Raw genomic sequence first — 107,775 nt, forward strand, 5'->3', positions numbered from 1 at the left:
CGGGTCTTAGCATTCCAACAAACAGAAATCTATCAAATGAGGAGATAGATTTTTTTGTTAACTCCATTGCCAGTTCTTTTCAAGACTGTATGGATTTGCACTCCAAAAAGGTAAAAGTAAAAAGCACCTATAAGAACCTTAGTGTGGAAACTTTAAATCTTCTTAAAGTTAGAAAATGTTGGAAAACACAACTCAAAAGAATTTTTCACAAAGAAGGTAACCGAATAAACCAGGCCTATAACGTTTTATCTTCAAAAATAACCTGCTTAAGCAAAATTATTAATGATCAGATAAGAATCCATATGAATGCTCAATTCAGATACAAATTAAATAAACTTAGACCCTCTCCGGCTGTCTTCAAGCAAATCGACCGGATTTCTGGTCGTAAACGGGTACAAAACATTTCTTCTTCTCCCATTATCTATAATAATGTATCGCACCACTCCCCCTCCGATAAACTTTGCGCTTTTGAGTCCTTCTTTGCTCAATTATACTCCCATAAAACTCCACATTACTTTCCTGAACATTCACTTGAGGTATCAACTCGAGTCTGTTCATTTTCGGCCTGGAATAGCAATACAGTTTTAACTCAATTTTCCCAAGACAATAATTCTCTTTATATCTCTTCGGATGAGTTTGCCTCAGAAGATCTAATTAAAGACATCATCTACAATCTAAACAACAAAAGATCATCTGGGTTAGATAATATCTCGAATTTTATTATAAAGAAATCTTTTCCCTCTTTTCCTAGGTTCCTGACCCCCATTATAAACAACTGTATTAACAACGGTTACTTTCCTAGTGCTTGGAAAGTAGCCAAACTTATTACTATTAAAAAGAAAGGCAACTCCAGTAATATCGAAAATTTCAGGCCCATTTCCATGTTATCTAATCTGGGGAAAATCTTTGAAAGAGTACTCTATAACAAAATAGAAGATTTTATTTCTGTTCATAAAATAATTCCAATTAACCAGTTCGGCTTTAAGAAAAGGCATTCCACGGAACATGCCCTCATGCACCTCCAAAACGAAATAATATATAACCTTAGAAACAAACTATGCACCGTCGCGTGTGCTCTTGACCTTACTAAAGCCTTCGACTTGGTCTGGCATGAGGGTCTACTGTTTAAATTAATTTCTCTTAACTTTCCCTCGTTCTTCACAAGAAGTATTTTCAGCTTTCTTTCCAACCGCTCCATTATTATAACCTTAGATTCAATATATTCCTCACCAATCCGAGTCGCCTCGGGGGTGCCCCAAGGGTCAATCCTTGGCCCCCTTCTATTTAACATTTTCCTCAATGACTTCCCCCAACAAGTTCAAGCCTCAAAATCAATTTTATATGCAGATGATACCATTATTTATGATTCAAACGAAAGGCCTCACGACGCACTCCATGGTGTTAAAAAGCATCTTGAAGCCATTTTACCATACTATGATAAATGGGGGATTAATTTGAATACCTCAAAATGCGAAATGATATGCTTTAGAAATGCATCTACAAAAGGCCACCATCTAGCCGTAAGGGAGAGTAAACAGCTTAAGCTCAATGTTAGAGGTAATATTATCCCTTTGAAAAAAACAATAAAATACCTTGGAATTTCACTACACGAAAGATGGAAACTAAATCCACATGTAAGACAGGCTTTAACCAAATCGAAAGCGGCTGGTGCTAAGCTAAAGTCGCTCCTTAACTCTCGTGAAGTCGAAATGAAAACTAAATTACTTATCTATAAAGCTTTGATTAGACCCGTAATTTCTTATGGATTTGCTATTTGGTTCCAAATCTCTCCAACTGTCGCTCACGAAATGCAAAGATTTGAAAGAACCATTCTGAGGAAATGCACTCAAAAATTTAGAAGACCATCTGGGAAATGGTACACAAACAAGGCACTGTATGAAATCGCTAAAATTCAACCAATTCTATATTATCTTACAAATCTCGCCAAACGTAGATTTTCCAGCTTAAGACTACACCCTAACCCCACAATACGTAAGATTCTCTCTGATAATACCAGAAATTCAATCTCAGACAATTATTACATGTCACCAATCAACATCCTTAATGAAGGGTCCACCCCCCACTTCGTGATGGATGAAGACCATCACTTTCTTTCAAATTTTTACAAATCAAACAATACCAACTCATACAGAGGGTAACTACTTACCCCACTTGAGGCTCAACTAATTCCAGAATAACGTTTTCTTTTCATTCTTAATCCATTCTGTTCTTATTTTCTTCTCAATACCCAATTTTCAAACTATAATTAATTAAATAATTCATTGAAATACAAAACTGAAAAAAAAAAATAAAATAAAAATTAATAAAACAAAAAAAAAAAAAAATAAATAAAAACAAAAAAAAAAAACAATTAACATAAACATAAATTATATAAATGTACATATGTAAAAATTAAAACATAATTCATTAAAATAAACCTCATCTACCATGTTTACAAAATCAAAAACAAAAATGTATAAATGTATCATAATTAATTATTAACCAAATTTTAATTTTAAGAAAACAAAATACTCAAATTGCCAATTTTGTAATTCTCTTTCCTTTTCCTAGTTATAGTTTATCTTAAAAATAAAATTAAAAACAATAATCTTCCATATAAACCTAAAAATCAATTTATCTTTAAGTTTTGGTTTTCTTAAATTCTTTAAATTTTGTTTTGTACTAGTAATAATAAAAGAGTAAAACTCTAAGATTCATTAAACATGAATTTTGTATAATCCTCATATTAGCTATTAAGTCTTTTAATATACATTACTTTAATAATGTTAATACATTAAATTAGTCATGCTTTGTAAAGTTAAATGAAAAAAAAAAAAAACTTTTTGTTATCATTATCAAGTTAATAAAAATTAACTTTAAAACTGCCCAATTTGTTACCACTTTGGTATCACTGTTGAGCAGTTCTCTTCACTTTTGCCATTTTGTTCCCCTGTTAGTTTAGTTTTAAGTCACATATTAGCTGTCATGTTCATATTGAGCAAACATGTAATACTAGAAGTGTCAAAAAGTTTCACTATTTTCTGTTTTACTCTTAAGTAACTTAAATGTATATCGTTGTTGCCTGACCAATTCTAAGTCGGCTATAATTATCTTTATTTATGTAAAAAACAATATTAATGTAAATCTGAAGTCTCAATAAAAATACATACATACATACATACATACAAAAATTACTACGTGTAGAAGCGCGCGACTTACCGAAGGGAAAATCAAAAGGAAATTCGAAGATAATTTCTGCGCCTTGCGTCTTCATGTAAAAGCAGACATATGAAGAATAAGACGGAAGGCGCAGAAATCATCTTCCAATTTCCTTTTGATTTTCGTTTCGGTCATCACGCGCTTCTACACGTATTATTTTTTTGAAGACTCAAATTTGACAGTTATTTTCCTTGGTTTTATTTTGTTCTTGTTTTTGTATGACGACTTCAACAGGCGTAGATGCACGACATGCACATAAGAACAAGAGAGAGAGAAAGATCGATTTCTCCTTTGCTCTTATGTGCATCTTGTGCGTCTACCTCTTCGTGTATAAACAGATTTTGTATTTTAATTCCAAAAAAAAAACACCAAAATATACAAAAAAAAAAACACTTCCCGTGCGGGATCTATGTGCAACGAAAACTTTTGAATAAATTTAAAACGTTACTATACACGCAAATAATACACAACCGACGAAGCAGATTCCGCAACCGACGAAGTAAAATAAAGCAGAACAACAAAAAAAAAGAACAAGATCAAAGAGAAACGTCAAAAAGAGTGACAAATTTTACCGGAGACTCACGGTAGAAAATCTTCCTTCCCTTTTTTTCGAACTATATTTCTCCTTTGCTCTTCGCGTCTCGCGCTTTGCGTCTTCGTGTAGAAGCGGACTTAGTTTTACTTTTGGTATATTAGGTGTGTTTTTTATTACCACCGGTCTTAACTAGACAAAAAAAAACGCAGTCTGGGCTAAGCAATTTACATGTTAAATACAACAACACCTTAGCCCCTTGGGCTTAGTTGTTTAGCCCGGAGATTTCTCTGGGCTTAACTTTTTGAAGAGTTTTAAATCTGTGCTACCAAACAAATTTTTTTATAAATTGTTTAGAATTTGTTTAAAAACGTGAAAACTGACGTTTGGGAGGACAAAATGTATTAAAATAGTTTTGCTAGCATACATTATTGTATCTCTTTGTAAAACATACATGAAAATTACAAGAAAAGGACGAAAGCGAAAAATATGACAACTCTAAATTTTTGTTGTGTCAGCTGTTTTCGGAACATTCAATATACAGTGCTGCCAAGATTTCAGGTTAAGCCCCGAGGCGTTTTTTTTGTCCACTTAAGACCGGTGGTAATAAAAAACACACCTATTTTTCATTATGATTTTGATCGTTTTTTTCAGCCTAATTGACACACACCCTTATGTCGAATTCCTTTCAATTTTTAGAATCGCCTCAAAAAAATGGAATTTTTGGTGTTAAAAAGGAACATGAAAACAAACCGAATTCTTTTTGCGATTGTGTGTGTGTCATTTGACAACAAATTTTACACGAACGTCAAGCTGAAATCAAAACAATTTCTGTAAAATAAAACCAAAGGTTCCTTTGATCAATAATTTTGTTTATTTGCTTCGGTAATATTAATTTAATTTAATCCAAATCAATAGGAAATTGCAGATATTATTAAGATCTGAGTGAAGATGAAGTAAAAGGTTAATTATTTGGCCGTATGCTGTGGTTTTACAGAGCAAAAAATTTCCTGAAGATAATCACGAGAAGAAAAGTCACAGTAATTTGACTTTTTCACAAGAACTATGCCAAGAAAAATTATATTTTGATCGCACATTGTTTTTTTTTATTTATTTCATATTTTTCCGCAATAAAAACACGATATTCCATTATAATTTACTCTATATTTGAAGTTGGTATTCTCAAATAAACAAACAACACGAAGGAATCTTTCAGCTTGACGTTTGAGAAATGTCAAATGTTCCAAGTGTGTGTGTGAATCCGTGTAAATCTCTCAAAAAAGAGGGATTAAAAAAAATTCGAATTCTGCTTCGTTTGAGGCGAATTTTTTTTCTATGGAACATGATTTTCAGAAAAAATTCGCTTCGAGATCGCCGAAAATTCGATTTTTGCATTGAAAGGAATTCGACATTAGTTTGATTTTATAATTGTAAAATAAAATTATCCCATCAACGCAGAAAAAATGGGATTTTTTTGTTATATGGCACAGGATTTTTTTTTAATTGATGAAGAACACCGGCGGAAATTTTTTTTTATTCGGTTTTCAATTTTATTTTGGAAGAAGTGAAGAATTAACGCAAAAATGGAAGAAATATATCTGGCGGAATATAATACAGTAGAAAGTATATTCATAATGGTTGTTTTCTGTTAATAACAAAAGAGTTTGAAAGAAAAACTTTTCGCTTTTTTCAATTTTCAAACAAAATTTTAAAATTTCAAACTTCAAATTATAAGTGTGTGTGCAAGTGCGTGTGCAAATCGGTGTAAATCTGACTAAAAATGTGGAGTAAATACGGGGTACTCCGTAGTACTAAAATTACTCCGGAGTAATTTTTTTTTACACTTTTATGGCGTCAAAGAACACAAAACCTTCAAAAGTGCAAAAATAAGTACTAAAAGGGTACTCTCATTGGAGTGAAAGAAAACGACTATTTACTAAATAACAAAATCAATTATTTTCATTTACTTTTTTGAAATAATTTCATAAATAACACGGTGTTACAAAAATGAGGTTTTAAAATATACGCGGGCGGAGACCTATGAGGTTTTGTAGATTAGTCGCACTGAATACGAAACGGTATTTCAAAATCTCCAAACACCCCCAAAACCTGGAGTTACGGTCAAAAAACGGTTTTTTGGACCTTCACCCATTGAAAAAATTCTAGCTTCGACAATTTTTTACCCATTTTCAATTTTTTTACAGTTTCTGATAGAAAATAAATATACCTTTTCAACAATGTATAAAACATGTAACTCGGTTAAACCACGTAGAATTTATAAGCTGTCAAAGTTCAAAAATACCATTTTTTTCGTCGAAACTACATATATCTACATATTTCTCAATCATGCGAGGTATTTTTTATGAAAATCACTTCAAAATTGGCTTAGAAAAAAAAATTTTTCGATTTCAACTCAGATACAGAAATTTGTACTTTTAGGTACAGAACAATAATGTTGTTTCGGCACGTAGTAGGATAACTTGGGCGAAAGGATTTGATAACGGGTTTTTGTAGAGGAGCTCAATACAAACATTTTTTTCTTTGGGAGGGGGGTCTATCTCCCCCAGTTTTGGTGGGAGGGGAATTTTTGTAAAAAAAAATTATCAAAAAAAAAAAAAATTATTAAAAAACAACGGCAACACTTACAGTAATAAATGATACCATTTCCGGAAAAATTGTACATTTGATTCTAATTTTTAAATCAATATAATATAACCAATAGTTTTTGAAATAATCGATTTCAAAGTTAAAAATAGGTGAACAAATTTTTTTTAAAACTCATTTTATACTATTTTTGTCCAGACTGTGAAAAAATTACTCACACAGAAAACTGCCTCAATTGATCCCTTAAAGAACAGTGAAAACTATACCTATGTTTTTTTGTCTTCTAGTTTTTGAGAAAATTGGAAAATAAAAACAAAAAATATTTTGAAAAAAGAAAAATCTGATAAAATAATTTTGCAATTTTCTCAAAAACTAGAAGACATAGAAACATATAGTTTTCACTGTTCTTTTAGGCCAGTCATTATGTCGGAAAAAACGGCTTAGAAATGCAAAATGACCGAGAAAGCTAAATTTTGGATATGTTGTAGAGGATGCTTAAAAAAGCTTAACTTGAAGTTTTCGACCAAGATTTCCTATGAGCTTTTTCCGCCATTTTGAAAAAAGGATAAAATTGGTTTTTTGACAATAACTCGGCTATCTGACGAGATGCGAAAATTTTACAAGAAGCTTTTTTGTAGCTTTTAACGAGTTCTAAAATTCATGCATACACATTTTTTGTGTATCATGCACCGTTTTCGAGATATCGATTAAAAAAGTCAAAAATTTAGGACATTCCATTTGTTTTTTGACATAATCTATTTTTGGGTGATGAATATCGAAAAAATTATTAACATAAAATTTATAGACCATATTCAGTCCTACAATGTCGTATTTTTATATTTTTTTTTGGACAAAAATTACGACTTCCAGCCGGCCGCAAAGTCGTTTAGTCCGCTCCCACCGCCAAGCAAGCCGCCTGTTCGGTTGTAAAAAAAAACAATCATTCATGTTTTTTTTAATGTTTATATCATTAAATCAGTAACACATACATACAAATGTATGTATTTATTTAATAAATAATGAGAAGTAGATGGTAATGGTTTTTTTGTTACCCCAATTTTATTAACCCAAATTTTGTAAATACAGTATACCGGCTTTTAGTGTTGATTGTGCATTTTGTAATTTGCTTCAATCTCTATATTATTTAGTTCATCAAAATTGCAATTAGATCAGTGCCAATAATTTTTGAAAATAAAAAAATTATGGGTGGTTGGAAAATTTAGGATAAATGGTATACGAAAGCGGAAAAATTAATTGCCCACAAACTAATTGGTGGAAAGGAGGCGGGTGAATGCCTTGTTCGATTTCACTAGTCAAAAAGTTTTTTTTATAGAAACCAAAGTATATTTTTTGTAATGATTTTTTGTATGCTGAGGTCGAATCTTTAGTCAGAAAAATTCTATCACGTTGAGATATAACCATGCCAATACATCACAAAAATAGTGTTTTGAACGTTCAAAATTCAATATCTCAAAAACTTTGCACGTTAGAGCTATTCTAATGCTAGAATGAATTTAAGAAGGTCAAAGGCCATTAGAAAAGTATAATTTGGTTTCTATGGAAAATTATTTCTCGCCAATATTATGTCATTTACGGAAAAATCGATCTTAAAAATCGTTTTTTTTTTTTCAATTTTTCTCAATATTTTCTAAATCAAAAGTATAGTTTTTTTATACAATCTTAAATAAAAGGTTTTGATCTAAGTAACTGCATTCCAAGCTTTTCAAAAATCAAAATCTTTTTGGATTGACAAATAGCTATTTTATCAAATTAAATTCGTCAAAAATCCAAAAATTAACTTTTTGCTCAAAAAACATTTAAAATACATAGAAAACATAACAAAGTAATTTTTAACCAAGATTTGTTAAAATCAAACCATTTTGGTAAAAAATAAAAAAATCGTATTTTTTGCATTTTTTCAATATTTTTGAGATTATATAAATAAAATGGTTTTAATAAAAGTTATGACACTTTTATTACCCACAACTTTTGCATTTAACTTTTTTTGATAGGAGGTCTACTTTTGACAGAAATCGTAAAAAACCAAGATTTTCGACACCAACACTTTTTCGCCCACCCACCCTTTTCCACCAATTAGTTTGTGGGCAATTTATTTTTCCGCTTTCATATACCATTTATCCTAAATTTTCCAACCACCCATAATTTTTTTATTTTCAAAAATTATTGGCACTGATCTAATTGCAATTTTGATGAACTAAATAATATAGAGATTGAAGCAAATTACAAATGCACAATCAACACTAAAAGCCGGTATACTGTATTTACAAAATTTGGGTTAATAAAATTGGGGTAACAAAAAAACCATTACCATCTACTTCTCATTATTTATTAAATAAATACATACATTTGTATGTATGTGTTACTGATTTAATGATATAAACATTAAAAAAAACATGAATGATTGTTTTTTTTTACAACCGAACAGGCGGCTTGCTTGGCGGTGGGAGCGGACTAAACGACTTTGCGGCCGGCTGGAAGTCGTAATTTTTGTCCAAAAAAAAATATAAAAATACGACATTGTAGGACTGAATATGGTCTATAAATTTTATGTTAATAATTTTTTCGATATTCATCACCCAAAAATAGATTATGTCAAAAAACAAATGGAATGTCCTAAATTTTTGACTTTTTTAATCGATATCTCGAAAACGGTGCATGATACACAAAAAATGTGTATGCATGAATTTTAGAACTCGTTAAAAGCTACAAAAAAGCTTCTTGTAAAATTTTCGCATCTCGTCAGATAGCCGAGTTATTGTCAAAAAACCAATTTTATCCTTTTTTTCAAAATGGCGGAAAAAGCTCATAGGAAATCTTGGTCGAAAACTTCAAGTTAAGCTTTTTTAAGCATCCTCTACAACATATCCAAAATTTAGCTTTCTCGGTCATTTTGCATTTCCAAATGTATATAATGACTGGCCTATTTATGGAATCAATTGAGGCAGTTTTCTGTGTGAGTAATTTTTTTACTAAAATTCACAGTCTGGACAAAAATAGTATAAAATGAGTTTTAAAAAAATTTTTTTCACCTATTTTTAACTCTGAAATCGAATATTTCAAAAATTATTGGTTATATTATATTGATTTAAAAATTAGAATCAAAAGTACAATTTTTCCTTCCGGAAATGGTATCATTTATTACTGTAAGTGTTGCCGTTGCTTTTTAATAATTTTTTTTAGAAAACTGCCCCTCCCACCTAAACGGGGAGAGATAGACCCCCCTCCCAAAGAAAAAAATGTTTGTATTGAGCTCCTCTACAAAAATCCGTTATCAAATCCTGGCGTCCAAGTTATCCTACTACGTGCCGAAACAACATTTTTGTTCTATACCTAAAAGTTCGAATTTCTGTATCTGGGTTGAAATCGAAAATTTTTTTTTCTAAGCCAATTTTGAAATGATTTTCATAAAAAATACCTTGATTAATTGGGAAATAGATATAGTTTTAGAATATATTTTTTAAATAGCATGTTGTTTTAAAAACATATACTTTAAATTGATGCCGAAGTTGGGCAAATGACAAAAAAAAAATTGAATTTTCGAACTTTGACATCTTATAAATTCTAAGTGGTTTAACCGAGTTACATGTTTTATACATTGTTAAAAAGGTATATTTATCTTTTATCAGAAACTGTAAAAAAATCGAAAATGGGTAAAAAATTGTCGAAGCTAGAATTTATTCAATGGGTGAAGGTCCAAAAAACCGTTTTTTGCCCGTAAGTCCAGATTTTTGGGGTGTTAGAGGATTTTCAAATACCGTTTCGTATTCAGTGCGACTAGCTATACAAAACCTGATAGGTCTCCGCCCGCGTATATTTTGAGTGTTACACCGTGTAATTGCTATATTATTGCTATTGTATGGTGTCTCTTTTTGCTGATGGGTGTCTCAATGTCAATATACCTGATGAAAATTGCTGTTTTTTGTTTTTAATTTAGGTATATTAATTTCAATATTTTTTGTTCACAAGAAACCATAATTTACACCATGAAGTAAAATGTTCGAGTTTATTAAGAATATAATATAGTTAGCCGCTCAGGATTCCAATAAAAATAGAATAGTTTTATGATTTTCTATTTGTTTTGAACTATTGCGAGTAGGTATGATGTTTAGGTACCTACAATGAGAGATTCTTATTTGTACCTATTCCCATACTTACTTTAATTATTATAAATCAAATCTAAGTAGATATTATTATTATAAGATACACAATCGCAATCGTAGTCGTAAATAAAAATTACTGCCAATTTAAAAAGAAAACCTAAAAATGGAATATATTCTCATACATAATTTTTTTTCCTACTCACACTACAAATTAAAACATTTATTTCAAACAAAACGACAAAATAACTATTTGCACCAACATTTGTTCTTTCTCAGATTTGTTTATTTTCATAAACATAACATGGCCATCGAGCAAAAAAAGTAATTATAAAAAAAAACATACAAAAACAACTCCGACACAACAAAGCAAAACTACGACGTGTATATCCAATAAATAGAAATAAATTCTGAAAAGTGTTATGCCTATAAGAGAACGATGCTTCCACTGACTAAACACACGACAACTCGTTAGATAACAACCAGAATTCGCCCCCATGTTAATGCGCGATGCACAATTAGAAATCAGACAAACAAATCGTTAGCCAGCGAAAAAGAAAAAAAAAACACTGCTCGTCACCAGACCACTCACCAGACGCGCACTTTTAATTATTAAAATTGATTTAATTCTTATTGGAATCATTTATGTGGATGGCACTTTGTGATTTCTATTTTTTGATTTGTTTATTTTTCCCTTTTCACTTTTACGATTTATCACTGAGGGAATGTGTAGACCGGAACTGAAAATGAAAATGAAACTGGAGAAGGATTTAAAGTCAAATCAAGGAACTTAGTGGCCATAATTTTAACAGAAAATTGCAACATTTCATTTATATTAAACTTTTTTCTGTTCAATAAAAACCATAATGCCGACTTTTCACGAGTCGATTTTAGCTGCACGATTTGTCGCACGGCTTTCGCCGACTATGACTTTTCTATGGGGATTGTCACTTTAGTCACCTGCGGCTTACGTTCCAACGAGTCGAAAAGCTTCGTCGCACGGCAAAAATCGACTCGTGAAAAGTCGGCATAACAGAAATGGGAACATACCTAAATTACAGTCACTACTTTTAATTTCTCTATAGGGCAAGTATTGGTTTCGTGTCGAAAAAAAAATTGAGGTTTTAATCAAAACCAACATTACGATGATGGAGAACTCCGAAAAAGGTCTCGCAATTCCGTCCGTCCATCTGTACACATTTCCACAGCCTAAACGGATGGATGGATTTTCTTCAAATTTGGTACAGATGATTTTTTTTGGAATTCTGAAAATCTTAAAATCTAAAAGTAAACTAACATAAAATTGCTTTGAACTGCAAGAGCAAGTACGTGCGACCCCAGTCGTGCATTTTATTTTCTTACGTACTTTGACCTCAGGGACTCGGAAATCACTTAAAAAAAAAATACGATGGATGCGTTTTCGAGATATGAATTTTCAAAGTTTTTTGTCGTTGTTTTTTCCAGCCTCCTTAGTATTCGGGTTTTATCTTGAGTAATAAACGACTAATCTGAACGGAAAAATAAACAACTGAGCTGAGCTGAGTAAATAAGCAACTAACACTAGAACAATTTTTCTGGGTCACTACAGATGTTTAAGTGCAATGTATTAAAACAGTTTAAGAAAATGCAAAAAAAAACTTTATTACTGAAAGAAAAAATCAAAATCTTTTGAATCATAGTTTTAAATTTTTTATGTACATATAGTACACTTTCTGGCAAATATAAAAAGACAATTTTCTTCAAAATCTATGGATGGGGAGTTATCCATTAAATAAATATCAATTTTAATATTCAAACAGTCGAAAATTAACTGAACACCAAATATATTAAGTTTTTATAGTTCCAATAACATCAAGCAAAACAATAGAACTGGGCTTAAACAAATTAAAGAAAAAAAAAATATTTATTAAATTTTATTATTTCTAATGGTGCTACTTTTTACCACCTAAGATATTTTATTAACTTTGCATACATTTATTAATTAGTCTTAAAAATTTTATGTTTATACATATAAATCCTAATATCGACATGTTAGTACCACATAAAGTATGGCATATAAATTTTTATATTTGTGTTCATTAATTTTTGTATGTACTAATTATTAAATAAAGACACACCAAATAATTTTTCCCATGATTGCCCAATGGCATTGAGGCAACTTTCAGCATTTTCTTTAGTTTCAAATCTACACTTCCACAATTCTGTTATGTTTTTTGTTTCATCATGAAAATGTAAAGAAAAAATATTCTCTTCAGGACGTTCCACTTCAACCAAATTGCTCATGAATTGGGTAAGGCCAACTTCAATAGCAACATCGGTAGTCGGAGTGAGCCAAGAGGGATTTGTTGCAGAAAGGAAGAGTCGAGAGTTAGTGGTAAAAAGACCAGGCATGATAAACGTTTCAACTTTGTCATGTAAATTCACCTCACAGCTATTCAGCAGAGAAAACATGTTAAGTTTTTCATTTTCCACAGTGTTGGCTAGGCGATTTAGAACCTTTTCTGATATAGTATAGTCCAATTTGCATTGATCAGGGAGAGCGTTTGCTGTAAAATATCATTTAGATTTTTATTATCTTCATTACTTACAGAAATAGTTACTTGTAAAATAAAACAGTAGACTATCCGTTCTTAAAATGTCCTGCAGCAATAGCAAAAAATTGCCCCAATCACGCAATGCAAAAGAAATACCCACTTTCCATGGTAACAGTCGTATCGATTCCAGTCGATCTGCGGTTACACTCACGACTGGACGCAGCCATTTACTTACATTATCGTTTTCTGGTCCAAACTCCTCCATAACATAGCATTTAAGGGTTGACATAACAACAATACCATCTATTATTGTTCCAGTGTTTTCATTGTATAGTTTTCCTTTAACAATCCATTTAAAATGCTCTGATTGTTCTTCAAATTTCATTTGATAGAAATAAAATTTGAGTCGATGGTCAACATCACTGAAGTCTGTGTAGTTAAAGTTGTATTTCTCACATTGTAAGGATGAAAGTTCAGATTCGACAAAGCGTTGTGTGGTCCGAGACATGAGCATATTTGTTGATTGGAGAAGACCTTGGTGGAAGAATTTTTAAAAAATTAATAAAAACAAAACGGGAAAGTGTCTATGATACGCAAACAAGTGTTACGAACAACTATGTTATGAGATTATGATAAAAATGTGAAATGTTATTCAAAAAATGTTACGAACACACAAGTTACGAATTTAGTTGAAGCCATGATAAACAGAAAATACGAGAAATTTTTCTTTTTTAGTTCTGATAGAGCGCCGAATAGAGCCTGAGTTCACCGAGCTCGCTCAGAGCTAAAGACACAAACCTGAGCACGACACTGTCACAAAAAAAAATTGACAAAAGGAGAATGCCCAAAAATATATGGAGATACGAATGAGACCTACATATATGACTTGAAAGGGCATCAATAGTAGAGGAAAAATTTGAAATTTTTATTTCAAAAAAACATCCCCGAAATTTGCTATGACGATTCATATTTTCAAGCTATAAAGTGTTTTTTCAGCCAAAACTTTTTTCAGGGAAGTCCGATTGTCTTGGTTTTAGATGCAGCATTGAAAAATACCCTAAGACCATGTGCCATACACTGAGGTTGATTTTTAGTACAATACAGATGACGATCAGGAAGAACCTTTTAATAATAGAACAATGGAAAACTTGGTGCATGTCGATTCTTAAGACGGATTTTTCTTAAAATAGATTTTTGTAAAATTAAAAGAGGATGGATTTTGTTCTGACTAGCACCACCCCAACAAGCAATCCCATAATGAAGATTATTTTCAAGAGAAAAGAAGATCATATCGATCGCAAATAAAATAAAATGCACGACTAGATTGCAGAAACTTGCTCTTGTAGTTCAAACTTCAAAGTATCTACATATATCTAAGATAAATTGGGTAAGTTTTGTGAAAAAAAAAAATAGAGGTCAAGAAAATTATCTACAGTTTTGAAGTTTGTTACCATGAACGTATTATATAATACGTCCATGTTTGTTACATATAGGCAGGAGTAATTCTATATGGATGAGGATGACGATCTTCAAGTGGCGATTGTAGATGAGCTCTCTATTGACATGACAGCATGTCTGCGTGGAACTCCATCGAGGCCTGACTCCCTGAGATGGTCTTCCTCTAACTAACATTTGGAGTTGCAGTTGCTCCTGCCGAGTTCCAAGAGGTAATGGATAAAATTTTAAATAGAATTGGTATATATTTGGATGATTTGTTGGTTGGAGAGGTTGATGCCGAGGCTAATGTTACGAAAGTATTGGTAAGCTTAGAAAACCATAATATTCGTGTGAATTGGGATAAAAGTAAATGGTTTAAATCAGAGAGATGTTGAGTATTAGGGTTTGTCATTAGTGGAGATGTTAACGAACCGAATGAAGAGAAAATTGCGTTTAGAAGCTCCCGCTCCCAAAAGTGTCACGCAGCATAAAAGTTTTTATTTATTTCAAATTTTTACAATAGGTTTACATTATATCTGATTTGGTAACAAAATTAAAAACATTGTATTACTTGTTAAAAAAGAATGCTAAATTTGAATGGAGACCTGAACATTCAGTTAGTTAGTATGTAATAATAATAACAAAATTAAAATAAATTAGTACCTATGTAATAATGTTATAGGATATTTTGATCTTAACAAGAAAATAATTTTGACATGCGATGCCAGTCAGTCAGAATGGAATTACATAGTTGGGCTTATAGTTGTCTTGTTAAATGGGCAGTTCAAACCGTTAAACGAGTTTTAGATTTTGGACTTTTTTCTTCACGGTTATTACACATTTTTAATTTTTTAATTTTTCGAACTTACCGCGATTTAATTTGTTTATTAAACGAAATGAATCGATTAAAATTTCCCGACGTTTCGACAGGGTTACACTTGTCGTGGTCACGGGTTGACTGTTGGTTTGTGGGTGGTTGTTGTTTTTTCTTTTTTCTCTATTCTCCCGCTTCTTGTTGTCTTGTGCGGAGATTGTACCGGTGCGTTATTTGTGCATTGATTGGAGCTTGTTGTTGCAATTGTTGTGATTGATGTTGTTGTTGTGAATTCACGTAATCTTGTGAACAAGCAAAACTAATAACATCAGCCTGCAGATTGTTTTGATTTTTGTTTTCTGTTAAGCTTTATTGTGTTAAGCAGTGGATCCCAAGCAGAAGAGAGATTAGAACTTTGGTCGCGCGGCCCTATTTCGTATTACGAAACGAAAGGCAAAACAACGATACCCAGGACAACGATAGTCACGACATAGAGCGATTTAGTACAACGATAATGTATGGTTGAAAATATTGCCAGATAAAAATGAAAAAACAATTTTTTTTTTTTAAGCGTACCAACTTTACGCTAATGAAAAGCTGTCAAAAAATAAGTAGATAAACAAAATCTTCAGTGGCAAAAAAATTTTCGTTTACTTTTCTTGTGCTATTTAATAATGTTTTCAATTCAAAAACTTAATAAAATTGACTTTATGGACATATTTTGTGATTTACACTATTTATTTTATAAGTTTAAAGAAGAAAATCATCTTTCCGAGAACTTTATCTCTGCCATTGTTAATTGGACATGAAGTTTGAGATCAATTGTTTGTTTTATCGTTTTGTTGTGTTGTGGTGCTTTAATAATAATAAAAAAATTGCTTCTTCGTTTTAATATTTGAGTATGTTTATATATTTGTTATTTCATTGCAATCAGTGGAAATAAAATTGGCTTCGAAGTTTGGCAATTTTTTTTTTCCAAGCAAGACAAACGAGAACGAAAGTCAAACGATAGGGAAATGACAGTCGTAAGCATTACGAGTATCGTTGAAATCAAACGATTATCGTAGTAGCTAATCGCATTTGAACAAGAACGAAGTAGTTTCAACGATAATATTATCGTTTTGCAAAATAGGGCCCCTGGGTCGCGGTTGAAATTTGAATGCATTTTGATTTCAATTGCTTCTCTTACCAATCTGGGTACATAGTAACGTTCGGTGGAGATGGATTTAGCTTGATCAAATCTGATAAAGTGATCATCATTATAAGCCAAATGCTCACAAATAGCTGATTTTGTCACTTCGTTCTTTTGAATTGATCTTATATGTTCCTTCAACCTAGTAGAAATTGCTCGTTTTGTTTCACCAATGTATGAGGAGCCACAGCCATAGCCGTATTTAGAGGGCGGTTACAGGGTTTAACCCCCCCCCCCCCTGAAATTTTTTTAGAAAATCATATGATGAGAATTTGAACAAATACAACCCTAACCCTAATACATACTTGTGCATATATATGCCGAACTTGATGGATTGCTTTTATATTTTAGTGATCAATCGAAAATCTCCAATTTTGTCGCGGTTAAGTTTCAAAAAACTTTGAACAAAATAAAATATATTAAAAAAATATTTTTTTTAAGAAGTATCTACCTACTGATTTGTATGAAATTTTCAACCCTCTTATAAGTGAGAACCATAAGTCGTACACAAAAATGGATAATTATAAATTGATTGTCTCTTTTTAAGAAAGAATACAATTTGTTTTTGCTAAAAGAACTCACTTTTGACATAGACACAAAAACTATGCATTTTTTGTTTTTTCTTGGGAATGCAATACTTAAAGTTGTATGCTAAATAACTTTTTTGGTCAAATTCAGATTACTGACTTGTGAAAGCTTGTGGTAACACAGCAAACTAGGCTGAATATGAACAAGAAACGAGAATGCAAGAAAATTGTTCCTTCAGCCAAATATTGGAAACTTTAATTTTTAAACGATATATATTATGACGTTTGGGTCGCATTTTTTCTGTAGATACTTATGTTATCACAAATACTGATTATTTTTGTACTTTCTAAACCTATCTATTTGAATCTTAACTAGCGTAAAACTAAAAAGCATTTTTGAAATATTTTGCTGAACTTCGGAACTAGGGGTTAAAAACTCGATTTTTAAAATTCAGGCGTGATATAATAGTCCAAGATCCCAGGGCCGCCAGACATTACTTATTTTCTCAAGAAAAAAATTTATGGAATTACGTAGTGCTAGGACATACTATTAGTGTATGGATACTGGCTATCTTTTGCCGAAGGCCATTTTACCGGTAACAGGTGCTAAAGGTACGAAAAATACGTACTTACTTTTCTTATTTTCTCAAGGCTGATTTTTATATATGATACTCAGGGAACTTATTCAATAATTTTTGTAAGCTGCCAGACCCATCGGATGGGCCTAACACCTTGCCAGACACGCATAATAGGAATCAGGAAAGTTAGATTTTATTATATGGGGGTCTGGGAAAAAAATTATAAAATATTTTGACTTCAGGACTCGAAAGAGTATCAAGACACGCGTCGAAAACCACATTTTGCACAATCGCATCTAGAGTCATTTGGCCGCCATTTTGTTTTTTTAATAAAAATTGCAATTTTTCACATAACTCACGTATTTTTGAATCTACAGAAAAAAAAATGTATTGCAAACTTGAAGATAATTTAATTTACTACAATATATGTTAAATTACTTTTTTCGATTATACCTTCGGTTTAAGAGTAAGGGTGGTTTTTTTTTGAAACCTTATTTTCGTCATATCTCATTTATTTGAGCTTTTTTGAAAATTAATTTGAAGTAAAAGTTATAGATCTTTTTATTACCTTCATTTATTACATTTTATACATGATACTCAGGGAACTAAATCAATAAAATTATTTTGTTAGCTGCCAGACCATCGTATAGGCCTGACACCTTGCCAGACACGCACAAATGCTCGCTATGTGTATCAGCGCCAGCGTGAGCATGTTTGTAAAGGAGTTTTATAACAAAGCTTCGTTAGATTTATTATTAATAAAATCGAATGGGTCTTCCGTAGTATTGAAGTAAAATGTTTACGCTTAATAATACCAATACATTACTACATTATTAAAAATATATACCTACCTTTAAACTCATAATGAATTAGTTCCCTGGGTATCATGTATAAAAATGAAGCTTGAGAAAATAAGTAAAGTTAAACTATTTTTTTCAAAGCTTTAAGATGTCTGGCAAAAAAATGGCTGTCGGAGTTGGTCTGGCAGTGTTAGTTATACGATTTTTTTCTTGTCTGAGTGCAACCTACACGCCTAGGTTCTTGTTACATCTGATGCAAATTACCCTGTACTAAAACCTTTTTCCTATATTAAAAAATTGCAACCTTTTTGAAGTTTTTTTCCTTTTCATATAGCCTAGAACGCAGCCGAAGAGAAACGAAAAATGTTTAAGTCTCCATAGTCGACAACGAAAATGCTATCGAAAAAATATCATCGAGTATTCTGTCAAAGTCAAATAAAAAAATCAAGAAAAAACAACAGAAAATAATTTTTAACACAAGAAATAAATAAGTTAAAAGTGAAAAAACACTGCTCTTGAAGTCAAGAAAAATGCACAGGACAGTAAAAAGTAACAAATGAGTGAAAACTCTCCAATTTTTCGCTAGAGCTGCGTACTGAAAAACGAAAAGCAAAACGAAATTTTCGTTCAGGATTTCGTTAACGAAATTTGTATGGAAAATTTCTTTTCGCTTCAGCCGCGTACTAGACTATAAAGTTCAAAACTTTTAATAAACAAAGAAATTTGAAAAAAATAATACATAAATCTCATCAGAGAGAGAAAAGTCAATTTATGATTTGATAATTTATGCTGGCTGTTAAAACCATTGATAATATCTAGTGTTTTTTTATATGATATTTACGAAATTTTTTTTGTATAAGGTTTAGGAAGGCTTCTACAAAATTTTGTTGCTCGCTTACGCTCGCATGTAACAATATATAAAAAAATTTTGCCCGGTCTGAGCTAACCCCTCCCGAAATGAAATCCTAGCTACGGCTATAGCCACAGCAACAAGGAACAGAGTACACTCCAGGATTTTGAAACTGAATTTTATCTTTTGGGGATCTTAAAAGTTGGCGAATTTTTGCTGGAGGTTTGAAAACAGCTTTTATGCCATGTTTTGATAAAATTCTTCCTATTGCTTCGGAAACTCCTTTTCTGTACGGAAGAAAGGCCCGTTTTTCATTCAGTTGTGGTGAATTTTCTAAATCATTTCTTTCCTTCGGCTTCCAGGAGCGTTGTTTAGAATTGTAACCATTTTTCAAAAGAGCGGCGTCAACGTATTTTAATTCTTCTTTAACAGTCAACCCGTGACCACGACAAGTGTAACCCTGTCGAAACGTCGGGAAATTTTAATCGATTCATTTCGTTTAATAAAAAAGTCCGAAAAATTAAAAACTTAAAAACGTTAAACGAGTGTTTAAGAAATTTTTCATCGAAAATCAGTTTATTAAAAGCTTAAATTACTAAATTGACAATTTTTTGATAAAATATAGAAATACTCCCACAACACTTTCTTATATGATTTTCAAATTAAAACGGTAATTTTATAAGATGTTTTAACATCAAAGGTTTAAAATAAAAATATACCTTTTGAGAATGAAACTGCTTTACACGTAGATTAAATTATTTAATAAAATGTTACAGTTTAAAGAAAACATGTTGCAGAAATAATTTTAAATCGCATGTCAAATGTATTCCTGCACATGTTAGTAAAAAAATGTCAAAATCAATGTACAAAATTTTGAAATGAATTAAGGCATAGAATTTCTTCAGTTTTGCTTAGTCCACATGTAACTCCTTTATAATAATAAAATAGAAAATGAAAATGCAGCGAGAAGAGGAAAATGATGAGTTTAGTGCGGTAGAGGATAACTAGTGCGGTAGAGGATAACTATAGCGATATGAAAGAAAATAAATAACAAATTCAAAACAAGCAACATAAATATAACTTGAGAGTTAGAGGAAAATAAATTAATGGAAAAATGTTGTAAATTATGGAATGTAAAATTGGCAACGAAATCATTAATTTTTAGTTAAAAAAAGGAGAAGTTGGTATAAAGGTGTAAGCTTAAGACAATTTTTCTTACTCTCTCATTTCTTATGTATTAAAATAAGAACATGTTACCCCAGATAATATAGTTACATAGATATCGCATCCAGTGCAAATAAAAATGACCACTTTATTTATCCCTTATTTTCAAGAGATTTGTTATAATCAAACCTTGCAACCAAATTCAACAGAACAAAATCAAACAACAAGAACAAGATTTAGCCACAAACGCTAGAGCTTGCAAGTTGCATTCGAAAGAAACAAATATTTTCTTTTTGTCATTCCTTTTCGCGTGCCAACACAACTCTCATGTAACATATTTTTAAAAATTCGTAAAAAATATTCCATTAAATATTTTTTTAGGTTTCGATGCCTCAATTGAAAGATAATGATGCCTAGTTACTGGATTATTACAAAAATTTAGTCAAATATCATACCATTAATTTTTTTTTATCGAAAAAGGAACTGAATTTCACATTTTTTCTTTTTTTTAGCAAAACATTTTTCTTATTTATGGTCATAATTTTGAAAAAAAGATATAAAAAAGTAAATCCAGAAAGTGTTTTGCTTTTTGGCTTAGAAGAAGTAGCATATATTATTGTTCCATAAAAAATTATTTTCTCAGTTGTCCGACTTTTTTTGGTGGTCATAGGCAGGGCATGTTACTTACATGCAACATGAAAAATAACTTTTTGCTATTCATATTTCTTAGTTTTGATGTTTTTGATACGATAATACTGAAAAAACATTTTTTAATATTGATTTTCATAGTTTGGGTTCGAAAGGGTTAAAGCGGTTGAGCGAACGACTTATTTCATTGATGGGATGAGGATGTCTAATGTGCGTGTGGTGATGGCTTTGTTTTGTCTTGTGTATACAATACATAATGTATGTTTTTTTTTTGTATGGATGGGTTGTGTTGTGGGCAGAGATACCCAAAAGAGATGGGAAACTACTGACGTCAAGGCCCCAACCCATAGCATCCGTTGCGTCCGTTCCGTCAATCCATCCGTTGAAGTTGAAGGATGGGACAGAAAGGGGTGACCCATAGAATACGTCGTACGACGGATTGCTTTTTGACAGCTCACTTCAAATTCCAAATTCGATATTTTATCGCTGAATGTGCACTAAGGAAGTTCTGATGCAAGAAATTTTTAATTATTATTGTTGTTCTTTTTTTTTTAATAAAATAAAATGCACGACTAGATTTCCTCTAGGTACTTGCTCTTCAGTTAAAAATAATTTTTATAACAAATTATGAGTTGTAGGTATGACTTTGGCATAGTAAAATTGAATTCTATAACAGAATTTGAGTATTTAATTGATATAATTTATTAGATATATCATTAAATGTTACATTTTCTTCACAAATATACAATTAAAGTTCACAATTCATAAGATCGGAGAAGAAAAGAACTCAATTCTTAGTTCTGAAAATCCCCGGTGTGCATTCAGAAACAGAAAATCTAACTGATCTATTGTTGACAACCAATGTCAAAGGATACGACGGATGAAAAAGTAGAAAGTTGGCCTTTCAAGCAAACAGGTAAGACCGCGGTCCGAATCCGCTCCGCCTCAGGCGGAGCTGAGTCCGACTTCGAGGCAGAAACTGGTCCGAAGGCGGCTCAAATTAGTATGGAAATTAGAATCACCGCGGAGCAGATTTTGTATGTATTGGTTTTTTCACCACGATTTCTCCTTCGACTTTGTGTTCATATACAAAAAGTTGCAAATGTGTGAGTGCAACCCCGTCTTTCGCGGTCGGAGGGGGGCTACTTCTTCCGTCGAATCCGGGCCAACCCATAGAATCCGTTGCGTCGAAGTTTTTGACTGACCGCTCGATAAAATACACACGTTCTTATGGGAAGCGACCCATAAGCGACGGATCGGACGGACTCGACGGAAGAAGTAGCCCAACTTTCTACTTTTTCATCCGTCGTATCCTTTGACATTGGTTGTCAACAATAGACCAGTTCGATTTTCTGTTTCTGAGTGTACACCGGGGAATTTCAGATCTTATGAATTGTGAACTTTAATTGTATATTTGCGAAGAAAATGAAATAAAAGTAACATTTAATGATATATCTAATAAATTATATCAATTAAATACTCAAATTCTGTTGTAGGGTTCAATTTTACTGTGCCAAAGTCATACCTACAACTCATAATTTATTATAAAAAATTGTTTTTAACTGAAGAGCAAGTACCTACAGGAAATCTAGTCGTGCATTTTATTTTATTAAAAAAAAAAAGAAGAACAATAATAATTAAAAATTTCTTGCATCAGAACTTTCTTAGTGCACATTCATTATCGATAAATGTGCACTAAGGAAGTTCTGATGCAAGAAATTTTTAACTACTATTGTTGTTTTTTTTTTAATAAAAAAAAGACTTGTGGCACTCGAGGATTTAATGATATATCTAATAAATTATATCAATTAAATACTCAAATTCTGTTGTAGGGTTCAATTTTACTGTGCCAAAGTCATACCTACAACTCATAATTTATTATAAAAAATTGTTTTTAACTGAAGAGCAAGTACCTACAGGAAATCTAGTCGTGCATTTTATTTTATTAAAAAAAAAAGAAGAACAATAATAATTAAAAATTTCTTGCATCAGAACTTCCTTAGTGCACATTCATTATCGATAAATGTGCACTAAGGAAGTTCTGATGCAAGAAATTTTTAACTACTATTGTTGTTTTTTTTTAATAAAAAAAAGACTTGTGGCACTCGAGGACTGCCGCGGTTAAGCTATTGCATTGCATTTTTTGTCAACTTATGCAATTATAATTTGTTTACCTACCAATGATCAGGTTTTGTATCTACCTCTCAATTCATATACCTTCAACAACAAGGTCACATTTGAAAACATGCATACACACAATCTCATGTCATAAACTTCTCCAGACCAAAAAAATTAGAAAACACAAAACTATTTTTTCTCTACAATCGCAACGCAACACCTTTGCTTTACTCGTTCACAAATCACAACAAGTTGAACAAGAAACAGAAGAATGGGAAGAGAAAACAAAACAAAAGCAAAGAAAGAAAAGATAATTTTTTTTTGCTTTTGCTCATTTTTTGACAAAACCGTGTATCCGGGCCGGATAGCCGGCCTCGGTTATGTGTGAAATGGGCCTTACTCCTTTCTTTGTTGTTTAACACAATTTATATAACCCTCTCTGTCTGAACCAAAAACCATTCACACAAACAGCGCTTGCTTGCTCTCGTTCGTCTCGATACATGGAAGCTTCGTACAATTGTACATTCGTACCATGTACACACATACCATACACGTTTAGTGAACCATCCATGTGTGTGGCGTAATAATTTTTCGTTACTATATTTTTTGTTTAGTCCCCATCCCCATGCCAAGGTCGGCCATAAAATCTATGCAATAGCTTAATAAAATGCGCGACTAGGTTACATGTAGGTAGTTGCTCTTCAGTTAAAAAAAATATTTAATAACAGATTATCATTTGTAGATATGACTTTGGCATAGTAAAATTGAACTGTACAACAGAATTTTAGTATTTAATTGATATAATTTATTAGATATATCATTAAATGTTACTTTTATTACATTTTCTTCACAAATAAACTAATAAAGTTCACAATTCATAAAATCGGAGAAGAAAAGAACACAGTTCTTAGTTCTGAAATTCCCCGGCGTGCACTCAGAAACAGAAAATCGAACTGGTCTATTGTTGACAACCAATGTCAAAGGATACGACGGATGAAAAAGTAGAAAGATGGGCTACTTCTTCCGTCGATCCGTCGCTTATGGGTCGCTTAACATAAGAACGTGTGTACCCTTCAAGCAAGAAAACGGAGTCCAGAAAAGACAGTCCGACCTCCGACCGAGAAAAGCGGGGTTGCACTCACACACTTGCAACTTTTTGTGTATGAACACAAAGTCGAACGAGAATCGTGGTGGAAAGTGAGAAATGGAAAAAAAAGTGAAACAGACATAGCCAACAAGAGCAAAAGCGTCATTTTGTTATGTTTCGTTGAAGTGTATAGTCGTGTCGCGTCGTGTCTCGTGTCGTTGTTATTATAATATTAGTATAATTATAAACAATATCAAATTATAAACAATATGGAAACAAAAAAAGGTATGTTGTATATATCGCTCAAAGTGTTTGGGTTAAAATGTTGTTTATTCTTGTGTTGTAGATGTAATCTCTAATGATGAAGAAAAATCTAGAAGGTGAAACATGCGATTGGGTATCTAAAAAAACACCAACAACAGCAGCAGCATCAAATGAAATAAAATGAAAAAAAGTGAATTGTATTTTATATTGTATTTATTGTGAAAATTTCGTTTGCCAAAATAAAATAAAAAATAAAACAGTTTCAGTAAAAAAAAAAATTAATCTTGTTCTTTTTTTGGTCGCAAATGCGAAATGTCATCCCTTTCTTATTCCTCTTTCTGGTAGGTTTTCGCTGCTCCGGCTCAGGTCCGCCTTCGGCTCCGTTTTCTCGGAATGGAGATTTTCACCACACCAATACATATGCAATCGACTTCGCGGTGATTATAATTTCCATACTAATTCGAGCCGCCTTCGGACCAGTTTCTAATCCGAAGTCGGACTCAGCTCCTCCTCAGGCGGAGCGGATTCGGACCGAGGTCGGACCTGTTTGCTTGAAGGGTATTTTATCGAGCTGCCAGTTGAAAACTTCGACGGAACGGACGCAACGGATTCTATGGGTTGGGCCCTTCATACGAGTTTGCCTACAAGCTCCGTCGGACACTTTTGGCTAAGTATGCGTGAATAATCGGACGCTTTTGGCTAAGTATGCGTGAAAAAACGTACGCTTTTGGCTAATTTGCGTGAAAACACTGTGTGCGTTTTTCACATTTATTTACGAATACAAAAGAAATTACAACAACACGAAATAAACAAATGGGTTTTGCGGGGTAAAACGTACAAAAGTTTCCCATCTCCTTTAAGTATCTCTGGTTATGGGCATCATTGTATATATATTTCTATAGTACTATCATGAAGTCGAATTTAGTTTTTCTTCATGTCGCCACTTTTTTGAGGTGGCGCTCAGTGTGTTTTTTTCATACAAATTCTGCTTTTTTAAGTCACCACTAGAGTTCCTAAGATCGTTTTACTTCATGATAGTACTATGGAAATATATATACAATGATGGGCATAAACAAAAAATACCAAGACTGGAAACTGAGGGGTCTAATGACGTTTGCCTACAAGCTGCGAGGTGTGGTGAATGTCGTCAATCTATCGTTTGGTTCGTGTTAGATGTGTGGTGAATGTCGTGAATCTATAAATGTGTGCATGTTAACGTCATTTACCAACGTGGTGGCTTTCACATATATTCACAGACAACACTGTACAAGAAAGGGTTTTGGGGGGTAAAGGAATTTGCACATGAGAGCGACCAACGAATGAACGAATGGACGAACAAACGAGATTTAACACATTTCTACGACTCAATTTCAAACAAAAAATGATTCAAATTATAAGAAACCAATTGATACTAATGTTAGAATACTAAAATTTGCATTTTATTTGCTAAAATAAGAAAAATTTGTAAAAACAATTTGGTAGTTACGAATTGCAGTTTGGTTGCTACGAATTGTCAAACTCTATTCGCGTTCCACATACCATCCACACTACAACGAATAAATTGTTCGCGCGCGACTTAACCTCAAAATTACTCTTGTACCGACTTAACCTCAAAATTAATCTTGAACCCAATTGACAATTCGTCGCTGTCTGCGAATTGAAATATTAACTCATGTGAAAGATATGTCAAAATATGCGACCATCCACAGTTCGCAGTTCGTAGTTCGTAGCTCATGTGCAAAGTCCTTAAGACGTACGAAAGTTTCCAGTCTTGGTATAGTTTGTCGATGGTTGTGGGCTGCGTTGTGGTCGCCGCGTCCGTCGGCGGCGCACAGTGTGACGACTAGTGGAAAAAAAATAAAAAAAAAGAATTTGCCAAAAATGTGAAGCAAGTACCTATGCCAAACTCAAGGTTATAAGTCTGAATGAATAAATCGACAGTTAATTTATGATAAAGTTCAATTTTCTGTTGTCAGAGATCCTCAGAAGATCATTAAAAAAAAAAACAAACAATTAGAGTTACCGGTTAAAAGACCATTTACTGAAGAAAAAATATAATTATTCTAACTGCAAATCAAAGCTTCTTTGTTCGTGGAAAGTACTAACTTTGATAAGCCATATAAAAAGTGTTTTTATTTAAAAAAAAGAAAACAATTATATCTTTTAAAAAAAGTAAGTTTTTTCTGCAGAAGCTTGCGCTTTCTCTAGGGAGCTTTTTGATGTTTGTTTTTCCAACCCAACAGCCCGATTGCGTGGTGTTTTGCTGTTAATGAAGTCAAAACTAAATATGCAATCAAATTTAGAGCCTGAAAATCAAGAAATCTTAGCAAAACACTTGTTTTTTTATTTTTTTCCGGAATTCCCATACATACAAGTTCTTGGATTGAATCATAAAAGTAGGCGTGGCAGGGGGCGAATAGAATCGACACTATTTTGTATATTTGAACTCGCCTAGATAATCAAATTTCTTCAATTTTATTCAAATTGTGCAAAAATTTTCCATAGAAACCAAATAATACTTTTCTAATGGCCTTTGACCTTCTTAATTTGAATCTAGAATTAGAATAGCTCTAACGTGCAAAGTTTTTCAGATATTGAATTTTGAACGTCCAAACACTATTTTTGTAATTTTTTGGCATGGTAATATCTCAAAAAAGTGATGTGATAGAATTATTCTGACTTCGGATTCGAGCTCAGCGCACAAATAACCATTAAAAAAATATACTTTGATTTCTATAAAAAAAATTTTGACTAGTGAAATCGAACAGGGCAGACAAATCGAAGGCCTTGGTCGATTTCACTAGTCAAACATTTTTTTTTAACTAAATATATTTTTCTGATGGTTTTTTGTGCTTTTTGCTCAAAAAACATTTAAAGAAGACAGAAAACATAACAAAGTAATTTTTAACCAATTTTTGTTAAAAACCAATCATTTTTGTAAAAGATAAAAATAAAAACTCAAAAAATCGTATTTTTGCATTTTTTCAATGTTTTTGAGGTTATATAAAAAAATGGTTTAAGTAAAAGTTGTAGAAATTTTTACTATCTACAACTTTTGTATTCAACAAATTTTGTTTGTGGTCGAAATAATTCAGATATATTAAAATTTTATCAAGCACATATTGAATTTTAAAGACGTTGATTTGCTGATGTGGTTCGATGAGAAACATGGCCCGGATTTGGGTTTAGAACTAAAGTAAGTCATACAATCAATCTTTATATTGGCTTACCTCCGAACATTGTAGAAAATTTTGATTCTTCTTTTTTAATTGTTTCTTCCACTGGCAATTGAATTTTGGGCACGTTTTTTCGTTCATCTAATAGAACTTTAGCTGGTGTAAGATTCCTTTGATCGTACGTTGTGCATACACTATCTGTTACTGACCCCGATGAACTGCTTTCAGTTAAGAGAATTTGTTCCGAAGGTATTTTATTTTTTGTTTCTTCAACAATTTTATTTTTATCACTCTGTAAAAATTTTGCATCTTCTTGACATTCAGAATAGTTAAAACAATCGGTGATTATTTCCAAATTTGAAGACTGACTAATTCTTCGATCTTCGGAATTTTTTCGACTCGTATGTATATGATCGATCACTTCAATGCTACTTTGACTAGGATTACTAATAATGTCCACATCACTTTCGCAATTTGATTTAAAATCATTTTCACGGTCCGCAGCTGAGCTGCCAACAACACTCTGATTAGAGTCAAAAGATCCCTGGGAGTGAGAAATTTTTGAACATGATGATGATTCATTCAACGAATTTATGGAACCTGTAAGAAATTGATAAGTAACGATACTTAAGATTAATTTATCGTTAATACACTGCGCGTCACTTGAATAGAAACAACATTTTTTCTTTAGAAAATAGCGATTGGCGCTTTGGTGAGGTAACTAAGTAGATTTTTGGTTTTGCATTTTCAAAGAGGAACTTTTAACAAACAATGTTGTAAAAACAAAAAACCGAAAACAGAAACCGTGTGGCTACTAGTTGCGTTTTTTCGCATTACTTCGCAAAAAACAGTGTTTTTTTTTGCGTCACTTGAATAGAAACAAGCTCTTAAATTAGATAAAAATGATGAAAAATCATGGACAACACTAATATTAGTAAAGCAGTATTAAACTTAGACATTATTTGCACATTATAACCAATTACACGGTGTAACACTCAAAATATACGCGGGCGGAGACCTATCAGGTTTTGTAGAGCTAGTCGCACTGAATAGGAAACGGTATTTGAAAATCCCCTAACACCCCCAAAATCTGAAGTTACGGGCAAAAAACGGTTTTTTTGGACCTTCACCCATTGAAAAAATTCTAGCTTCGACAATTTTTTACCCATTTTCGATTATTTTACAGTTTCTGATAGAAGATAAATATACCTTTTCAACAATGTATAAAACATGTAACTCGGTTAAACCACTTAGAATTTATAAGCTGTCGAAGTTCAAAAATTCCATTTTTTTCGTCATTTGCCCAACTTCGGCATCAATTTAAAGTATATGTTTTCAAAACAACATGCTATTTAAAAAATATATTCATAAACAATATCTATTTCCCAATCAATCGAGGTATTTTTTATGAAAATCACTCCAAAATTGGCTGAGAAAAAAAATTTTTTCGATTTCAACTTAGATACAGGAATTCGAACTTTTAGGTATAGAACAAAAATGTTGTTTCGGCACGTAGAAGGAAAACCTGGGCGCCAGGATTTGATAGAGGGTTTTTGTAGAGGAGCTCAATACAAACATTTTTTTTCTTTGGAAGGGGGTCTTTCTCCCCCCGTTTAGGTGGGAGGGGCACTTTTCTAAAAAAAAATTACCAAAATAAAAAAAAAAATATTAAAAAACAACGGCAACATTTACAGTAATAAATGATACCATTTCCGAAAGGAAAAATTGTACATTTGATTCTAATTTTTAAATCAATATAATATAACCAATAGTTTTTGAAATAATCAATTTCAAAGTTAAAAATAGGCGAAAAAAAAAAATTTTAAAAACTCATTTAATACTATTTTTGTCCAGACTGTGAATTTTAATAAAAAAAATTTTAACACACAAAACTGCCTCAATTGATTCCTTATCGAACAGTGAAAACTATATGTTTCTATGTCTTCTAGTTTTCGAGAAAATTGAAAAATAAAAACAAATAAAAACAAAAAATATTTTGAAAAAAGAAAAATCTGATAAAATAATTTTTCAATTTTCTCAAAAACTAGAAGACATAGAAACATATAGTTTTCACTGTTCGATAAGGAATCAATTGAGGCAGTTTTCTGTGTAAGTAATTTGTTTACTAAAATTCACAGTCTGGACAAAAATAGTATTAAATGAGTTTTTAAAAAAAATTTTTCGCCTATTTTTAACTTTGAAATCGATTATTTCAAAAACTATTGGTTATATTATATTGATTTAAAAATAAAAATCAAATGTACAATTTTTCCTTTCAGAAATGGTATCATTTATTACTGTAAGTGTTGCCGTTGTTTTTTAATAATTTTTTTATTTTGATAATTTTTTTTTAGAAAACTGCCCCTCCCACCTAAACGGGGGGAGATAGACCCCCTTCCAAAAAAAAAAAATGTTTGTATTGAGCTCCTCTACAAAAATCCTCTATCAAATCCTGGCGCCCAGGTTATCCTACTACGTGCCGAAACAACATTTTTGTTCTATACCTAAAAGTTCGAATTTCTGTATCTGGGTTGAAATCGAAAAAATTTTTCTCAGCCAATTTTGGAGTGATTTTCATAAAAAATACCTCGATTGATTGGGAAATAGATATTGTTTATGAATATATTTTTTAAATAGCATGTTGTTTTGAAAACATATACTTTAAATTGATGCCGAAGTTGGGCAAATGACGAAAAAAATGGAATTTTTGAACTTCGACAGCTTATAAATTCTAAGTGGTTTAACCGAGTTACATGTTTTATACATTGTTGTAAAGGTATATTTATCTTCTATCAGAAACTGTAAAAAAATCGAAAATGGGTAAAAAATTGTCGAAGCTAGAATTTTTTCAATGGGTGAAGGTCCAAAAAACCGTTTTTTGCCCGTAACTTCAGATTTTGGGGGTGTTAGGGGATTTTCAAATACCGTTTCGTAATCAGTGCAATTAGCTCTACAAAACCTGATAGGTCTCCGCCCGCGTATATTTTGAAACCTCATTTTTGTAACACCGTGTTATGGGCTATGAGCTACCAATAGGCACCACAGAAAATGTATAAATAGCAGCTAACATTGGAAATGCACTTGCACTATGCAAAATCGCGGAAGATATTGGAAAATTTGCCAAATTTGGATGAGAATATTTTTAAAATATCGTAAACTAGTGATTGAATAAAAAAGTAAGACATGTGAGTCCCAAATCAAGAGCAGATAAAAAAATAACTTAAAAACTAGCTGCAATTTCCTTCACTTTGCCGCTGAAATTGGTCGAAAACGTGGTGTTAGTGCGATGGTAATGTGTTGGTTTGTTCCATCATGGAAGTTATAAAAGGTGCACAACATTAAAAAAAAAGCCTCAAAATGCAAAATAACAACATTTTAAGTTCTACTAAGATTACAAAAAAGTTAACTATTTTATAGTTGCATTCGAACTGAAAAGAAGTGAGGTAAAGAGTGGTTTTTTAAAGGAAAACATACTAACTCAGATGGACCACGTTAATAATAGGGGAACCCGTCAAAAGTGTGAAAACAAAAAGTATTCACGACTTTTAGTATTAGGTAGGAAAGTATGAACAGATAAAAGTATTCAAGGAAAAAAGTATGCGCGACAAAAGTTCGAAAAATGGAAAACTATTATTTTGACTGGGTTTTGATCTGGCAATAGTTACAAAGAGAAATGAGAATTTGCGAAATCAAATGTGGCGATGGACAATTCTGATTGGTCAAGAAAGAATAAATAGACGAATTTATTGTTAGATAGGGCTGGGGTCTCAGAAAAAAAGAGAGTATAGTATACAGAAATATTTATTCATAAGGATAGGAGGTCTAAATTTAATTTTCAGTCTCGCAGCTGCGATGAGCGAGGCAAGGTTAAGAGTGAGAATAAATAGACGAATTTATTGTTAGATAGGGCTGGGGTCTCAGAAAAAAAGAGAGTATAATATACAAAAATATTTATTCATAAGGATAGGAGGTCTAAATTTAATTTTCAGTCTGGCAGCTGCGATGAGCGAGGCAAGGTTAAGAGTGCGCTCGATTTTTTTTTATCCGTAACAAAAGTGTGAAAACAAAAAGTATTCTCGACTTTTAGTATTAGGTAGGAAAGTATGAACAGATAAAAGTATTCAAGGAAAAAAGTATGCGCGACAAAAGTTCGAAAAATGGAAAATTATTATTTTGACAGGGTTTTGTAAGAGTGAGAATAAATAGGCGAATTTATTGTTAGATAGGGCTGGGGTCTCAGAAAAAAAGATTGTATACAGAAATATTTATTCATAAGGATAGGAATAGGAGGTCTAAATTTAATTTTCAGTCTCGTAGCTGCGATGAGCGAGTGCGGAGTGTTGGAGTGCGCGAGATTATTAGTCCTTTGAAATGTTGCAAAATTTTGACCGAACCTTGCATTTTAGGTAGGACAAGATTTTTTTGTTTTGATGTGTAGAGTAGGTTAATGGGAGTATACAATCTAGTTTTCGGGGTTGAAAACCCCGTTTAAACTGTTTTTTAATAATATCTTGCGAACCGTTAGTCCCACAAAAAAATGTTTAAGATGGTTTTTGTAGATAATTTAGTTCTCTACAATTTTGATTAAGGTACTTTTTTCTTTAACATTGGAAATAAGAAAGTTGTACTTGAAAATAGATGTACATTTTCAAGAAAAAATACTTTAAAGGGCCACAACTTTTTTTCTACAACTTTTATTGAAAAAATTCTTATGACAATTTTTAAAGATCATTTAATTTCCAACAATTTGATGTGCTCATTTTGCAGATTTCGTTTACATAAAGGTGCTGCAATGGTTCTACAACAAAAGGTAACAATTTATTTTGGTACTTTTATAACATATATTTTATTTTTTTACTTCAATACGAATGATTTCGAAGGAATATGTAAGCTGGGTCAAAGCAGGAAGAAAATCGTATAGTATAGGGGATTTCAGGTCCTGGGGAACCAGGGCAATTTTCTAAAAAATATTTTACTTTTGAAAGAAAAAAATTATTTAAAACCAACGATTATTTTATTTTTAACGATTATTCTATTTTTAATTAAACCTGTTTTATAAAATAATTTTCAAAATCAAGACTTTGAAGAAAAATTACGAAAAAAATATTTCCAACTAATTTTGTTCAAAATGTTATGTATGTAATTAAGTGATAATTTAGTTTTCAAAGTTCAATGCTGTTATGTGTTTTCAAACAAAAACAAAAAACCGAATGCAAAAGAGTTTTGTCATTTTCGAGAAATTAAAAGAAAAAATCTATTAAGATTCTTTCTTTCATGGGGTAAGAAACCCCATTATTTTTTGTGACTGGATAAGGATATTCAAATGGAAGAAATAATTTTCTTGAAACTTAAGGATCAGAAAACATGGTTTAAAATTCTTTTCATTATTATCAAATGCTTGCTTACATATTTTGTGTTGTTTTCATTTAAAAAACTGAGATTTTATTGCTCCAAAGTATTTATCTCAACTCATTTTTAGTGGAGGAAAAATGGTTAAAGTTGATGGATTTAAATACTGTGTTTCATTCGTACAGAATATCCTTTATAAGATATTTTCGTGAAATTTCAACTCAGATAAAGATTGAATTTAATGTGTGCACAGGACATTTTTTATTTATGATGGTTTTGATTAATTCAAGGTTAATCGTTCGAACAAAATTAGTTGGAAATATTTTTTTCGTAATTTTTCTTCAAAGTCTTGATTTTGAAAATTATTTTTTCATTAACTATTTTATAAAACAGGTTTAATAAAAAATAGAATAATCGTTAAAAATAAAATAATCGTTGGTTTTAAATAATTTTTTTCTTTCAAAAGTAAAATATTTTTTAGAAAATTGCCCTGGTTCCCCAGGACCTGAAATCCCCTATACTATACGATTTTCTTCCTGCTTTGACCCAGCTTACATATTCCTTCGAAATCATTCGTATTGAAGTAAAAAAATAAAATATATGTTATAAAAGTACCAAAATAAATTGTTACCTTTTGTTGTAGAACCATTGCAGCACCTTTATGTAAACGAAATCTGCAAAATGAGCACATCAAATTGTTGGAAATTAAATGATCTTTAAAAATTGTCATAAGAATTTTTTCAATAAAAGTTGTAGAAAAAAAGTTGTGGCCCTTTAAAGTATTTTTTCTTGAAAATGTACATCTATTTTCAAGTACAACTTTCTTATTTCCAATGTTAAAGAAAAAAGTACCTTAATCAAAATTGTAGAGAACTAAATTATCTACAAAAACCATCTTAAACATTTTTTTGTGGGACTAACGGTTCGCAAGATATTATTAAAAAACAGTTTAAACGGGGTTTTCAACCCCGAAAACTAGATTGTATACTCCCATTAACCTACTCTACACATCAAAACAAAAAAATCTTGTCCTACCTAAAATGCAAGGTTCCGTTAAAATTTTGCAACATTTCAAAGGACTAATAATCTCGCGCACTCCAACACTCCGCACTCGCTCATCGCAGCTGCGAGACTGAAAATTAAATTTAGACCTCCTATCCTTATGAATAAATATTTCTGTATACTATACTCTCTTTTTTTCTGAGACCCCAGCCCTATCTAACAATAAATTCGTCTATTTGTTCTTTCTTGACCAATCAGAATTATCCATCGCCACATTTGATTTCGCAAATTCTCATTTCTCTTTGTAACTATTGCCAGATCAAAACCCAGTCAAAATAATAGTTTTCCATTTTTCGAACTTTTGTCGCGCATACTTTTTTCCTTGAATACTTTTATCTGTTCATACTTTCCTACCTAATACTAAAAGTCGTGAATACTTTTTGTTTTCACACTTTTGTTACGGATTCTAATAATAGTCCTATTTCATTGGTTTATGAAAGAATAACTTTTATCGCATCGCCACCAAAGGGCACTAAAATGTGTTATAGTAATACGCTTTGTTTTTATGATGTGCAATAGCAAAATTGAAGCTTCACGCTTCGAAAAAAGATGCAAACTTTTACAAAGAAATAATGGTAGAAGCTCTTGGGAAGTTTGGGAACGTGGAAAAACAACCGTCTTAGAGATTGGACAAGGATAGTTCCAGAAAAAACAATGCAATAGAAACAAAACAGATGCATTCCGGATTAAAACGAAAGTTTATTTCACGTATTCAATCTTTGAATTGTAGAAAATGTCATTTTATTAATTTGTAAGAAGTTACCAAACACGTTTATCAATTTCTCCAATTAGGTCCACGGTTGTGTACAGTACAAGTGCATTTTTAATGTTAAATTCTATTTATGCATTTTCTGTGGTGCCTATTGGTAGCTCGTAGCCCATAATTGGTTATTATGTGCAAATAATGTCTAAGTTTAATACTGCTTTACTAAAATTAGTGTTGTCCATGATTTTCATCATTTTTATCTAATTTAAGAGCTTGTTTCTATTCAAGTGACGCAAAAAAAAACACTGTTTTTTGCGAAGTAATGCGAAAAAACGCAACTAGTAGCCACACGGTTTCTGTTTTCGGTTTTTTGTTTTTACAACATTGTTTGTTAAAAGTTCCTCTTTGAAAATGCAAAACCAAAAATCTACTTAGTTACCTCACCAAAGCGCCAATCGCTATTTTCTAAAGAAAAAATGCTGTTTCTATTCAAGTGACGCGCAGTGTATAAGTGAAAATATTTTGAAGATATTAACTTTGTTGTAAGGATTGCATCAAACTCCTACTGAATTTGTTATTAGCAGTAAGCCTTGATGGTCCTCTAGCTGTGAGACATACGCATGCGGAGAAAACAAAAATAAAAAAAAGAATTAGTATGAAAAACAAACAGCAAAACATATATCCACTTCCACTATTAGTAGTGCACTTTAAAACGAAGTATATCCGCGGAGAAGAAACAAAAATATATAGTATTACCATCGCTTCCGTGCATACTGTTATCAGGTTCGCCCATTGAATCACGTTTCTCTTCATGTGTTGATGATATCGAGAACATTGGCGACTCTTTTTTTTTAATTTCCATATTGATAACTTCAACAGCTATTTCTTGGACAAATTTTGGAGTTGTAGTCGAAGTCTTATTTAGCGATGGAGGTAAGTTGTGAATTTCAGTAACAAATGTACTCTTGCAATCGGGACAGAACACACCTAGAATTTTTGTTTTCAAACAAGAAGATAGCAAAAGAAAAAGTTTGAGTTTACCTTGCTTCCGATGATTATTTAGTGAGTTTTCTTTCGAAAATTGACAATTACAGTTTATGCATCTGTAGACTTTCTGGTTCATCTCAAAGAGATTTCGCTTTGATAAGATTGCTCGCAGTTTTTTTTCAAGTTCCTATAAGTTAAGTTAAGTTGATTATTACATATAAAGATTAAAAATCATTAAGTTGAAAAACTCGTAACGCCTTTTTAAGGTCAAAAGAAGATAATGGCCTAAGCACCGACAGCAAATTTTTGGAGTAGAGGTAGTTATAGTTGGCACTCCCACATGCAATTTTTTTTTGCAAATATGAGGTCCCACCACGTAACTTGATACAATCGAGTATGGTCTTTACAATCGAGTATCGGGAGCAAGTAATTTGGTTCAATCGAAGGTTTTTAGTGGAAAATCCTCAAATGATCCAAAATAGGTGCTCCCACTGCTCGATTTTATCGAATTAACTCGAAGGAGCCAAGTTACGTGCTGGCACCCCTGGATGGTGCGTTTGCCCAAAATTAGCATAGGATTTCTCGGTGCAGGCAATAAAGTACAACGGAACTTAGTCCACTGAGAGTTAGTTCCCACTCAATGCGAACGAAATTAACTTTAATAAAGTGGAGTTAGTTCCCAGCTAGGTGCGAATCTAAAAACAATGTGAGGTCTATGTTCTTCCGGTTTGGGTCATATTTGGCTCATTGAGCAGAAAACGAACAAAAAAAAATTTAATTAAATTAATTATACGTAAAAACTAAGCGCTGGAACTGTATGAGTCTCAATAAAATGGATTAAAAGGCCTTTTCATCCATTTTAAATTAAATTTATAACATTCCGCACGTAAACGTAAAAAAGACTTGTGGCACTCGAGGACTGCCGCGGTAAGGCTATTGCATTGCACTTTTTATCAACTTATGCAATTATAATTTGTTTACCTACCCTACACAAAACCAATGATCATGTTTTGTATCTACCTACCAATTTATATACCTTCAACAACAAAGTCACATTTGAAAACATGCATACACACAATCTCATGTCATAAACTTCTCCAGACCAAAAATATAAGAAAACACAAAAATACTTTTTCTCTACAATCGCAACGCAACGCCTTTGCTTTACTCGTTCACAAATCACAACAATTTGAACAAGAAACAGAAGAATGGGAAGAGAAAACAAAACAAAAGTAAAGAAAATAATAAAATGCAGATAATTTTTTTTGCTTTTGATTTATTCTGCAGACACAGCATTTATGGTCTTCTTCCTTACTCCTTTCTTTGTTGTCTGACACAATTTAAATAACTCTCTCTGTCTGAACCCAAACCATTCAAACAAACAGCTGCTTGCTTGCTCTCGTCTCGATCAATGCAAGCTTCGTACAATCGTACCATATAAATATACGCACATACTATACACGTTTAGCAAATTACCTAAGTGTGGGGTGTAATAATTTTTCGTTACTAAATTTCAATTAAGCAATAGCTTAATAAGAAAAAAAGAGAATTTGTTCCCTTGTTGCATGATGGCTCATATATGGACCAACAGGAGAGGAACATTTCTGCACGGTGCACAGTGTGCAATTTTACATATTTCATTAAAATTCGAAGTTTTCCGAATATAAATATTTTGATGTATAATGAAATTAAATTCCATACAATGAAATGTTAACAAGGAAAAAAAAAATTAAAACTGCATGCGGCGTTCTGCAGCGTCATGAACATAGGTTTAAAATAAGCAAAAATATATTTAAAGTTAGTTGATTTTTTTGAGTGAAACTAATAGTTGTGTATTTTATTATTTATCAAAGCTAGCTGGACAAACATTTTGTTTTAATTATTTTTTGGTATTCTATTATGATGTTACCACAAAAAAAATGTGTTGTTAAGTCTTAAAATGGAAGAAAATTTAATTTTGTTTCAAGACCTTAGGCCCTTTATTTCAATTATTTGTTCTGACTTCGTCCAACGTTTTAAAAATGTATCCGCATGTATCTTTCGTGAAATGGTGCTTAGGACCTCGCTCAATATTCTATTTATCAGAATCCGTAAAGGGTTTTTGTGAATAGCTGCGGCCCCCATGCAATATTTTTTTTTTTGTTCCAAAAACGTATTTTCGATATTTTCAAAAATCGTAAATCAGATTTTTGTGAATTGTAAATTACTTTTTTAGACTCCTCATGATAATATAAGACAAAAAGATTAAATGTGTACTTGGAACCACGAATTTAGTTCCGCTAGATTGGCAATATTGCACACTGTGCGGTGGCTTATATATGATCCATTCACTTAATGCCACTTTCAAATGACTAAAACTTGATAGATGTAAAAAAAATATATTAGCAATAATAATCACATTATTTTTGGGCATATTTTTTTAAAAGTTCTTACTCATGTTTTATATTTTTTTGCAAAGTTGGAACATAGACCGGAGTATTTAAACAAACTAGCCGACCCAGCCCTTGAACACAATTATACCAAAATAGTTTCATTATTTTTATAGCATTTGTTGTTGTTTTCTTGCGATTAACTAAACTTTTGAAGAAATATTTATCATATAATTAAACGGCGAACGTGTATGGTATGTGTGTACATGGTACGAATGTACATTTGTACGAAGCTTCCATGTATCGAGACGAACGAGAGCAAGCAAGCGCTGTTTGAGTGAATTGTTTTTGGTTCAGACAGAGAGGGTTATATAAATTGTGTCAGACAACAAAGAAAGGAGTAAGGAAGAAGGCCATAAATGCTGTGTCTGCAGAATAAATCAAAAGCAAAAAAAAATTATCTGTATTTTATTATTTTCTTTACTTTTGTTTTGTTTTCTCTTCCCATTCTTCTGTTTCTTGTTCAACTTGTTGTGATTTGTGAACGAGTAAAGCAAAGGCGTTGCGTTGCGATTGTAGAGAAAAAGTATTTTTGTGTTTTCTTATTTTTTTGGTCTGGAGAAGTTTATGACATGAGATTGTGTGTATGTATGTTTTCAAATGTGACCTTGTTGTTGAAGGTATATAAATTGATAGGTAGATACAAAACATGATCATTGGATTTGTGAAGGATAGGTAAACAAATTATAATTGCATAAGTTGATAAAAAGTGCAATGCAATAGCCTTACCGCGAGAGTCCTCGAGTGCCACAAGTCTTTTTTATATTTCAATCGCAGTAAACAGGAAATTTGTTTTTATTTTAATTTATAAAATATAATTTAAAAAAAATTAGAAATTGAAAAATGACAAATTTTCTTCGTGTTTCGTTGCGGAAATTAGTAGTGTGCTTTTAGTGGTTTGGTTTTTCGGTTTTTTCGCGGTTTTCGTCGGCAATTCAAAGCTATTAAGAATTAAGGTAGCTGACATTGGTCGCCAAATTGTCATGTTTTGACAACTTGGCGACCAATGTCAGTTCGGAAGATATTACCTTTTTATGTGTACTATGGTTTTAGTTATCTAAGTTTTAGTTATCTAAGTTTTAGTTATCTAAGTTTAGAAGTAAGATGTTTGTTTTATTACCATGAATTTTTTTTTAAATCTAATTCTATTAAAATCGAGTCTATTACTAAGGCCCAATCTTTTGTAAACACTTTTGATTATAAAAAAGGTAACCTACACCAAAGGTTATACCATACATTTTTGCTTTGCAGTATTTTTATATAAAATCACTCAAAACCTGAATGAAGAAACGAATGAAATCTATCTTCGTCCTTTTCTCTCTTGAAAGAACATAAGAATTTGACAGTTCCTTAACCATTTTACCAACTTTTCACTTTCAGACGTTTACATATATTTGCATAAAAGGCCCTAATATTTTGTCGCACACCAAATGCCGCATGACAAAGCGTTTTTCTTATGAGGTTCAGGGAAAACTAACAAAGACTTCTTCTTTATTCTTTAAAGCCTTATCTACAATGACCTAAAAAGTGGGAAATTTACAAAATTAAATTTTTTTTTATTTCTTTCTAGCGCTATTTGTTTTTGGGAAAAATTTTGGAAAAAAATACAAAAATTGTTTATTAAAGCGAAAAATAAGCTTTCTGCATCATTATTTTTGATTTTAAGGTAAGAAAAACTGTCAAAAAATGAGTTTGAAAATTTTCTCACTAGCGTAATTTTTTGTAAAAAAGAGTTAACAAATTGTTTTTTATACAAAAAATAAATTTTCCGCATTTTTTGTTTTAATTTTCTAGCCCGAAAAACCATACAAAAACGCGTTTGAAAAGTTTCACTTTTGTACTTTTTCATTTTTTGAGCCAATGTAGTTAAGGCTTTAAAGGTAGGTATAACTCACAGTACACATAATAAGGTAATATATTCCGAATGTTGTCAAAATTTGTTTGTCAAAAATGGGCACCAATCTGTCAGGTCGGCCTTTAATTTTTATATTTCAATCGCAGTAAACAGGAAATTTGTTTTTGTTTTAATTTATAAAATATCATTTAAAAATATTATAAATTGAAAAATAACAAATTTTCTTCGTGTTTCATCGCGGAAAATGGTAAATAATTGTTTTAAAATTAGTAGTGTGCGTGGTTTATCGGTTTTTGTGCGTTTTTCGTCGGTATTTTAAACAATTAAGAATTCGGTAGCTGACATTGGTCGCCAAAGTGTCATGTTTTGACAATCTGGCGACCAATGTCAGTTCGGAATATATTACCTTTTTATGTGTACTGTGGGTATAACTAACTTTTAAAATCATTTTGTGACAATTTTCCCAACCTCAAAATTAAAAATCATGATGCAGAAAGCTTATATTTTGGTTTAAAAACAATTTTTGCAGTTTTTTCCAAAAACAAATAACGCTACAAAGAAATAAAAAATTTTTACTTTTGTAAATTTCCCACTTTTTCACTTTTAAGGTCATTGTAGTTAAGGCTTAAGCCTTTAAGGTATGTATAACTGCAATGGCCACTTTTTGCAAAAAGTCAAAAAGTGAAAATTTTCAAACTCATTTTGTGATAGTTTTTTCGTCCGCAAAATTTTGAAAAAAATATGCAGAAAGCTTAGTTTTTGGTTGCAAAAACAATTTTTGTAGTTTTTTTCCAAAAGCAAATAGCGCTAGAAAGAAATAAAAAAAATTACTTTTGTAAATTTCTTACTTTTTCAGTTAAGTTAAGTCTTCAAAGATATAACTACAACGGACACTTTTTGCAAAAAGTCAAAAAGTGAAAATTTTCCAACTCATTTTCTGACAGTTTTTCCGACCACAAAATTAAAAATAATGATGCAGAAAGCTTTTTTTTTTGGTTTCAAAAACTATTTTTGTAGTTTTTTCCAAAAATTTTTCCAAAAACAAATAGCGCTAGAAAGAAATAAAAAAAAATTAATTTTTGTAAATTTCCCACGTTTTCATTTTTAAGGTCATTGTAGTTATGGCTTCAACGGAAAAAAACGTTGTCGTGCGACGCAGTTGGTGTGGTAAAGCCTTAAGAATTGATTTGTTTTGATTAAAAAATGTCGGTTCTCACTTTCAAAGGAAGTAAATTTCACTGCCACACAGTACCACGGATTACCTTTTTACTACTGTATAGATATACATCGAAGATCAACACCTGAACGCACCTTTAATAAAATGTGAACCTATCTTTAATCTCTAATAAATATCTGAATGCATTTATTGAAATTTTCCTGGAAAACTGAATGGGGCTTTTCCAAGTGGAAAAGAACTAGAAGAACTTCTTTCTCATTGGTCAACCTCCACTGGTGAAGAGGTAAACAAAGATTTTTTCCAATGGTAATTACAACAAAAAAGCTATTTTTCAGTACAAAAAAGAAAAACGTTTCTTTACATCTTCACCAGCCCAGAAATGACATTTGCTGGAAGGTCCCCATACCACAAATATCATTCCAACTGGAAGTGCGATAAATAACGCCCTCTCCCTTCCGGAAATTTAAACTACTACAAGCTAAGACGAGAACCTAGAAATATATATACAATGGTGTGAATGACAACTTTGAGTTAAGTTGGTGAAGCATTGTATATATATTTCTATAGTACTATCAATCGAAGAAAATACTTTAGCGACATCTTTTGGTAGATCTGCATTTCTGCATAAGGTTCAAATATAAAATAAACTAACGATCCCAGCGGTGGCGACGCAAAACAGAAAATTCTGCTTCATGAGAGTACTATAGGAATATATATACAATGGGTGAATGATGGAATTTGAACGAATGGAACATGAAACAGGTTGAATTAAATAGCAAAATGCAAGGTGCAAACACAATGCTCTTAAGTCGATTACACTTTGCATTTTCTTTTTCGATACTTTTTTTACGTAGTTGAGCGTAGTTAAAACGTAGTTCAACAATATTTAAATCAGGTTTAAAATATATCAAAAAGTAGGTATATTATATACTTACTAGCCGACTAGAAATTCGAGTGCCAATTTTTTTTTTTTTTTTATTTGCAACAATTTTGAACACAATTATACCAAAATAGTTTCTTTATTTTGTATAGTATTTGTTGTTGTTTTCTTGCGATTAACTAAACTTTTTGAAGACAAAATACATAAGATATGATTAAGATATTGTTGAACTACTAGCTCACCTAGGCTAGGTTTCGGAAATATTGAATTAGGCATGATTTAAAACAGCTTTAAAGATTCTCAAACTGTAAAACGATTATCGTCTATTCGATTATCATTTTCTAAATTACGGAATGACCCCCCGGAGTTTTCATTGACAATCGGCTGAATAATATTCTAATTCAATTTTTACCAGTTTTTTCACTTAAAATTATATCATATTGTAATAATTTTTTCATACCTGGCATGATTGCTCTTCAATAGTATAAACTCGTTCTTTTTTGTCCATTTTAACTGTATCAAAATTTATACGCAACATATTTGACTTAATTCGGTCACAACTTTCTAAGATTTTTAAACTCCATTTTGCTTTCGTCATAATACTGAAAAATAATAGTAATAATAAATATAATAAGAAATTATTAAAACTACTTAGGTGCGTTCTTTTTCTAACAGTAGTCAACGATCGTTGGTATGTCAAAAAATATTGTTGATGTGTCATTGTTAGAAATTGTTGGGTTGTTTACAAATCATTTAGGAACGATTTATTGTTAGACATTGTTAAACTGTCAAACACCAAAAAAAATTGTTTTGAAAATATTTTCATTTGCATAATAATAACAAAAATAAAGTTTTTTTAGCCAAAATAAATTCTCTTGCATCATAAAATTGCAAAATTCTGTTTTTATTTTCATTTTATTCCGCTTATTTCCAAAAGAAAAAAATCCTTAAGTTGGTTTTGTAAACAAAACATCCACTTTGACACATCAACAATCTCATGAGCGTTCAACTCATATCATGGAGGTGAGTTGGAAATAGTTACGATTTGTAACTATTTGACACTTCAAAACGAGTTTAGGAACGATGTTCATCTGTCAAATAGTTACAAATCGTAACTATTTTGTAGTTTAGGAACGACAAAAGTTAACGATAGTTAAAAATAGTTAACTATTGTTAGAAAAAGAACGCACCTCTTGTGATTTGAAGCATCCTTTTCTCGAATACAGTTAGGTGAAACGGTCAGCAATATAGGTTCTTTTTTTTCCAAGGTGTACACAATAAAAGTTTCCTCGTCTGTTTCCGGATCCGAAACTAAAGCATTAAAAATTACTCAATTAAAACTTTGAAAACACACGATTAATAAAACTCACGTTCAAGTTCATCAACAGTATTGACGTAGTAGATGTTTTCCAAATGAGGAGCGATATCCAATGGTTCCGCTACCTCCTGTTCTTCATCAGTTAAATACACGGGTTTCTTGTTTTCAACATCATTCGAAATGTTTGAAAAAGCTGAAATATACTCAGATACATCCGCATTTTTCGATAATGAGTCTGAACTTATTTCCTCTAATAGGTTAACATACGTTGTTTTCTTTACAATCGCATTAGTGTTGACGTTCAAGTCAGTAGAACTTATTTCACCTAAATAATCATACAAAATCTGATGTGGTGTAATTTTTGTATCAGAATTGACTGTTGTTGTATTTGATGGACTCAGTCCCAGCACGTTATCTACTATATGAGCATTTTCGTTTTGAAGCCATCCAGCTCCGTATTTATTTCGTAAAATATTAAATTGCTTCTTTGTCTCTAAATGATCTTTATTGATTTTCAAATTTGTTGTGGTGTTTTCAGATTCTGTCAATGCAACTGTACCGTTGTTTATTTGTTCAGGACATTCAATTACAACCTGTCGCACTTTGACACGTTTGGATTTTTCTGTGATTGATGATGTCATGCCAACTCCTTCATCGTCAGCAATTGCAAAAGATTTGTAATTTTTCTTCGAACCTTCACTTGAGGCTGGTGTTTGATTCAACGATGGGTCCTTACAAGGAGTGGGGCGGCTGTTTGAGTTTGCCATATATTTGACGACATATCCACAATGATTGTTATGCTGATGCGTCCCCGTCAATACTTTCTCACTCTTTGTTAGCGATTCACAATTAAGAATAAACTTAACAGTGCACGTATCTTTGTGTAAGAACTGCGCTGTGGCTAAACGATGCTTCGGGTGATAATATAATGGATTTCCATACAAATTAAGGTATTTTAGAGTCACCAATGCACTAAGTGGATACAATGCGTTATGATCCAACAAACAATTATTGGATAGATCTAGCTCTGTCAATAAATCAAGCTTTGACACACCAATTAGATCTTCTAAAAAATTATTACTTAGATTCAGGCATTGCAATCTTTTTGTAGTTTCTACATGAAAGTTAGGTACCATCGTCAATCGATTATAACTAAGATCGAGAGTCTTTAGATTTGGTAACCATTTGATAGCTTCGACACTTACTAATTGATTGTGGCGAAGATTCAAATGCTGAAGGTACTGTGCAAACTCTAAAGAGCTATCAATTGTATTTAAGTTATTGTAACTGAAGTCTGCAGTTTTAAGTTCATTCCATACAAATCCGTTTGATCTATCGCCACCGCAATGAGTAATTATTTCTACAACTGATTGAAGGCTACGCACACAAACCAATTGTTGTAGTTGAGAACGTAAAGGTTGAATGCCAACAATTTGTTTTATATTTGTTCTTTGTACTTCCAGTCTTTTAAGCGATCGGAATTTGGACAGGTCAATCACGCCATCGAAGTAATCATCCCCCGGATAATGAGTGATGCATAGATGAATTGTTTTTTGAACAAAATCGTGAACTAATTGTAAGTCACGGAAGACATTAGATTTTGAGTTATTGGGTTTGACTACCTGGAAAGATTGTTTTGTGGCAAGTTCCGTTGAATCAGCAATAAGAGTAAAGGAGTCATTCAAGGCCCGAAGTAAAGAACCTGAAATTAATTTAAAATAAAATTGGCAATCCATTTTGTACAAATCACTAATATATCTAAAAACAAAATTTCAAAAAAATTCAATATCCCGTTTTCGAAAATTTGATTTTTCAAAAAAAAATTATTTTTTTTTGGAAATTTTATTTTTGGTTTATATTTAAATTATCGGCTCTATTCTGCTATTCGATTTACGTGAAAGTCAAAAATAAGAACGTTTAAGAAGCGGTTAAAATTAAATTTAGACAATTTTTTTTCTTAAGAATTTCTAAAACAGGCAGAAACAACACTTTGGTATCGAAAATAAGAAGTTTTTTAAAGCCAATTTTATAAAGGAAGGGAATCTTTCGATTCACGTGAATCGCATAGCAGAATAGGGCCGTATATAAATGCTTCTTCAAAAAAAGTTTCGTTGAAATCGAATAATCAGTTTCGGAGATAATCGGATTTGACAAAAAAAAACGGTTCTATGGCAGGTACAGTTAATAATGATTTTCAAACAAAATTCTTTTCATTAGAAAATAGACCTTGTCCTAAAACTAACATTTGAATTTTTTAAACAAAATCGTTGGAGCCGTTTTTGAGCAATTTCCACTTTACTAAAATCGTTATGTGACAAGTACCGTTATTTTTTGTAAAAAAAAAAATAATTCCAAAAACTCCTCTGGAGAGTCGCCAAATAATGCTACATACCAAGTTTGACATTAATCGGTCCATCTGTTTAGGCTGTAGCTCCTTATACAGACAGACTGACAGACTGACAGACAGACAGACGGATTCCGGGGCCTACTTTTTTGGCATTCTCTACCATAGTAATGTCATGGAAAAATGTTATCTCAACTTTTTTTTTGTACGAATGAATGCATAACTTGATTCAATTCAATTCAATTTTGTTTTTATTGAACTTGTTATTTACAATTGACTTAAAATTAACTTATGTCTAAGATTCATTGATAGATACAAAATTTTGTTGGCACAGAGGGGGCCTAACCTTATACAATGACTAAGTTATAAAATATAAATAAATATTATACATGGATAAACTTAATTTAAAGTCTGCTGACTAGGTTGTCCTCGGGGTGTTCAGACCCGGATGTCCAGTTGTGGGGTTGGTTGAGTTGGGTTGGTTTGGTTGGCGTTAGCCACGGTAGTAAGCCGACTGGGTGTCGGCGTAAAAGTTAACTTCTTCGTTGTCCATTGAAATTATGTTCTCAGCCAGTATATCCAAAGAGCAAAGGTACTTAGGTTCCGGATGTCGTTGTTGGGCTGTCATTCTTCTCATCAGTTGATTGGGATGGTTGGCGATATTTCCTACCAGTACCTTCGCCGATTGCAGTAGATACTTGTCCAGTGGTATGATTTTTGCTTCCTCGTAGAGTCGCTTGTTGCTATAGTATTTCTGCCGCTGTCGGTCAAAGATGAGTCCAGTGCAAATCCTCAGTATTTTTCTCTCGAACATTTGTAGTTCCTTCATGGCTGTCTTGGAGATGGTGTACCATACTGGAAAGCTGTAGGCAATGACTGGTCGCAGAAGCTGCTTGTAGATCAAGAGTTTCGTTGGTTGACTCAATCCTGTTCTCCTTTTCATCAGAGGGTGAAGGCGATGGAAAGCAAAGTTGGCTTTTTTGAGGACCAAACGGGAGTGATTGTTGAATCTGAGGAGCTCGTTAAAGTTGATTCCTAAGTACTTGGCGTTGCGTTTGGCTGGCAACCTAGTTCCATCTGGAAGTGTCAATGTGATGCTTCTACAGCTTCCAGCCGATCGACTGCCTCTTCCTCCTGATCGTCTAAGGCACAGTAGTTCCGACTTGGATGAGTTTATTCGGATACCCCATTTACTGTAGAACTCATACAGTTTCCGAATGTGAGCTTCGACTTTCCTGGCAGCTATTGTTGGCGAGATGGACTTGCAGTAAGTGAGTGAATCGTCCGCGTAAAGCAGGTTCTCGCACTCACTTGCAGGTGGTTGGTCTGACGTCAGGATGCTGTAAAGGAAGGGGCCAAGTTTGGATCCTTGAGCAACTCCAGCTCTAATGACTTTCATTGGTGATTTCCGATCCTCCACTTGCACAAAAAAGTTTCTGGAAGAGAGAAAAGAAAAAATAATTTTAATTAGTGCCAAAGGAAAGCCTAGTAAATGAAGTTTATGAATAAGAGCATCTATCCATACGCTGTCAAAGGCTTTTTCGACATCCAAAAAGCATGCGACAGTAACTTGATTGTTGTTTAAAGCTGAGGTGATGTCTTGGTGGAACTTCATGAGCGGATGCAGTGTGGAGTGCTTCTCCCGAAAACCAAACTGCATGTCTGGGATGATGTTGTTATCGCTGCAGAACTTCTTCAGCTTCCTTAGTGTTAGCTCTTCCAAGAGCTTACTAAGATTGTTGAGAAGAGAGATTGGCCTGTAATTGGAGATGATGTTCCTAGCACCTTTCTTAGGAATCGCCACAATTCTTGCAGTTTTCCATTTCTGTGGGAAGTAGCAGTTGTTTATGCAGTTGTTGAGGATGATAGCTAAGAAGATTATCACTGTTTGCGGGAGCCTCTTTATGATGAAGTTGGAGATACCATCCGGTCCAGCTGATTTTTTCGGTTTGGATAGGTTAATTATTTCGGCAATCTCTTCTGGGGTACTCAGGTTTGGGCTGTCAGTTGGTTCACTTGCAGGATTGGAGTCGCTGAATGTTGCTTTATCGTTGTTAGGTAATAAGGTCCTTTGGATGGATGCTTCGACTTCCTCTAAGAAGACCGGGACTACAGAAGGGTTCGGTGTGAAGTTACTTTCGAAGTGGACTGCAAATGCTTCTGCTTTTTCCTGCGATGTCGTTGCTTCTCCATTGTTGGTATTTATGACTTCCGGGATTGGTGACTTCTGACCGACGATTCGGTTGATGTTCTTGAAGGCATCAGGCCCGGGCTTTATTGACTGTAGTCTCTTCTGGAATTGTGTGTTGTTGAAGTGCTGAATGGAGTTTCGCAGCATGATATTGGTGCATTGAAGTTCACTCCACAGCGTTCGGTAGTTTGGATTTGATGTGTTCAGTTCCCGCTGGTGAATCCTTTGGAGACACTTCCTTAACCGTTGTCTATGTGCGTACAGGTTTTGCACGTGTTCAGGAAGATGTTGATAGCGGTCTTTTGATGTCTTCGGTTGCTTTTGACTGTCCAGTGCTCTCGTGATTGCTATTTCCAGGGAGTCAATAGCAGCATCAATTTCAGTATTCTCCAAGTTCCTGTTTTGTGGAGGCAGTGTCACGGTTTGTTCGACATCCCTCTGCAGCCTGTCTACATCTAGACGTCTGTAGTTAATGAAGTGTGCTACTGGTTGTTCTATAACGTAAATGGGATGGTGAAGCTTGATTATTAGCTGTACTGCTTCATGATCCGAGTCGCTGGGTACTGTTGAACAGGTGAAGGTGAAGTCTGGTTCTATATGAATGAGATTTGAAGTTGAAAGGAAAAAGTCCAGGGTTGATGGTGTTCTCGGGTAGGTTGGTTTCGGTTGGGAAACTGGAACTAGGGAGTGTTGAGAACTGTTGATATCTAGCCAGTCGGCTATCGCTTTGCCTCCAGCGCTAACAGTCGTATCCATCCAGAGTTGATGTCTAGCGTTAAAATCACCGCCGATGAGTCCATAAGTGCTTCTTGAGAGGATGCCGTTGAGGGTTTGCAGATCTTTATGGATGCCTCTGGCGTTGGAACTGCACTTGAAGTAAACGCTGATAATCGTCAATGATTCATCTCTCCCTGTGTTTAAGTTGATAGCTGTGGCTTCACTGGTGAGGAGTCCTGTGATGATGGTTTCACTGGTGCTTAGATTCTTCTTAACAAATATTGCGGTCCCTCTGCGATTCTCCGTTTTATCCTGCCGATATGTGTTGTATCCCCGGATATCGATGTTGTTCTTCCTTGTCACGTTGGTTTCGCTGATGAGGGCGATGTCTGGATTGTTGTTCTTCATGAACAAATTAAATGATGTCCTCTTTTCCAGGCTGTACAATGAATTGACATTGTACGTCAGTATGCGGAGCTTCTTTAATGGCATAAGGTAAATATGAAGGTGGCTAAGGCCGCGGACTTATCTCCCTCACTTAGTTGCCGATAATTGGGTGGAACGGCACTCCGGGCTTTCTGCATCACTGTGAGGAGATTATCCCCGAAGAGGCGCTCTACTTCGTTGTTGAGGTTCTTCGATGGAGGTGTTGAGGTTGACCCTGATCTTGTTGTCTTCGTTGGCCCTGCCTTGACAGGGATAGTTTTAGCTGGGGTCCTTGCTTGCTGTTGTTGTGGCTGCTGCTGGATATGGCTCTTGGTGCTTGTTGGTTTTGGTGTTGTTGTTGCTGCGGTAGCTTTAACTCCTCGTGCTTTTTGGGCCATTGCTGCATAACTGATTGCTGGGCGGGTCAGCGCACAGGCTGATTTAGCAGCAAACTCTTGCTGAGCGATGAATCCAAGTTCTGTCGAATTGGATCGGGCGGTAAAACACATTTGTGGCGTCCACAAAACAAGGAACATGATCTAAAGTACACCATTAAAGAAGTTAAGCAAGGTGGTGGAAACGCGATGGTGTGGGCTGCCTTTTCTTGGCACGGTGCTGGTCCAATAGTGAAGATAAACCCCAAAATGGATCAGAACTTGTACAAAGATATTATCCTGAACCTTCACACGAGAGCGTTACACATGCCGAAGAAAATTCGCCGCTTTAATGGCGCTTCATGCACGAAAATGACCCTAAGCACACTTCAAAATTAGCGAAAAGTGCCTTAGAGGTCAATATAATAAATGTTTCAAAGTGGCCTGCTCAATCACCCAATCTAAATCCGATAGAAAATTTATGGGATGACGCTGAGGAACGCATTGAAAAACAAAAACCGAAAATTTTAACAGATTTGTGGCAAGAGATACAGAATGCTTGTTATTCAATACCTAAGCAACGCAGTGAGGCCTAAGTCGAGAGCTTGCCAAGAAGACTCAACTCAGTTTTAAAGAATAACGGATTTCCAACAAATAATATTAAAAAAATATAGTTTTAGTAACGCTAAGTATCATAAATAAGCAATTTTATTGAAATGTGCTAATTGCGTGTCCACACAAAAATGGATATTTTTAGTATTTTTTTAATTTTTTTCTTTCAGATATTAAAATTATAAGATTGTTTTTTGGGAAAATATACTTATATGTGTCAGTAATGTTTTTAACAGAAAAATGTACATATGGAAATAGAAACAAGTTTTCTAAATACAATTTAATTTTTTCTCCTATGAATGTGCTAATTCTTTGTCCAACACTGTATATCGCAAGTAAAAATATACCAAACTTATAATTCCACACTTTACAAGAATTTCAAAGTAAAAACATTAAAAAGCACTTTCAGGTAAAAAAAACACAATCACCCCTGTTCAAGCAATACTTGAGGTGCGTTCTAACAATAGTTAACTATTGTTAACTAGTTAACTTTTGTCGTTCCTAAACTACAAAATAGTTACGATTTGTAACTATTTGACAAATGAACATCGTTCCTAAACTCGTTTTGAAGTGTCAAATAATTAGAAATCGTAACTATTTCCAACTCACCTTCATGATGTGAGTTGAACCCTCATGAGATTGTTGATGTGTCAAAGTGTATGTTTTGTTTACAAAACGAACTCAAAGATTTTTTTTTTCTTTTGGAAATAAACGGAAAAAATGAAAATAAAAACAGAGTTCTCTAATTTTTTGATGAAAGATAATTTATTTTGAATAAAAAACAAAATTTTTTGTTATAATAATGGAAAAAAAGTATTCTCAAAAGAAATTTAGCTGGTGGTTTGACAGTCTAATAATCTCTAACAATAAATCGTTCCAAAATGATTTGTAAAAAATTCAACGATTTCTAACAATGACACTTCAACAATAATTTTTGACATAACAACGATCGTTGACTACTGTTAGAAAAAGAACGTACCTTTGCGTTTTTAAAAAAGTAGTCTTTCACATTTCAATTCGTGTTTAATTCTTGCGAATTCTGCTGTTCCAAAATACTATGGATATTCTATAACTTTAGTTTTTTGACGTTTTCATTTCTTTTCGAATTTGGTAAATCATTTTTAAATCATAGGTATACAGGGTGTCCCAAAAGTAATGGATCAAATGAAATATGCTGATAGGCCAACTTTAGGGCTCTCAAAATTTGGTAACATGTTCATCCCAAATCCTTACGGTTTTCGATTTAATGCAGTTTTTGTGAAATTTTGAAAAATCCCGACTTTGGAACAGTATTTTGCTTCCTCCGCTCATAACTGATTTTTGTTTTTTTACAATTCTTTCACTAAAACATTGCCTAATAATAAGAAATAATCAATTAATCAAAATATTTTTTATTTCATACGCAATTTTGGTGCAAATTTATTAACAGTTCCATGTTTTATAAAAACTCTACTTCTTATTTTTATTTCAGAGCAACACCCTGAAAAAAATTTGTATGGTGTGACACAGGTTTATTATTTTAAAAACTTGCCGTGTTAATGCAATTTTCAAAAATGTATAAACATTTACAAAGTTGAAATTAGAACGAAACATACCTATTACAATTTGAATGCAAAAAAAACGGGTTTTCAGAACAAAATAGTAAAGTGTTGTGTCCGTCTTAGACCAATGCCAATAATTTTTGAAATACAAAAATTATTAGCAGCATAAGGCTGGTGGGAAAATTTAGGATAAGTGGTGTATGAAAGGGGAAAAATAAATTGCCCACAAACAAATTGGGGGAAAGGGGGTGGGTGGGCGAAAAAGTGGGGTGGGTGTCAAAAATCGTGTTTTTTACGATTTCTGTCAAAAGTAGACCTCCTATCGAAAAAGTTAAAAGCAAAACTTGTAGATCGTAAAAGTGTCTTCAACTTTTACTCAAACCATTTTTTATATGTATAACCTCAAAATATTGAAAAAAATGCAAAAATACAATTTTTTTATTTTTTATTTTTATCTTTTACAAAAATCGTTGGATTTTTACAAAACTTGGTCAAAAATTACTTGTTATATTTTCTATCTATTTAAATTTTTTTTTGAGCAAAAAGTTAATTTTTGGATTTTTGGCGAATTTAATTCGAAAAAATAGGCTATTTTTCAAACAAAAAAGTTACCGAAAAAATTTTTGATTTTTGAAAAGTTTCGAGTGCAATTATTAAGATTAAAACCTGTTATTTAAGATTGTGTGGAAAAACTATACTTTTGTTTTAGAAAATATTGAGAAAAATTGAAAAAAAAACAAGAAAACGATTTTTAAGATCGATTATTCCGTAATATCATAGAATTTCCATAGAATTTTAATTAAACTTTTCTAATAGATTTTGACCTTCTTAATTTGAATCTAGCATTAGAATAGCTCTAACGTGAAAAGTTTTTGAGATATTGAATTTTGAACGTCCAAAACACTATTTTTGTGATGTTTTGCATGGTAATATCTCAAAAACGTGATGTGATAGAATTTTTTTTGACTTCGGATTCGAGCTCAGCGTACAAAAAACCATTAGAAAAATATATTTTGATTTCTATAAAAAAAACTCTTTGACTAGTGAAATCGAACAGGGCAGAAAAAATCGAATGCCTTGTGCAATTTCCCTTTTAGTAATTTGCTGTAATTTTTGACCAAGTTTTGTTAAAATCCAATCATTTTTGTAAAAGATAAAAATAAAAAATAAAAAAACTGGATTTTTGCATTTTATTCAATATTTTGAGGTTATATAAAAAAATGGTTTGAGTAAAAGTTGTGGACATTTATACTATCTACAACTTTTGCTTTTAACTTTTTTCGATAGGTCTACTTTTGACAGAAATCGTAAAAAACACGATTTTTGACATCCCCCCATTTTTTCGCCCACCCACCCCCTTTCCCCCAATTTGTTTGTGGGCAATTTATTTTTATCATTTCATACACCATTTATCCTAAATTTTCCCACCACCCTTATGCTGCTAATAATTTTGTCAACTTTTGCCCTCTGAAAACCGGATTGGCACTGGTCTATCTGTCTAAGCATTTCTAAAGAAAAAAAATTGTTTAAATTTATTTTTAACCCCATTTAAAGGCTTCTTATTTTAGACTTTCACGTGAATCGAATAGCAGAATAGGGCCGTATTTCACCGGGGCTCAGAGGTAACGTATATCTGCGCAGATCAGAGACGGCATTGAGCCTGAAGAAGCAAGGTGCAGGGAAAAAGCTTGAAACGCAAAAGTACTAGCAGATAAGAAGGCAGGCGTATCAGTGCAGGCAACAAACGAGGAAAAAGAGAATGGTCAGCTGACAACTCCCCTACAGGAGTAGCATCTAAGAAGCATCGTGCTCACGAGAAGGCCAGATTCAGCCCAAGCACTAGTAAAGACAAACCCAGTAGTAGTGCCGCCAAAAGTGGATCCAACCTTCTAAAAGAAGATGATCAATCACGACCAAGCACATCAGAGGGCTCCTATCGGGATGCCACAGCCCAATGTAAGGTCGCGATTATGCACTTTCTCTACCCATTACAAACACTTACTGAGCGTGAAACCAAACTGTTAGAAAGGCAATTCTGGGACAAATGGACAAAACAGATAAAAACTGTCCAGTAATAAAGTTTGTAGCCGTCTCGGACAGAGACGGATGGCTCTCGTCTACCTGTCACGACACAGAGACCAAGAAATGGCTCATGTCTGCAGCAGAGAAAATAAAACCATGGAAGGACGCAAAACTACGTGTGACTCAGGGCAACGATATACCCAAGCAACACGTTTGCATTACATATGTCCCGATAACCTCACCAAAGACATATTTCTAAATCGGCTTGGAAAACAAAACACCGATTTAAATACTAAAGGCTGGAGAGTCCTCAGAATCATCAAAGAAAAAAGTGGCGGTTATCACTTCACTTTCCCCGTCGATAAGAAATCCAAGGACTCCATTCTGAAGTCCAAGTGCAAACTGTTCTTGAACTTCTCTCAGATCCAAATTAGGATCAAAGGAAATTCAAGACAGGAAAACACTAGCACACAAGAAAACAACAAGGGGGATAGCTCTAAGGGCCTTGTAACACCACAGGAAGCCAATAAAGAAGCTTCTGTAATCAGTGGGTCAACGGTAGAAGTTACCAACCCCAAGAAGTCTAAGACGTCTGAAGACTTATCTCGGACCGATGAGACCCCTAGGGATAATTCTACCGCTGCACCTGGAACTGATGCTGGAGCTCCTGCCAGTAACCCCAATCAACAATAACCATGGGATTGAGGTGTATCTAAATAAATCTGCAACACGCAAAGGCTGCCTCGGCAGTACTAAGCCACAGATTTACTAAGGAACACCTCGATATAGCCTTTATCCAGGAGCCTTACATTAATACCAGATAAAAGGCCTATCAGGTGAGCTAATTTATGATTCTAGTAGTGAAGGTAGACCTAGAGCTTGCATAATGATAAATAAATCTATAACAACCATTCCTATTCTACAGCACACCAGCAAGGACATGGTAGCAGCTATCATCTAGCTGCACACCTCGGAGGGCAGGTCAGAAGCTGTCATATGCTGAGCCTCGCTGGCAGGGGATTCTGCCGACCTCAGCTTTACACCACTGCAGGATCTTATCGACTATTGCGGCAGAACAGGCTGGCAAATCATCATTAGTTATGATGCGAACGGTGGGGCAGCTTCAAAATAAACAAAAGGGGTTAGTACCTTTTAGAAATCATTTTCAAAAATAATCTTGAAATTTTAAACCATGGGAATAGCCCTACTTTCATGAACAGAATCAGGGAACAAGTCCTTGATTTCACCCTATCCGCTCCATTCATAGGCAATACTATTCAAAACTGGCATGCTTCGACTGAAACATCAATTTCAGATCACCGGTAAATTTTTTTTGATATATGTATAGAACCAAAATCCTCCTTAACGTACAGACAATCGAGAGCGACGAACTAGGACGACTATTGCCTAGGAATCAGGCAAACGATCAGAAACTGTCCAAACAGCATCAGAGACATTGACAGCTTCGAAATAAGCTGCAATAGTCTCAATACAACAATCACCACTGCCTACCATAACGCATGCCTATAGAAAACTTAATCAGGCACACGCAAAACACCATGGTGGAATGCAAAGCCTCTAAGTTAAGAACGCTTACCAGAAAATTATTTAACAAAGCCAAGCGCAACAGAGACTGGACCTCATACTGCACTTCACTAACCAACTACAATACAGATATTAGAAGAGCCACAAGAGAATCATGGAAAAAGTTCTGCAATGATCTATCTGACATACAAAGCAGCGCTCGCATCCACAGAATTCTCGCTAAAGAGCACACTAATCATATTGACCTCTTAAAGAACACAGATGGTACGTGTGCGGAAAATGGTCCAGATACGTTAAAAATCCTCACGGACACTCACTTTCCAAATTCTGTAGTCATACCCTCTGATCTACCTAGTTCTTCCCCCCAGTTCAGGCTTATCAGACCAAACAGAGAGGACTGGAAAAGAGCTAGGGAACTATTCTATGAGGGAAACATAAAATGGGCAATAAATTCCTTCGACCCATACAAATCTCACGGAGAATATGTTAATTAAACCTAAACATATTTAGAACAAGGTACGCATGGGGTTACCTACCAACAAGCTGGAGAGAAGTAACGGCCAAGTTTATTCCTAAATCAGCGGGGTTCTCTACCCACTTCTGTGATCCATTGTAGTTAATGAACTGATTGTCATCCTTTTGTCATCCTTAGCAATGCAAGGGGTCATTCCGTAATTTTGAAAATGATAATTGAATAGACGATAATCGTTTCACAGCTTGAGCTATTTTATATCATGCCTGATTCAATATTTTCAAAACCGTTTATACAAATAAAAGTTTTCATATCCTAAGAAGTCGTATTAGTCTAGGTGAGCTTGTAGTTGCCTCTTAATCGGGTGGCCGAGGTTCGCCTTCACGAAAATGAAATTGTTGTTTTTCTTTTTTTTGTAAGTCAATAATTGTCAATGAATAAAAGATATCTAAATAGGTCTCGTTTTTGGAGGATTTATTTGTTTTTGAGTGCAATATTGGATTTTATAAAAGTGTTAGGAATTTATTCCAATCACCGATCAAATTGGAAACTCCACAAACAAAAAAAAAAAATAATGTCTAATTTCTACAAATAACCATTTTAAATTATTTAAAAATGTTTCAGTACCACTTGACTTTTGGGTCATTAAAAAAATTCATATCCGTTCAACTATAGCAAAATTTTTCGACGCACTTATTTTGGAAACTGAAAATTTTCAAAAAATGGGAGCGGGTCATAATTCTGCTAGTCAAAATTCTATGCGACAAAATTCTGTGTCAAAATAATGTAAGACCATAATTATGTACGTCTTTATACTGTAAATACAAAATTCTGTACGTCAAAATACTGTATGAACAAAATACTGACATGCAAAATTCTGTTTTGTAAAATTATTTACGGCAAAATACTGTATTTTCAATACTGTATTTTTCAAGAAATTTAATTTGATATAATAACACATAATACTAATTTTAATATACCTAATTGTGTTGTTTTTATTGACAATAAAGGCGTATTCTTATACAAAAATTATTTGGAACCAAGTTATAAAATGGAAATGTTCTTTATTTTCTGACCTAATTAACTATTTCATTAAAATTGTTACCTATATTGTTTTCTTATAATTCTTATAGACATAAAAGCAATAACTTGATCGATTTTCACAAAAATATCGTTTTGATACGCACTTTTTTACATATGTCAAAAATCTAAAAAAAATCTCATGTCCGCAAATCCTAATTTTCCTGGTTTGAGGATAAGGTGCAGATTTTAAAATATTGAAAAACAACACTTAAGATATTTGTGTTATATCAACATGAATAAGGTGCATTACTTTTCAGGGATGGTCAGATTGACTTGTTGGTGAGTTTTGTTGAATAAGCCCTAAAAAATACCTTTATATCATGTTGCTTATGTTGGTATACATATAAAAATCTAAAGTTTTCGTATTATTTTTTTTTACCTGAAAAATTAGGACTTGCGGACATGAGACTTTTTTAGATTTTTGACATAAGTTATAGAATATCCAAACAAATATAAAAACAAAAAAAAATAAGCCTATTAGCACTAATTCCAAGAATGTACCAGGATGTTTTTTAGCTTTTTGTATCAAGTTTTTAGTTTTTTGTATCATGGTGAATTTTGTTTTTGTTTTAATTGAATGGAATTCTAAAAAAGTGGCACAGACTAAAAGGTATTGGCTCGGTAGCACAGGCTGAAAGAAGGTGGCATTGTGCCACTAAAGTGGCACAGCGGTAACGCTGCTCTACAAACGTCTTTCATTAGTTTGATCCAAAAGTTTTTCGATTCAAATTGTCAATTATTCGAAAAAAATATTCACCATAAGATTAAATGGAATAGTATTTACTTTACCTCGTTATATCTCTGAATTCATTTTTTGTGACTTGGTTCACTTCAGCTCTTAGCCCTCCATATACATATTCATAATGGTTATTTTTGTTAATAACGGAGCTGAGTCCGACTTCGACTACGAAACGGGTCCGAAGGCGGCTCAAATTAGTATGGAAATTATAATCACCGCGGAGCCGATTTTATATGTATTGGTTTTTTCACCACGATTTCTCCTTCGACTTTGTGTCCATACACAAAAAGTTGCAAGTGTGTGAGTGCAACCCCGTTTTTCTCGGTCGGAGTGTCTTTTCTGAACTCCGTTTTCTTGCTTGAAGGGCTCCGACTAACTCCGCCAATTATGGTTGTGGCTTAAACCCCGTGTAAAATTTTTGACGCTATTGAGGTGAATAAAATAATTTCATTTCATTGAATTGAGCGGTGTGTGAATTGCGTTAAATAGTTAACACCGTGTACAATTTTTGACACTATTGAGGTGAAAAAAAAAATTTCAGCTGAATGGCTTATTGTTTAATATTTTTCTCTGCCTCTTTTCTGCTATGTCAGCTATTACACGAAGCCTCAAGAGGCGCGCCTCTTTTCAAACGTAAAAGAGAAAAAAAAATGAAACAATAAATTTTCCGCACAAAGTCGTGGGTCGAATTTCTCAGACTCTTTTTTGACGTTTCTTTTTCCACTTTTTCTTTTTTCAACATTCCCTTTGATTTCTTTTTGCTTCTTGGTGCAATACAACAACAACAAATTTTAAATCAAAAGAGAAATGTCAAATTTGACTCAAGAGGCATCGTGTTATAGTAAGCACTTCACAGAAAGATTATCAAAAGAAAATTAGAAAAAAGAGTCAAGCCTCAAGAGGCGCGCCTCTTTTCAAACATAATGAGTGCAAAAGAGAAAAAATATGAAAGAAAAAACTATCCGACCGGAGAGTCGTGGGCCAAGACTGGAAACTGAGCGGTCTAATGACGTTTGCCTACAAGTTGCGAGGTGTGGTGAATGTCGTGAATCTATGGTTGTGTTCGTGTTCGATGTGTGGTGAATGTCGTGAATCTATAAATGTGTGCGTGTTCGTGTTCGATGTGTGGTGAATGTCGTGAATCTATAAATGTGTGCGTGTTAACCATCGACAAACTATACCAAGACTGTAAATTTTCGTAAGTCTTACCCCCCAAAACCCTTTTGTGTACAGTGTTGTCTGTGAATATATGTGAAAGCCACCACCATAAACAAACTATCACCACCACTCGCGCTTCAAGGAATGCTCATCAGTTTACCCTAGAGTCCAATTTCGGACGTACCGTCAGATACAGAGATTCTTTCTTCAGCCGCACTACACGAATGTGGAACGCATTACGCTTCTGTTTTTCCATCGCATTTCAAAACTCAGGACTTCAAAACTAATGTTCATCGGTATCTCCTTTCAAACCCTTCCCTATTTTCCTAATCCTCGTACTGTGTTCACCATATTAAGGGTAGACTAATCCCTTTAATGCGCGCTAATTATAATTATAAAAGGGTAGACTAATCCCTTTAATGCGCGCTAATTATAAAAAAAAAAAAATATATATATAAATTCTCCACCTAATTCAAAAACACAACTAAAACCTCAAAATAACACTTTATCTAACAATCGCCCACTTCCCACACTTCTTCCAAATATCACACATACAAAAACTCAACCAACAGAAAACACAAATACAATTAAAAACTATCCAAGTTCTTCAAACACTTTAGAAAACAATGAATCTCAAATAAACTCCCCATTTTCTTCAATTACGAAGAACTTAATCGATAATCAAATATATTATATGAGCACTTCCGATACAGATGACAATGTATGAAAACAATAAAATTTTGCCAACCACAAGGTCGCAGACGTCACTGACAAGAGCGGGTGTGGGATCAAATGGTCTCCATCCATCCCACTCCAGCTCTTGTCAGGGGAGCCTGCGGCCAAAAACTGATCAACAAAATATTCATCAAAATAAAATAAATTTTTTACAATGGAACATTAAAGGCTTTATAAATAATCTTGACGAATTAAATATTCTTATAAAGCAACACCGCCCATCTTTTATAGCAATTTAAGAAACCCACTGCCCTTATAACTTCACACCATACATACCTAAGTCATTTACTGGATATTTTAAAAACTTTCCAGAAAACACAACATCCAAACAAGGTATCGGCATACTTGTTAAGAAAGGTACTACCCATGTTCAAGTCCCAATAATATCCACCATTCTAACTTACAGAGGCGGCGGAAGGGGTGTGCGGAGTGTGCCCCCGCACACGGCCCCGCGCTTGGAGGGGCGCCAAATGAAAATGTCTCCGAAAAAACATGTCTCTTTTCTTTATTTATAATAATCAAACAAAAATAAATAATTGAAATTGGCTTGTTTCCACTCGATAGAAAAAGAAAATTAAACAATTTGAGATTATTTTTTACCTTTTTTTTCTAAAGTGGAGCACATATTTAGTTTGCACCTTGGATTATCTAAAATGTTTGCCTTAAGATTCCCAATTTAATTTAAAACATAATGAAATGTATACATTTTTTCTTACAAAATCTCAGTGACAAAAACTTTTTTCTCTTTTATTATTTTTCAATTTTGTAAATTTGGATGAATTAATTTTTTGTATAGAGCTTAAGAATGGGTTAACTTTATTTCCTGTAAAAAAATTGTTTTCTCGCTAACGCTCGCAATTTATATAGACTGATTTTTCACACTTTGTACCAATTTAAACTTAGGACTTAGAACTTTACTGGGGTCGAACTACGGCATACATTCGTTAACGTATGGTTGCTATGTGTGCCTTTCTTTTTCGACTGATTAAATAGGGAGAGCAATAGTCAAAACGTTAACGTATGATCGTAATCGTGTGCGGTGATTCGACCCCTGTTTTCCGCCGCCAATTTGTTGATCTCCTGAAAAATGAATAAAAAGGACAATCTTATTAAGTGGAATTTTTGAATTTTCGCTTTTCGAAATCCCGTATTCGAACACATTTTGCGGAACCATTGATGTTTCAAAATACGGAGGGATTCACAATCCGCCAAACTTTTCCCGTTTTAAATCAACAATTTTGCTTAATAGTGAGGCGGCTTAGTATTGAAAAAGAGTTCAATCGTGCACTTTGTGATAAAAGCATGAAATTAACTTCGTTGGTAATAATCAATATAAGTGTTATTTTGAGATATTGGGCCACCTTGTATTCCATCCGAAAGGTAGATACAAGACTTTTTCTGTGTTTTTTGGCGAGAAAGAACACTTTTGAAATGGTACCATTGCACCACATGGAAAATTTTTTGCATTTTTTTTAACCGCATATATATTTTATACATCGTACAAGAATCAAAAATAATCAAAAAATGAATTATATATACCATGGAATATTGAATTTTCATGAAAAACTTAGAGAGCTTCCTTATATTTTGTATTGAATTTTCATACAAATTAATATTTTGAAAGAGTGAGGTGCAAAAGTAAAAGTATGAAAAATAATTGTGCAGTTTGTGATAAAAAGGATCAAATTAATAGGATTGTTAGTACAATATGTAACCCTCATTTTAAGTGTTTAAATAAAATGTAGTAACAGTTACACAATTATTTTATATAAATATTTATTTATTTAAAGTTTTAATTTTAAAAATTTACAACTCTTGACGACGCCGACGACGCGTTTCGGAGCTGCTACTCCATCATCAGGTCGAATGCTTTTTCATATTCGACCTGATGATGGAGTAGCAGCTTACTTTAAGGTTAGAAGCGAGGGAAGTGCGTTTTTTGGTCGGCAGTTAAGGAATTAGCATTAAAATACAAACGGTGTTTTGGAAAAAGCTTGATAGATTGTTTGCCTGGCAAAAATCCTCGATCGAACCCTCCAAGTGGGTGCCGGGCGGACAATGACCACCACAGTTTATGCTTTGTACGATGTCAAAGCGGTGGCAGCTAAGGTTAGGTTGGATCGCTGAGTGGTTCTTACTTCTTAATAGTACAATCCTCAGAAATTCAACTTCACCATAGATTCGGGGTCCCTAATTTCAGTGGTGGTGTGAGCTTTTAGAAACCGTGCCGAAGAATGCAAGACTGGGGGGTAAACCAGTCACTTACGAGCTCTTTCGGATGCCTGGCAAGGTCCGAAATAGACTAGCCTTACCCCGGTACACGGCTCTGCCGGGGCTGACCTTTTCTTTCCGTTTCTACTCGTGGGACCTTCTATGAACTCTTTAAACAAAAAAACAAAACAAACAAACAAAACCAAAAAAACATGGCGGGAAGCAGGACTTGCCGGCCACTTGCTCTAAAATAGCGAGTGATGCGGCAGTCATGCCAACGTCTACTACTTGCAGGACGGAGTCAAATCCTAATGCTAGTAGTACAAACAATCTTCCGGGAACGGCGCCTCTGCTGCCACCGGTTCGCGATGAGGAAGTGAAAAACAACCAAACCGTAAACCTTCCCAAGGTAAGCGACGGAGGATGGCACCAAAATAGGGTCAAACTCATCGTTTGCATTGATCAGAGATCGTTACATCTCTATAAGCTTGCTGTGGGTGATTTGGGTGAGATCTGGCCAGGTGCTAAGCTGGAGGTTGTGCCAAGGGAGGAAATCCCCTGCAGGCCAAGAGCTCGTACTCTGGTCCCGGCCTTACACACGTCACCAGAGATGGTTCTCCGACTGATTCAATTCAGTAACCCTTCGATGCCCACTCACGACTGGAAAGTCCCAATCATCGAAAAAGAGCCGGTGGGGCGCTATCGTTCGGCTCTTGTTATCATTAACAAAGAATCACTGGATCCTCTGGCTGCAACCGGGGGAGTTATCCAGTATGGATTTGATAGCCTTGTGCTAAAAATCTATAAAAAAGATGAGGAGATGGCAAGGCTTGCAGGCCATACGGCGCAGTCTGAAATGGAGGTATTGGGCATATGTAAAGCACTTTCAGCAATGGAAGTGGATGCATCATGCAGCTCTTCCATTCCAGATCAGCGGTCATCTTCGAAAGTTCCCGAAGAGGGAACAAAACAAACCCCAGTGTCAGTAAATGACACGAACCAAAACCCAGCGTCCGAAAAGGACGCGAAAACAATATCTTCCGTATTGGAAGATGATGAGATGGCTGGAAGTTTGTCCGACATGGACACTGTCAGCGTTGCGCAGGAGGATCTTCTTTCTGAGGATGAGCTATTAAACTCTACCTCAGAAACGGAAGACCTAAATGCCACAGTGGTGGCGGTTGATGGTACTGGTTGTAGCCATGCTGCAGGTGGTACAGATTAATCTCCAACACTCCATAAAGGCTTCGGCCGCCCTTCTTCTCCGACTAAGCAAGTCCGGAGAGGATATAGTCCTGATCCAGGAACCTTGGATTGTAAAATCCTTGGTGAGAGGCCTCGGGACGAGAGATTATTCTCTGCTGTATGTGACGGATAAAGGTGAGCCTAGATCCTGCATACTAGCAAAGAAAACACTAACAGTATTTTTACTCCCTAATTACAGCGATCGTGATATCACAACCGCTACACTGCAGACCTCCAAAGGAACATATTGGATTACGTCTGCTTACCTAGGCCATGATTGTGGGCCGCCTCCGGGGGAGACACTTGGGCGAATGATCGCAGCAGCAGCGAGCCAAAAAGTAGATCTCCTCATTGGCAGTGATGCTAATGCTCATCACACAGTGTGGGGGAGTACTGACGTAAATGAAAGAGGTGAGTCACTTTTTGATTTTATTCTAAGTACTAGTCTCCTTATTTGTAATATTGGTAATGAACCTACCTTTGTTACAAAGAACCGACAAGAGGTATTGGACATTACCCTTGTATCACAAACAATTCACCACAAGATAAGGAATTGGGCTGTATCTAATGTTCACTCATTCTCAGATCATAGGTATATCCAATTTAGTCTCGAAGATGAATGCACAAAACCCACCGGTTTTCGTAATTATAGGAAAACGGATTGGGTGAAATATAGGGAAACTTTTACTACCTGCTACGATAATCAGGACAATATTTTCCCTTCTAATACAGATGATCTTGACTTAAAAGTCAACGATCTCACCAAAGCTCTAAACAATTCCATGGCTAACTCTTGTCCCCTTACCATAATAAGAGGAAAGAAAAAACCGCACTGGTGGAACAAAGAGCTAGAACCGCTCAGGAAAGACTGTAGAAAGGCTTTCAATAGGGCTAAACAAACAAGGAACCCATTAGACTGGGACCTGTATAAAGTTTCTCTAAAAAGTTACAAGAAACAACTACGGAAAAGTAAAAGATCCTCCTGGAGGAACTTCTGTAGTAAAATTGAAGATTCCTCTGAGGCATCTAGACTCAGAAAAATCCTTTTAACTAATCCAACCATGCCGAGCTCCCTAAAAGACTCAAATGGGTATTGGACTAGCTCCTATGAGGAATCGCTAAACTTGCTACTAGACACTCATTTCCCTGGTAGCTCGAACTCAATAAGTGACATTGGTCACCGACCCAACCAATTTTATCAAATTAGCAAAGATCTTATTTCCAAGGATAGACTAATATGGGCAATAAATAGCTTCCATCCATACAAATCACCTGGGCCAGATGGTATCATACCCGCTGAATTACAACACGTCTCAGATATCATACTACGAAAGTTGGAAATTATAATGATAAGCTTCTCGTATATTCCAAAGGCCTGGAGAGAAGCAAAGGTGGTTTTTATACCAAAGGCGGGAAAATGCTCTCATATCACTCCAAAAGATTTAAGACCTATTAGTCTATCATCCTTTCTGCTTAAAACTCTAGAAAGAATGATAGATATCCATCTAAGACAGGAAATTGAACCATGTCTGATCTCTAAGGCACAACATGCCTACACTAAGGGGAAATCGGTGGAAACTGCTCTCCATTCTCTGGTAAGCACCATTGAATACTCTCTACACTACAAAGAGTACACTCTTGTCGCCTTTTTAGACATAGAGTCAGGAACTCAGCAATCATGAATGCTCTTGACAATCTCAAAATAGAAGACCCGCTTAAGAACATGATAGAAATCATGCTTAGTAGCAGGATTATCAGTTCAGAGTTGGGAAACTTCAAAACCCGTAGAGCAGCCAACAGAGGGACCCCTCAAGGAGGGGTCTTATCGCCTCTCCTATGGAACTTAGTAGTCAACGAATTGCCGCTAGACCTAGAGGGAGAAGGTTTTAAGGTTATCGCCTACGCGGATGATGTGGCAATTGCCGTATCGGGCAAATACCCACAGACACTTGCAGAACTTCTACAAACAGCTTTAAACAAGCTAATTCACTGGGCTAGAGGATGTGAATTGGATATTAATCCCCACAAAACGGATCTTGTCCTTTTCACGAGGAAATACAAGATTCCAGACTTCAAACTCCCTACAATTAAAGAGGTAACACTTACTCTATCAGATCAAGCTAAATACCTAGGACTCATTTTTGATAAAAAACTGACCTGGAAGCTCAATATTGAAGAAAGAGTTAAAAAAGCCAATGTGGCACTCTTTTCATGCAAAAAAGCCATTGGTGGCAAATGGGGATTTTCTCCTAACATTGCACACTGGCTGTACACATCGGTCATAATACCAATACTTACATATGGGATGGTAGTTTGGTGGACCGCACTGGACAAAACGATAAACTTAAACAAGCTTATCAAAGTCAAAAGGTCAGCAAGTATGTGCATAAGCGGTGCGCTGAGGTCAACCCCTTCTGACGCCCTAGACATACTTCTAAATCTCACACCCCTAGACATCTTCAGCAAACAAGTAGCAGCTAGCTCAGCTACTCGTCTAAAAGCAACCTCTCAGTGGACCAGTAATCATATTGGCCACACAAACATTCTAAACAACTTCGGATTCCTTCCGGATCGTCTAGACTATACCACACCTCAACTGGTGTTCGATAATAATTTCCAGAACTCCATTCCCTCCAGAACTGAATGGGAGAACCTTAGTACTCTGGATAATGACTCTTTACACTTCTATACTGATGGTTCAAAAACCAATGAAGGTGTAGGAAGTGGCATATTTTCGGAAAAACTGAATCTCAGTCTCTTCTTCCGCTTACCAGACCAATGTAGCGTGTTCCAAGCAGAAATTCTGGCGATTAAGGAGGTTCTCTCTTGGCTCAGAGAAAACGTAATATCCAACACGGATATTCGGATCTTCTCGGATAGTCAAGCAGCCATTAAATCTCTTGCCTCTGTCTCTACAAACTCAATCACGGTCCTCGACTGTCAAACATCTCTAAGGGAGATGTCTGAGCAGTTTAACATTCACCTCGTATGGGTGCCGGGACATAGAGACATCCCAGGCAACTGCAGGGCAGACTAGGAACAATTACTCCTCTTCAACCAGAAAGGAACAATATAGGAACACCTATCGCTACATGCAAACTTATGCTAAAGCAGGACGCTTTAAAGAAAACCAACCTCAGATGGACTCAGAGTAATACTTGCCTAGCTACTAAACAAATATGGCCTTGTATAGACTTGAAACGTTCAAAGGGTTTGTTAAATTTAAACAGAATGCATATTAGCTCCACCATAGGTGTCCTTACAGGACACTGTCTAATAGGTAGACACGCAAAAAGAATGGGCGTGTTCTCTAACGATTTCTGCAGAAGTTGCATGGATGAAGAAGAAGAGGAAACTGTTCAACATCTTCTGTGCACCTGCCCTGCTCTCTCTAATAGAAGAAGACTCTATCTAGGAGAATTCTTCTACGAATACACTAGTGATCTAGTGAAAACGGACGTTAAAAGTCAGTCTATCTTCATTCATAAGAAGCACCGAGTGGTTGGGCTAGTGAGTCCCAACTTGCTAGTCTTTTGTGGTATCACAATGGATCCATAAGGGTCTAAGTGTGTCGAGTAATTTGCCTGACAGCCACTACTACCTAACCTAACCTATCCTTGATAGATTGTTAACAACGACCCAAAGTTTATGTAAAACTACGAATAATTCAGGAAAAAGTCTCATCTAATACACTGCGCCCCGTTGAACTTATGGAGTAAAAAGGCAAATTTAATCTCGAATTAAAGCTAATAATGTCTACTTTTGAAAACCAGAGGTCTTTCAAGTCAGAAATTGGAACTTAGGTCATGCAGCCTGTTTTAAAGTTAGGAGCGTTTTTCACTTCTAACGTTCCCACAGGCTTGAGGGTGAAATGCCAAGCTTCGATCCGGCAGACCTCTCAATTTTGAAAGAAGATGTTATAACCTTTATCTTGACATCACTGAGTCATTAATTCCTATATTTAATAGCATTTGCATAACACCTTTTACCTAATTTTTCCTTGAATTGTAATGATTTTAAAAATACTTTGTATGGATAAAAAAAATTCGTTGAAGAACGAATTAATTTTTTTTCTGATATCTACATACGTATATTTAACAAATCTTATTTATATAAAAAGTTTAAACAATTAAAGCAATTTGAAATTTAAGAACAAGTTCGTGAGATCGAGTCGTGCATTTTGTTTTTCATCTACATTGAAATAAAACACCTGTGTGTTTATTATAACAATTTTTTACTTGAACTTGGACGGAATATTTGATCCTTTTTTCAAAATGATAGTCCAAAATCATTTTCCTATCATTTTACTCTCGCACACGCCTCATTTTGGTCTAGCGCCGCCCCTTAACATTGGCAGTTGAAATCCAACTTTCTGTCAAATTTACACTTGTTTCAATGTATATACTCCCTAATCAAAAGTTCTCAAGCTTTCTTCAATTAAGTACACCTATTATCTTAACAGGAGATGTTAACTCATGGAGTACTCTTTGGGGTTCGCCGAAAACAAATAGGAGAGGTTCCATTATTGAAAATTTTCTGTCTTACTCTAATATTATATTATTAAATGATTGTTCATCCACCCACTTTTCCACACACAACACCCTAACACACATCGACATTACATGCAGCGATCACTTTCCAATTATCTGTGAATTGGTTCTTGGATCGCCTCACGTTCCTACTGTAGTCAACCGCAAATTTAAAACTGACTATGCTGACTGGGCTTGTTTTAACAAGCACATATCAGAATATCTAGCAGTCCAAAATTATTGTTCTAAATAAATAAATAGGAAATGGGGAATAGGCCCTAAAATATTTAATTATATTAAAGGCTTTCTCCTTAATAGAAAATTTTGCGTAAAAACAAACAATTGCTTTTCACATACCTTTGAGCTTCCAAATGGAATTCCGCAAGGATCTCCTTTATCGGTGGTTCTTTTTATTATAGCGTTTGACGACTTAAGTGCTATCATAGGAAATCACAAACAATTAGACCACACTGCATACGCCGATGATTTCCATATTCTATGTAAACATAATGACATTTCAACCACAAATATACTTTTAAAAAACGTCTTAAATGATATCCTTGCCTGGTCCTCCCGGTCGGGAGCAAGGTTGTCATTAATAATACAACTTTTTCATTTAACAAAATTAGTATTAAAAATGTTGATAGTTTAAGTACCTTACATTTAATAATAGATATAATTGGAAAACACATTGTGTAGAGTTAAGAAAAACAAACTTTATAAGAGAACAAATATTGTTAACTATCTAGCAAGTAAAAAATGTAATGCACATGTTAATTCTCTTTGCAATGTTACAAGATCTTTATTTTTAAGTAAGATTGACTATGGCTCATCATTTACGGCAACTCACCAAAATCAACTTTAAACATAATCAAGGCATCATACCACCAAAGTGTTCGCAGAAGCTTAAATGCATATGCTTGTGGAAGCTGGACTTCCCAACTTGGAAGAAAGAATAACATCATTTTGTAACGGGTTTATTTGGGTACCGAAGATCTTTGCTGGTATGCTGATCGCTACTGTAGCTCGCCGGTGGGTGTGGTTCTTTGATCTTCAACCTTATTACAAAAAAATAAATATCATACCAGTCTAATGTATCTTTAGATGTTCAAGATACGCGAGAGATTTTCTTACCCTCCCTTCCATAGACGCCGTTCTCGCCTAGACGACCCTTAAAATTGACATCTTCTTATCCTCAGTACTTCCTCCTACTTATATTGCCCCCTCATCACTTTATATTAAAACTTACTCCATTTTCATTCTTTTAACTTTTCTTCACTTAAAAACATAAATAGTATTGTATTTCATTATTCTAATAAGTTTATCATTAGTAAAATTATTCTATATTAATGCAAATTTCAATAATTTTAAGTATATTTTATTTATATGCAATTTTATCGAATTAAAAAAAATAATTTTATGATACTAAATAGAATTCAGTTAAACGTTTTAGATTGGGTTCAAAGAAATCGTTATGAAAGATTATAACGTCTTCGTATTTATTCTTAATTTTAGATTCTAATTCTTATTTTAGTTTTATGTTGTTTCAATTAAATAATCATTAATCCCCTATCCACAAAAAACCCTTTAGAATAGCGTTATGATTTTAAGATAGATATAAGTATATAATTTAAAATAAGTTTTTTTCTAATATATGTATTTTTAATCAAGCTCACCCTTTTATATCATGATGAAGTCATCACTGCAGCAGAAGTAACGTGAGGACTTTTTGTACCTTTGGTTATTATTTCACTATATATTAATATATACTTAAATTGTTCTTTTAAAACACTATTCTAAATTCATATATATATTTAGACCCGGTTCGTGTTATAACTGTTTAAAACAAATTCTTTTGTTACCGTCACTGTTTTCGTATTACTGATTCGAATTAAGTATTTTAACTATTTAAACTTTGAAATTTATAGTAACAACAATAGCTTAATTACTTCGATTAAAAGAAATTACTTTAAATGAAAAAATTTAATACAAAAATTGGTTGGTTTCACACTGGGATTGAACTTGAATCCTCTGGTACTATAGACTGCTATCAGGGCATGTTAGCCACCTGAACTATAGTTGATTTCTTTTGAGTTATCTTAATTTGCCTTGTAACTTCGTATGGCTTTCTTCTAGTAGTATTCTTTTACCAGGATAATTCTTCTAGACATGAAATTGAGGCGGTCTGTATATTTAAACAAAATCGCCTCAAATAAATTGATATTCAGCTTATATCAATTAACTATTGCTTTTTTATCTAACTTTTCTTAGCTTTCGTTAGCACTTATAAAAGTTCAAAATAAAGATTTATAAAAGTTAACACTTATAAAATTAACTTCTAAAAAATTATATAACGATCGTTATTTTCGGATGGAGATTAGTCGTCTCGACACTTTGAACTTAGTACATCAAGTATATCCCAAATTTGCTGTAAAGCATAAAACCTTCTTTGTTCGTTATGTAAATACATAACTTAAAATCTACTTTCTTTGTTGAACAAATTTCTTTTGTGCAACTTTATTATCGGTATCATCATTCCCAAGTTGCATATCCCTCCAAGAGTAAGATTCAAAAAAAGTTGATAGCTATAATTAGCAACAAGAATCTTGGTTTAAAATCTGCAACATCTTATACTACCTAAACATACCGTATTCCATTCTCTCAACATCCCAAATCACATTCTCGAAACATACCAAATTTCTTTTCATTCCTTGTTCCATTTCGTACTATCATTATCCCTTTCCTTTTTTATTCGAATAAATTTAGGTTTATTCGTACTGTCAAATATGTCGGTCTATGTTTTGCTCAACTCGTGAGTTCTATATTTATTAATCATAAATCAATAAATAGTTTTTAGATAATTGTAGTTTTAATTAATTTAGAAATCGGTTACAATTTAGAGCAAAACTTTATGTTAAACTTGCTTTCTCCGGCTCCGTGATTGATAAAGATGTTATCAGTGCTATGAAACTCAAAAATCAAAAGCGTATACCATCAGCTATAGCTATTTTACTCAATTGAACGGCTACCGAAATTGGCATCACTGTAAAAAAGATAGCTAAATATTCATCCCGCTACCCTCCCTGGAACATACAACCTAAGTCAGTTAACACTTATTTATGTGAATTTAATAAGAATAACACGACTAAAGAGCTTTACTGCCAAGAATTTTTAAAAATGGCATCAGATTTTTGAAAATGAGCCCGAGTATTCTTGATTGTTGTAAGTCCTATCATATTTTGTTCTAAATCCACTTTTTATTTAAGGAAAAAACGTACTTGTATAGGAATTGTTCTATATCCAATTTTGGGTTTTTAGTTTTTAAAAATATTCAAAAATAGTATGCACCTACTAACGAGGTAAACTTGTATATTTTATTCAAGTAAAAAGAACAAACTTTATAAAAAACATAACTTGAATGGCAAACGAGCAGAAAATTGTCGCTTTAAACCAATTTGAAACTTAAAAATCGTTCCCTGTAAAATTTGCTTTTTGTGACTTAGAACAATTTTGCTTTACGGCGACGATATGTTATTAGATATATTATTAAGGCCGTGTGTGAATTGCGTTAAATACTTAACACCGTGTAAAATTTTTGACACTATTGAGGTGAACAAAAAAATTTCAAAAAAAAAATGTATTGTTTAAAATTTTGTTTGCCTTTTTTCTGCCATGATACTCCTTTTTAATAAAAAAAAAACATAACAAAACCATCTGCAAACAAAATTTAACTCAAATTTAACCAGGTCCCAGAGCCCAATAAATTTTTAACAGCTGAAAATGTTTTATTCACCTCAATAGTGTCAACAATTTTACGGCCGTGTGTGAATTGCGTTAAATAGTTAACACCGTGTAAAATTTTTGACATTATTGAGGTGAACAAAAAAATTTCAGTATGGCTTATTGTTTAATATTTTTCTCTGCCTTTTTTCTGCCATAAAACTCCTTTTTAATAAAAAAAAAAAAAACAAAACCATCTGCAAAAAAGATTTTAACTCAAATTTAACCAGGTCCCAGAGCCCAATAAATTTTTAACAGCTGAAAATTTTGTATTCACCTCAATAGTGTCAAAAATTTTACACGGTGTTAACTATTTAACGCAATTCACACACGGCCTTATGCCTTAGGTCGTGTGTGAATTGCGTTAAATAGTTAACACCGTGTAAAATTTTTGACACTTGAGGTGAACAAAAAAATTAAAAAAAAAAATTTATTGTTTATTGTTTAAAATTTTTTTTGCCTTTTTTTTTGCCATGATACTCCTTTTTAGGCCGTGTGTGAATTGCGTTAAATAGTTAACACCGTGTACAATTTTTGACACTATTGAGGTGAATAAAAAATTTTCAGCTGTTAAAAATTTATTGGGCTCTGGGACCAGGTTAAATTTTTTTTGTAGATGGTTTTGTTTTTTTTTTTTTTTTTATTAAAAAGGAGTTCATGGCAGAAAAAAGGCAAAAAAAAAATTAAACAACACATTTTTTTGAAATTTTTTTGTTCACCTCAATAGTGTCAAACATTTTACACGGTGTTAACTATTTAACGCAATTCACACACGACCTTAATAACAAAAAAAAAAACAAAGCAAAACCATCTGAAAAAAAATTTAACTGAAATTTAACCAGGTCCCAGAGGTGAACAAAAAAATTTCAGTATGGCTTATTGTTTAATATTTTTCTCTGCCTTTTTTCTGCCATAAAACTCCTTTTTAATAAAAAAAAAAAAAAACAAAACCATCTGCAAAAAAGATTTTAACTCAAATTTAACCAGGTCCCAGAGCCCAATAAATTTTGAACAGCTGAAAATTTTTTATTCACCTCAATAGTGTCAAAAAATTTACACGGTGTTAACCATTTAACGCAATTCACTACGGCTTAAATGTTCTAAACAAATAATGAAAGTTCACAATTCATAAAATCGGAGAAGAAAAGAACACAGTTCTTAGTTCTGAAATTCCCCGGTGTGCTCTCAGAAACAGAAAATCGAACTGATCTATTGTTTACAACCAATGTCAAAGGATACGAAGGATGAAAAAGTAGAAAGTCCGATCCGTCGCTTATGGGTCTCTTTCCATAAGAACGTGAGTATTTTATCGAGCTGTCAGTTGAAAACTTCGACGCAACGGACGCAACGGATTATATGGGTTGGGTCCTTAACAAAAGGAAATTCGAAAAAAGAGTCAAGCCTCTTGAGGCTTCGTGTAATAGTTGACTATGAAATTCCTTTTTAATAAAAAAAAATTAAAAACAAAACAAAACCATCTGCAAAAAAAAATGTAACCAGGTCCCAGAGCCCAAAAAATTTTTAAAAGCTGAAAATTTTGTATTGAATTGAATTTAACTTTATTTAGCTTAATAAGCCATTTAGTTTGGATTGTTTACATTTTGTTTACCTTAACTTAACGCAATTCACACAAGGTCTTAGGCCATGTTGGGCCATGCTGGTTAAATTTGAGTTAAATTTTTTTTTGCAGATGGTTTTGTTTTGTTTTTTTTTTTGTTTATTAATAACGAGTATCATGGCAGACAAAATTTTAAACAATAATCCATACAGCTGAATTTTTTTATTAAAATTGCGTTGAATTGCGTTAAAAAGTTAACACCGTGTAAAATTTTTGACACTATTGAGGTGAATACAAAATTTTCAGCTGTTAAAAATTTATTGGGCTCTGGGACCTGGTTAAATTTGAGTTAAATTTTTTTGCAGATGGTTTTTTTTTTTTTCTTTTTTATTTAAAAGTAGTTTGATAGCAGAAAAGAGGAAGAGAAAAATATTAAACAATAAACCATACAGCTGAAATTTTTTTGTTCACCTCAATAGTGTCAAAAATTTTACACGGTGTTTGTTGAAGTCAATTAATAATTATCTTTAATGTTAATTTATACTTTAACATACTTTCTACTTTACTTATGTTTGTTTAAACTGAGAATGTTTTTATGTTTATATCAAAACTTGATTTAGAAAATTTATTATTCTCGATTCAAATCTTTTTCAATACTGTCGTTCATTTTTAAAGAATATTTTGTTCAATTTAAATACAATTAATCGAATATTGATTCCATAGAAAACAATAGAAAAGCGACTATACCAGAAGAGCTTATGTCCACCAACGTGTGCGGACCCTTTAGCGATTCTTTTAAGAAGAAAAAGTATCTAGTTGTTTTTAAAGATAGTTTCTCTAAATTCCGGTACGGTTTTGCAATAGAACACAAATCTGACGTCAAGAATGTCTTAAAAGAAGTGATAGCTAATGCCAAGATCTTGGGTCATCCGATTAAAGAATTATTGAGTGACAATGGCGGTGAATTTGACAACAGAGAAGTCAAAGAGATTCTTCGATTAAATGGAATCACCCAAAGACTGACAGCGCCATACACTCCAGAGCAGAATGGCGGTAGTGAACGTGAGAACCGAACTTTAATTAAAATGGCAAGAACTTTTAAGTATTCAAGTAGAGAAGCTGAGTATCCAGAAGCAATTTGGGCGGAGCTTGTAAACACCTCGGTTTACATCCTGAACCGAACTGGGAAGTCATCAGTTGATGAAGTTAGCCCATACGAATTGTGGATTGGAAAGAAGCCGAGAATCAAGCACTTAAGAATAATTGGTTCAACTTGCTACACCCATATTCCAGTTCAAAAGAGAAAGAAAATGGACAGAAAAGCAGTTAAAGGCTATATCGTTGGATATGATGGTGATGAACGATACAGAATTTACATCAAGGAACAGAACAAAGTTATCCTGTCAAGAGACGTTAAATGTCAGGAAAATCCAATACTATGTAAAAATGCAATAAAGTTACCCTTCAAAGATGTTGACCCAACCGGGGAAGAGCAAAATGAAGAACAAAATCCAGAGAGTAGCATATATTCGGATGAGTACGAAACTGCGAGTGACAACTATTGTGAAAATCAAGAACTTGATGAAGATGTCATCCAACAAGACCAAGAAGACCAACAAAATCAACCAAATCAACGAAATCAACAAAACCAACAAAACCAAGAAGACCAACAAAACCAACAACACCAGAGAAATCTAAGAAATAGAACAGCTTTAAGAAGACCTAAAAATCTGGATGATTATGTCATGGCAGAGGAAGATTATGTCAATTTTTCTTCAATTCCTGAAACATTCCAAGAAGCTATCAACTGCAAAGAAAAATCAGAGTGGGTGAAAGCTATGGAAAGAGAGATGACATCATTGCAACAAAATCAAACCTGGAAGTTGACAACTTTGCCAAGAGGAGCAAAAGCAATACCTTGCAAGTGGGTATATTGTCTAAAGAAAAATCCAGATGGCACCATTGACAAATACAAAGCAAGACTAGTGGCCAAGGGATTTAGCCAACGAGAAGGCATCGATTATTGTCAAATTTTCAGCCCAGTAGCCAAGATGGGGACTATAAGATCAGGGGGGTCATTCCGTAATTTTCAAAACGTTTATCGTCAAAACGTTTATCGTGGACGTGATCGTCCACAATTTGCTTCACGCAACTCAGCGAAATACGTTTCGTCTACGTTTTTTTCTTCGCTCAGTTTGACAGGTTTCAGAAATTCTCAAACTGCTTTAAATGTCATACTGACTCTGTCTGTCATTAAGAATAAGAGGAAGAAGTTGCATTGTTGTTTTTTTTTTTTTTTGTGTCCTGTCATTTTTTTTGGTGAGCTGTAGTATGAATTGAAGAAAAATGTAAAATAAATATTTGTTTTAATTTTTTTTTGTTTCTTACTTGCATTCTTCTTGCAAAAACAACTATTTTATATTTTTATATGCACATGTTAAAATAATTCATACATACATTACGTTTGTTAGGACAAACTCGTCATTTAATTTTTTTTTAGTAACCCCAAAAAATAACAATCATTTGATGTTTTTGTATTTAATAGTAAAAAAACTCTAATCTAATATTGCCTTTGGTCAAAACCTTGAAAAAATAAAAAAAGGGTATAAACGTATGGAAAACGTGAGCTATTTAGCTATCGTTCAAACGTGAACGTTTTGGCATGTACGTTTAGACGATTTTCGTCTTCCGTGAAGCAAAAAATTTATAGCGAAAACGTGATCGTTCAAACGATAGACGTTTTCTATTTTACGTGAAGCAACTCTATCGTCCAAACGTTAACGTCTGACGATAATCGAGATACGGAATGACCCCCCAGTTTTGAGTATAGCTGCTAGCGAAAAGATGCACCTTATTCAGTTTGATGTTTCAACAGCTTTCTTGTACGGTGATTTAGAAGAAGTCATCTACATGAAACAGCCAGCTGGATACGAAGATGGAACCGATAAGGTATGCAGACTAATGAAAAGTTTATATGGTCTTAAAGAATCCTCTAGGTGCTGGAACAAGCGTTTCGGAAGTTTCATATCTAAACTAGGATTCAGAGTTAGTGACGCTGATCCTTGTTTATATATGAGGGAAAGAAACGGAAAGAAACTTGTTCTTGTGCTGTATGTAGATGATGGGCAACTGATCAATACGAATTAGAGAAATTCATCGAAGAACTGAAAACCGAATTTAAGATCACCTCGAAGAAAGCGACGTTCTTTTTGGGACTAGAAATAGAACAGAATGAAGAAAGAATAAAAGTCAGCCAAAAAGCACACGCAAGAAAAATCCTCGATCGTTTTCAGTTTTCTGAATGCAAGTCAATTTCTACACCAATTGTGAAAATTACAGAAACTTCAAAAACAGGGAAAGTAGATTATGAAAACCAAAATTTTCCGTATAGACAAGCAGTTGGTGCACTGATGTATTTAATGCTAGGAACCAGACCAGATCTAGCATATACAGTAGGATTTTTGTCAAGAACCTTAGAGAATCCATCCAAAGAAGATGTATCTAGAGTCAAAAGAGTGTTCAGGTGCATAGCTGGAACTTTGGATTTAGGGATTGAATACAAGAAAGATGACAAATCCAGAATCCTAAAATGTTATAGTGATGCTGATTTTGGTGGATGCCAAAGCACTGGGCGTGCAACTTCTGGTGTTGTTATAACTCACGCGGGTGCTGCTATTTCCTGGCTCAGCCAAAGACAGGTCATGGTTGCAACATCAACAACTGAAGCTGAGATCGTTGCAGCGAATGAAGCAGCGAAAGAAATAATTTGGCTGTGCAGATTATTCGACGGAATAGTCAAATTAAAACAGATTCCAGTTCTTCAAGTGGACAATTCTGCAGCTGTAAGATTGGCTCAAAACCCAGAATTCCACAGAAGAACAAAACACATCGCTACAAAACACTTTTTCATCAGAGAAAAAGTAACTGAAGGAAAAATCGAAATCCAACAGATATCAACCGAAAAACAAGTTGCAGATATCATGACTAAACCCCTTCCATGTCCAAGACTGAAACTGTTATGCAGCGAAATGGGTTTGTTTTGAAATGTTAAAAATCAATTAACAAGGGAAAGTGTTGAAGTCAATTAATAATTATCTTTAATGTTAATTTATACTTTAACATACTTTCTACTTTACTTATGTTTGTTTAAACTGAGAATGTTTTTATGTTTATATCAAAACTTGTTTTAGAAAATTTATTATTCTCGATTCAAATCTTATTCAATACTGTCGCTCATTTTTAAAGAATATTTTGTTCAATTTAAATACAATTAATCGAATATTAAGTCTGTTCAGCGAGGATTTTTCTAGATCAGAACAGGACAGGACAGCACAGTTTCGTGAGAAACGTCAGATCAAGTTAGAACAGTCATTTTAACGTCAGTTGCAAAATAAAAAAAAAAAAAAAACAAATTGTAAATTATATGAATTTTTTGCTTAACGGTTCTCGTTAGTTTTATTTATTTTTTGAGTTTTTACTGCGAAAAATAAAATTAAAAATTGTTTTTAGTTAGAAAAACCACAAGCACCCGAGAAATATTCGCACAATTAAATCAAAACAAAAAGAAAAAAATGACAGCTTTGCTTTTGACATTTCTCACGAGTCTGTTCTAACCTGATCTTACTCAAAACCAAGAACAGAAAATCCTGTTCTAAACTGTTCTAGTTTTGTCAATGAACAGGAAACTAGAACAGTTCAGCACAGAAAAAATCTCAATGAACAGCAAAAAGCTGTACTTTTCTGCCTAGAACAGTCCAGCACAGCGGCAGTGAACACTTATTGATTCCATAGAAAACAATAGTGTTAACTATTTAACGCAATTCACACACGGCCTAAATAGCGATTGCTTAGAACTCGAATTTAATGTACTTACCAGTAAGAGTTAGTTTAAATTCCGAATTAAGGACTTTATCACCACTGTTTCGTAATAAATTAGCCAGTTCCGTAATTTTTTGAGGATCCATTTCGGTGTAATTTAATTCTTTTTAGATTAATTTTTTATTTGTATTGGTCTTGATTTTATTCAATTTTAATTTAGCAGGAAATTCATTTTATTATTATAATAAATTTCATGTAGGTATGAGTCATTTGTTACTAATTCATAGTTCATTCATTTTCGTAACTTTGCAGATATGTATATTTTAACAATATACATAATTTAATTTATTTGTTTAATTTCCACTTTATTGTCATACGCCATAAGTATTTATGTAAATAACTTTTATTTTGTTTTTATTTATGGTGGACTTTAATGAATTTGGTGAAGACAAAAGAAAACAAATAATGGAAAATTGAATAAAAATATTGCACGGAAAGATACATCACAGCCCTTCAAGCAAGAAAACGGAGTTCAGAAAAGACACTCCGACCTTCGACCGAGAAAGACGGATTTGCATTCACACACTTGCAACTTTTTGTGTATGAACACAAAGTCGAAGGAGAAATCGTGGTGAAAAAACAATGCATATAAAATCGGCTCCGCGGTGATTATAATTTCCATACTAATTTGAGCCGCCTTCGGACCCGTTCCTGAGCCGAAGTCGGACTCAGCTCCGCCTGAGGCGGACCGGATTCGCAACGAGGGTTTGTTTGAAGGGTACCCTATATATCCCTTCAAGCAAGAAAACGGAGTCCAGAAAAGACAGTCCGACCTCCGACCGAGAAAAGCGGGGTTGCACTCACACACTTGCAACTTTTTGTGTATGAACACAAAGTCTAAGAGAATCGTGTGGTGAAAACTGAGAAAAGGAAAAAAAGTAGACAGACATAGCCAACAAGAGCAAAAGCGTCATTTTGTTATTTTTTGTTGAAGTGTTTAGTCGCGTCGTGTCTCGTGTCGTTGTTAATAGAATATAAGTATAATTATAAACAATTATATCAAACTATTAACAATATGGAAACAAAAAAAGGTATGTTGTATATATCGCTCAAAGTGTTTGGATTAAAGTGATGTATTTCTGTTTGTGTTGTAGATGTAATCTCTAATGATGAAGAATAAGGCAGAAGGTGAAACATGCGATTGGACATCTAAAGAAACACCAACGCAACAACAAATAAAATAAAATGAAAAAAATGTATTGTATTTTATATTGTATATATTGTGAAAATTTCGTTTGCCAAAATTAAATAAAAAAAAACAGTTTCAGTGAAAAAAAAAATAAATCTTGTTCTTTTTTGGTCGCAAATGCGAAACGTCATCCCTTTTTTGTTCCTCTTTCTAGTAGGTTTTCGCTGCTCCGACTCAGGTCCGCCTTCGGCTCCATTTTCTCGGAATGGAGATTTTCACCACACCAATACATATGCAATCGACTTCGCGGTGATTATAATTTCCATACTAATTTGAGCCGCCTTCGGACCAGTTTCTGATCCGAAGTCGGACTCAGCTCCGCCTCAGGCGGAGCGGATTCGGACCGAGGTCGGACCTGTTTGCTTGAAGGGATGTATTGGTTTTTTCACCACGATTTCTCCTTCGACTTTGTGTTCATACACAAAAAGTTTCAAGTGTGTGAGTGCAACCCCGTTTTTCTCGGTCGGAGTGTCTTTTCTGAACTCCGTTTTCATGCTTGACCTTCAAGTTAGAGGATAATATAATATATGGAGTGCTTGTTCCTATACCTAATACATTGTAACGCCATATGCATGGATAGGGGTCGCTGCCTTCGTTTTTCAGTGCGAGTCCGGTTCCGCAGCTGTAAATAAACACGCTTGTTGATGACAGCCATCAAATGATCGAAATCATCGAAAAACTTAAAGAAACTAGAGCCCTCTATAAAAGCTTCACGGAACTAACAGCACAAGCACTCCATATATTGGACAAGCAGTCCAAAATTTTTAAATCTGTTTAAAATTTCTGCCTCACTTCGCAATCTCTTTCTCACCATAAAGTGCGAGTGAGAACCCTTCAAGCAAACAGGTCCGACCTCGGTCCGAATCCGTTCCGCCTGAGGCGGAGCTGAGTCCGACTTCGGGTCAGAAACTGGTCCGAAGGCGGCTCAAATTAGTATGGAAATTATAATCACCGCGAAGTCGATTGCATATGTATTGGTGTGGTGAAAATCACCATTCCGAAAAAACGGAGCCGAAGGCGGACCTGAGCCGGAGCAGCGAAAACCTACCAGAAAGAGGAATAAGAAAGGGATGACATTTCGCATTTGCGACCAAAAAAAGAACAAGATTTATTTTTTTTTCACTGAAACTGTTTTATTTTTTATTTTATTTTGGCAAACGAAATTTTCACAATAAATACAATATAAAATACAATAGGTACATTTTTTTTCATTTTATTTCATTTGATGCTGCTGCTGTTGTTGGTGTTTTTTTAGATACCCAATCGCATGTTTCACCTTCTAGATTTTTCTTCATCATTAGAGATTACATCTACAACACAAGAAGAAACAACATTTTAACCCAAACACTTTGAGCGATATATAAAACATACCTTTTTTGTTTTCCATATTGTTTATAATTTAATAAAATTGTTTATAATTAATAAACTAACATTATACAAACAACGACACGAGACACGACGCGACCAAACACTTCAACAAAAAATAACAAAATGACGCTTTGGCTCTTGTTGGCCTTGTCTCTCTTTTCCTTTTCTCATTTTTCACCACGATTCTCGTTCGACTTTGTGTTCATACACAAAAAGTTGCAAGTGTGTGCAAGCCCGATTTTCGCGGTCTGAGGTCGGAGTTTCTTTGTTGAACTCAGTTTTCTTGCTTGAAGGGAAAAAACACAAAGACGTCAAAATGAGTCGGTTGACTGAGGCCAATGTAAACACCGTCAATCGCAGTAAACGGGAATTTTTTTTTATTATAATTTATAAAATGTCATTTGAAAAAAATTATAAATTGAAATAAAAACAAATTTGTGCGTGGTTAAGTTAGTTAGCTTTACAAAAAAAACTAAATGATTTTTTTCTTTTGAAATAAGCAGAATAAATGAAAATATAAAGAGATTTTTGTAATTTTATGATGCGAGAGAATTTATTTTGCTTAAATTTTATGGTTTGACAGTTTAACAATATCTTACCCGTTCCTGAGCCGAAGTTGGACTCAGCTCCGCCTGAGGCGGAGCGGATTCGGACCCAGGTCGGACTTGTTTGGTTGAAGGGTTATTTGACATTTCAAAACGAGTTTAGGAACGATGTTCAACTGTTAAATAGTTACAAATCGTATCTATTTTGTAGTTAAGGAACGACAAAAGTTAAGTGCCTGGCTACATAGTGATTTTTCAATCACCTAAGCAGTGAGTTTGTAGGCAAGAAGGATGAGGAGTGAAGGGGTAATATGCTCACGAAGGGAACTGAATTTTCTGAAGGTAGTACAGTTCCATTGCTAAATTTTCCTCTTTTTGACGTTTGTTCCTAGAAAGGTAAAACTGGAACGTGATTGGGCACAACAGTGTGTAGCCACCGCATGTGATTTTTCAATCGATTGAAAAATCACTGTGTAGCCAGGCACTATAGTTAGAAAAAGAACGCACCTCAATGGCCCATTCTTTTATTAATTATGTCGTTTTCTATTGACTTTTGTGTCTGGCTACACGGTGATTTTTCAATCGCCTAAGCAGTGAGTTTGTAGGCAAGAGGGATGAGGTGTGAAGGGGGAAGATGCTCACGAAGGGAACTGAATTTTCTGAGGGCAGTACAGTTCCATTGCTAACGGAACGTGATTGGCCACAACAGTGTGTAGACACCGCATGTGATTTTTCAATCGAAAATCACTGTGTAGCCAGGCACTTTGAGATTTTTGTGTAAAAATTTCAGATTTTCCACTGCAAATAGAATATGAAATCTAGTTTTGTAATTGTGTACGAAATCTGTGTGTATAAAAAAAAACAAAACAACAACAAATGTTCAGACAAATGTCAAACAGAGGAGTGTGTGTGAAAGTGAGTGTGTTTGTATGCGTGAATCTTGCTAAAAATCCAGATTCAGATTCTTGAATCTCAGATTCATTTTTTTGTCATTTTTTTGAATCTCAAGACCCAAATAGATCATGGAATCTGAGATTCTTCCGCTATTTCCCCTCTTCACCCCCCCCTCCCTTTCAGCTGTCAGATTCACAAATTTCATTCTGAGATTCGTCAATAGAAAACTACATTAAAGTTATCTTTGGTTATTGTGTCAAAAATATCGTTGTTGTTTTTGTTAGACGACTCTACACGAAGACGTAGAAGCAAAAGATGCACATAAGAACAAGGGAGAGGTAGGTAGGTAGGTAGAGATGGCGGTCATAAAAAGCCGTTTTGATACCAAAACTTGTAAAACCTATTAGTTATAAATGGATTAATTGGAATAATGTGATTTCAATACATACGAGTGTTTAGGCTAGCCTAAACCCACTTCGTTGCATTGAGGAATGAGATCAAATCTTTGATCTTTATTTCAGAGATGTTATTTATATCGTTGAAAAATTCACTGCCCAGGGAGAGCACTCTACTTCTAGCAAGGGCAGGACATTGGCATAGGAAGTGGAATACCGTTTCTTTTTCCTGCTGATTCAAACAACTGCGACAAAAGGTGTTGTAAGGAAAGGGCCATTTCTGGACGAAAAGTTATGAAATTTGGTACACTGAATGATAATAGTATGGAGAATAAGAAAAAGCTGCCAATTTTTTTTTATTCAAAATGCCGGCTCCAAAATGGCGGAAAGAACGGGCGTAAAACTAGAATTTTCATTTTCAAAACAGTATATAAGCTAGAAATTGGGCTAAATTCATAACAAAAAGGTGTCAGATCTTAGATATTGGATTCATAGATTCATTTTCTTTAAAACAAAATCAAAAATTTTAAAAACAAAGTCCAAAAAGTGCCAAATTAGTAAAACACGTTTAAAGACCCCTTATTACGTAATTTCATGGATTGTTTTTTTAAATTAGTACAATGTATGTTTCATAAGAAAAATAAAAATATTGAGGTTATATGGTTGCCAACTATGTTTTTAAGTAAATATTAGAAAACATGATATAATGTAAAGTTTCAATGTTCAATAAAACTGAGAATTTATTTTTTCTGTGAACAAAAATATACTTTTCTTATAGATTTTAATGTTTTAAAATCAAATCTGGAGTTGAAAAAAATCTACGACGTCACGTTTTTGAGATATAAGTAGTTCAAAATTAATTTTTATCTACGAAACGTGACGTCATAGATTTTTTTCGTCTTCAGATTTGAATTTAGATCATTAAAATCTATTAGAAAAGTATATTTTTGTTCACAGAAAAAATAAATTCTCAGTTTTATTGAACATTGAAACTTTTCATTATATCATGTTTTCTAATATTTACTTAAAAACATAGTTGGCAACCATATAACCGCAATATTTTCAAGTTTCTTATACAAAATAAATAGAAGAGATCCCAAAATTGTGCTAATATAAAAAACAATCCCTGAAATAGCGTAATAAGGGGTCTTAAAGTGTGTTTTATTAATTTGGCATTTTTTGGACTTTGTTTTTAAAATTTTTGATTTTTTTTTAAAGAATATAAATCTATGAATCCTAAATCTAAGATCTGAAACCTTTTTGTTATGTATTTAGCCCAATTTCTAGCTTATATACTGTTTTGAAAATGAAAATTCTAGTTTTACGCCCGTTCTTTCCGCCATTTTGGAGCCGGCATTTTGAATAAAAAAAATTGGCAGCTTTTTCTTATTCTCCATACTATTATCATTCAGTGTACCAAATTTCATAACTTTTCGTCCAGAAATGGCCGTGCAAATGAATATTGACGCCAAAAACAACCAATGGCACCACTGTGCGTCGTGTGCTTCTACACGTATTAAAGTATTATAAGACGCAAATTTGACAGCTATTTTTGTTTCTTTTATTTTGTTCTTGTTTTTTTATTCCAAAAAAGAACCAAAATATACAAAAAAAACAACTCCAGTGGTCTCTATGTGCAACAAAAACATTTAAATAAATTTAAAAAAGTTACTATATAGGTACCCAAATAATGAATATACGATGAAGCGAACTCTGCGATCGACGAAATCAAATAAATCAAAACAAAAAAAAAAGATTAAGATCAAAGAGAAATGTCAAAATGAGTCTCAAAATTTTCGACCGGAGACTCACAGGCACAGGGTAGAAAATTTTACATCCCTTTTTTCAAACTTTCTTTCTCCCTTGCTCTTATATGCATCTTGAACTTTACGACTTCGTGTAGAAGCAGACTAGTAAAATTTTGAGGCTCATTTTGACGAAGAAATAAAAAACAATAAATAAATATTGAAGGTTTTGAATGAACAACAACAACTTGTGTGTGTTACTACCAAGTTCATAGGCTGGAGTTATAGCTATTTCACGGGCGTAGGGTTGCTTAAACATCGATAGTGAAAAACTATCGCGTACATCGATAGTGTCAAAAACTATCGATTGTTTTTCTTCATGCACCTTTGTTTAATTTCAAATGACATTCAAACTCACACTCTTGTATATTTATAAAACTCACCACCAAAAAATAATCAAAATGCAAAACAAAAATCGTCACAAGTAAACAACACAAAATCGTCACAAAAATCTTCGAATGGAAATCCAGTGTAAATGTGTATTCTTGTTATTCTTTTTGTTAAAAAAAATTGTAAAACATGAATAGCTGTGAATATTTGAAAGTTTTTTTTGAAGTGAAAACTTCTTTAGTAGTGTAGTGATTTGAAACAAGATGAAACGAAAACGCGACACGACTTCAACTTGTTATAACTTTTTTGTTTTTATAGATAGATGAATGAAATTTGTACTGTAGATAGGTAATTAAATAAATTATAATTGTACAAAATTTCAATTAATTTCATGTTCAAAATTCGGAGATAACGGTAAAAAGATGTTCTTTTCCAACACACGTTATATCTTTTGATCTAGTGCACATACAAATTTGATTTAACTTTAATACGCATGCTGATAACATAACCTTTTATTTGATATATCACATATAACGTTACGTGCTCTACAAGTTACACAATCTTAAATTGAAAAATTTAAAAATACCTCAAAACCTCTGTTGGCGATGACCAGCCACCAGTGTAGGAAGTACCGTAATTTCAGTCTGGAAATTCGACATGGTTGACATTAAAAAATTCTAAATTTTCTTGTAGACATCTTTGAAATAAGATTTATACATCATTATACAAGGTGAAACAGTAAGCTTTCACATGGTATAAAATTTTGTATAGGTTGTCAAACAAAAAAATTGATTTTAATAGCATGAGAACATAAAAATAAATGCTTTTTTTTTGCTTTTTGGATGAAATTTCATCGAGTTTAAAAAATTCTAGCTCTTTTTGTAGATGTCTCATACACCTGATCGATATATATATATATATACATATATAGCTAAGACAATAAGCTTTCAGATGGTGTAAAAATTTGTATAGATTGTTGGGGAAAAAAATGTATTTAATAGCGTGAGAAGATAAAATTACGTGTTTTTTTTCGCTTTTTTTAATGAAAATTATTGTTTTGAATAAATTATTTTTATGCTTTACGCATTTTAAAAAATTAAGTTTGGCTTAATTCTTTAGAAAACTTTGTAAGCTTTTTGATGGTCTATTTTTTTTCAAGAAAAATGATTTTTTAAGGTTTCACTTCTACCACGTGTGCATAGCGCACATGATTTTTTTTTTCTTATCTTTAATACTTATTTTGCGTTGTTTTGAAACTACATAAGAATTTTTTTTTTTTTTTACTTGAATAATTTATTTTTATAATTTTTGTTATATGAATAATAAATAGCAGTGCCTATTTTTATTTTTTTTTTTGGTTTTTTTTTATATAAAATATGAATAAATAGCTTTGACTTATTTTAAGTTTTTGTTTTGTTTTTATACATATGAAATAAAAATGAACCGTGTTCTTTCTTCGTTAAAGCCTAGTACGCTGCTGATGCGAAACAAAATTTTCCATACAAAATTTCGTTAAATTTCGTTTTGCTTTTCGTTTTTCAGTACGCAGCTCAAGCGAAAAATTGGAGAGTTTTCACTCATTTGTTATTAACCCTCTGTAGGCACACCTCTTTTTTGCGAATTTGGTTTATACTTTTTCATGGCGCTAAAACTTTTTTCGGCCTCACTATTTTATGGAGAATCATATATGAAATTGATGTAGAATTTTCCGAGGATTCGAATACTGTATTTACAATTCCAAAAAAATGTATTTTCACCCTTATAAAGACATTTTTCTCTGACCACCCGTGTGCCGACAGAGGGTTAACTTGTTACTGTTCTGTGCATTTTTGTTGGCTCCAAGAGCAGTGTTGACGGTCATTTATTTTATTTTTTCATTTTTAATTCAATTATTTCTTGCTTTGAAAATTATTTTCTGTTGATTTTTCTTGATTTTAAATTAATTTTGAATTTTTTTATTTTGACTTTGACAGAATATTCGATGATATTTCTTCGTTAGCATTTTCGTTGTCGACTTTGGAGGCTTGAAAATTTTTCGTTTCGCATAAGCAGCGTACCAGGCTTAGATGAAAAAGTACCGAAAATAAGTCTCTTTTTTACTGGGACCATCTGGGTATTTAGACAACTAGGAAATGTTAACATCTAGCAAGGAATAATCATCAACGTTTTTGAATTTAAAATATAATTTTTTGTTTTTTTTATTTATAAGGCGAATTTTATTAAAAAAAAACTATCGACACTATCGATATTTTTTTTTGAAAACATCGATACTATCGAAACGTCCGACTATCGATGTTTAAGCCACCCTATCACGGGGACCAACCCGATCATCAGACTCCTTTCAGTGGTGCTAAGTCGCTTATGTTCAATTAATGTTGAAAAATGCCCGAGCTGGGCTTGAGCTCACGACCTAGCGGTTGGGAGGCCGACGCACTACGCATCGCACCACCGACCGCTGCCACTTATGAATTCATAACCCCGAACAGGTTTTCCAATTATCAAGTATAGCCTGGTACGCTGCTCGCGCTAAATTTTAGCTCCCATACAAATTATCGATAACTTGTATGGGAATTTTATCTTGGCTAAAATTTGGCGCGAGCAACGTACCAGGCTTGTATTATTAAATACTTCACCCTTTTTGTTTGCAATTTTTTTGATGTATTTTTTTAGATGGATAAAATCGTTAAAAAAATTCAATAAAAATATTGTAAACATATCTTTTGTAGTTCGAGAAAAATAAATTTAAACGTATAAAAACGGCAAAAATTTCAAATACAAATTTTAAAAAATTAAAATTTTTGATTTATACACACATTTTTTAATGCAATATTTGAAAAACCTTTAAAACCCGACAAACAATTTTGGTTCTATAAAGCTTTACAGATGCAATTGTTGCTTCTGTAAAGATGCAATTGTTGCTTCTGTAAAGCGTTATAGAAGCAAAATTGTTAGTAGGGAACCCAGTAAAACTGCATTAAAAATTGTTTGAAAGGTGGTGTTCTTGAAGAAATTAAACGTAAAGCAAAAACTACGAAAACAGTTAATAATTTAAAAAACCGAAATAAAATATAAAAAAAAAATTAACTGGAAATTTTGAATGTGATCTATTAAAGGAACTGTTTTATAACCAGAATCAACAAACATTTTAAAAATAAGCTGTGTTCCTTCGGCCTAAAGTGTCTACTGCTAAGTTAGCTATTACATGAAGCCTCAAGAGGCGCAACTCTTTTTAAACATAATAAGTGCAAAAGAGAAAAAAGATGAAAGAAAACATTATCCGACCGGAGAGTCTGGGGTCGTGAGTTCAAGCTGAAACACAATCACGCTTTGCCAGACGCGTCATCGCGTTACGTTGAGAAATCCTCAAAGCGCGCTTCTGTCACTTTGACTTCGAACAGCTGATTGAAACATAAAATCTGTTGTCAAATAAAAAAAACACAGTCACTCACAAAACTATTGGGCCAAGTCTTTATCTTGATTTAATTGTGGAAAAATGAAAAAGGATATTAATGTGTTTAAAAAATGCATAGAAATTTGTTTATTCTTTAATCCTATAGTTATGAAAACAAAAGCAATCAAAATAATTTGTTTTTTACCAGTAAAACTCAGTCTACAACATCATTAAATTATTTTTGTTTTTAATTAGTAAATTTTTTTTGATTTAAAATATCTCGATGTCGTTTTTATGTGCATAATCTATAAAGAGAAATTAAAAAACACACCTAGTTTTGCAATAATTTATTTTTTTTTTATTCACATTTGGCGCAATAATTATGTGGGTGACTGTAACTATGTCTGATAAATGTCAGAAAGCGAGCAAAAGTTCAGTCTGGTTGAACTTTTGCTCGCTTTCTTACGTTTCCTTACGTTTGTCAAAAAAAGCGTACGTAAGAAAAGCGTCATTGTGGGAGGTTACACAGATTTCGTATGGTTGAACTTTTGGCAGTTGTCAAAATCGACGGCAAAGCGTGATTGTGTTTCAGCTTTTCGAGACTCTTTTTTAAAGTTTCTTTTTCCCCTTCAAGCAAGAAAACGGAGTGTAGAAAAGACACTCCGACTTCCGACCGAGAAAAACAGGGTTGCACTCACACACTTGCAACTTTTTGTGTATGAACACAAAGTCGAAGGAGAAATCGTGGTGAAAAAACCTACACATAAAATCGGCTCCGCGGTGATTATAATTTCCATACTAATTTGAGCCGCCTTCGGACCCGTTTCTGAGCCGAAGTCGGACTCAGCTCCGCCTGAGGCGAGCGGATTTGGACCGAGGTCGGATTTTTTTGCTTGAAGGGTCCACTTTTACTTTTTTCAACATTCCCCCCCCCCCTTTTTTTTGCTTATTGGTGCAATACAACAACAACAAATTTTAAATCAAAAGAGAAAAGTCAAATTTGAGTCCTTGACTCAAGAGGCATCGTGTAATAGTACGCGCCTCACAGAATGATTTTATCAAAAGAAAATTCGAAGAAAAGAGTCAAGCCTCTTGAGGCTTCGTGTAATAGCTGACTAAGTACTTCTGGTTGTATTAAACCACAGTACACATATTCATGCCTATTACCGAAGACGCAGATGCACTGCGGCGGGAGTGAGAGTCACTTTCACAAGATTTCTCATTACCGAAGCCGCCGGTGCGGAAGTGATAGAATGACATTTGGCTATGTAAGTGTCACCAATGACATATGTCGGTAAGCAGTTTAGTGTGTTTTCGTGGATCGATAATACAGTTCATCCCGGGGAGTTCACAGATTGAAATTTGATTCGGTTGCGGATCGATGAGATTCCCCGGGACTGAGTCACTGCGTCTTCTGTAATAGGCATGAATAAGGTAATATATTCCGAACGCTGTCAAAATTTGTTTGTCAAAAATGGGCACCAATCTGTCAGGTCGGCCTTTAATTTTTATATTTCAATCGCAGTAAACAGGAAATTTGTTTTTGTTTTAATTTATAAAATGTCATTTAAAAATATTATAAATTGAAAAATAACAAATTTTCTTCGTGTTTCATCGCGGAAAATGGTGATTGTTTAAAAATTAGTGGTGTGCGTGGTTTATCGGTTTTTGTGCGTTTTTCGTCGGTATTTTAAACAATTAAGAATTTGGTAGCTGGCATTGGTCGCCAAAGTGTCATGTTTTCACAATCTGGCGACCAATGTCAGTTCGGAATATATTACCTTTATATGTGTACTGTGGTATTAAACTCCATTTCTTCTATAGAAAAAAATTTCTTTGAATGGATTCAGAACTCAGAAGTACTAAGACCGTGTATAAATTGCGTTAAATAATTAACAACGTGTAAAATTTTTGACACTATTGAGGTTAATAAAAAAAAATTTCAGCTGTATGGATTATTGTTTAAAATCTTTTCTCCCTTTTTTCTTCCATGATACTCATTTTTAATAAAAAAAAAAACAAAACAAAACCATCTGCAAAAAAATTTAACTCAAATTTAACCAGGTGGAGAGCCCAATAAATTTTTAACAGCTGCTGAACATTTTTTATTCATCTCAATAGTGTCATAAATTTTACACGGTATTAATTCTAATTCTTTTTTTTAAACCATCCCCGGAACTTGCTTTGGTGATTCTTATTTTCAAACTATAAAGTGTTTAAGAAAGTCCGATTGTCTTGGTTTCAGTTTCATGAGATGCAGCATCGAAAAGTACCCTAAGAAGATGTACCATAAGCTAAGGTTGGTTTTTCAATGTTGCTGTAAGCTTGTTTTTTGGTCAAAAAGCACATGATAGACAAAGGACCCACTGGAATCATGATTGGTATCTTGGATAGTTTTTGTATTTGGATTTATAAGATTCGAAATTCTTACAGGCCCTGGTGAGGCAACCCCAAAATGCAGTGCATCAACAATGCCGGTTTTTAAATAAGGATTGTACCTAGAAAAGACGTTACTACATCATTGATTTTTCTTCCAAGATACGACAAAATTAACTTCAAGATGTTTTAATTGTTGCCTTCTGGCCAAAATATGCACTTTACAACGCATACCATAAAAATTTTCAAAAACCAGACAATTTGGTTTTATGCAAGGAAGATCTGCCTGATGGCAACAATTTTTTCTAGGTTTCATTCTTACGTACAAAACTGCATTTTAAAACTTATTTTGGAATTATCACCCTAGGGTGTACAAAAATTTCATATCTTATTCATCCAAATCAAAGACTCATCCAAGTAACCAATCATTTTATGTTATCACCCACATCCAACTAAATCCAATGGGTCCTTTTTCTATCAAGTGCAGTTTGACCAAAAACAAGCTTACAGCGTCATTTAAAAAACAACTTTAGCTTATGGCACATCTTCTTAGGGTATTTTTCGATGCTGCAGCTCATGAAACTAAAAGCAAGAAATCCAGACTTTCTTAAAAAAGTTTTGGCTGAAAAAACACTTTATAGATTGAAAATGAGAATCGTCAAAGCAAAGCAAGTTCCGGGGATGCTTTTTTGAAAAAAAAAATTTCATATTTGTTATCTTCTATTGATGCTCTTTCAAGCCATATAGGTCTCATTCGTATCGATGCTGGATTTTTTTGGGCATTCTCCTTTGTGACCCTAGAGTCACCTCCAAAATATTTTTTGCTAAATTCCCCTTATTTAGATCCTAAATTTTCGATCTAAGGGGTGTCTCCCCCGAAAACATCACTTTGGGAAATAACGGACACCCTAATGTGTACTGTGTTTGAGATCAATTTTATGAATGAATAAACAAGAAAGAATTTGACACTGAAATAAGTCAAAGCAAATTGAAACAAAAGTACGCATTAAATAATTTCAAATATGAAAACGAACAAAAACTTCTCTCCTCACATCTTCCTTTCTCTTCCCCATTTAATTGTGTTTGACAGATTAACATCTAAACTCAAGTTCAGAATTTGAGGTGGAAAAAGTTACAAAATGTAACTATTTGACACTTTAACATTGCATTTAGGAACCATATTGTGACGTCACAATGTTACATTTCATAACTTTTTTCTCGTTTAGGAACAATGAAAGTTAACTATAGTTAACAATAGTTAACATCGGCGAATAAAAGAACGCATTTCATGGCGTTTCGCGCAATTGCGCTTTTGATCCAAACGTCAGTGTCAAAAAAATAAAATGCACGACTGGATCGCACGAACTTGCTCTTAGAGTTCAAGTTGCTTAAGTTTTTAAGACTTTATATAGAAACTTGGGAAATGTAGGTATATAAAAACAAATAAAAACAAAATATAATATCTGAAATCAAATCGCCCCAGAAAACAAGTACGCAGTTTTATTTGATATATTAAGGCTTGGCCACACCGGAGGGTACGCGGTAGAGGTACGGGTAACGGTACGGGTACTTGTATGGAAAAAATTCCAAACTGACACATCAACGTTCGGGTGTGGAATTTTTTTAATACAAATATCGTTGCCGTTACCCGTACCTCTACCGCGTACCCTTCGGTGTGGCCAAGCCTTTAAGGTGCATTTTTATAAAAAAAAATTTTAAATCGTTAGAGCCGTTTTTTGAAAAACTAATTTTTTATAAATAATTTTTTGAAAAAAGTTTTAAAATAAAACTGGTATTCCATTTTGAAGCAATCGCTAATCAACATCTAAAAACAAAATTTCAAAAAAATTCAATGTCCCGTTTTCGAAAATATGATTTTTCAAAAAAAAAATTTCATAATTTTTTTAGAAATCCAAAAATTATTATTTTCAAAATTTTAATTATGACTTATATTTAAAGTAAATAAAACAATTTCGTTGAAATACAATAAGCAGTTTTGCAGACAATTCGATTTGAAAAAAGCGGTCCTATGGCTGGTACCGTTAATAATGATTTTCAAAAAAAAATTTTTCTTCAAAAGATAGACCTCATTTAAAAACTAACATTTGAATTTTTTTTAACGAAATCGTTGGAGCTGTTTTCGTGAAATTAAACTATTCCGAAATTTTTGTATGACAGGTACCGTTATTTTTGGACCAAAAAAATTAATTCCAAAAACCCCTCTTGAGAGCTTCCAAAAAATGCTACATACCAAGTTTGAAGTCAATCGGTCCATCCTTTCAGGCTGTAGCTCCTTATACATACAGACTGACAGACAGACTGACAGACGGACTTCCGGGACCCACTTTTTAAGCATTCTCTACCATCGCATGTCATGGAAACATGTTATCTAAACTTTTTTTTTTGTACGAATGCATAACTTGATATATAGTACCTATATCGCAAGTAAAAAAAGAAAAAAAACTTTTCCCATTTCAAATCGGAGGAACTAGCGTATATGTATATGCCTGTTCATACATGGGTATATCTATATAATATGCATGTATGCGCCCTGCAAACCAAACCTCAGTAGTTTAGGGGAAAATACAACCACCAACAAAGCTTATTTTGAGGATGTATGTGTTACTTACTTACCAAAATCTCTCCCCTCCAAAAATAGAAGTTTTGTTTCTCCTGAAAAAATAAACTCTTCTTTGATAAATGGGAGGAAAAGAGCGCGATGTATGCAATGCACAAAGTTTTGTCTCTTTTGTAATTGCGGCTCGCGTTTGATTTGACTTTTCCTACATTTTATATTTTCTAGTGAAACCAGTAAAACCTTGATAGCCACAGCCACAGCAACATCAAAAAAATTTTTCGCTGCTCCATTTGAAGAATAAAAATAAAAACAATTTAATTTAAAAAATATATAATCTTCTCAGTGTTGAGTGTTATTTGTGAAAACTATTTTCTCTAAACAATATCTACCACACAAATTCTTCGGCACGCCACATTTATTTATATCCACCATCAAAATGCACAGCCTCAGCCTTGTGCATTTAGAAAAAAAAGTAATACAAAAATGATACAAAAACAACCACCAATTGATTTGAAAAATAAAGGTATGCTGATTATAAAATTGATAGATTATAAAGTTGTTGATTTTTCTGTCTTTTAGTGGCGATCAATTCCAGACATCATTGACTGAGTTTACAGCAGCTTCAGCCTTGAGCATTTAGAAAAAAAAAAAATCAAAACAAGATACAAAAACTACCACCAAAGTGCAGACTGCAGAGTATTTTTTTCTTTTTCATTTTTCTCAACTGGCCAGGCCACAATGGCGTGCCCAAGGATTTTTTTTTTATGTATTTTGTTTTCAAAAAAAAAATCTATTTTGTGTTTTTCCAATAAAATATTAAATAAAAGTTGTTTAAAAGAATTGTTTGTTTGTTTTGAAGATTTTTTTTGTTTTCAGATGAAATTAAAATATGGATTTTAGCAGTACGGATATAAACCCATGAAAGTGCTCAAAATAAGTACTTTAAAAGTACAAGTTTCAGTGCTTTTTCTAGAGGTAAAAAAGTACTGGAAAATGTACATCAGAACCACTTCCAGAAGTGCTTCGCTGATGCACTTTTTGAAGTACATTGGTCTGTACTATTAATGGAGGGGAAATTTATTTCATCTTGCATGCAAGAAAGAGATAGCTGCTTCACGTATTCTTATATACAGAAAGTATATAACTGAGTTTTTTCCCGAGCTCCTATCTTTTTTCAGTGGAAAAGAAGTACTTCTTTTACGTACATATTTCACCGGTTTTTTCTGTAGTTCTGCGTTTGCTGGGCGTTTGTTTTCCTCCGAATTGGTTTGATTTGATTGGTTGGTTTTTACTTCTTCGGTATACAGTTGTTATGATAGGACAAATTGCTTAAAAGCCCAATTGGGCTTTCTCTCTATCCAACATCTGTGAATCTTAATCTTCCATGGACACTGCAGTGTCTCCTTTCAATGCAGATCTGGAAATGCAGACGTATTCGTCACCCTAGTATTGAAGTGCCGAATACGCTAAATTGCACTTTTTGAACTAGATATGCAGTCTTATGTTTTCGAGGTTGCTCTTTTCAAATCTTTTATCCGTTTTTGTCTATCTTTTTTCGATGTAGAGATATTCACTATTTTGGTTTGACGTTTCAACTGTCAAAGTGGAACTGCAAAAATTTTCAAAGCTCTCGTATTTTTTTAAATTAACTTTAAAAATCTAAATAACTTACTAAGAAAAACACTAATTTAATAACTTTGAACTAACACCGCAAATTTTTAGTTAAATTTATTCAAGTAAATAAGCCTAAAATAGTAAATAAAAAAAAAAATAAAGAAAAAGTTTTCTTTGTGTTGCATCGAATTCAAATTTCGGTACAACTTTTTGCCGATGAACCGCAAGCGAAACTTATTTGAAATCTCACCTGAACAAAACACTACGAACAAAAAGATTTCTCATCCTAAAGCACCAAAAATGGGAATAGGAGAATTATCAGTTGCTGATTTGAAAGTTATCTTAAATGAGACTCTCGAAGAAAAACTTAAAGACCTAGTCACAAAAAATGACTTGATAGTGCTCTCGAACAAGATACTTTCTTTGAAGACACTTAACACCCAACTCAGCAAAAAACTCACTGTTATGACTGAAAGATGCGATTTGCTGGAAACCCAATTGGAAATTCTCTCAAGGAAATCAAACGATAAGTCTATTGTGGTACACCTTCCTTTAGACACAGAAACCGATGCAATCCAATTAGCAAAACAGACTTGCAAGGGGCTTCTGAAGTTAAATGAAGACGAAGAAATCCAATTTAAGAGCTCCAGACAAATACGAAACAACAACACTGAAAGAGGAACTGTCATCATTGAACTTCCAACAGCAGAGATCACCGATAAACTTATTACCGCCGCGCACACGCTCAAAGGCTCCGGAATAAGTATATTTCGCGAGCAATCGCTTTTATCAAGGAATAAAAGAAAAACACTAATTGAAACAAAAAACAACCCTGCAAACCAAAACTCAGTAGTTTAGGAGAAATTACAACCACCAACAAAGTCTATAGGTACTTTGTAGATGTATGTGTTTCCTTATTTACCAAAATCTCTCCCCTCAAAATATTGTAGTTTTGTTTCTCCTGAAAAAAATAAACTCTTTGGTAAATGGGAGGAAAAGAGCGCGATGTATGCAATGCACAAATTTTTGTCTCTTTTGTAATGGCGGCTCGCATTTGATTTGACTTTTTCTGCATTTTATATTATCTAGTGAAACCTTGATAGCCACAGCAACATATTAGTTAAGGAAAAAAAAACATTTCTATGCTCCATTTGATAGATAAATAGAACAATTTAACTTTATAAAAAAATTGTCTTCTCAGTGTTATTTGTGAAAACTATTTTCTAAAAAGCAATCTACCACACAAATTCTTCGGCACGCCACACGAATTGCATCACCATTTCCACCATCAAAATGCACAGCCTCAGCCTTGTGCATTTAGAAAAAAAAAATCATAAAAAAATGACACAAAAACCACCACTAATTGATTTGGAAAATAAAGGTATGTTTATTTTAAAATTCATAAATTATATAGTTGTTGATTTTTCTGTCTTCTAGTGGAGATCAATTCCAGACATCAATGACTGAGTTTACTGTTCAAAAGGTTCCTCCACGCCACCCAGAATGAGTGAAACGAATCTTATGATTAATAGAGACTACAATACTTGAGTGTGATCCACGTTCCACAGACTTGTAGTGTAAGTTAATAAGATTCCCTTCTGCGCTTTGTGAAGCTGATGGTATTATTTTTTTTCTCAGGTCTGCACCCTCCGACCACTTGTTGATGTGTTCGCTCTAATCCTACACAAAAACAACATTCAACAATTCTATATCGAGTATAAAAATGACGTCAGAGACTCCTTGCTCGCCACAGTATTGGATGCAGTCCGTTCGAGTGACAATTGAGATGTGCACGTTCGTATTACAAACAGATTGCGAGGAATGCATTTTGTTCCCCTCAACAGTTGTGTGGATAGATATAAGATTTTAGAGAAATTCAACGTCAACATTTCTCATAGTGGTCTGAAGTAAAGTGTCACACAAGACGTATGTTTTGATATTATATAATTCGACTGAATAAATCTTAATCTCTAACCAAAGTTTCAACTTCAGAGTTTATTTGTAATTTCAAAAGGTTTAGATTCACTAGGAACAAACTACTTTTTTTACGTACAAATTTCACCACATAATTACGTACTTCCAGATTCGAAGTTTCAGTGATTATTCTGTAGCTAAAAAAGTACTGGCAAATGTACATCAGAAGCACTTCCAGATGTGCTTCGCTGATGTACTTTTGAAGTACATTTTTCTGTACTTTTAATGGAGGGGAGATTTATTTCATCTTGCATGCAAGAAAGAGATAGCTGCTTCACGTATTCTTATATACAGAAAGTATATAACTGAGTTTTTTCCCGAGCTCCTATCTTTTTTCAGTGGAAAAGAAGTACTTCTTTTACGTACATATTTCACCGGTTTTTTCTGTAGTTCTGCGTTTGCTGGGAAACTGCTGCAGATAAATCCAAACGCCAGAATTTTCGTTAAGGGAGACAACAAATTGCAAATAAACAACCACCTCTTTGTTTACCAAATTTCACGAGGTTTAGTTGTCAAATCAACAGCGGACATGTCACTCATTAATGATCTCTTTGGTGACAGTTGTTCTGATTACTTTGTCAGCTATTACATGAAGCCTCAAGAGGCGCGCCTCTTTTCAAAACTAATGAGTGCAAAAGAGAAAGAAGATAAAACAAAAAATTATCCGACCGGAGAGTCGTGGGCCAAAATTCTGAGACTTTTTTTGACGTTTCTTTTTCCACTCTTTCTTTTTTCAACATTCCCTTTCATTTCTTTTTGCTTCTTGGTGGAATACAACAACAACAATACTTAAATCAAAAGAGAAATGTCAAATTTGAGTCTTTGACTCAAGAGGCATCGTGTAATAGTACGCGCCTCACAGAATGATTATCAAAAGAAAATTCTAAAAAAGAGTCAAGCCTCTTGAGGCTTCATGTAATAGCTGACTTTGACTGCAGCGAGGGAGCGAAGTTAGCTGTGGTTCCAAATTCTTCTTCCGCTTTTAACCACCAACCGCAGCTAGCGCCATCTGGAAATTGGAGTTCACACCATGTTAGGGATAAAAATCAATAGGTAAATTCTGTCGTCTGCCATAATACAATTATTTTTCAAAAATTAAATATATGCTCATATAATATAACTGGTCTCAAAAGTAAGGTTTTACATTCCGATTTTTTCAAATATTTACAACAATTTGATGTTATAATTCTTATAGAAACTTTTATTGAAGAAAAGAATCAAAATGAATTTTTAAAATATTTCAAAGACTTTAAAGTAATGTTTACACCCGCGATAAGATCAAATTTGCATGGAAGAGCCAGTGGGGGTATTTTATATGGGATTAAAAAATCTTTATGGGGTAGTCTTATTAATTTTAAAATTATTGAATCTAAAATTGTTTTTCATATGGTTAGCAACAACCTAAACTATTATATTATTCCTATTTATTTAAATTGCAATAACTGGTTAAGCGATTTCGATGAACTAGTGGAATTTATGAACAAATCTTCTCTTGACAATGTATTAATCATCGGTGATTTAAATGCTAGGATTGGTGAATATCAAAATTCTTCCGCTAATATTTTACGAGCACGAGTTGCACTGGCCTAGCGTAGATGTTCTAAAGATAAAATTTTTAACCGCAACGGGCGGAATTTAACAGAATTTTTTGAAGTTTTCGGTCTATTTGTTTTAAATGGGTCTTTTATTGGTGATGCATGTGGCGAATTCACTTTTGTGAGCGGGCAGGGACAATCCGTGATTGACTTTGCTGCGTTTTCAGGGGACTGGCTGAACATTATCGATGACTTTGAAGTTGCACTAGTCAACTATTCGGCTCATTTTCCAATTGTAGTTAAAATTCAGCTTACTGAGTTGAACCAGCAAGCTACACCTTCTAGTTGTAATAAACTGAAGTGGTCGGAGAACAATGCAACCCTCTATAAAAGCCTTCTTTCTCGGCACTTACATTCACTGCCTCAACAATCCGCAGTCTCGTCTGAAATGGTGTGTGAAAGTATAGAAAGGGTTATTAAGACCGCAGCCCCTTTTGCGTTGAAGAATACTCACACTTTTATAGCTAAAAATGTATGGTTTGATAAGGATTGCAGAAGTCTCCGTAAACTTTCGTTTGTTAACTTAAAGCTTTTTAGAACGACCAACTCTCAATTTTTCAAAAACATATATCTTCGCGTTAAAAAATTGTGCTCGGTTAAGAAAATCACCTATTTAAAAAACGTGGCTACGAAATTGGACAACTGCACAAATTCAAAGATATTTTGGGAGACAGTGCGCGAACTTGGTGGGCGAAATCAGGGTATGAAGTTCTCTTTAGAAGCTAAGACGTTAGCAGCTCATTTTAAAACTCTACTCTCAGCTGATGAAGACCTTCATACCTTTGATTACGCTCTACCCGATACCAGAGTCAACGAGCTGGATTTAGAATTCTCATTGCCCGAATGAGAAGTAACGCTCCAAAAAAATGAAAAACAGTAAAGCTCCTGGCCTAGACGGCATTCCAGTCGAGTTTTATAAAAACAGCACTATTGATTTTAAAAACTACCTCGTGTCTTTCTATAACAAATTGTATAATGATGGATGTGTCCCAAACAGTTTCAATGAATCTTTAATTTTTGCCATTTTTAAAAAAGGTGATGCTAACGCTGCGGAAAATTATAGGGGTATTTCAATTTTAAATTCTATAAGAAAAACTTTTACTGCAATCTTATATGAAAGGCTCACAAAATGGATTGAGGATAACAGTCTTTTGAGCATCTTTCAAGTCGGTTTCCGCCCAGGTTTTTCAACAATGGATCATATCTTTGCTATTTCAAGCATTGCTCAGCAATTTATAGATAGAAAAAAGAAACTATACACTTGCTTTGTTGATTTTAAAGCTGCATTTGATAAAGTCAATAGACAAGCTCTAATATATAAACTCTCTTGTATTGGTTTGTCACGAAAGTTTCAAATGCAAGGGTATGGGACGGTCTCACATTTTCAAATCGATTTGAAACAACTACAGGTGTTCCTCAGGGTTGTATCCTCAGTCCATTATTGTTTGCCCTGTTCATAGATGATGTCTGTGAGGTTCTTCCGGGTGGCGTTAGTTTTGCTAACATTATAATCAAAGTTCTGTTGTACGCGAACGATTTAGATATGCTTGCTGATAATCCTTTCTCGCTTCAAATGCAAATAAACCGTCTTAGTTCATTTTGCAAGTCTTGGGGCTTGAAAATTAATACGCAAAAAACAAAGATTGTTATATTTGAAAAGAGACAATCAAGAAGGCGAGCGGAAGAAAAATGGTCTCTAAACAATACAAACATTGAGGTTGTACAGGAGTTTAAATATTTGGGTGTCATCCTGACCTACAATTTAAGCTTTCTAAAGCACTCCAAAGAAAAAAGCAACGAAGCTAAATTGGCACTTAATATAATGTGGCCAAAGTTTTTTTCGAACCAAAATGTTGACTTGACGTCCAAGTACAAAGTTTTCAACGCGACAGTTAATGCATACATGACATATGGAGTTCAAGTCTTCGGATACACACACTTTGAAGCTTTTGAAACTGTGCAAAGGAACTTTTTTAAGAGGATATTTCGTTTGACTACTTCAACACCCAACTACGCCATATATGTAGAGTCAGGAATAGTCCCTATATATATACAAAATTTGAAGGCAAGTGCGAACTTCATTCTTAGAGCGATGAAACGAAGTGAAACTTGTCTTCATAAAATCATTTTAACTAAATTACTTCGAGTGAATGCTTGCCCGTTTAAAGACTGGAACGAACTTGCTTTATCTTGCGAAACAAGTTTAAATTTAACTCAAACTAATATGTCCGATTGGCAAGCTCAGTTTTCTGATGTGATTGCTAAGGTTGATCACAAAATGTTTCTGGATAATCTTTCCAGAGCATCTGCATCTACTTCAAGAGCTATATATAGTCATTTAAACCACCAACTGGAATCGGAAATCTCTTACTTTAGTAATGAATTTTCAGCCTCGGTTATAGGTATTATTTTTAGAGCAAGAGTTGAAATTTTAAATTTAAACTTTATTTATACCTCTTCGATCAGATTTGCCTCAGCTTTGTGATCTATGTAACGGAAGAGTGAATGAAGATATTTACCATTTCGTTGCTGCTTGTCCTATTCTACAAGAAATTCGTCGGTTACATTTTCGGGAAAGCTTTATATCTTTGGAAAAACTTTTTGAAATCTTAAATGGAGCAATGGGCTGGCTCAGCCTCTATAATTATTGCCAACGTGCTCTTTCTTATCGTAACATTTTCGCATATTAAACTAAGTTGATTACCCGCTTATTACAGTTTAAACAAATATTATTTATCTATTTATTTTGTTGATAATATTTCTTTTGTATTTCAAATCACGTTAAAATTGATAAAAATTCTTATAAACATCTAATCAAATTAACCAAATTGTGTAATATTTTGTATTTCAAATCACGTTAAAATTGATATTGTTTTATATAAAAATATTTTTCATGTATTTTGTTTAAATTTTTTTTTTTTTTAATTTTAAAATTTTTGCTTTTTATTATTTCTTTTATTTTTAAATCATTTTATGAAATGTCATCTCAGGCAGACGGCAGTATTGCCATGTCCTTATTCTTAAGTATATAAATTGTTAAACTTTATGATGAAAAATAAAGAATCAATCTATCTATCTATCTCTATTCACTATTTTTATTTTACAAAAACAAAAAAATTTTGGCATTTAAGTCTGGTACGCAGCTCGCGCTAAATTTTAGCTCCCATACAAATTATCGAAAAATTTTATCTGAGCTAAAATGGATCCCAAACAAATTATCGATAACTTGTATGGGAATTTTATCTCGGCTAAAATTTAGCGCGAACAGCGTACCAGGCTTTAAGGCTTGGCCACACCGCACTGTGGGATGAAATGGGACTCTAGTGCGCCAAAACCCATTTTCAAAAATAGTTTCGAAAATATTTAATATTTTCAGAGAACACTCTTAATACTTGTACTAAAAGAATTCTAGTACCCATTATTGGAAAACCCAATACACTTCACCGTTATTCGTCGTATCATAGAGGCCTTTTAATAATTTAAATTTCGAAGCCAAATTGGTCTTTTTTCAATCAATCGACATTCCTCTTTTAATAAACAGATGTGAGCTAGGATTTTTTTTCCCCACTACTAAATAATGTAAGGAATCAGTAATGACGAACAACAACTTTAAATTTTTATTCGTTGCTTATAATTCACACAATTAAATTAAGTGCTTTTTTGTCCCCAAATTAAGTTTTCAAAAGACCGCCAAAATTTTGCAAGCTCTCGCAAGCTCTTCTCTCTTCATTTTCTTGGTTGGCTAGTACCTTGAGGTAAACTTGCCAAAAAATCTCGGCCAATTCCAGCCAACTTGTCTAGTTATGCCATATTTTGTGAGAGATTATCAATCAAAATGACTTTAAATTTCTGTTTTTCCCGACTGGTAAGTTGTCGTATTGTCTGCCATTTTATACCTATATGCCACGATTTGAATTATAACATAAATGCGTGATATTACCATTGTTTGTCAGCCGTTTAAACATTACTTAAGTAGCGAAAGCTTAATAGACTCTCAGTTCAGTTAAGCTTCCAAGTAAGTACAAGTGCGTGTTAAGTGTTTTATATTTTTAACGTTATAACCAAAATTCAAAAGTATCTCCTTTTTAAAAGTTATTACATTTTTTAACTTTTAAAATGACTTACAAACAAAAAGATAAATTTGTATTTCATTTACATAGGCGCAGGAACAAAAAATAATGGGAACACAGCCCGGAGATTAAAAAAAATTAATTTGAGGCATTTGCTCGCGAGACCGCAAAATTATTTGTTACGCTCTATCCATGGTTTTATCTTCCATCTAGCGTACATCAAATTTTATTGCATGGTGCTCATGTCATTCGCAATATGAGTTTGCCGTTGGGTAAATAAATAAGTAAATTTCATATAACCCAATAAAACTTATTTGGTTATTATATCTTTATTCACGGTCGAAGGTCAACTGTCAGAAGAAGCTGCAGAAGCATATAATAAAGAATATAGGCTAATGAGAAGAGACCACACCAGAAAAAATTCAAGAATAAATACCAACACGGATTTATTAAACATGCTTTTTGTATCTTCAGATCCTTATGTATCATCAATTCGGAAAACAACAATAAAAAAAGAAAAAAACTTAAAATGATGAAGTTTGTATATGACTTCTTTTTCAAATGAGGAAAATAATGAGAACTCAAATGTTAATACTGATAGTGATTCAGAAAAAATTATGAAAAAATAATCTTAAGATAAAAAAAGATGTTTTTATTTCAAAAGGGCAGTATTATTATCTTTTCATTATGCAGTCAGTCCATAAATCTCTCTTACCCTGACAAATACCTATAATCTCCAATCTTCTTACCCCCTCATGCAAAGAATTAACTTAATTTGATATAATAAAAATCAAATCTTAAAACAAGATTATAAGAATACATTAACATATTTTTATATGACAGTTTTAAATTGCACCTACCGAGATTGATACTTCTCTTTCAACCGAGCTTATTAACCCCTCAACCCTCTCACCCTTATTTTGTTTTCGATTTTCTGCATATACAAAATGTTAACAACGACCTTAAAAAGTAAATGCAGAAGAAAATAAGACCTTATATAGTATAGTCTTCTCAAACGAACTTTTGGCGCGCTAGAATCCCATTTCATCCCACAGTGCACCGGAGGGTACGCGGTAGAGGTACAGGTAACGGTACGGGTATTTGTATGGAAAAAATTCCAAACTGACACATCAACGTTCGGGTGTGGAATTTTTTTAATACAAATATCGTTGCCGCTACCCGTACCGTTACCGCGTACCCTCCGGTGTGGCCAAGCCTTTATATCAAATTTTTCATGCAATTTACGAACATTTTGAGAATTGTTTTGACGTACGTCTTACATCGTTTATGTTTTTTTGACATACGTGTATGAATAAAAGAAACTTCTGAATTTTATGGCGTATACGGCAAACTCATTTTGGACAAAAATTTAAATATTTTGAAAACTAAACGAATTTCAGATGTCCAATAACATGTACCTACATAAAAGATACATTTTAACTATATATCATACTAAGGGCCAATTTTTCAATAGTCAGTTAAACAGTCAGTTAGTACTTATTTCTAAAGCCTGGTACGCTGCTCGCGCTAAAATTTAGCTGAGATAAAATTCCCATACAAGTTATCGATAACTTGTATGGGATCCATTTTATCTCAGCTAAAAATTTTCGATAATTTGTATGGGAGCTAAAATTTAGCGCGAGCAGCGTACCAGGCTTAAGAATAGAGAAAAATAAATTTTTCAACAGACAGATTTAGCTTATTCCTAAGAATAAAACTATCTGCTTCTTTCAGAGACGAATAAAAATTATTCTAAGGAATAATTTCAACAAAAATATTGTGTCAGTTGTCAAAGCTGTTTTGAAAGAATTTTGAAAAAAATACAGTGGAACACAAAAAAACAAAAACAATCATGAATAAAAATGACGTTTAATTTTAAATATTTTTGAATTTGACAATTTTTTTTTGTTATTCTGTAGAATAAAATATTTTTGATTGAAAAATTCTATGTTTTTATATGATTGTTTATGAGCCTAATAACTTTATTCGTCGAACAGTTAACTGAATGTTTACTAGAAGATTGAAAAATTGGCTCTAAAAATCAAAAAATGCCAGCGGTTAGTTCTTTTGTAATAATATTCCGTTAATTAAAATGCGATTTCCCAAAAATGTAAAAATGGCTTATACGGCACTTCAATACTGGGGCGACGGTATGTAAATCCACCATTATTTACCAAAATATCTGCCCTCAAAAAATAGTAGTTTTGTGTCTCCTGAAAAAAAACTCTTCTTTGGGTAATGGGAGGAAAAGAGCGCGATGTATGCAATGTACAAAGTTTTGTCTCTTTTGTATTGTGCAACATCAGAGTTAACAGTTAAAGGGCCCAACCCATAGAATCCGTTGCGTCCGTTCCGTCGAAGTTTTCAACTGGCAGCTCGATAAAATACACACGTTCCTATGGGAAGCGACCCATACGCGACGGATCGGACGGAGACGGACAGGTTCGACGGAAGAAGTAGCCCAACTTTCTACTTTTTTATCCGTCGTATCCTTTGAGGTTGGTTGTCAACAATAGATCAGTTCGATTTTCTGTTTCTGAGTGCACACCGGGGAATTTCAGAACTCAGAACTGTGTTCTTTCCTTCTCTGATTTTATGAATTGTGAACTTTAATTGTATATTTGTGAAGAAAATGTAACATTTAATGATATATCTAATAAATTATATCAATTAAATACTCAAATTCTGTTATAGAATTCAATTTTACTATGCCAAAGTCATACCTACAACTCATAATTTGTTATAAAAAATTGTTTTTAACTGAAGAGCAAGTACCTGGAGGAAATCTAGTCGTGCATTTTATTTTATTAAAAAAAAAGAACAACAATAATAATTAAAAATTTCTTGCATCAGAACTTCCTTAGTGCACATTCAGCGATAAAATATCGAATTTGGAATTTGAAGTGAGCTGTCAAAAAGAATACGACGTATTCTATGGGTCACCCCTTTCTGTCCCATCCTTCAACTTCAACGGATGGATTGACGGAACGGACGGAACGGATTCTATGTCCGTCCGTCTCCGTCCGATCCGTCGCTTATGGGTCGTTTCCCATAAGAACGTGTGAAAAAAGTTGAAAACTTCGACGGAACGGACGCAACGGATTCTATGGGTTGGGCCCTTTATATTTTCTCAACGTTGCACTGTTGTCCAAAAAGGGAAAAGTCGCATCGGCAGTGGTCTAAGTACGCAGCTGAAGCAAAACAAAAAAATATGAAGTCTCCAAAGTCAACAGCGGACATGGTAACGAAAAAATACCAACGGATATTATAGCAAAGTAAAAATAATAAAAATACAAATACAAAAATTCAAGAAAAAACATCATAGTCTAAGAGCCCAGAGCAGATTTTGGGAGTTTTTGGATAACCGAAAATGTGTCATATGTATGTGTAAGTAATAGCGTCCTGACGAAGAATTCGAAAGTCTGGCAGGTTTATTTCACGGCATTCTATGGTTTATGGGGAGTTGAAAAATGCATTTTTTACGATTTTTGTGTCGAGTATATAACCACTTAAATTCATATAGAGCCGATAAAGGGCGATACCTTGATTGCAAAATCAATTGCAATGCCATTGCAATTCGTGGCATTACCCTTGCCAGACGTCCTTGAAGATTCGCGAAATAGCGATTTTCATACAAAAGTCAGAATATTATTTTTTGCACGATGTATAACCGTCTGATGGTAACTCTTAAAAAATCACCATTACCCATTGATAAAAAAAAAATTAGTGCCAGACGTTTAAATCACGGCATTACCCCCACCAGACGTCCTTGAAGAGTCGCGAAATAGCGGTTTTCATACAAAAGTCAGAATATTATTTTTTGCACGATGTATAACCGTCTGGTGGTAACTCTTAAAAAATTACCACTACCTCCAGATAAAAAATAAATTGGTACCAGACGTTTTAACCACGGCATTACCCCCACAAGACGTCCATGAAGAGTTCCGAAATAGCGACTTTTGTATGAAAATCGCTATTTCGGGACTCTTCAAGGACGTCTGGTGGGGTAATGGCGTGATTTAAACGTCTGGCACTAATTGATTTTCTATCAATGGGTAGTGGTGATTTATTAAGAGTTACCACCAGACGGATATACATCGTGCAAAAAATAATATTCTGAATTTTGTATGAAAATCGCTATTTCGCGAATCTTCAAGGACGTCTGGCAAGGGTAATGCCGCGAATAAAACGTCTGGGGCCGAACTTTTTGCAATCAAGGTATCGCCCTTTATCGGCTCTATATGAATTTAAGTGGTTATATACTCGACACAAAAATCGTAAAAAATGCATTTTTCAACTCCCCATAAACCATAGAATGCCGTGAAATAAACCTGCCAGACTTTCGAATTCTTCCTCAGGACGCTATTACCTACACATACATATGACCCATTTGCGGTTATCCAAAAACTCCCAAAATCTGCTCTGGGCTCTCGGTCTATCAGGAAATAAGTTTTAAAGCAAAAATAAAACCAAACTAATTTCGCTCAAGATTTCGTTATCGAAATTTTGTAAGGAAAATTTCGTTTCGCTTCAGCTGCGTACTTAGACCAGTGCCGATGATACCAATGAAAGGAAAAATAAATTACGGGCGAGCCAAGTTCGGGAAGTGGGTGGGTTGAGTTTTTAATGGTGAAAAATGGTATTTGAGGATATAAAATAATATATCCTCTAATCCTATGGATTTCATGTAACATTGATAAATCTTAAGGTTTTTTGAGTAATTAGAGTGTAAATTTTAATAAATAGTCCAAAATTGTAAACAATGATAAAACATTTTTCGAATTCAAGTTTTTTTCATTTTTTGCATTTTACGAGAACATGAACTATAGTATACTAATGTAAATTTTCTTACACCATCAGAAAGTAGACATTTTAGCGAATGAAATGCCGATTTTTGAAATAAATCTAATATTTTGACACGTGAATTTTCGATTGAAAATTAGTGTTTTTTTTTTTTATATTAAGTCAAAATAAGGTGGAAAAATAAATATTCTAAATCCAACAAATTACAGTGTATTTGGGACACAATAAGGTAAGTTTTCACAAAATTTCGTAGAAAAAAATTATTTTTGAAAAAGATAAAAATAAAAACCAAAAACTCGGTTATTTGAATTTTTCACATAAAGTTTGAGGTTATGTGAAAAAATTGTCGATACAAAAGCTGTAGATTTTTTTATTACCTACAACTTTGCACTACAATTTTTTTCCGTAATTTATTTTTCCTTTCATTTTTATCATATTCACCTTCTTTTCCAATGGGTTTCATTCTACTGTGTTTTTTTTTTTTTTGTTTCAAAAAAGTATCGACCCTGAGACCTGAGTACGCAGCTGAAGCGAAGCGAAAAATTTTGGCATGTCCAATGTCAACAGCGAATGTGTTAAAGAAAAAATACCATCGGGAATTATAGCAAACTAAAAATAATAAAAGTAAAAATCAAAAAATTCAAGAAAAAGCATCAGAAAATAAGTTTTAAAGCAAAAACAAAACAAATTTAATTTCGTTCCAGATTTCGTTAACGAAATTTTGTATAGAAAATTTCGTTTTGCTTCAGCTACGTACTCGGTTTTACCGCATACGAAGTCATATTTGGTTTCCATAAATTGTAAGCTTTTATGCCATGGCTATGACCAAATTTCAACGGTCACGATTAATAAAACATATATTTGTGTAACCCTTGTATATATAAACTATGTATAGTACTATCATGAACGTGAATTTATTAGGTCCGCTTCCTTTAACTAGGGTGCGCTGCGATAGCTTTATTCCAGCTTAGAAAGGTAGAATGAAGAAATAAAATACGTGTGTAAGAGGGAGAAAAATACTTTTATCAATTTAATAGGATAGAGAGAAAAAACCGAAATCATTTGTTTGAATTTCGACAGCCTGGAAAAAGGAAGGAAAAATGTAAACAAAAATATTTTTTGTTTACAACGCTTTGTTTATTTCTTGTTTCCTAGGTGATAGGGATTTGAGTATTTTTGAATCAAATAATTTATTTTTGCAAATTTGAATAGATTTTTGTTTTGGGACATTTATTTGATATATTCTAAGGCAATGTTGCAACA

The 107,775-nt window shown here is 33.5% G+C and overlaps 1 protein-coding gene and 1 long non-coding RNA gene across 5 annotated transcripts; one reads left to right on the plus strand and one right to left on the minus strand.

The window, feature by feature from the left end:
* Positions 1–12,343: 12,343 nt before the first annotated feature.
* Positions 12,344–77,906, minus strand: LOC129916475 (serine/threonine-protein kinase 11-interacting protein). 4 transcript variants are annotated; one of them, XM_055996460.1, is made up of 10 exons: positions 77,581–77,838; positions 43,478–45,127; positions 43,298–43,418; positions 42,568–42,709; positions 35,821–35,953; positions 35,536–35,766; positions 35,316–35,384; positions 27,717–28,262; positions 13,074–13,541; positions 12,344–13,019 (listed from the first exon to the last, which is right to left on the minus strand). In XM_055996460.1, the coding sequence occupies exons 1-10, from the start codon at positions 77,669–77,671 to the stop codon at positions 12,568–12,570; spliced, it is 3,903 nt and encodes a 1,300-aa protein (XP_055852435.1). In that variant the 5' UTR covers positions 77,672–77,838; the 3' UTR covers positions 12,344–12,567. The 4 variants fall into 4 exon arrangements, with proteins under 4 accessions (XP_055852435.1, XP_055852436.1, XP_055852437.1 ...); XM_055996461.1 differs by lacking the exon at positions 77,581–77,838 and adding an exon at positions 59,661–59,745; XM_055996462.1 differs by lacking the exon at positions 35,316–35,384.
* Positions 77,907–92,298: 14,392 nt separating this feature from the next.
* On the plus strand, positions 92,299–93,153 carry LOC129916487 (uncharacterized). Its single transcript, XR_008772461.1, has 2 exons — positions 92,299–92,979; positions 93,036–93,153. It is a non-coding gene; the product is annotated as an uncharacterized LOC129916487 (long non-coding RNA).
* Positions 93,154–107,775: the final 14,622 nt, after the last annotated feature.

The sequence above is a fragment of the Episyrphus balteatus genome, chromosome 3 (genome assembly GCF_945859705.1).
Source record: "Episyrphus balteatus chromosome 3, idEpiBalt1.1, whole genome shotgun sequence".
NCBI lineage: Eukaryota > Metazoa > Arthropoda > Insecta > Diptera > Syrphidae > Episyrphus > Episyrphus balteatus.

Coding starts and splice junctions, on each gene's coding strand:
- LOC129916475 (XM_055996460.1), bottom strand. CDS start 77,671: ATGGATCCTCAAAAAATTACGGAACTGGCTAATTTATTACGAAACAGT. Junction 42,710..43,297: donor GATGCTTCAAATCACAAGAG/GTGCGTTCTTTT, acceptor ATTATTTTTCAG/TATTATGACGAAAGCAAAAT. Junction 35,954..42,567: donor TTGAAGAGCAATCATGCCAG/GTATGAAAAAAT, acceptor CTTAACTTATAG/GAACTTGAAAAAAAACTGCG.